Raw genomic sequence first — 142,483 nt, 5'->3', positions numbered from 1 at the left:
AGTGGGGTACAGCAACAGCGCTGTGACCTGGTATGAGCAGATCCATACGTCCCTGCCACTTCCCATCACAGGTTGGGGGGTTTACAGAAACTTGTCATTCTGAAGATGCAGTTTGCAGGAAGAAGCAAAAAAGGCCTCTGTCTGCCTTTGTCAACATTAGCGCCTTGTTTTGTACAGGAATGTACAAAATGTAGGAATTGTAGCATTTCAGGCTGGTTTTGGCATGTCTTTACTCACGTGACACCTGGTGTAAAAAGAGCACACTGTAGCTACGTACTTTTCTACAAGGGTTTTTCCTTTTGTCTTGTAAGCTCTTTCTGGTGATCTTCCACCCCTGCTTCACATTTGTAAATAAGACTGTGGGAGGTCATTCTGCATCACCAACTAATTTGGTATAGTTAGGCTGGGATTAGGGTTTTTTCAGGACACGTTCTGGTGGCATTTCTTTTGTCTCTTGCTTTCTCTGAGGGATATGTGCATACATATATATATAGGCTCCATTTCTTAATGTATAAATCTTACTGCCAATTAGTCTGACTTCATGAAAACCCATCAAAATCCTTCAAAAGTATTACAGCTTCCTACATCTATTTACAGGACAGTGATGTATGTCTTAAAATGCCAGTACTAGTAATTTTATAAATACGTTCTAATTTAGATCTCAAGAACTGTTCAGTTGTAGATTGTCATTTTTAGTCCTGAATTACTTATCCTTCCATCCCCTCCTGGCAGCTGTCACCCTGTGTCTGGGGAATGCTCCTGCAAGCCTGGCTGGTCGGGGCTCTACTGCAACGAGACGTGTTCTCCAGGATTCTATGGCGAGTCATGTCAGCAGATCTGCAGCTGCCAAAATGGTGCTGACTGCAATAGTGTGACTGGAAAATGCACCTGTGCCCCCGGATTTGAGGTAAATAAGTCTCTCTTTTGCAGTACATTTTCAACTCCATTGGCTTTAGTTGAGTGCCAAGTTCTTCATGGTGCCCGAGTGTCCTTTCTCCACCACAGGAAAAGAAAGGTAACGGTATTTAGATACATAAATAATACTGGGCGTTGTCTAAGATTCTGAGGCAAATCTGGGATTGGTTCTCAGCACTGAAGTGAAGGCATTTCAGGAAAGAAAAGATAGTGACTTTGTAAGACAGTGATAAGTAGGAGGATGTGCTTGTGAGGTGTAAATAAAGGGAGGAATGATGGTTTCAATCATTATCTTGCTGCAGAAGCTCCTGATGTTCCATTCAGAGAAAATCTAGAGCAAGACACTTGTTTTTGCGGTTCAGGATGGATTATTCTGCAGCTTTTACATGCATTTGCGGTTACCTGTGCTTTGGATATTTACAGGGTGACTGTTGTAGGAACAACAACTGTGAAAACTTCAAATTAATTCCTAAAAATACTGTAGACATCCACGTTCCATGAACCTGCTGTCTTACCGAGATTTGGTTTCGTGAAGGGCTTCCTTATTACTTAAGATACTGTCCATTGATCTAACCAAGTGGTGTTTGCTGTGTGACCTGAGCTCTCCCAACAACTAACAGGAAAGTAATGCTTACTGTGGACTTAAAGAGCATGAAGGAGTCCCTCGCCATGAAATTTCAGATACCTTAGTGACAGCCTGGAACAGGCATGTTCTCTGGCTTTTGTAGCACCTGAGTCAGTCTACAGAATGTACTGGTTCTATTGTCTGAATAGTTTTTAGACTCTGTTTTTGTGTCATTCAGGGTGCTGCTTGTGGTACTGCCTGTCTTCTGGGGACGTATGGAATAAACTGTTCATCTGTATGCAACTGCAAAAACGAAGCCATCTGTTCACCAGTAGATGGTTCTTGTGCCTGCAAAGCAGGTAAGCATCCCTTCAGATTAATTTCCTTTTTCCCTAATCATAAAATGAATTTGAGTTTTGGAAGTAGAGAAGAAGAAAGAAACTTAATAAAAAGCAGACCACGCTGAAGGCCATATCACCAGCTGATTTATGCTTCTGCTGCTCTGGGAGGTGAAAACTAGGAAACCATCTGCCCCAAGAAGAGTGCACATGCCTCATGTTTGTGTTCTCAGTGGGCTGGAGGCTGCTGCGGCTTAGTGAATTACTGGTGTTTACCCTGAGGTGTGCCACCACTTCTCTCTTGGTGGCAGTGCTGTCATCTGCTGGATGTACCACAGGCATGCCTGCCATGTGTCTGACAGCAGCCTGCCTAGTCGAAATGCATAGGCGGGTTTCCCTCAGCCTGGGTGTGCATGACCTCTGGCTGCAACCCTTGCCCCTCTCAGCCACACAGAGGCACCGATTTCTTCCTGTCATTTTAGCACTGATGTTAGTATCTACTGGCAATTTATTCTATTTGAATGCTCTTTTCCTCACCAGCTCTCTGAGAAAACCTTGCCTAAGACCCTTCCAAGCCTTTGCGCGCTGTTCCCTGCTTCTGTGAGAAACTTTCTAGGTCTCCCAGTATTCGTGTGACTAGACTGACGCTCCTTGACCTCCCTGCCTGGCTCTCACCTCCCAGCAGTAATTCTGATGGACATTGTACCCCCTCAGAAACTGCACGTCCCTGCCCACCTCTGTCAGGGACTGATTTTTGCCTGAAATGACCCCTAAATGTGAAGTTCTCTATCCAGGGCACGAGGCGGCTTCGTTTCAATCCATGTGTTTTGCACAGTCTATTGATTAGGCTCAGTGCAGAATTACTTTTCCCTTGGCTTGCTGTAAACAAGGTACAAAATTAGAACCTTGGCTTGTGTCACTGCTGATGGTCACGTCAGACTGTCTCCTGCCGTTTCTATTGTATCAGATGGTCACATTTTTAAAAATCTATTTCCATTTCTCTGCCTCCAGCGTGCAGTCTGCAAATCATTGCTACCCAGCATAATCAGCAGTGAAGGGTGCATTTTAGACCCATTTCCCATTACAGTCTTTTTTGCATCTGGAGGGAAGTACAGCAATGATCTAGAAGGTCTTCCATGTATCCTTGGAGAAATGCAACTTAGGCACTGCTGCTATGTTTCCTTCTGTTTTGTGTCTAGGATTTTAGTTTCTAAACTGTATTGCAGAACTCCATCTGTTCAGTACTGGCGGAAGAGTGATGAAAGCAGCAGCTTGAATGTAGGGAATACAGTCCTTGCTTTTTCAACCCATGCCTTAAACCTTCAGTATCCTCTGGTGCTTGGTAGTGTAATTTCAAGGTGTCTGTGTTTTCCTTGCCAATCTGCCCTGAATTGCTATTGCACGGTGGCACCCATCTGCAAATGTGTGCTGTGCAGAGATGTCAGGAGGTGCCCTTCACCACCCTTGTTCCAACGTGGACGAGTCCTCGTCTGAAACTGCTGCTACTAGCCTGTAGCTAGTGGTACCCTGGCATTGCACATCTCCGAAAGATGCTGCCTGATAGGCAGAGTGAAACACGTCCGCAGAGAGGAATGGGGGAAAACTTGGATTAATTTGTCACTTGAAATTCTTCTTTTTGGCAGGTTGGCATGGTGTAGATTGCTCAATAAATTGTCCCAGAAGTACCTGGGGGCTTGGCTGTAACTTAACTTGCCAGTGCCTTAACGGAGGGGCTTGCAAAGCTCTGGATGGAACCTGTACCTGTGCTCCAGGCTGGAGAGGAGAAAAATGTGAATTCCCTTGCCAGGTAGTTTCATAATTTCACCAGATTTTGCACTGAATTTTGTCGGGGGGATAAGTCTCCAAGGAGGACTGCTCCTGGTAGCCCATACACAACTGGGTTGAAGATTGGTGACACATGACGACAAATCTTTGGGAAGAACTCTGCAGTGCAACACACTGAAGTGCAGAAAACACACAGTTAAGATGCACAGATGAAAAACTCTTCCTGCTTCCATGCTTTAAAGTCGAGCCTCAGACTTTTCTCCAGCTCCTTTAGAATTTGTTGAAAAACACAGACCCAAATTTTTCCCCGTTAGCATCAAATGCTCTCCAGAGTGCTTCTGTTAAAGCAGAAAAAACTATGAGAGGAAAGAATGTGCCAGAAATAGATACTTAACATCAAACAACCTAGTTTTGATTACATTATCTTCTATCTCTGGTACAATATGAACGGAGAAGTTGCCTTCATTCTTAGTCAGCTGTGAGAAGGCACTGCGAAGAGTGCAGTGACAGACAGGTCTTTGCCTTCCTCTTGGGGCTCTGACGCTGTCACCCCGACATTGAGAACTGCAAAGTTAGAAATCATTGCACTGCCATAACATTGCCTCATCAGGTCTGCTGCACCTTGCAATTTGTGCTTGGGGAGAGCAATCAAAATATCTAATTTCAAAGGTTTTAAAATGGTAAAAGTCAAAACCGATTTGTTTTATTCCGTAACTGCTTTTTATTACATTTTGTAGTCAAAACATGAACTCTTTCTCTGAAAAACTGGCTCCATCTTTTCCAGTGATAGTGTTTGGTTTTCTGGGAAATTCTTAGAAACTCCAGTTTTTAAATAAATTCTCTGCTCTACAGGAGGACTGTGTGGGGCTGGAAGGAGACAGGGGCCAGTTCTGTGGCTGTTTTGTTCCATCCGTGATTCACAGGTATGGAAATGTTGTTGAGTGTGGGATCCACAGGCAAACTGGGAGTAGGAGAGTAGACGGGTCAATCTGAAACCTTGCGCGCCTTCAAAGAACCATTCCTCAGGAAGTGGTGAAGAGCTGTAAATATGCAGGGCTGTGCTGGCAGCTCTGGTACGTAAAGCCTTGCGTGCAGGAACCCAGAAAGCTTGGCTCTGGCAACCAAAAAGAGGATCTGTTGTGCAGAAGCTGTGCTTCTACTTAGGTTTTTCAAACTTGAGAACTCAAGTGTCTCTGCACATATTTTGTTCTGCATGAAAATTGTTGCACTTTTCTGCAAGGTTTCTCTGGCATTTTCCTTGTGGTTTTAGGAAGTATTTGTATTTGGTTATCCATTAGAATTTGTGTTTGGCACTGTTGTCTATGGAGAGCAAGGTAATTTGAAAACATGATGAAACTCTGCAGAAAGGCATGCTATCACAAACCTTTTATCTCCAGGAAGGGATTTGAGTTCTCACCTAAATGTCTATGTAAGTGTTGGGAAAACTCTTCCAGCTTCCATAAGATGGAGTTGACACTCTTAAGTATGCCCCTCTCAGAGGGTTCTGGAGTTTTGTGTCTCCGTGCGATACTGTAGCGTTGCAAGCTTCAGCTTTCCTGTTTGTATTCAAGGGTCAGTAGTCTCTGTGGACTCTCTCCACAGGAGTCCTCACAGAAAGAGAGGGAGGCTGCCACAGCCAGCACTCACCTAACTGAGCCCAGAGTGTTCTTGGCCTTATTGTCGTCCCAAAAGCCGCAGTGCGACCTCCCCTCAGTCACTCAGATACCGCTGGGAAATGGCAAGGCTGCAAAAATAATAAAAGTAATTGGAGTGAATGATGAGAAAATAGTAGTATTGTCATTGTGCCATCGATGAGTAGTTTGTGAGACACTAGGGCAGACAAATCACCAGAGACCAAAAGTATGGTAACGAATGAAGCCAGGTTAAAGTAGGTAGATTCTATGATTTGAAAGTCGTAGTAAAAATGTAGCATCTTTTTGTAACAGGTTCTAAAAATGAGCTGGCCGGTGTGATAGAACTATCCTGGGTGGAGATGACGACTTCAGGCGTAGCACAGACCTTGACTGCGTGACCTCAGGTATTGGAAAGGAGACACTGCTTTTGGCTTCAGTGAAATCATCTTTGGAAAAGAAAAAGATTTTGCTGGAAAGAGACTTTGTGCTTGATTCTAGAAAAAATGGAATATCTGTCCCGGGATGATGTCATCACAGCAGCGTGTGTAATGGACTAGTTTCAACACGTTGGTGATGTCAGGACACACTGTATGACATAAAGAGCATAGTTTGCTTTCTGTTCGGTGTCTGGAAATATCCTCCTCCCACGCTTCACACGTCAGAGCAATACTCCTGAGCAATACTTTCATAACATGGTCTCAAATAGCTGCTCTATAAAGTTACACTGCAGAGATAGCATCAGAAGGTAGGATTAAGAAAGGTGTTGTGGAACATATGTATATGCATAATAAGTGGAGCAGCAGGCAAAGGGTTTGTGACAATAGAGGAAGGAACTAAATTCAACAAAGTATGTTAGAATAGCTTGGGTTTTTTTTCTTTTAGGTTTGTTAAAGTAACCATCAGACTTGGTATTTTTTGGTGTTTAGTATTACCTACCAAAACAGCGAGGATCTCTAGGGAGATCGAGCCATGTAACTCGTATCGAGTGTATAATTAAAAGACTGAATCTTGAATGAAATTAAAATACGGGAAAGGTTCCAAGTTAAGTTCTGTGAGTGCTAATTGTGCATTGTGCTAATTGTGCTGCTGTGCAACAGCTATTTCTCTTGATGTGTTACCTAATATTCTAATTTATCAGGAAAAAAATACCAGAAGGGATTAGAGCAGCAAAGGAGGAGATTTTATGGAACGGCCTCTCCCTGTCTGTCCTCCTTGCCCCCCCCTTTTTTTTTCCTCCTTTTTTAAAAGAAACTTGTGCCTTTCGCGTAAGAATTAAGTGAATTCCTATTTCTGGTCCCAGGTTCTCTAAAAGTTAGGTGATGTGTAGCTGGCTGTATCATGTCATGAGTACTTAAAGGATCACTGGAAAACATTGGTAAGTTTTTCTCAGTGAAGTAATGGCTATTTGTTTTCCAAGTTAGGAAACAGGTAAGAAGCCAAGGTCTAAGATGACCATACTCCTCTACAGATAAAACTATCCAGTCTATCTTTTTAAATGACTTTTCTTCAAATATGCCTTAGGAGTTGTTTGTGTTGGAGAGGACATACTATGTATAGCCAAATGTGTATAACATAAAAACTAGAGATGCATTTCACCTGCAACCCAAGTCAGCATGGCCTGACAAGTAACAGAATGTCAGTTAAGTCATTAAGAGCTGGGATATAGTAAACCTTAGAGGAAGACGAGCAAATCTCCATTTGTGAGTGTAAAGCCTTGAACTGCACGAATAATGAGGATGCCATTGCCAGCCTTGTGTATTTAGAAAGCAGCGCTAATTCAGAGTCAGGAAGTGCTCTGAAGAGTAGTTCACGGCTGTATAGAAAGTGTAGGAAGGAATGACGGTTTGTTCTTTCTGATTCCAGTCTGTTCCCCTGGGTTTTATGGACACTGCTGCAGCCAGACATGCCCCCAGTGTGTACACAGCAGTGGTCCCTGCCACCATATTACTGGCTTACATGACTGCTTACCTGGGTTTACAGGAGCCCTCTGTAACGAAGGTACAAGTTGTAGTAAAGACTGTCTGGGACAGAGAGACCAGGCACTTCAGCAATTTTCCTTCTGTCGCTTGGAAGCCATAAAACCAACAGCAGTTGCTGTTGTAGTGCTTGCAGCGTATAAATTAGGAATCTTAAGCAGGTTTAAACTGTTTGAACATTTGATCCTACAGTATGAAACCCACTGTATTGTTATTTGTATTATTTGTATAATGAGCATGTATAAAGGGCTTCCCAGAATTTCTAATGCCTTACTGAACATTATACTAAGCAGTACCTGTCTTGATCCTAGTATCAAGATTCCTCTTGAAATAAAGAAAAGGTAATCCCATTCTGATTACTAAGGAGTTCTAATTGTGTTTTGTTCCAGTATGTCCCAGTGGCAGATTTGGCAAGAACTGCATTGGAATATGCACGTGCACCAGTAAAGGAATGTGCAATCCTATTGATAAATCCTGTCAGTGTTACCCTGGCTGGATTGGTAGTGACTGCTCTCAACGTAAGTATGAAATGTTCCCCTTTCTTTTAACAACAATCAATTCGGGTTTGGCTATTTACATTATCTAGTATTTAGTAAAAAACCCACTGTCCAAGTCAGAAAAGAGGACTGTGTGGTATAGGAGGAAGAAATCCGAAAGTTTTCTTCTTCAGTTTATCAGCACTATCAGCAACATAATTGCACTCTGGCTTTTCTAAGAAGTGGGATGGAGAATATGAGAGAAGAGACCAATTTTCAGTCTTTCACTGCCCAAGAAGAGTTGTAGAGGATCTGCAGAGAGCTTCTGGCTGCTTCTTGCAGAAGCCACCCCTGCTTCCCCCCTTCGCCACCAGAACCTTGCCACGTAAAAGCACAACGCAGATACCCCTTTTTACTGCCATTCTACCTCACTTGGGGAGTATTGCCTTGGTATGCTAAACCAGTGAAGACTTTGTTACTGACTCGGAGTGCTAGGCCCTAATTTCATTATGTTTCATAGGAGTTCTTTTATGAAATAATTCAGCATTCTCCAGATGCCTTGTCAGGTCTATGAAAATACTGATAATAGGAGAGAAATACCTGAGGCAGAATTCTCACGAGAAATTGATCCAATTCCATGAAGTACCAAAATCCACACGGTCCAAAACACTGTATTCCAAAGTTTCAGTCAACCCATTTCTGTGAATAAAAGAAGCCACACCAAAGCCTTATACGTCAACATTCCAAAGAGACTGTGCTGATTTCCAGGGAGGTGCATTTCCGAATACCATCCCACATTGGTTTCACGTCACTTATGGTAACTCATTTATGGCTTGGCTAGTCCAGGTTAACTAGCTCTGTACCAGTGCAATGTAGCAGCTGGTGACTTTGGAAAAAAAACTCTTTGCTGTCTAAATTCTGTGAAGTGATTGGCATGCACAACTAAGTATCATAGCAAGATAAATCTTGAGCCGATTCCTGTGGAAGCCAGTAGCAAGAAAGGTGTCTGGTTTTATGGTAAAATAAGTAGGTATTTTGGAGAGTAGAAGAATAGGGGTATTTAGGAGGAGGAGAGACTTACTCACAAATCAATAACAAGAAAATGGTGCCAGCAATATGAATGGAAGCATCTATTTAGACTATGCTCATGGGCTGTAACAGAGCAAGTTTCTTTGCTTTGTGTACAGGCCTTTTGTTCACATGGAAAATAACGATTCCATTAAATTCTTCTGGAACCAGTAACCTTCTTAAAACTTTTAACCTTTCATCTGTATGGGATTTACATTCCCTCATAGCTGACCACTATTTTCAAACAAAAACAATAACAAAAAGAATCAAAAGGCACAACTGAAGCAAAAACAAGAAAAACCAAACTTCGTGTTTATTTTTTTGTCACTACAATGTAGTATATTTCTTAATGAAGTGAAATTTGGGCAAAACCACCACTTTGCAAAAATGCAGCCCACACATAGATGAGTCCTTTTGCATTTAAAGGATTCAGGAATTACTTTTTTTAAAAAATACTATATTCATCAATGCAACCACAGCAGCAAGAGTCCACTTGATAAAGGTACAGTCCTGATCATTTGCACTCTATTTAGGTAATTACCTAGACTCTAACATTAGAAATTAAAGAATTAAGCTTCATATTTAGCCTAAATCTATAGGCTGTGAGATGTGTTTCAACCTTCTCTATTTGTACTCCTTCAGTTTTGAGGCTTAGAAGACTTATACCTTTGGCTGTGTTCAACGTAACTGCTTGCAGATTAAAAAATAATGAAAAGAGGAAAGTTACTTGGCTTTCTGTGTGGAGAAAGCTGGTATGAGTGTCCTAGTTACTGAGAATCAAGTTTGAATTGCTGGCTTTTTCGACACTTCCAATTTTTTTCAACACTTTTTATGTAGAGTAAAAGAAGTCCTTAGTTAGAGAAAACCCAACCCGTGGCAATTTGCTCAGAATGGAGTAGCCCAAGAAATGGCTTTAAAAGCAAAACAACAAACACCAAGTGAAGCAGTGCTTCTATGTGAATGTAAGCAGCTCTGTTTGTGGATATCACTGATCTTTGTCATTTGGGATCAATTAATGAATTGCTGTGGGTTGTTTTAGCTTGCCCACCTTCCCACTGGGGACCGAACTGCATCCACACGTGCAATTGCCATAATGGAGCTTACTGCAGCGCCTGCGATGGGGAGTGCAAATGTACCCCAGGATGGACTGGCCTTTACTGTACACAGAGTAAGTGACTTTTGTCATCCATTCTTGGTCTATAAACGAGTGACAGAACTTTCCTTTGGTGTTTTCACATTTCAGTCGTTGATGTCTTCCCACGCTGCTAAGCATTTTTGGCCCAGAAGATGTAACACGTTACCTCCGCGGTAGCAGGGGAGGCAGCTGCATAAGCACTGGCAGAGTGCTGGCAACTACATTTGAACTCCTCTTTAGCCTTGCTTTAGAGGAAGACAACTTTTGGCTGCGGCTGGGCATCCCTGTGGAAGAGTCTGTCATGTGCACACACAGAATGAATGACTCTGACATTCAGATGCTCCCCCTGCGGATGTGCAGTACTGGCTGTAGTCCATTAATATACTTACCCAGGATGTTTGCATTTTAGTTCTGGAGCAGTTGCTTCACTCCAGTTCTCTTCCCGCTCCTTCTATTGCAGGATGTCCCCTGGGTTTTTACGGGAAGGACTGTGCATTGCTATGCCAGTGTCAGAACGGAGCTGACTGCGACCACATCAGTGGGCAGTGCACCTGCCGCACGGGCTTCATGGGGAAGCACTGTGAGCAAAGTGAGTAGGAATGGCAAGTGTTGGTGCCTAAGAGCAATTACTCAACCCTCAGGGGAGCCTCTGTTTTGGCCAGTGTTTTGATACATCCTCTTTGCTTCAGGGGGAGTCTTAATGGGGTAGATGCTTCAGGAGTTGGACCTGGGCTTTTTCCAGAGAAAACCTGCAGAATTGGTTATGAAGACCTTATCTCTTGCTGTCTTCCCACATCGGCACACATGTCATATGACGTGACACCAGCCAGATGTCTGGCTCCGCTCATACAACTGCATGGGTTTTGAAGCACGGGGCTCTGAGTAGCCTGGGAGACCTGACAGTCTGGTGGAGAAGGACAATTGGTTCCTGTTTTGCCTGTTTCTTCATTGTCTTTTACCCTTTTCTTCTTTTTCGGTTTTCGTTCCTTCCTAATTTCACGGCCTTAGTGGCAGGCCCAGTACAAGTAAAGCCAAATCCCAAGTAGAGACAATTCCCTTCTCCTTTTCCCTCTTCCCTTCTCATAGTCTCCCAGATACACAGAGATCCTCTCGAAGCAAATCTTGTCCGTAGGGGTCTGCCACTGGTGACACATTGCCATCTGCTGGCCGTGGACAGACAGAGTTTAGGGCTAGGAACAAAGGGTAGCGTCCGTGGTGCTGCAGATCTGTAATCCAGATACAGTTAAGAAGCTCCATCTGAAGGCTCGAGTCTGAAACAAGTGAAGGCAAAGAGCAAACCTGGGAGTGACTCAACGGGTACGTGAAACTTCAGGCACTGCTGTCTTCTGCCCACAGCTGTTAAGGCAGGCAGCAGGTGAAGAAGGTGGCAGAAAGAGTTTTCAGAGCCAAGAAAGAGCTGTCAGCAAAGGTGGGGGTGCTCTTGAGGCACTAGAGAGTGTTGCTATGAACTTGGTGGTTAAAATTCTCTGTAATTGGGACAGTGACTGCAGAGGCAAAAGAGAGCAAGGAACCTCAGGAGAGAAGTAAGTTAGCAAGTAACATGCTCTTGCTTCAAGTGACCTGTCAGTTCCTGCTCTGTGTCCCTAAATCCGTCAAATGAATGGCAATTTCCTAGGTAGCTCTTTCCAGAAACTCTCCCATTAGGTTTTGGAATGAGTGCAGAGCTGTCAAAAACTTCTCCTCAGAAAGAAATGCCATGCTATTGATAGTTGTTGATTTTATTTTCTTTTCAGAAGCCATCCCTCACATTACCGGTGGAAATTCCAACAGTCACTATTTCTCTAACCCCAGTTATCATACTCTGACTCAGTGCGCTACCCCACCTCATGTCAACAACATGGACAGACTGACCCTGGCAAAGGTAGAGCATCAAAATCTCAGTGCTCCTGTGTCAATTAGCTTCTAGTTTATTTCATTTGGTTCCATCATGTTTCAGGTTTGGTTTCTTTTTGTTGTGGGTTGACCCTGGCTGGAGGTCAGGTGCCCAGCAAAGCCGCTCTATAACTCCCCTCCACAGCTGGACAGGGGAGAGAAGATATAACCAAAAGCTTATGAGTTGAGATAAGAGCAGGGAGAGATCATTCCGCAGGTAACATCATGGGCAAAGCATCTAATTTCCTACCAAATCAAAAGAGAGTGAGATAATGAGGTATAAAACCAAATCTTCAAACACCTCCCCTCACCCCTCCCTTCTTCCTGGCCTCAACTTTATTCACAAATTCTCTGCCACCTACCCCCGAGCGGCACGGGACGGGGGCAGAATGGGGATTGTGGCCAGTTAATCACACATTGTCTTTGCCGCTCCTTCCTCTTCAGGCAGAGGACTCCTCACATGCTTCCCCCGCTCCAGTGTGGGGTCTTTCCCACATCAGACAATCCTCCATGAACTTCTCCAACATGAATCCTTACCATGGGGGCTACAGCTCTTCACCAACTGCCCCAGTGTGGCTTACATGTGGCTCAGACCTCCAGGGACAGACTGCTCCAGCCTGCTTCCCCACAGAGCCACAGCTTGCCCCAGGGAAACCTGCTGCGGTGTGGGCTCCTCTGTCCACGGGCTGCAGGTCCTGCCAGGAGCTTGCTCTAATGCAGGCTTCCCATGAGGTCACTGCCTCCTTCAGGTGTGTCCACCCGCTCCAGCATGGAGCTGCAGCTGGGATCTCTACTCGGCATCTTCCTCCTGGGCTGCAGCAGGACTGCCTGCTTCACCATGGTCTTCTCCATGGGCTGCTGGGGAGTCTCCCCTCTGGTGCCTGGAGCGCTTCCTCCCCCTCCTTCTTCCCTGGCCTTGGTGTCTGCAGAGTTTCTTCATCTTCTCACTCCCTTCTCTGGCAGCAAGAAGTGTCTGCCTGTGGGTTTTTTTCCTTCTGAAACATCCTATCACAGAGGTGCTGCCACCATCGCTGATGGGCTCGTCACTGGCCAGCGGTGGGTCCATCCTTGAGCCGTCGGGTATTTACTCTGTCAGACGTAGGGGAAGCTTCTAGGAGCTTCTTGCAGAAGCCACCCCTGGCCCCCCACCGCTACCAAAACCTGGCCACGCAAACCCAAACCACTTTGCCTGATTAGCACCTGGAAATCCTGTAACTTCCCATCAGTTTCAGTTTCTGTTATCTGTCTTCCTTTGAATTAGGCCAAAACCAATCAGCTGTTTGTGAACCTTAAAAACGTGGAACCTGGAAAACGAGGAACTGTCATGGACTACGCGGGAACATTGCCTGCAGACTGGAAACATGGTGGCTACCTCAACGAGCTTGGTAAGAAGGAAGAAGGAGGAGGAGGAGAGGGTGAATGGTATTTACTGTGTTTGGGATAGAGAGGGAAGCAGGGAATTTTTCCTGGTTCTCCGCTCAGGGTAATGCCAAGGTGGTCTGGCTGTGCGTGAGGTTCAGGGTTATGGGTTCGACCTTTCTTCAAGGAGACAAAAAAGTGACTCCTTGTGAGGAGCGGTGAATCCACCTGATGCCCAGTGCAGACATGATATGCAAAACTCTCATCATATTGTCATACAACTATTTTCATACTAACTACTTTCATAAATCAATGGGTGTTGTAAATAAGGATCTGCTTTGGCAAAATTACTTTGATTAAATAGGTGTGGGGTTGGGTGAATCCTTTTTTTAAATCCCCACCACACAGAATCAAGGCTTTTTGAAGTAGTTTCTCATCATCTGGGCTGCTGCAGATGTAAATTGTAGCAGCATCTTCCCAGCTAAGCCTCCTGTCTGCTGAAACACAGCACATTGTCCCTCAAAAGAAAATTCCTGAGAAGGGGTGAGAATTTCTGTATCCTATTGACACTTCATCCTTTCCCAATCTCAAGCATCCCAAAAAGGCTGGATCACACTCCTCATGTCTCTGCCCAGTGAAAGCCTTAGAAGGGACTCTGAGTGCCATTATTCTTTAGATGATTTAATTACCTTCATTTCTAGTCCTTCTCACTGTCAGGTTCTGGGGATCAGGTGCAGCATCAGAAGCAGTCTGCAGCAGGATTTTTCCCTGCCCATCCCCAGCCTTGGTCTAACAACAGCTCCGCCCGAGACCCGGGGTTTTTAAGAAAACAGTTTAACGCTCAGAGTTCAGCTTTACATTTTCTTAGAGCAGACGTACCAGCACTTGGGACTTCTGAGAGATCCCGGCTGTGGCTACCCCACTGCATGGGGAGATTCTGGAAGACTGGAGGAATGCTGATGTTATGCCTGGTTTCTAGAAGGTGCAGTGGGATTGCTTGGGTAGCTCTAGGCTTGTGACCTGGGTGTCAGGCTTGGCAAAAACAGCAGGACAGCTGACATGAGACCTAGTAAATAAAGATGGAGTAGGAATAAATTTAGTTGGTTTAGGTCTTCTCAAATAACCTAATTCTGTTCTTGGAAACTGTGTATTTTGTTTAGAGAGAGACTGTCTAGAGAAAGTTCCTTTAGACTGCTGTAATGCTTGTAACAGAGTACCATGATGCAATCTTGGTTACAGTGACCATGAAATGTTGGAGTTCTAGATCCTCAGGGAAGTAAGGAGGGTGCACAGCAAGCTCACTACCCTGGACTGCAGCAGAACATACTTCGGCCTCTTCAGGGACCTGCTCAGTAGAGTACCATGGAACGAAGCCCTGGAAGGACCAGGGGCCCAGGACAGCTGGTTAGTATTCAAGGACTGCCTCTTTCAAGCTCTGGAGAGATGCAGCCCAACAAATGCACCAGGAGACCTGCCTGGATGAACAAGGCGCTCCTGGGCAAACTCAGACAGAGAAAGGAAGCCTACAGAGGGTAGAAGCATGGGCAGGTAGTCTAGGGGGAATAACGAGAAACTGTTCCAACAGCCAGGGACCAGGTTAAGAAAGCTAAAGTGCTGACAGAATTAAATCTGGCCTGAGACATCAAGGGCAACATCAAAAGCTTCTATAGCTCCATCAGTGACAAAATGAGGGTGAGAGGAAAAATTGGCCTTGTCTCCAGAAGGAAACAGAAGACGCAGTTACCCAGGATCTGGAGAAGGCTGAGGTACTTCATGACTTTTTGCCTCAGTCTTTTCTGGCAAGTGCTCAAGCCACAGTGCCCAAGGCACAGAAAGTGAAAGCACATGAAGTACAGTGTCCAGCTCTGAGCTCCCCAGTAAAAGACACTGAGCAGCTGAAGTGAGGCCAGGGGAGGGCTACAAAGGTCACCACAGGGCTGGAGCACCTCTCCTACAAAGACAGGCTGAGAGAGTTGTGCTTGTTCCACCTGGGGAAGAGAAGGCTCTGGGGAGATTCTGTAGCAGCCTTTCACTACCTAACCGGGAGCGGGCTACCAGAAATCTGGAGAGGGGCTGTTTACAAGGGCATATAGTGAAAGGACAAAATGTAATGGCCTTAACCTGAAAGAGGTTAGATTTAGATCAGGTGTTAGGATGGAATTCTTCTCTGTTGGGGTGGTGAGGCCCCGTCACAGGCTGCCCAGAGAAGCGGTGGCTGCCCCCTCCCTGGCATTGTTCAGGGCCAGGCTGGATGGGGCTTTGGGCAACCTGGTCTAGTGGAGGGTGTCCCTGCCCATGGCAGGGCGCTGGAACTAGATGTGCTTTGAGGTCCCTTCCAACCCCAACCACTCTGGGATTATCTGTATTGAATGCCAGCTACTATTCTAACCAGAATTGACAGTTCTCAGACTGCAACAGGAATTTGCTGATGACAAGACCAAGGGCCATAAACAAGAATAGCAGTAGAAGTGGATTCATTAAGGACTGTCTAACCATTTGGAAGTGCTATGACTGGTTTCTATTTAAATATTTGTTGGGGAGCGACTTGTTAGAACTCAACACCCTGTGTAGCATTGATGTCCATACTACTAGCATGCTTGAGAGAAACACGTGTTTTTCTTGTTACAGATCTAGTGAAGAACTCCGAATATAATTTAAGTAATTGCTCGTTAAGTAGTTCTGAGAACCCCTACGCTACTATAAAAGACCCACCAGCTCTTGTCCCCAGAAGTTCAGAATGCGGCTATGTGGAAATGAAGTCCCCGGCACGCGGGGACTCCCCGTATGCTGAGATCGCTGGCTCTGCTTCAGCCAATAGGAACGTTTATGAAGTTGGTAAGTGCAAAATGTACTTCTCGATGTTGAAGGTTAAGAACAAAGAGCACAGGACTTTTTCCTTTGAGCCAGGTTACTCAAAACACATTAAAAATCAGCTAAAAAAGCGATACGTTCAGGTTCTGGTTTCTGCTCCACCCATCTCACAACGTCTTTTCCAGGGAAGTGGTAGAGTTCACAAGGACAGAGTTTTAAATACCTTCAGCTCTGATCTCTAACCTAGAGAGAGCGCTCAATTTCCCTGGTTTGAAGGCCTGTCTTTAAACAACAGCGTAAGCTAAGCATTTGATCGCACTCTATTTTAGGCTGTTGTGGTGGTTGCACCTTGACTGGAGGCCGGGTTCCTCGCAAAGACACTCTTCTCACTCCCCTTTTCAGCTGGGGGAGAAAATACCTCTTGAGAGGCTTAGGAGTGGAGATAAGGACAGGGAGAGATCATTCCGCAATCAGCGTCACAGGCAGAACAGACTCAACAGGGAATTGAAAAAACCCATCTTACCACACTCACATGCACAGAAACCAGGGTAGAATAATGAGAAGTGCAACCAAATCCTAAAAGGCCTGTCCCTGCCTCTCCCTTCTTCAAAGACTCAACTTTATTCATTATTTCTCTCCCTTCCTCCTCGCTGAGGTGTCACAGGGGGGTGGCGGAATGGGGGTTTCCATCAGTTCCTCATAAGTAATCTTCCTTCTTAGCGGGAAAGGGGGGGGTGGGCATTCCTTACACTCTTCCCCTCCTCCAGCATGGGGTCCTCCACAAACTTCTTCAACAGGGCTCCATCTCTTCACCAGCTGTCCCAGCGTGGGTCACTGCTATGGAGTACAGTCATAAAATCATAGAACGTCTCTGAGTCTCTCAGGCCCACACTGCTCCATCCTGGTGCCCCCCAGTCCCCCCAGAAAACATGCTGTGGCCTGGGGCCTGTCTCTGCATAGGCTGCAGGTCCTGCCAGGAGCTTGCTCCAACACAGGTCACTGCATCTTCTACACTTGTCTCCCCGCTCCAGCCTGGGGCCTCTCCACGGGCTGCAGGAAGCATCTCTGCTCCCCATCATCTTCAGTGGGTGGCAAGGGGACAACCTGTTCCCCATGCTCTTCTCCACGGGCTGCAGGGGAATCTCTCCTGTGGCACCTGGAGCGCCTCCTCCTCCCCTTCTTCACTGACCTTGGTGTCTGCAAAGCTTCTTCCATCTTCTCACTCCCTCCTCTGGTGGCAAAAAGCGTCCACTTGTGGGATTTTTCCTAAAATATTTGACCACAGAGGGGCTGTGACTGGTGCTGATGGGCTTGGCCTTGGTCAGTGGCGGATCGGTCCTTGAGCTGGTTTGGCCATGCAGACCCACAGCAGCAGTTAAGTACTGAACACAGCTGGAGTAAGTTTATGGGAGGGATAGAAAGAATCTGTTTCCTCTTCTTGACATGAAAACCAGCATCTTCCCCCCCAGAGGCTGTATTTCACTGACAGGTGCCCTATCGAGTTCCTGCGTTACTGTGGCTGGTGTAGTTCCAGAAAACTTGGGGGTCTGGTAGAATCCTCCTTATCCCAATGCTCTCTAGGCTGGAATAAAGTCTATGTCTTCTGTCATAGGATACCATTTGCCTTTTCTGTTCCCAATTAGACATTCCTCCAAAACGCACCAGTTCTCCCAACATTTCTAAGGATTTTTATCCTTAGGAGCTGCCATTCAGCTCCATACGTTGCAGTTCTGACCACTACTTCTGCCACTACACAACTAATGCTCCATAACATATCAGTAATTACTTCAGAAAAGGTGTGTGCTACATCAGTTTATTTTTGCCACCAGGGACTGATTATGTAAGGAGTGGACAAAGGTGATGACTGCTGTAAATCTTAACTGCGAGGAAAGGTTTACATTTTATAAACAGGTAGTAATAATGTCTGTAATAGAGGATAAAAATTGTCAAGTATTCTGTGGTTTTTTTTTTTTCTTAGAAATAACTGAGCAATCTCTGTGCATACTTGCTAAAAAGGCACCTTTTCTTTTTTATAGCTGACGTAGAGAAACACGTGCTTAAGCTGGTCTTTTGCATCGCTGATAATGTGACACATGTACCCCCCATTCTTTATTAACTCCTGTCTCCATTTCTATGCTGTGTGTCTGTGTTCTAGCCATCTAGTTGTAATTGCAAAAATATTCTACCGTGTGTGCGTTTCTTTGGCATTTTGGCCAACTGGCCTTTATTTTGTCCGGCTGAAGGAACCTCTGGGCAGAGGGAGAGGATTGAAGGCAGAATTCGTGTCGTCCCCATGTCTGTCAGAGGTGGTTACCTAATACATAACACTTTAACCTACTTCATTGGGAAAAAACATCAAGGTGGTGTTGTCAAGGCTAGTAACGAGGAAGCAGAAGGAAAGTCCAAACCAGTCCCTCCTTAAAGTTTAGCTTATTCTGTTGGCTCTGCATGGAGAGCACCTTTCCAACAGGCTCCTTTCTCTCCCTCCAGAACAGCGTGTTGGGAACTGTGAAATCTGCCAAGGTAGCGATGCATTGGAGCAGAATTGTTCCCCAAACATCTCAGCTAGAAATAAAATGGTTGATCCAGACCGGACATTCTGTGTCAGTGCCAAGTTACCTCTAGAACCCTGCATCAGGTGCGGCAGGACTGTTTCTAGCTGCTGCTGCTGGTGATGGTGCCGGAAAACATGCTTGTAATGGAGCCCCAGCAGGCTCCTCCACCCTCTTCTGGCAGTAGCTCTCCAGCTTCTTGGGAGCAGCGTGTCCCAACATTTGCTCTGTGCCCAGGTAAAAGGGGTAGGCAGTTGCATCGTACGGCATACAGCGGGAAGCACGAGTCCTCCCTGAATTTATTTCAGCGAAGGATCGCTGGTAGACACTCTGAACAGATTACCTGCAGGGCTCACATAGTTTTGTCAAATGACAGCCACAGGACAAAAGCCCGTGGGACTGGTGTTGGCAATCCCACTGTCCCCTCTGTGCCCCAGGAGGCTTCCACTGAAGGACACTCATCTGTCAATTTGAGAGACCACCCCCCCAACTTAATCTTCATGCTTGTCATCTAGCCCTTTCTGTAGATCCCGGTATGCTCTTTAGAGAATTTAAATCCAAACAGAGATACTATATTGTGGTGGGAATTTAACGAGTAAGCTGACGAGTAATTTCAGCAAGTACTGTCTACTAAGAGAAAGGCCTTCACCAGGGACAGGGACGGCAAGAGAAGCTTTGCTGCTAAACAGTCACATTACAAGAGTGAGAAATGTCACACTGAAAAGGGAGCAACTTGGTACCAGTTTACTAAAGTGCAAAACGATGCACAAGGTGTGTAGCTGACTTTAATTGAGGTAGTAAGTAGAAACCTAAGGTTTTCCATAATGTAGGTGTACTAATGGTGGTCATGGAGAAACACCATGAACCTCAAGGTTTTTTAAAAGGCTTAAAGGCTTTTAAGCAAAGATTTTAATCACAACACAGTCACGCATAAAGTTTGTCCTTATTTTGATGTACTCAGAGAAGTCACATAAATTTTAATTGGAGATGCACATGCAGATTAGGGGAAAGAAGATTTCAGTGCATTCATACTTTCTGCTGAGACAATCTGCAAAGCTGAGTTCATATTGAAGGGAATACAGAATAAAACAAACTCCAAAGTGGCCAAGGTGTCAGTTAAGATCTATTGGATTCTCCAATCACCGTGACCATGACTGAATTTGTTTCATTACATAGGTATCCATCTAATGATCCTTATACTGAAGCTCTGAAGTCCAGACTGAAGAATACACAGCTCATTTGGACAGAAATTTTGACAGAACGATGCGTGTTTCCCAATTGCTGCCCAGAAAATCATGTGGTTTGGTAGGCTTGTACTAGTGCTAAAGCACAGAACTTCCCAGTTTTAGCCCACAAGGTTTCACTTTGGTGTGACTGAACTGTAATACATCCTTAAAGAAAAGCTATCAAGTGTGCCTGGCTTTTTTTCTTCGCTGTAACAAAAAGGTGTTTTGTTGTGAAAATGTTTCTGTTTTCCAAAGATGACTGCTGTTGGTCCTTCTGCCCTTCACTACCATTTATTTCACCTCATGTACCTGTAGGCTGATGGAATAAAGTTTCTAATGAAAGATGTGAATGCTGTGACGTTTTTTCCTTTCCCTTTCTTTTGCTGAGGGTGGGTCTAGAAATAGCGCAGGAACTATAAAACATGTTACACTTACCCATGCTGGACAACCAAGTCATGTATTTGATGGCATACAAGTCTCTCTCTTAGAGACAGCAAGTAGTTCCTGAGATGCTTTGTCATAAATTGTGGTGGTTTGGTCCTGGCTGGAGGCCAGACGCCCACCAAAGCCGCTCTATCACTTCAGACTTCACTTTGGTCATGATTTCACTCCCTTCTTCCCCCGCATTGTGGCACAGGGAGGGGCTTGCTCTAACGTGGGTCACAGCATCTCCTCTATGTCTCCACCTGTTTCATCTAGCGTGGAGCCTCTCCAGGGGCTGCAGGTGGGGTCTCAGCCTTTTCCATGGGCTCTGGGGGGACACCCGCTCCACCATGGCTTTCTCCACAGGCTGCAGGGGCATCATTCTCTCCAGCAGCAGGGCGAGGCCTCCTCTCCCGCCCTCCCCGGCCTTGCTGCCTGCACAGCTCCTTACATCTTCTCACTCCCCTCTTTGGTGGGAAAATGCACCTGCCTGCGTTTTTATTCTCCTAAATGTGATTCCCTGAGGCGCTGTGACATTGGACGATTGGCTCGGCCTTGTTCAGCAGCAACTCTGGCCTTGAATTAGCCCATGTTTACTCTCTCGGGCCTGCAGAGAGCTTCTGGCTGCTTCTTGCAGCAGCCATTTTCTGCAGCCCCCCGCCCCCTTTTCCACCAGGACCCAGCCACGCAAAACTCTGACAGAAATCAAGGCTGATTTTGAGCTCCTGAACTTCTGTGATGTTCTGCCTGTTCCTGGAGGAGCCACGTCCAGAAGTAGGGAAATTCTTCCAAGCCAGTCTCTTCAATTTATCCCTTTACCCTTGAGAAAGATGGGAAGTTGACTTCACAAAAGCAAGATATTTTCCCTTTAATAAATTAATAATAATAATAACAATGAACGCCTTGGAATAATGACTAAGGAGCCAGTAACAACGTACAAATGCAGCATAAAGGGGCAGAGCATATGGCAGTTTCCCCTTTGTAACTCTGACCGCCAACGATTCATTTCAAACACTGGTTACAGGCAGATGTGTGGGAAATTGTTATTTCTTTTAGTTCTACTTATTTATTGCTTTAACTATTTTTCCAATTTAGTTAGAGTTTGATCAAGGATGAGATTTGGCATAATGGAAGGAGAGAAAGGCAGGAGAAAACCCACAAGAGTGAGCCAAGTGCTTCGGGCTTGTTCCTCAGGGCTCAGTTCTAGGGCTAGTTCCAGTCAATCCTTTTATCAGTGATCCGGGGGCAGGGGTTGGATGCACCGTTAGCAAGTTTACTGATGCTACTAAACCGGCAGCCGCTGTTAAGTCTCTTGAGCAAGAACAGGCCTTGCAGTGGGCTGTAGATACACTGGAGCATGGGGCAGTCATCAAGGGCATGAAATTTAACAAGACAAACTATTGGCTTCTGCACCTTGGGTGGGTGGGTGCCAGGCACAAGTATAAATTCACAGAATAACAGAATATCCTGAGTGGGAAGAGATGCACAAGGATCATCAAGTGCAACGCTTGGCTCCACACATGGCCGGCCAAGCCAGATCATGTGACTGAGCGCTCAAAGCTGTGTCAAGGCAGGTTCAGACTTGAGCTCAGGATCAATTTCTGTATCAAGAGGGTGATCAAACACTGCAACAGCCTTCCTCAAGGGATGGCCCATGCCCCGTGCCCATCCGTTTCAGAGGCATTTGGACAATGCCCTTAACAACAGGCTTGAACTTTTGGTCAGCCCTGGAGTGGTCGGGCAGTCGGACTAGAAGATTGTTGGAGTTCCTTCCACCAGGGACAGTTCTGTTCTGTTGTGTTTTATTGTCCGTCAAGGTTTGTGAAAGCCAGAAGACCACCAAAAAGTAGTCATCTGACATGGCAGCTTCTGGAAGCTGCCTGAGTGCCATGTTTACTGGTCACCAACGGACAAGCGTGACGTCACCCAGCCCTGTAACCCAGCACACAGGGGTGCCCAACGGCCTCAAGCGCAGACTCCAGCTGAGCAGCCAGCGAGGCTGGAGTGCTGAGCGAAGGCTTGGTGCTGCTGCCTTACTCAGGACGGTTTTCCAGTGCGGTATCCCAGAGATACTGAAGGGTGTGTCCAGGGCACACGCGGCGCATCTTCGAGCGCAGCTTCCAGCTGCTGCAGCGCCATTTGGAGGAAGCAGTTCACCACCCGCAGCTCCTCCCAGCCCACCGCAGCCAGAACAGCATGGCCACGGAGGTGGAACACCGCTGTCCAGTCTGCCTGGACAGCATTGACAACGCCGCCTTCGTGATGCCATGCCTCCACCAGTTCTGCTACGCCTGCATCCTGCGGTGGGCTAACAGCAAACCTGAGTGCCCCCTCTGCAAGAGGGGAGTACAATCCATCTTGCACTCGGTGCGGGCAGACCATGAATTTGAAGAGGTCCACATCAGACCACCACGAGAGGACTCAACATGGCCTGCCATACCTGCAGCTGGAGGAGCGCCCGCACACCCGGGGACCGACAGCCCCCCTCGCCCGCTAGCTGCCCAGCCGCCGGCGGTGGAGACGGTGCCCAGGGCTACAGTGGGTGGCCTGCAGCCAGACACCTGGGCATCTCTCTTTGATGAGCACCCAGCCCTCCTCCAACGCTTTCTGCCGTGGCTACAACAACACCTGAGGGCCACATTTCAACGGCAGCCTTCCACAGCAGATGTGTTGGAGGACCTCATCCGGGCCGTCCTGGGCTTATACGGGCTGGATGAAGACGTGCTGGTCCGGCTGCTGCAGCCCAGCCTGCAGGAGCGCGCAGTGTCGTTCGTGCGCCGGCTCATCAGTGTCGCCGTGCGGCGCTGCCGCAGGGAGGCCCGACGTCTCCTGGGCCTGGAGGATGGCCCTGCAGCCGAGGCGCGGGAGGGCAGGCCCACCTCTGCCCCCCATCCTGCTGCCTCCAGAGCCGGCTCTCCTGCCCCTGGACCAGCCCCCTCCAGCAGCCCAGCAGGGGCTCGGGAAGAGGAGCGCCCCAGCACCTCGGCCGCTGCTCTTGCTGGGCATCCCACCAGCCCACACCACGCCCCCTCTCCCATCCACGGGGAGCGTGAAGAGCCGGCGGCGGGTCTGGGGCAGGCTGTGGCAGGTCCCTCCAGTGCCAGCCAGGGCAGGGACCGTGCCCCTGGGAGACCAAGACGAGCAGCAAAGAGGAGGGCCAGGGGCTCCCAGGACTCTTCCCAGCCCCCCAAGAGGCCACCCTCCCAGGAAAACTAGACCTGGGCCCAGGAGCTGCCAACACCAGAGCCGGTCCAGCAGCTGGGGCACACCCCCATCACTCGCCACCCCAGCGCTGTCCACCACCTTCACTGGACCCAGGAAGTGCACTGGCAGCAGCAGAGGTGAGTTGTGGGGGAAACCCTGGGCAGCTGGGAGGGTTGCCTGGTGCTTTGTAAAGGCTGTAAAACTGAAGTAAATGTTTTCTCTCCGGCTGGCAGAGGATGAAGGCACGAGGGTTACGGGTAGCTGGGCAGCTGCCGACTTGCGCAGCCTGAGGCGGCACGCAGCGGGCCGGGAGGGGGGTGGGGGGCAGGTTGCGGGACCGGCACCCCCACGTGACGCGAGGTCCGCTGCGAGCGTGGCGGGGGAGCTGTGCTGCTCCTGCGGCCGAGCCCGAAGGAGCCTTTTCCTGGGAGGCGGGGCCACCCGGAGGTGCTCGGGGCCGCGGCCTTCTGGCTGGGCCAGAATGTCTGGGCGGTGCGCAGCGGGAGGAGGCGGTGGGCTCTGGAGGATGGGCTCGGTGAGGCCCCGTGTCGCGGCGGGAGGAGGGCACGCCTTGGCACCCGTCGTCCGCGGCGGCGGCGGGGAGGGAGCGTCTGGAAGGCTTGGGGCGGGTGAGGCTGGGCGGTGGGCGGCATCCCGGAGCGAGCGGTGGGTGTCCCCCGGTCCCGGGTGCCGTCTGGGGCCGTTGGGGCCCTGTAGGCAGGTCCGGATGTTAAGACGCGGTCCTGGGGGCAGCGCGGGAGGTTGTGCCAGGTGGGGCGGAGGGTCGCTGAGGTCTTTGCCGGGCTGTGTGTGTGAGGAATGTCGGCGGGGTCCGCCCCGGGACGAGCTCCGGCAGCCGTCCCGTCGGGGCGACTTTCCCCCCTTGGGCAGCACACCTGCGACTGCACGGTGTCTGCCCCTCACCAGACTGATTCTGGTGTAGGCAGTCTGTCTTGTTGCCCTTACTCTGAACCGTCTTGTCCTAAAGAAAGGCTGCACTGGCCCCAGTGCTCCTTGCTGGCAGGCTCTGGGGCTTCTTGCAGCGTTACGGTTGTGGGTTGTGAGGCAGATGAAGCTACAGAGCAAGACCCCTTGCGGCCTCAGTGATGACTGGCAGTGGTATTGGAAACCACCAGCACTTCACGGAACTTCCAGCTCCTGATAGCTTGCTAGGTCCTGTATAGTGATCTGCTCCTGCGAGTCACCCTCCTGGTGACCAGGCTTTCTCCCGGCACTGGGTAGTGTTCAGATGCCTCCTCTCAGGGCCCTGTGCTCCAGCGTTGCAGCTCAGGCTGGAAGTGCTAGATCCCTTGTGGTTTTAGCTGGAATTAGCATGATTGGCAGTAGAAATCCTTACCCTTGAGGATCTCTTAGCATAGGATAGAAGTGATGCTTCAGGAAGTCTGTTTCTGGAGGATACCTTGTTGCAGTGCTTTGCCCTTTCTAGTTCGTTTATAGTGCCGTGAAAAACAAACGTTTCTTTTGGGCAAAATCGTCTGCAAGTGCTGGAGCTGTTGCATCATGACATTTACCCTACGTCAGTTGGTACAAACTGGTTGAATGCATGTGGTTCTGTGTAGCTGTGTCTTTGGGTTTACGTAGTCCCATGAAGATAACACTGTATACTAGACCAACAGTTCTCTGTGGTCATCAGTGGCTTGTGGAGCTATGTAAGCCCTCTATGATTTCAAAATAACAACAGCAAGGGTGTTCAACTGTCCTGGTTTTGGTCCGGATGGAGTTAAATTCATTTGTAACAGCGGATGGAATGCTGTGTTTGGGAGTTAAAATGGGAGTAGTGCTGATAACACCCTGATGTTTCTGGTTGCTGTCAGACAGTCAAGGACTTTCTCAGCTCTTCATGAGAAAGGAGAGGCAAAGCCAGGACAGGTGACCTAACTGACCAAAGAGAGTATTCCACGCCAGTTACCTCCTGCCCAGGATATCAGGGGGCTGACGGGAGGAAGGCCGAGGGCGGCTCCGGGACGTGCGGTTCTTGGGGGACGGTCGGGTTCTGGGATGGCTCTGGGTGGCACGGCCTGAGTTGTGTGGTTTGGTGAGAAACTGCATTGTGTATCAACAGCTTCATATATTTTTGCTCTAGAGTCCTGTCAACATTGTTATATTGTATCTTTCTGTTATCTTAGTAAACTCTCCTTATCCCAACCCACGGGCCTCTTATTTCTTGGTTTTGGGGTTATTTGCCCCTTCCTCTTCCTTTTCCCTTCCCTTACCACTTACCCCTTACCCTCCCCTCCCCCCCTTCCCTTTTCCCTGCTCTTTTCCTTTAAGGAGCAGGCAGCTGTGTGGATCTCGGCTCTCAGCCGGGGTGAAACCACGACAGAGGTGAAATCAAGCAGCAGCTGAAAGGAGCCTTGATGAAAGAAAGTGTTTCTGGGAGGGTTTGGTCAGTGATTACAGATGTTGCACAGTGGGAAATTCTCTCTTTGTTTGCAGTGTATAATTGGAAGAAGAATGACTTTAGAAATACTTCTGCGAGGAGGAACGTGAACTCCCGTAGGTGAGTGAAAAGACAAAATCTTACTGCAAATTCTTCTGCTTAGTGAACATTAGGGGAGGGCTGTGTAGCTCCTTTCTGAGGGATGCTGAGATGTGCTCATTCGTCAAGGTCAGTCTGTTCCCCACCAGGCAGTTACTGACCCTTTCATCCTGTCTGCAGAGAAGCTTTCAAGTTAATTGAAAAGGTACTCAGAACCCACAGTCCCTGGGTCATCAGAGCTTTTAGGAGGTGTGCTGCACAGGAACCATACTTGCTTTCCGAGTCTGGGCTCAAATGCTTAATCTTGAGTTACTTTATTTCCTCTTACAACACACATTGGTTGTAAGAGGAAATACACTTTCTCCTTTGTGATTTCAATGCTTTCATTTGGTTTTGATGCTCCTTAGCCTGTCCAGACTAACACTGGCATCCTACTTTTTGTATTTTTCAGTTTGGTCATAACAGTAATTTTCCCTCTACATTAAACATAGCTGTATACACATTTTAAACAGCAGTGAGGGTTTTTTCTTTTTTCTAGAGGAACCCCCCCTGTATTTTTGTAAGTGGAGTTCTTTATAAATACCTGTGAGTACTTTTACTCAACACATTACCTAAGGCTTTTCCTCTGATACTTGTTAAATGTAGTAAGCTGTCAGTCCTCAGTAGCTACTGAGGTAATGGATATGATGGAAAATATTTTCCTGCCAATTTTTCAGACATAAATTCCTTTCTGTAGGGTTTTTATGTTATTAAAATGTCCTTATGGAATTGCTACCTCAGGGAGTGGTACAAACAATCTCGGTCTGGTTTACCAGACTTGGGAGGAAGCAGGGGGTTTTAGGTGACTTCCTCTGCACTGAAGAACAAAAATCTCCAGGTGTTAATCTTAGTCTTTCATCCTCTCCTTTTCATCTCCTGAGGCCTTTCTCTTAATTTAGGGGGTTTTAAATAAGCACATAGCTTTACTTTTCCACAAGTAGTGCACTGTACAGGTGTAGTCAAAGATGCTGGAAGATACTTTCAATGTAATGTGGCCTTCAAAAGAAAAGCCAAAGTTTTCAATTACTGTCACTTCTGATACTCACCAGAGCAGTACGAGACCTGGATTTTACAGGAATTGTGTGCAGTGGAGAACTTGTTCAGTGTAAATGAATGTCATTGTACTTCTAGGTAGGTTGGAAGTAAATTTCCCTGGTTTCTTGTGGCGTGTCTGGAGGTTTCTTTAGCTTCTCCTTTAAGCAGACAGGGTCATAGAGTTCAGGTCACGGAGTCTGGAGCCCTAGGCCCTTGCAAGCTCTGCCACTATGCCTGGTGTTGGAGAAAGTGCTTGCAGTCAGTTTGATGGTGGGTCGGGAGCATCTGTGGCAGTGCTTAAGCTGGAGAGGGCTCCAACTTCAGGGGTAGTTGTGGTTCTTTACGGGCAGAGCGGGGAGACTTCATTCTCTGTCTCGCCTCTTGCCACCTTTTGCATCCTGTCATGCATCAGCTCTGAAAAGAACAGGTCCTTGGAGTTACTACAGCTCAGTATTGCAGCAAACACTATGCCTATTTCTCAATATATGACTTTTTTTTTTCCTCTCTTTTTTGTCTTACAGTTTTCTGTAGCTGAAGGAAAATGATGGAAGAGAGTGGAATAGAGACAACTCCACCCGGTACACCCCCACCAAACACAGCAGGGGAGACTACAGCTGCTACCACTGCTGCTACAGGTAGGTCATTAGGTACAGAAACTTCCTCAGAAACTCAGTGATATTTATTCATGTCTTTTTAAAGCACAGCAGTTCATCCAGAGGTGTTGGGATCAACCTAGAGAGCTCTTCTCCAGGCTGATGGGAAGAATTTGTTTCTTTCTCATGGCAGTATGGCATACATCTGACAGAGAGTAGTGTAAATGTTTTTATTATTCTTGAAACTTTTTGATGAAGTCATGTGGATGCACTTAGGGTTTTTAAGGACGTGGGGACAGGGAATACTGGCCAGTACAGTGCACAGTGAGATGAGCAGCACAGAAGGGAGTTCAAACAAGTCTACAGTCTTGTGGGGGATAGTGAGAAACGTGGACGATCACTTGGATTTTACTATTGTGGGTGGTAATCAGAGCACTGAATCTGATTTTTCCAGAGTCTGAACCCCATGTGCTTGACTACCGAATGCTCAGTTTTCTGACACATCTGGTAACATTACCTTGAGTCACACTAGTGCCGTGGACTCCCGAGTGGAGCGCTCTTAGCCCCAGGAGGATGTGCTGGGCGATCCATTGGGTGCAGGAAGAAAATACCAGAGCATTCCTTTATAATAGTTTTATCTAAAAAAAGAAGAAAAATCAAGCTTTACTCATATTGAAGATACTTCTTGGCATATATTTCAGAAACCACCAGAGACGTGGTAAAAATGTCTGTAATATTAAATGCAAACAATATGTTGACAAATGGATTTGTCAGGAAATTCTGTTGGAAGGAGACATAGAAAACATTGCTGATGATTATAAGAAACAAGCATGAGAACAGATCACAGTATGGAAGGTTTGCTGTACAGATGTTCCTAACGTGTTTCTGCTTATGGTTTTTGCTAAATTCTGTTTCAGTAATGAAATACAGAAAGAACAACTTTATTGTCAAATGCTGAAGGAGGGCTGTGCTGGAGAAGCTGCATCCTCAACAGTGAATGATTTCTTTAATAAAAGCCATGTTTTTATTAAGACTGCCTCAGAGTAACCATTGATGGAGTGATTGCTTTGACTAGGCTAAAAATGGATTCTCGAATAAGGTTACCGATCTATTTCCACCCATGACATTTATTGACCGCCTCATTCATAGGCAAGTTACTGCAGCAGTGAAAGTGGAGCTGGTGCACAAAGGGCTACAGGATGCCAGCAGTGTGGTTAACTTTATAGAAGTTCTCTTTAAATAGTAGGGGTTGTTTTTAGCTGCACCTTGTAATGGTAGAGGAAGTGACCGTGAAACTTTTGTGCATCGCACAGAGGTTTGCTGGTTGTCTTGTGGCAAGGGATTTAAATATGGCTTCAGCTTTCTTCTTGTACCAAAACAGACTTGCAGACTCGCTGACATTTTCTGTGATGACAAGTGGCCATCAGCAGTGTGCTACCCAGTAGTTATTTAAAAAAACCCCAAAACACACTTACAGTTTGTCCCTTCAAGATAAAGGTGGTTTATCCCTTCAAGATAAAGGTGGTGTTTTAAGAAGGAGTTACCTACTTCTTTGTAAGAAAGTCATGCGTTTGAGAAAATTGTTATTTGAAAGTGTTTATGTTGTCAATGCATTCCTGTTGCCAAAATCATTGCAAGTGTCACACAAAAAACCCTTTCCACTCTGTATATGTAAATTGGCAAAGAGAATTTCCTGAGCTATGTAAAAATCTTCCAGATGAATTAGCTTTGGTGGATTTTGAGCCCATTTGTTAGGAATACCAAAGTGCAACACCTTCTGATGATTTTTCCAGAAGAATTGAATGACATCAAGGAAGATGAACATTTGCTAGCTGAATTTCAAGATAAGCCTTCATATACTTGATGGCTGGGAGACGAAAACAAATAGCATGATTTTGTAAGCACATCCAGCAACACCTTTTCATTTGGGTCTGTGTGTCTTTGTAAGGCATTTTTTCCAGGTGTGACAACCATTAAAGCCATAATCGGAATATAGAACCAGACCTCCAAATTGCTGATGTAAAATTAATGAGGCTTCTGTAGTAACATTGCTCACACTACAATATTATTAATGGTATTCTATAGTGTGCTAACCATTAATAACATAACATATTGTTTTATGAATATACTATTCAAATACTAATTTTCAGTGGGAGCAGAAGAGTTTCTTGATCTTTATCTCATCCTTTTAATATTTCTGTTCTGTATGTTTTAAAATCTATGGAATATACTAGGACAGTGGCCCATGTAAGTATTTTGTAGCTATGTTGGGGGTGTGCATGTTCTGTTTTTTATTGACTGGTGTGCGTGATAAAGTTTGGAAACGACCTCCTTACGGTAACTTGGCACGTCACTTGACTGTCATCAATGTTTAGGCTGAGTGCAGTTTCACATCTGAGCTGATCCAACAGCTTAGTGCTGTAAAAACCAGTGTTTTCTGTTTCTCTGGCTTAATTTTCTGTCTAAATTTGGTTTAGAGAACAAAATTGGCTTATCCAAGGATCAGCTGGGGGCCAGACTGAAACACAGAAAGCAGAGCGTTTAGGAGCCTGGGTAGCTGGGTGCCAGGGAAGAGAGGGCTGCCTGGGGCTCAGCCCTTCTCATAGACCTGTACCTCTGCAGTAAGTCCCAGCCTCACAGGTCCCCTGAGTGCATTTCTTAATCTAAAGAGGGACACTTCCTGCATCTTCGTTATTCCTGTGGATGAAGCAGGAAGAAGCGTGCTAGCTGGAAATTTCTGAGGCCCACTTCATCTGCTACAAAATGAGTAGTCAAATGTTGACTCGTCTTTTTAGCTGTGATAAATAGGGTCAGAGAAGAAAAGAGATTCCAGGCTACTATCTCCAGAAATCGAGGGCAATTGGTGGTGGTTGCAAACTCAAGCAGAACTAAACTTTTTTCCTTTGAAAGGAGAAAAGCAGACTTGGTCAAAACTTGCTTGTAAACTAGCTGAACAATTACATACCTGAATCTCTGAGATGAAGGCTCGGTGTTTCTAAAATTCCATTTGTCTTTTTTTCCCCTAGCTTTGTCCAGTCCCCTTGCTACACCAAGCCTGTCATCTTCTCCTGAGTGCTCAGCACCTCTGGCAGCTGGAGCATCTCCACTTCCTCCTCCTATGATGACTTCATCTTCTTTTCCACTTGTGCCATCTGCAACAGTTTCTACTATGGCGCCACCTCTAACTCCAGCCCGACCTCCAGTTGCCCCTTCGTCTTTTAGTACCTCTGTGTCGCAGTTCTCTACAGCTCCTTCATTAAGCTCTACTGCTGGCTCTGGTCTTCCTGCACCTCCTGCTGGTCCCCCGATTTCAGGATTTTCCATGTCTTCAACATATGATATCACCAGAGGCCACGCTGGTCGAGCACCACAGAGCCCACTGATGCCATCATTCTCTGCACCTCCCGTCACAGGTAACCTTTTGTATATAGACCTTTGTGCTTGTGAGACAGGATGAGGGGTCTCCTGGGTGGCTACTTCAGCAGTCTGCTAGAGTCCCACAAGTTCAGCTTCTTTATTATTCTTGTGACACTTAATTACTGAGTAGCTGCGCTTGGAGGAATGGAGAATGGCCTTTGAAGTACGATCACGGTGTAGGACAAGAGTCCTCTTCCATAGAGTTCTGCTAGCACTCAGGCTCACAGAAAAGTGTTTGAGAGCAGTATTTTAAAATGTGCCCAGGAAAGCCCAGCTGACCATTTATTTCTGTGTTGCTGCTGTTCAGCTCAGAGGCAATTTCAGCCATTGTATTTCCACGGAATGGTAAGGTATCTCAGGCTGTAATCTCCTAATGGGCAAGTTTTTGTTCTGAGAAGCTCGCTATCTGTAAGAAGTCGTCCGTCACATGAGAGTAGCTTCTCTTTTCTTGCTTCTGGCTACTAAATTGCATCAGGACAGTGAAAAATACTTGCCTGCCATGCAAGCGAGTGCTGTAGTTGCTGAACTGAGGTGATTTTCTACTAGCCTAATGGAAACTTAGCTCTTCAGCTGCAGTTGGGCCAGGCTTTAACCATTGTTTGTGACATGTCTTTTAAGCAGTCTGTCCAGAAAGACCTATGGAAATTTGAAGACAATAAAAAGCACCACTCTTAAGCTAACATGTCTTTGTTTAATTTTACACATCAGGTGCAGGTAGGCTCGGTTCTATGAGCAGATATTGTTGAACTTATTCACAGTAGTTGCCTCTGCTAAACTCTAACAAGCAGGATTGTTCTGGGGCCTTCAAGAAATGAAAGGAATCAGCCCAGTATTATTCTATTCTTCCTGTTCATTTTCCTGTAAAACAATTGCATGTTGCTACGGCATAAGAAATGAAACGCAGTACTTGTGTCTTGTTTTTCCCTCTTCCTAGGTGTCTTCGCAGATCCTATTACTCAGCAAGCAACTTTCTCTTCCCCTTTGGCTCCTGGAACTGGTTCTGCAATCACTTTTCCTGAGGAGCTTGAAGACCCCAGAGTAGCTACTGCCCAAGGTGGAACACTTGCTGGAGGGCTGTGGGGGTTTATAAAGCTCTGTGGTTTTGTATGTTACCTTTCAGGAGGAACTACCATTTTTTGTTGTCTCTAACAAGATACAACTTTTAAGTGCATGTTGCTCTAGGTCCTGTCTTTCCTCTGTGCTCAGTTGCAGGTGGCTGTTTTTAATAGGCGCGTTTGCTGAAACTGTGCTTCTTTCCTTTCCAGAAGAGGAATGACTACATAAATGCAGGCATCTTGGTGCTCGTGACAGGGAGATCCTTCTACCTTAGAGGTTTTGTCACATGCCCTTAAATCATGGGAAATGTCAGAACCTCTTTGATTCTTTGTACATCCTGGTTTTTTTTATCATTTCCTAATGAACTGAATTGGTTTTTTAGGGGATGCAAGTCCTTCCTGTTCTAAACCAAACAAGTCTCCTCAGGGAGAGGCAAATAAGTGTTTCTTCCACTGAGGAGGGGTTTCTTAAGAGGTGTCTGTGGTATTTTGTAGGATTTTTCTATTCCGCTAGAGGGCACGGAGTGTATAATGCAGAACAGATAATCCTTGTGGTGCGATCTGATCGTAGAGAGGAAATAAGCAGCAACAACTGACAGCATCTCATGAGCCTGTAACCTTTTTGGAGCTGTGACATGCTACATCTGAGTAGCGTCGTGAAGGCTGTGGCAGAAAGATGCAGGGACTGTGTGTGAGCTCTGAGCTGCCTTCAGGAGCAACACTACTATCTGTACTGTGCGATAGTAAATCGGAAGGAAGAATCAAGATTGACGTCCCAGTGGGACTGGAGACTTTTGGAGGGGCTTTCAAGGCCTTTTGAAGAAGAAAATCTGGAAGAATGAGTTGTGTGTGATGTGGCATAGTGAGCCCCCCTTTACTCCAGTGATCTTGACAGTGCTACAGTCTTAAAGAGCAAGATTAATCGTCCATCAGTATGGTGAGAGCAGAGTTGTCGTGCTGCTTTTTTCTAGGGCACGTGTCTTATAATCATAAAAAGACAGCTTCTTTGGTCTTCAAGTAGAAATGTCTTCCAGTCACCATATTCCTCTTGCTTTTTTGCGATAGAAGGTAATGTTCCAGAAGAGAAGGTTTTCCTTGTGACATGATTTTGTAGCCCGTTTGAAAGGGCAGTAGTGAATTAGTTGAAAAGCCAATCTCATCCACGTTATTGTTGCCTGTATACCAGTAGGATCCAGCAAGTGACCTATGTCTGTTTCTGGAGAATGTGTATGATTGACTTCAACCCAAATGTAGATTCTTTGATTGGAGTATTAAATGTTGTACGTGCTCTGTGTTTTCCATGACCTCTGAGAATTTCCTAGGTGGAAGAATGAGGAATCATTAGTTGTACTGAAGCTGTCAAGTGTTGGATGTGTGGAAGCACACGTCAGAGTCAGGTTTTTAAACATCAGACAGAATCTGTGAGGCTTAACTGTCAGTTGTTGCAGAAATGCAAGCTGGATTCTCTGTTGAAGTGCATACACGGCAGTGCTGCAGTTATCTCTGTTTCTGCTCTTGAAATCGATTGAACTACCTTTTTTGCTCTGCTGTTCTTCAGAAATCCAACACCATTCTTTCAGATGTCCCTCAAGGTAGATAATAGGCCAGCAAGACCCTGTCAGTGTTTGTGCTTACATTTAATGAACTTTTAGGTCTGTCAGCAGCTCCACCTGGGATTTGGCTGGAGAAGATAGAGCGTTTTTTCAGCGTTGTTTAGAATCTACTTATAAATTGAGGAATTTCAGCTCAATTTCAGCTGTAAAAATATTTGTTAGTAATGGGCCATTCAAAAATAGGTCCTCTTGTCTGTAAGGTCATAACAAAGAGGCTCTTCAGTTGGAGTTGTCACAGTTTGAGTCTAGCTACCGAGTCTGATGATAGCTGTAATTAGTATTTGTTAAATGTTCAAGACTTCCCGTCCCAGAATAGGAGGAAATCAAGTGTGTTGCCCACCATCACTGGCAGGCCTGTTTCTGCATTGGTGCGTGAGAGGATGGCGGTGATGATATTTGGCCTTTGCTGTATCCGAAAAGTCACGCACTCCTGGTCACGTCTTGCAGCATTTGTGCTGGCGAGTGAGATGCACCAGGCATTACAAAGTGTAAATGTGGTAAGAAGACCATGAAGCAGCTTAATACTTGGGTTTTGTTTGGTTGGGTTTTAACTGTGCTATTGTGAGTTTCTTGGGGAAAAACGAGAAAATAATATGGAAGTCTGTTTGCTTATGTTTAGGGTGTAGCTGAGAATCCCATGGTGAAGTCTGTTCTTGATAAACCCAAACATTCAGTGGAGACCATGATTACACCGCTGGACCCTGGCATGGTTCCATATATCAGTAAGTATTTGTGACAAACCATTAAGTAATGCATAGAATGTTAGATTAATGTAACAGCACTTGAAGTTTATCTGGAGAGTGTGTTAATTCTGTCACAGTTACGTGGTGATTTCTCAGGTGCGTTGTCCAGTGAGACTCTCACTCTGCAGGCTGATTTTTTTATGTGCGTCTTAAGGTTCATTTACTTGTGTATTCTGCTGTAGTTTAGGTAGTAGCATAGTAATACCCTTCAGTTCAGGTTGTGAGAGATGAGCAAGTTACAGAGAACAAAACGGTGACAAGTCCTTGTCTGTAATCTGGAAGTCACATACTTTTTTCCCTCCCTGTTTCTCTGTTTGAGGGAGTGATATGGAATTGAGTTTAAAATATGCTGTATGTGTTCTGTTGGATCTGGTGATTAAATCCCGGTGTGTAAGGTATCGCATTGAGGGTCGACAAGCCGAAAGGTAAGCGTGCTCACAACGGTGTTTACATCGCTTTTGAGGCTTTCTTCTGACTTTCAGCTGTTCTGCTTTTCTAGCCCAACAGTATTTATACTATTTTAGGAAGCTCAGCAAACTTGAAGCAGTTCCTGAAACACTTGGGAAGAACATTGAAAAGGCTAAAACAGTCTAATAAAGTCTCAACTACCAGAGGGGAGGTTGTGGGGAGGTGGGCAATGGTCTCTTCAGCCAGGTGAGAGGAGATAGGAGAAGGGGAAATGGCACAAAGCTGCGCCAGCAGAGGTTTAGATTGGATATTAGAAAGAAATGTTTGCTGAAAGGGTTGATGATCTACAAAGGTCTCTTCCAGTCGTATGATTCTGTGATTTTGTGAAGTATTGCTGAGCATTGAGCCTGGAATGAAAAGCATAGTATCTCAGTTAGAGCTTTAAAATGAATAGGAAGGAGCAGCATTGTGGTAGTCACAATTTTGTGTTTTACTAAAGTACATTCATGTCACGTCTAACTGAGCTGAGATTTCTACAATTTGTCAGAGTACTGGACAGGTTTTATGGGTTGGGTTTTTGTTTGGCTGGTTTAGGTGTTTTTTCCTTGCTGTGTTTTGTTTGTTTGTTTTGTTTTGCTTTTTGCTTTTGTTGCAGCAGTCTGGTGAGCAGTCCTCCTTCTTAGTTGTGCTAGTGCTGCTCTTTGCATGTAGGTGAAGCTGGTCAGGAAACTGATGAGGCAGAGAAGAAAGCATTAACACCTTTGTGCGCTTTGTTTTTCTGAGCTGTCACTCAGTTGGACCTGTGGTGTGATCCAGCTGACCACATTGCTGCACCATTGTACTAAAGCAGTGGGCAATATGTGGAATAAAACGGGATCAGCTCTCATAGGGGGAAAGGGTGAATCAGCTTGGTCTCGGTAATCTGGGGAAGACTTAAGGGGGGATCTGGTCAATACTCCTAAATATCTGAAGGGAGAATGGGGCCAGACTCTTTTCAGTGGTGCCCAGTGACAGGACACGGGGTAATGGGCACAAACTGGAACGCAGAAGGTTCTCTTCCATTCCCTACCATTCTTTGATTCTCTTGAGTGCATCCAGGCAGCTTCTGAGTATGTTTGAGGATGGAGACTTCCTCGTGGTTCTGGACAACCTGTGCCAATGCTTGGTTACCTTCATGGTTAAAAAGATCCTTCAGATGTTTGTATGGAACCTCCTTTGTTTCAGTTTGTGCCCATTGCTTCTGCTCCTGTCCATGGGCACCACCAAAAAGAGTCTGGCTTCTTCCTCTTTGCAGGCTCCCTTCAGATATGTGTACAAATCAGTGAGATCCCTCTGGCTTTATCTTCTGCAGGCTGAACGTGCCTATCTCTGTCAGTCTTTCCCCCTAAAAGAGAGATTCTAGCCCAGTGGTTCATCTAGTTCAATATTCTGTCTTCAGCAGAAGCAGCAGGAGGTGAATGTCAGGATTATTCTTCTAAATCCATGAGTTGTCATCTTAAATGAGCACTATGCTTTGTTTCAGGTGCAGAATACGCCTCAGTTCCTGTTGTCCTTTTTTCATTGATGAATCACTTAGGAAGTAAAAGTTAGGTGACTAGCTAAATTAAGTGACTTCTGCTTCAGGAAAGAACTTTTGTGCAACGTGTGAGAAAGAGAAAACCAACTGAAGCATAGTCTTAAGATGTAGAATGTATTTAAACTGGCTTGTAATGGGAATGAAGAATAGTACACGCTCATAGATATACATCTCTCTCTATATATATACACACACCTGTGTTTTACAGAAACTGGGGGAGAACTGGACATAGTGGTTACTTCTACCAAAGAGGTGAAAGTTGCAGCCATTCGAGATGCCTTTCAAGAAGTCTTTGGAATGGCCGTTGTTACTGGAGAGGCTGCGCAGTCTAACATCGCACCCCAACCTGTGGGCTACGCTGCAGGTTTAAAAGTAAGTACTAAAGTACCTCCAGCACAGAGAAGGGCAATGGAAACGTAGGATGAGAGAGTGGTTTGGTTTGGAAGTGACCTTACAAATTGTCCTCAGTAGAGGGGGCTGAAACTCTCTGCACTAGACCACACTGCTCAAAGCCACATCGAGCCTGACCTTAAGCACTTCCAGGGATGGGGCATTGACCCAGAAAAATCTGATTTTCCCTAAGGGGAATGTCAGTCTGTGGCATTGGGAGACTTCTCCTTTTCTTGTTTTTGGTGTAACTTGCCGCCTGTTCCGTTAGATCATTCTGAAGCTGCTTGTTGGAATAGCTTTTGGGGTTCTTGTGCAAACGCGGTCACAGCAGTGAAGAACATTTATGTCCGTTTTCTTCTAAAGCAGTTGATTGCCATCACATCTGGCAGGCATTGTGATATGACTGTAGTTTGAAAGTGTATCAGGCATTTGTTCTTAGTCTGTCACTAGCACAGTACTTTGGGATGAAAACTAAACATGAGAAATTGAATAGGAAAAATGTAATCAGAAGTTAAGAGAGCCTTTGAGACTGGGTTGTCTCCCAACTAATTCTGTAGGTGAAAGACAGGTTGATCAACACTTGCCAAGGATCTTCCTGAACAGCTCCATTCTTACATTTAGTATGTAGGAATTCATTGTGCAGCTTTTCAAACATGAGTTTTATCATAGCTTGTGTTACTGTTTGAGATTCCTGTTTGGGAAAGGCTATGGTGCTTTTTCATGACTTTTTTGGTTTTTCTACTGTTGAATAAAAAGAGTAATTTTTTTAAATCGCTGTTTTCTGTTTAACTTGAAAATTCTGCTCCACAGGGGTTTTTTGCACTCATCTCTGAGTGTTGTATGATGTGATTGAAAGAGAATGTTGTCTAACAGATCATGTTCCCATGTAGGGAGCCCAAGAAAGAATAGACAGCTTGCGCCGGACTGGAGTAATCCATGAAAAACAGCCTGCTGTATCGGTAGAAAACTTCATTGAGGAATTGCTTCCTGACAAGTGAGAACTTGAAATATATCCCTGAGGTGGGGAGAGGGTTGTTTCTCATTGACTCAAAGGGTCTTGCTTCCAGTGCTTTAAAGAATAAAATGTCATTTATATGTAGACACATATAAAATATATGAAACAACCGGAGCCGTAGAATTTTTTACAAGGGAACACAGGCACTTCAGTTTTTTATATATACATGAGTTGATACATGCAAATTTGATTTGAAAAATGCTGGGATGCCTTGATGTAAGTCATTGTTACATTTTTAACTACAGTTGTATTAGAGGTTGTAAAACGGTCATCATTCAAGGGCTAACATGTTGCTTTTCAACAGACTCTAACTTGGCTGTCATTGCAGGTGGTTTGACATTGGATGTCTGATTATCGAGGATCCAATTCATGGAATTCATCTGGAAGCTTTTACCCAAGCAACACCAGTGCCTTTGCAATATGTTCAGCAGGCGAGTTTTCTGTTTTCTTATTAATGTTGGATTAAGACTTAGGATTTAAGATTTAATTTATGATGTCAGCTCTTACTGGTAGTAGCTACACTTGAATTTCTTAGTTTATAAAATGAGGATCAAAAATATTTTTGAGTCATGCATTGCCTAAAAATCTTCAGGCCTTTGTAGAAAAGCAGTTCTCCCTTGGGAGTCTTCATTCTGCAGTACATGGCACTTGAGCCGCTGATTTTAATTCTTGTTAAAGAAGAAGAAATATTCCAAGGAATCCCAGTGCCAAATAAACCATCCCATGATCAAAAACCCCCTGGTGTGAAAAGAGCTAATCACACGCAGAGTCGAGGTGTTCATTTCAGTTCTGGTCAGAACAGGGTGCCAGGCCTAAAACACCAGCACGTACACCCAGCACATCAAGCGTGCCTTTTTTATTACAGTCAGATGTAGCCGATCGGTGGTGTGAAACTTCCTTACCCACCTTTCATTCACCGTCACCATAAAGACGTGTTTTTCCTCATGGTTCAGAGACTTGGTGAGGCCTTGTAATTAGCACCCGCATGATTCACAAAGCGGGGTACAACTCGGCATTAAAATCAGTACAGGGGAGTTAAGGAGACGTCGTTTCTTGATGCTATTGCAAGGCTAGATTTGTGTTATATGCACTTACAAAAGGGGCAGAATACTTTGCAGGGTCCTCTTCTTCTAAATTCTTGGTCCATGAAGAGATGCCATCCTGGTTACTGTAATCTCAGAAGGTACCGTGAAGGGTACGTGAAGTGTCATGTACTTTGCACTCTGAACCCTTAACTTTTCCTACATCGGTAACAATTTCTACATGATCGGAGTTAACTTGGGAGAATCGACTTTAAATTCCCGTTTTGCCTAAAACCTTTTGGCTGAGACAACACTGTCCTCACCAGGAAGACAGTGTTTCAGAAGGTCATGAAGATGATGTTTAAAAAGTAAGTGGAGTTGCAGTGCTGGAATTCCAGATGGTCATTTGGAGACAATCCATTCACAGCTGATTTGTATAACTTCACTGGGAAACATTTGTAGGGGGTTATTAGCTCTATTATTACGCTGCACCTTTGAAGTAATGGGGATTTTATTGCTCCCCTCAGGGCAGAGTTGCAAATACCTCGACACTTGGATACCAGTAAGGGATTGAGGCCAGTACTGCGGAGGCATGATATGAACACATATACCCCTTTGACCTCAGTCAGAAGGCTCTTGTGACTTCTATTACATTTTGCCGTGCCTTGTGTCAAACATAGTGTGTTTGGAAAACACAGTTAGAAAAGGTTCTCATCAGAGACTGCTGAGCGTGATTGCCAGAGGACTGCCAGGCCCTGAGCATCTACAGGGGCACAGAAATCTGCTGGCTGTTCACGCTATTGCTAAGTGGAGAATCCACTTTACTTCTAAAAGTTACAAATTCTGACATAAAGTACTTGAAACATGAATTTCTATAAATCACTGCTCCACTTCAGAGGCTTTTTAGAGCCGTATAGAGATTGCTCATAAACTCGATTTCCCTGGAATGTCCCAAAGCTGTATTTGATGGGAACTAACCCACTTTTTTCTTTGTTTTTCTCATATGTGCCAAGAGGAGTGTCCAGTGGGGACGTACGGGGTGCAGTGTGCTGAGCCCTGCAAGTGTATGAATGGTGGGAAATGCTACCATATTGGTGGTGCCTGTCTCTGTGAAGCAGGATACACTGGAGAGCAGTGTGAAACAAGGCTTTGTCCTGAAGGAATTTATGGTCTCAAGTGTGATAAAAGATGTCCCTGGCACAGGCCCACTACCTGGAGGTAGGCTTTACACCCTTGAACCTGTTCTTCTGTAGAGAAGATAGAAATCTGAAAAGAAAGATTTCCTGATTTTTCTAGTACTTTCATGCAATCTGAAGCAGCGAAGGACTTGTGAGAGAATCTGGTATTCCCTAACTGGATCAGGAAACTCTCAGCCCAAAAGAGCTTCTGAATTACAGTGCTTGCAGCTATATGTGATCTTAATATTCATTGCTGTATTTATTTGGTTGCTTACCCGCCAAATAAATATTATGACAAAGTGGGACCTTTGTCTCTGTTTACCAGGTGGGTAGATCATTACATTGCTCACTGTGTGTAGGCAGGATAGATCATACATCCCTTGCACGTTCTGGTGTGCTGTAAGTGCGAAATAACTGAAATCAATAGATGTGGTCAGTTGATGGCAGCTCCAGGGCATGAAGGGCAAGCCCATCCTCGTGCTTGTCAGCCTCTATGCTTCATGAAGGGTTAGATATAGGTATACCTGGGAGGTTCTATTATTTTCCAGGGATCCAGAGAGCAGCAGCAGGTAACAAGCCTCTTATGCAAAGAGTTTTTTCAGAAATGGCTCTTGTCCATTGCCTCTTTTGGTAGATATGCTAGAGTGTGTATTGAACCCAGCCCTCTGTTCTCTGTGACCAGGTGAAACTATCCATTTTTCCCTTTGTACTCAACAGTCAAGAGAAAATGGAGAGTGAGCACTGGCTGGCTGAGACTAAGGCCACATAAACCCCGTTTCCTCAGTGGGGTACAGCAACAGCGCTGTGACCTGATGTGAGCAGATCCATACGTCCCTGCCCCTTCCCATCACAGTTTGGGGGGTTTGTAGGAATTGTAGCATTTCAGGCTGGTTTTGTCATGTCTTTATTCACATGACACCTGGTGTAAAAAGAGCACACTGTAGCTATGTACTTTTCTAGAAGGGTTTTTTCTTTTGTCTTGTAAGCTCTTTCTGGTGATCTTCCATCCCTGCTTCACATTTGTAAATAAGACTGTTGGAGGTCATTCTGCATCACCAACTAATTTGGTATAGTTAGGCTGGGATTAGGGTTTTTTCAGGACACATTCTGCTGGCGTTTCTTTTGTCTCTTGCTTTCTCTGAGGGGTATATATATATATATAGGGTTGAATTTTGTGGTGTGAATTCAGTTAATGTAGTCAGGGTGTATATTTAAAGCCAAACTTAGGACATCTTGCAAGTTTGCATGTTTCTCACAGACTCGTGTGTACATGGTCAAAATCTTTTCATGGGAATGTTAAATTGCATAGGGTGCTACTGAATAGGCAGTATCTCTCCACATCTCTTTCCTTCCCTTTCTTAATGTATAAATCTTACTGCCAATTAGGCTTAACTGCATGAGAACCCATCAAAAACCTTCAAAAGTTTTGCAGCTTCTTACATCTAATTACAAATTATAGAGTCCTAAGTTTGGTGTGAATCAGTATATGAGTCAGTATGCCTTAGTAACACTCACTGGGGGGCCAAGAATATTCAATGACTCTGCTTTATACCCAGTGCTTTCTCATGTGTGTTGTGTCCCCCTCTGATGTATCGAAAAAACCACTCCAAACAGGACAGTGATGACTGTCTTAAAATGCCAGTACTATTAATTTTATAAATACGTTCTAATTTAGATCTCAAGAACTGTTCAGTTGTAGATTGTCACATTTAGTCCTGAATTACTTATCCTTCCATCCCCTCCTGGCAGCTGTCACCCTGTGTCTGGGGAATGCTCCTGCAAGCCTGGCTGGTCGGGGCTCTACTGCAACGAGACGTGTTCTCCAGGATTCTATGGCGAGTCATGTCAGCAGATCCGCAGCTGCCAAAATGGTGCTGACTGCAATAGTGTGACTGGAAAATGCACCTGTGCCCCTGGATTTGAGGTAAATAAGTCTCTCTTTCGCAGTACATTTTCAACTCCATTGGCTTTAGTTGAGTGCCAAGTTCTTCATGGTGCCCGAGTGTCCTTTCTCCACCACAGGAAAAGAAAGGTAACGGTATTTAGGTACATAAATAATACTGGGCATTTTATAAGATTCTGAGGCAAATCTGGGATTGGTTCTCAGCACTGAAGTGAAGGCATTTCAGGAAAGAAAAGATAGTGACTTTGTAAGACAGTGATAAGTAGGAGGATGTGCTTGTGAGGTGTAAATAAAGGGAGGAATGATGGTTTCAATCATTATCTTGCTGCAGCAGCTCCTGATGTTCCATCCAGAGAAAATCTAGAGCAAGACACTTGTTTTTGCAGTTCAGGATGGATTATTCTGCAGCTTTTACATGCATTTGCGGTTACCTGTGCTTTGGATATTTACAGGGTGACTGTTGTAGGAACAACAACTGTGAAAACTTCAGTCAAATTAATTCCTAAAAATACTGTAGACATCCACGTTCCATGAACCTGCTGTCTTACCGAGATTTGGTCTAACCAAGTGGTGTTTGCTGTGTGACCTGAGCTCTCCCAACAACTAACAGGAAAGTAATGCTTACTGTGGACTTAAAGAGCATGAAGGAGTCCCTCGCCATGAAATTTCAGATACCTTAGTGACAGCCTGGAACAGGCATGTTCTCTGGCTTTTGTAGCACCTGAGTCAGTCTACAGAATGTACTGGTTCTATTGTCTGAATAGTTTTTAGACTCTGTTTTTGTGTCATTCAGGGTGCTGCTTGTGGTACTGCCTGTCTTCTGGGGACGTATGGAATAAACTGTTCATCTGTATGCAACTGCAAAAACGAAGCCATCTGTTCACCAGTAGATGGTTCTTGTGCCTGCAAAGCAGGTAAGCATCCCTTCAGATTAATTTCCTTTTTCCCTAATCATAAAATGAATTTGAGTTTTGGAAGTACAGAAGGAGAAAGAAACTTAATAAAAAGCAGAGCACCCTGAAGGCCATATCACCAGCTGATTTATGCTTCTGCTGCTCTGGGAGGTGAAAACTAGGAAACCATCTGCCCCAAGAAGAGTGCACATGCCTCATGTTTGTGTTCTCAGTGGGCTGGAGGCTGCAGTTTACTGAATTACTGGTGTTTACCCTGAGGTGTGCCACCACTTCTCTCTTGGTGGCAGTGCTGTCATCTGCTGGGATTACCACAGGCATGCCTGCCATGTGTCTGACAGCAGCCTGCCTAGTCGAAATGCATAGGCAGGTTTCCCTCAGCCTGGGTGTGCATGACCTCTGGCTGCAACCCTTGCCCCTCTCAGCCACACAGAGGCACCGATTTCTTCCTGTCATTTTAGCACTGATGTTAGTATCTACTGGCAATTTATTCTATTTGAATGCTCTTTTCCTCACCAGCTCTCTGAGAAAATCTTGCCTAAGACCCTTCCAAGCCTTTGCCCGCTACTGTTCCCTGCTTCTGTGAGAAACTTTCTAGGTCTCCCAGTATTCGTGTGACTAGACTGACGCTCCTTGACCTCCCTGCATGGCTCTCACCTCTCAGCAGTAATTCTGATGGTCATTGTACCCCCTCAGAAACTGCACGTGCCTGCCCACCTCTTCATCTCCTGGTAGCACATGCCTTTGGCTGGAATAAAGATATCTCAGACATCCTCCAGCACTGGTTTCATAGAAATCTTTTCACGTGGTATCGACGTTCAACCCAAAACTATGCTACTCACTTCCCTTAAAGATCCACTCTTCCAATACACCTTTCTCTTTGTCACTTCTGCTGTAAGGAAGGGTTTGTAGTCCAGCGTCCTTCAGCGGTGATGGGGGTTTGCTGAGAGGGGAGACTGTTGAATGCTCCCAAGCAAATTCCATGCCAAGCCTGCGTGGTAGACCTCCCTGTCTAAAAATGCACAACGCATGAGTGTGGGAGAGAAGTGTTAGTTACACCGGAAAACAGCCACTAAATTTGTCAGGGACTGATACTGTTAAATCAGACGTGTAGGAAATGTGGAGTTTCTATCTTCTGCTCTTCCCGGAGACAGTGCAGCTGAGACAATTCTGTAACCATCGCAAAGCAGCTACTGCTGAGAGGCTAGGTTGTGAGAGAAAAACTACCCTTGAGCCAGGCAAAATCCTGTCTTCTTGTGCATTGTGCAGTTTTAGTCATAGTACAGTGCAAAAGGTCGGCAAACGGTGCAATTCATCTGCACTCAGCTGCTTGTCTTGTAACAGAAGGAGATGTATAAATCCTGGAAAGAGACATGGGAGAAAGTGTCTCAGTTTTCTAGCTCATATGGTGTAACATTTTTGCCTGAAATGACCCCTAAATGTGAAGTTCTCAATCCAGGGCACGAGGCGGCTTCGTTTCAATCCATGTGTTTTGCACAGTCTATTGATTGGTCTCAGTGCAGAATTACTTTTCCCTTGGCTTGCTGTAAACAAGGTACAAAATTAGAACCTTGGCTTGTGTCACTGCTGATGGTCACGTCGGACTGTCTCCTGCCGTTTCTATTGTATCAGATGGTCACATTTTTAAAAATCTATTTCCATTTCTCTGCCTCCAGCGTGCAGTCTGCAAATCATTGCTACCCAGCATAATCAGCAGTGTAGGGTGCATTTTAGAACCATTTCCCATTACAGTCTTTTTTGCATCTGGATAGAAGTACAGCAATAATCTAGAAGGTCTTCCATGTATCCTTGGAGAAATGCAACTTAGGCACTGCTGCTATGTTTCCTTCTGTTTTGTGTCTAGGATTTTAGTTTCTAAACTGTATTGCAGAACTCCATCTGTTCAGTACTGGCGGAAGAATGACGACAGCAGCAGCTTGAATGTAGGGAATATAGTCCTTGCTTTTTTGGCCCATGCCTTAAACCTTCAGTATCCTCTGGTGCTTGGCAGTGAAATTTCAAGGTGTCTGTGTTTTCCTTGCCGATCTGCCCTGAATTGCTATTGCATGGTGGCACCCATCTGCAAATGTGTGCTGTGCAGAGATGTCAGGAGGTGCCCTTCACCACCCTTGTTCCAACGTGGACAAGTCCTCGTCTGAAACTGCTGCTACTAGCTTGTAGCTAGTGGTACCCTGGGATTGCACATCTCCGAAAGATGCTGCCTGATAGGCAGAGTGAAACACGTCCGCAGAGAGGAATGGGGGAAATCTTGGATTAATTTGTCACTTGAAATTCTTCTTTTTGGCAGGTTGGCATGGTGTAGATTGCTCAACAAATTGTCCCAGAGGTACCTGGGGGCTTGGCTGTAACTTAACTTGCCAGTGCCTTAACGGAGGGGCTTGCAGTGCACTGGATGGAACCTGTACCTGTGCCCCAGGCTGGAGAGGAGAAAAATTCGAACTCCTTTGTCAGGTAGTTTCATAATTTCACCAGATTTTGCACTGAATTTTGTCGGGGGGATAAGTCTCCAAGGAGGACTGCTCCTGGTAGCCCATACACAACTGGGTTGAAGATTGGGGACACGTGACAACAAATCTTTGGGAAGAACTCTGCAGTGCAACACACTGAAGTACACAAAACACACAGTTAAGATGCACAGATGAAAAACTCTTCCTGCTTTCATGCTTTGACGTCGAGCCTCAGACTTTTCTCCAGCTCCTTTAGAATTTGTTGAAAAGCACAGACCCAGATTTTTCCCTGTTGGCATCAAATGCTCTCCAGAGTGCTTCTGTTAAAGCAGAAAAAACTATGAGAGGAAAGAATGTACCAGAAATAGATACTTAGCATCAAACAACCTAGTTTTGATTACATTATCTTCTATCTCTGGTACAATATGAACGGAGAAGTTGCCTTCATTCTTAGTCAGCTGTGAGAAGGCACTCCGAAGATTGCAGTGACAGACAGGTCTTTGCCTTCCTCTTGGGGCTCTGACGCCGTCACCCTGACATTGAGAACTGCAAAGTTAGAAATCATTGCACTGACATGACATTGCTGCATCAGGTCTGCTGCATCAGGTCTGCTGCACATTGGAATTTGTGCTTGGGGAGAGCAATCAAAATATCTAATTTCAAAGGTTTTAAAATGGTAAAAGTCAAACCTGATGTGTTTTATTCCGTAACTGTTTTTTATTACATTTTGTAGTCAAAACATGAACTCTTTCTCTGAAAAACTGGGTTTTCCAGAGTCCATCTTTTCCAGTGATAGAGTTTGGTTTTCTGGGAAATTCACCTTTAAGCTTCTCTCAGGTTGGAGGAGCTCTACTGAGCAGTAATGTGGTAGGAATAGCTGAACTACAGTGTTAAACTGGGAGCCACGACTTCGTTTTGCATGAAAATTTGTTCTGTTGAACTTCTCTCAGAATACTCAGCTTTTTTTTGTTTGGGGTTTTGGTGGTTGTTTTTAGTTTCCAGGTGAGCTACAGTTTACGTTGACGGAGTGAGTAGAGTGACAGACAAATTCTAAGACGTTCTGCAAAGTGGATTAGAGTTCCATCTGTGCACGTTCATGCAGCGTTTTCAACAGTACGTCTCCATCAGAAGACTAATGTTTCTTTGTCCTAGGGCAGCTTTGTTTATCACTTAGTGTCTGATCTGGAGGACGATGCGATCTCCCAAGCTCCAATAGCTCTTCCAAAACTGACTTATTAAAAAAGATGGGTAACTGTTTCATGGCATTTGCTTCACTGTTGCAAATAGAGCCACAATAGTGCTTAAAAGCATTTCTCCATCAGATAATTTAGCATGCCCATGCTCCTTGTCTTGCTGTCTCTCTCTGCCTGTGTCAAGTGAAGTCTGTAAGCATGTACATATTCCAATGCATATTCTGCCTCCGAATTCCAGAGTAGGAGAATGAATGGGAAACTAATTCAGTTGAGTCCAGAGTTATCTTGGTTTTGTTCTTGTTTGAGGAGTTTATTTAAATCAACGTATTTCAATTTCTTTCAGTAACTTCAGAAAATTCCTATCACTGCCCAGATCGTTACTTAAGTCTAAATAAATAGCAGACTAAACATACCACTTTTCAATTAGGTACTTGAGGATTTCCTTTCTTTGCAAATCTGATTATATGCAAAGGAAATGCCTAATCTTTTCTTTTTCTCTGTATAAAAATGTACTGTTGCCATGAGCAAAGGGCTCCTAGCACTTGAGTGCTCTTAGATTTTGTTCTACGTCAGACTCGAAAGTGCTGGGATTGAGTAGGTAAATGCTGTGGAACCTAGTAGAATTGTAGGCACGAACACCAAAACCAGCAGAGGAGCTTTCCTGTGGGGTTTATTCTGGCTTTTAGTGACTGGTAAATTCAATTCATTTAATTTAGAAACGAAACCCTCTTTTTTAGCTGATTTTAAAACATGACGTGGATTTTCTTTCATTTTTGGCCTTTGCTGTGGGCAGCCTCATAAGTATCACCTTAATTCTAGTGGGGTTTTTCCATGTTGCTAATTTGGTTTTGACACTTCTCGTGTAAGATCAGTTCACAGCTGTACTTTCCCTTGTTTTACAAATGCAATTGTGAAGATTTTTGCTCTTTTCAGTTTGTCAGATTGATTTTGTATGGAACTGCCCCCGGATGTATGTGCCACCTTCTGTGGAAGAAGAAAAGGCAAATTCAGACGTTCAGATGTAGTTCCATGAAAATCAGCTGTGCTTTTGTGGCACAGCTCAGCACAGCAAGAAGGGTGTTTAACCTACAACTGTAATTTCTCTTGATGGTTCAAAAAACGTTGCGTAGCCAGAAGAAATGTTTTGTGCCCTGTCTCCTGGCCAGAGAAATTCTCTTTTAACAGCACATGCTGTAGTGCAGAGAGAAGGACTTTTAATCAAAGGGATACACTTTGCATTGCTTAGGCAATGAGCTTTACCCTGAAGATACATTTTACGTTTTACTACTTTGTTGTAGAAATTGTGGTATTCTGTGGTATCTTTTTTTTGTCCAGTACGTCGACAACTCAGGAGCTGAGGCAGAAAGGAGTCTGAACTGCTTTCTCATCAAGAGATTCCCAGGTCCTGGAGTAGGACCTCAGCTGTTAGGGAAATTAGAGGGACAGTCCAAGAAGGCTTCGTTGCAGCCTCTGATAGTGTAGGTTGCTGTGTTCTGGATCACCGTCTCCAAGTCCCTCCTCTGGGATTTTTCCAGAGAATGTAATTCTTTATTTTCCCCTCTTAACTGAAGGAAGGAAAATGCAGGACACAAAAACTGCTGCAGAAGCCCAAAGTGCTTTATCTTAAGAACGCAGCTTATGGATTCAGGAGAGATGCGTGGTTGTTTTTTGAGGCAGGACTGACCAGAACTTGTTCTCTTCTAACTCCCAGCTGTCGTCATCTCTGGGTTGTTTGGTTGGTTTCCACAGGATGGCACGTACGGTATGGATTGCGCTGAACGCTGTGACTGCAGCCATGCAGACAGTTGTCATCCCATCAGGGGTTCCTGTCGCTGTCTGCCGGGATGGTCAGGTACAAAAGAGACTCTTGAAGGACAATGGGAGTTTCCACTATGGCGGGGCTTGGTCTTGCCTTTCACTTGGTGTGCACAGGAGGACTGTGTGGGGCTGGAAGGAGACAGGGGCCAGTTCTGTGGCTGTTTTGTTCCATCTGTGATTCACAGGTATGGAAATGTTGTTGAGTGTGGGATCCACAGACAAACGGGGAGTAGGAGAGTAGACGGGTCAATCTGAAACCTTGCGCGCCTTCACAGAACCATTCCTCAGGAAGTGGTGAAGAGCTGTAAATATGCAGGGCTGTGCTGGCAGCTCTGGTACGTAAAGCCTTGCGTGCAGGAACCCAGAAAGCTTGGCTCTGGCAACCAAAAAGAGGATCTGTTGTGCAGAAGCTGTGCTTCTACTTAGGTTTTTCAAACTTGAGAACTCAAGTGTCTCTGCACATATTTTGTTCTGCATGAAAATTGTTGCACTTTTCTGCAAGGTTTCTCTGTCATTTTCCTTGTGGTTTTAGGAAGTATTTGTATTTGGTTATCCATTAGAATTTGTGTTTGGCACTGTTGTCTATGGAGAGCAAGGTAATTTGAAAACATGATGAAACTCTGCAGAAAGGCATGCTATCACAAACCTTTTATCTCCAGGAAGGGATTTGAGTTCTCACCTAAATGACTATGTAAGTGTTGGGAAAACTCTTCCAGCTTCCGCAAGATGGAGTTGACGCTCTAAGTTTTGCCCCTCTCAGAGGGTTCTGGAGTTTTGTGTCTCCGTGCGATACTGTAGCGTTGCAAGCTTCAGCTTTCCTGTTTGTATTCAAGGGTCAGTAGCCTCTGTGTACTCTCTCCACAGGAGTCCTCACAGAAAGAGAGGGAGGCCCCAAAAGCTGCAGTGTGACCTCCCCTCAGTCACTCAGATACCGCTGGGAAATGGCAAGGCTGCAAAAATAATGAAAGTAATTGGAGTGAATTATGAGAAAATAGTAGTATTGTCATTGTGCCATCGATGAGTAGTTTGTGAGACACTAGGGCAGACAAATCGCCAGAGACAGAAAGTATGGTAACGAATGAAGCCAGGTTAAAGTAGGTAGATTCTATGATTTGAAAGTCCGTAGTAAAAATGTAGCATCTTTTTGTAACAGGTTCTAAAAATGAGCTGGCCGGTGTGATAGAACTATCCTGGGTGGAGATGACGACTTCAGACGTAGCACAGACCTTGACTGCGTGACCTCAGGTATTGGAAAGGAGACACTGCTTTTAGCTTCAGTGAAATCTTCATCTATGGAAAGGAAAAAGATTTTGCTAGAAAGAGACTTTGTGCTTGATTCTAGAAAAGATGGAGTATCTGTCCTGGGATGATGTCATCACAACAGCGTGTAACGGACTAGTTTCAACACGTTGGTGATGTCTGGACACACTGTATGACATAAAGAGCATAGTTTGCTTTCTGCTCCGTGTCTGGAAATATCCTCCTCCCACACTTCACATGTCAGAGCAATACTCCTGAGCAGTACTTTCATAACAGGGTCTCAAATAGCTGCTCTATAAAGTTACATTGCAGAGATAGCATTAGAAGGTAGGATTAAGAAAGGTGGTGTGGAACATATGTATATGCATAATGAGTAGAGTAGCAGGCAAAGGGTTTGTCACAATAGAGGAAGGAACTAAGTGCAACAAAGTATGTTAGAGTAGCTTAGCTACCTAATATTCTAATTTATCAGGAAAAAAATACCAGAAGGGATTAGAGCAGCAAAGGAGGAGATTTTATGGAACAGCCTCTCCCTGTCTGTCCTCCTAGCCTCCCCTTTTTTTTTTTTCCTCCTTTTTTAAAAGAAACTTGTGCCTTTCGCGTAAGAATTAAGTGAATTCCTATTTCTGGTCTCAGGCTCTCTAAAAGTTAGGTGATGTGTAGCTGGCTGTATCATGTCATGAGTACTTAAAGGATCACTGGAAAACATTGGTAAGTTTTTCTCAGTGAAGTAATGGCTATTTGTTTTCCAAGTTAGGAAACAGGTAAGAAGTCAAGGTCTAAGATGACCATACTCCTCTACAGATAAAACTGTCCAGTCTATCTTTTTAAATGACTTTTCTTCAAATATGCCTTAGGAGTTGTTTGTGTTGGAGAGGACATACTATGTGTAGTCAAATGTGTATAACATAAAAACTAGAGATGCATTTCACCTGCAACCCAAGTCAGCATGGCCTGACAAGTAACAGAATGTCAGTTAAGTCATGAAGAGCTGGGATATAGTAAACCCTGGAGGAAGACGAGCAAATCTCCATTTGTGAGTGTAAAGCCTTGAACTGCACGAATAATGAGGACGCCATTGCCAGCCTTGTGTGTTTAGAAAGCAGCGCTAATTCAGAGTCAGGAAGTGCTCTGAAGAGTAGTTCACGGCTGTATAGAAAGTGTAGGAAGGAATGACGGTTTGTTCTTTCTGATTCCAGTCTGTTCCCCTGGGATTTATGGACACCGCTGCAGCCAGACATGCCCCCAGTGTGTACACAGCAGTGGTCCCTGCCACCATATTAATGGCTTACGTGACTGCTTACCTGGGTTTACAGGAGCCCTCTGTAACGAAGGTACAAGTTGTAGTAAAGACTGTCTGGGACAGAGAGACCAGGCACTTCAGCAATTTTCCTTCCGTCGCTTGGAAGCCATAAAACCAACAGCAGTTGCTGTTGTAGTGCTTGCAGCGTATAAATTAGGAATCTTAAGCAGGTTTAAACTGTTTGAACATTTGATCCTACAGTATGAAACCCACTGTATTGTTATTTGTATTATTTGTATAATGAGCATGTATAAAGGGCTTCCCAGAATTTCTAATGCCTTACTGAACATTATACTAAGCGGTACCTGTCTTGATCCTAGTATCAAGATTCCTCTTGAAATAAAGAAAAGGTAATCCCATTCTGATTACTAAGGAGTTCTAATTGTGTTTTGTTCCAGTATGTCCCAGTGGCAGATTTGGCAAGAACTGCATTGGAATATGCACGTGCACCAGTAAAGGAATGTGCAATCCTATTGATAAATCCTGTCAGTGTTACCCTGGCTGGATTGGTAGTGACTGCTCTCAACGTAAGTATGGAATGTTCCCCTTTCTTTTAACAGCAATCAATCCGGGTTTGGCTATTTACATTATCTAGTTTTTGTAGTCAAACACCCACTGTCTAAGTCAGAAATGAGGACTGTGTGGTATAGGAGGAAGAAATCCGAAAGTTTTCTTCTTCAGTTTATCAGCACTATCAGCAACATAATTGCACTCTGGCTTTTCTAAGAAGTGGGATGGAGCATATGAGAGAAGAGACCGATTTTCAGTCTTTCACTGCCCAAGAAGAGTTGTAGAGGATCTGCAGAGAGCTTCTGGCTGCTTCTTGCAGAAGCCACCCCTGCTTCCCCCCTTCGCCACCAGAACCTTGCCACATAAAAGCACAACGCAGATACCCCTTTTTACTGTCATTCTACCTCACTTGGGGAGTATTGCCTTGGTATGCTAAACCAGTGAAGACTTTGTTACTGACTCAGAGTGCTAGGCCCTAATTTCATTATGTTTCATAGGAGTTCTTTTATGAAATAATTCAGCATTCTCCAGATGCCTTGTCAGGTCTATGAAAATACTGATAATAGGAGAGAAATACCTGAGGCAGAATTCTCACGAGAAATAGATCCAATTCCATGAAGTACCAAAATCCACACGGTCCAAAACACTGTATTCCAAAGTTTCAGTCAACCCATTTCTGTGAATAAAAGAAGCCACACCAGAGCCTGATACGTCAACATTCCAAAGAGACTGTGCTGATTTCCAGGGAGGTGCATTTCCGAATACCATCCCGCATTGGTTTCACGTCACTTATGGTAACTCATTTATGGCTTGGCTAGTCCAGGTTAACTAGCTCTGTACCAGTGCAATGTAGCAGCTGGTGACTTTGGAAAAAAACCCTCTGCTGTCTAAATTCTGTGAAGTGATTGGCATGCACAACTAAGTATCATAGCAAGATAAATCTTGAGCCGATTCCTGTGGAAGCCAGTAGCAAGAAAGGCGTCTGGTTTTATGGTAAAATAAGTAGGTATTTTGGAGAGTAGAAGAATAGGGATTTAGGAGGAGGAGAGACTTACTCACAAATCAATAACAAGAAAATGGTGCCAGCAATATGAATGGAAGCATCTATTTAGACTGTGCTCATGGGCTGTAACAGAGCAAGTTTCTTTGCTTTGTGTACAGGCCTTTTGTTCACATGGAAGATAATGATTCCATTAATTTCTTCTGGAACCAGTAACCTTCTTAAAACTTTTAACCTTTCATCTGTATAGGGTTTACATTCCCTCATAGCTGACCACTATTTTCAAACAAAAACAATAACAAAAAGAATCAAAAGGCACAACTGAAGCGAAAACAAGAAAAACCAAACTTAGTACTTTTTTTTTTGTCACTACAATGTAGTATATTTCTTAATGAAGTGAAATTTGGGCAAAACCACCACTTTGCAAAAATGCAGCCCACACATAGATGAGTCCTTATGCGTTTAAAGGATTCAGGAATTTTTATTGCTCTCAGACAGGTCTCTGGACAACCAAATCAGTGCACAGCAACAAACAGTTAACAGTCTTTTTAAACTTACACAGAATTAAAGCTAAGGCTTCTATATCTGACCTGTTTCTTCTCTCCTTGAAACACACATGCAATACCTTTCCACAAAAGCATTTTAAAATTACCCATCTCTTTTTGGTAAAGAAACAAATAAAAACTTCAGGATGTGACCCCTAATCAGGAGAAAGGGGCTGTTCTTAGAGTACCCTCTGCATTCAGAGATATTTTATCATGAAGAAAACTATCCTTGCCTGTCTCTGAGCAGTAATTAACATTTTGGACCCACTTCACCGTTCTAATGGCAGTACATAGTATCAGATTCATTCACTGTGACATTTTCAAAGCAGTCAGTGAAATTCTTTCTCATGACATGTTGAACTTGTTGTGAGAAATCTCCAGCTTTATAGATAATTACTTGTTTTTTAGACATGCTATATTCATCAATGCAACCACAGCAGCAAGAGTTCACTTGATAAAGGTACAGTCCTGATCATATGCATATCTAGAGTAAAAGAAGTCCTTAGTTAGAAAAGACCCAACCTGTGGCTATTTGCTCAGAATGGAGTAGCCCAAGTCCTAGGGGTCTGCCACTGGTGACACATTGCCATCTGCTGGCCATCTGCTGGCCGTGGACAGACAGAGCTTGGGGCTAGGAACGAATGGTAGCGTCCGTGGTGCTGCAGATCTGTAATCCCAACACAGTTAAGAAGCTCTGACTGATTCGAGTTCCTTTTTTCTCTCACACTTGGTGCAGAATTCCCTCAGGGTACATACGGGTATGGATGCCGGCAGATTTGTGACTGTCTGAACAACTCAACGTGTGACCACATCCCGGGAACATGTTACTGCAGCCCAGGCTGGAAGGGGGCCAGATGTGATCAAGGTAAAGCCTCCATGCAATCAAATTCTCTTAATTGTTTGATAGGAAATTTGGATTAGCCTATTACATTCCATCTCTGTATCACTCACTAAATTAGTCTGATAAAGCTCGTAGGTTTAAATAGTCCATCCTGTTAAGTGATGTATATTCTGTGGATTTTGTAAGTATTCCATGCCTCAGTAAGAGTTCACTGGAGCAAAGCAATCAGTGTAGTTGTGTGAAATACAGAGTCCTTCCTAGAATGTTCTGAGTTGGCAGGGACCCAGAACGATCATAGGGTCCAACTCCTGGCTCCACACAGGACCAGCCAAGTCAGAGCATGGGACCGAGCGCATCGTCCAGCTGCTTCTTGAACTCAGTCAAGCTGGGTGCTGTGACCACTTCCCTGGGGAGTCTGGAACAGGACAGGACAGCCTTTACAGCGCTGTCCTCTCCAAAAAGGCAGAATTGCTGATGGAGCGAGTGCTTGACCTGCTTTGTGCTTTTGCTTAGAAAATGTTGTTACTTTCTCAAGTCCATGAAAACACCTTTTTCTAGGAAGAACATGAATGTTTCTCCTTAAGGCCAGGAATGTCTTCACATCGGTTTCAAACATCATTCAACAATATGCCTGCAGTGACCTACACCCCTGCTCTGAGGGCCATCAATGCAGCTTACACCATTCCAGGTAAATGACATTTAGAAGGTGGGGGTTTTTCTCCATCTCTTCACTTTGCGCTTTTTTAGCTGAGCTCTGAAGGGTTCTCACATGCCCCTAACAGTGCCCATTTCACCTTTTGGGATGAGCAAGGGTTGCTGTGAGCAGGAGCATACGTGGTTTTGAAAAGGATGTCTACAGTTCTGCCATGGGAGGCTTCCTGGAAGGAGAGGCAGGGGAGGGCTTCCACCTGTGGGAAGAGGCAGCCTGAGACACTGCTGTCAGTTGCCTTTCACGGGGGAGAGAGACCACCCTGGTAGCCGTGCCGGTGGACTGGCACAGGGGACCAGTGGGGTGTGATGGCAGATGTACGTGCTTACCTTTCAGCTGTCAGAGACAGTTCAGCCCAGTTCAGAGGAAGCATGGACTTTTCTATTCCTCTGTGGCTACTTAAAAACAGGATTGGAAACGGGCAAAATACAGTTTCTACTGAGAATTTAGTTCCGTGCCAACAGCTGGACTGCACAAGGCGGCTCCTGTAGCTGTGGCCAGTCAGGATTTCACAGGAGCTGTGGCAAGATCTCCTGGAGAGGCAGGGAGCAGAGAGGCTCGAGTCTGAAACAAGTGAAGGCAAAGAGCAAACCCGGGAGTGACTCAACGGGTACGTGAAACTTCAGGCACTGCTGTCTTCTGCCCACAGCTGTTAAGGCAGGCAGCAGGTGAAGAAGGTGGCAGAAAGAGTTTTCAGAGCCAAGAAAGAGCTGTCAGCAAAGGTGGGAGTGCTCTTGAGGCACTAGAGAGTGTTGCTATGAACTTGGTGGTTAAAATTCTCTGTAATTGGGACAGTGACTGCAGAGGCAAAAGAGAGCAAGGAACCTCAGGAGAGAAGTAAGTTAGCAAGTAACATGCTCTTGCTTCAAGTGACCTGTCAGTTCCTGCTCTGTGTCCCTAAATCTGTCAAATGAATGGCAATTTCCTAGGTAGATATTTTCCAGAAACTCTCCATTAGGTTTTGGAATGAGTGCAGAGCTGTAAAAAACATCTCCTCAGAAAGAAATGCCATGTTATTGATAGTTGTTGATTTTCTTTTCTTTTCAGAAGCCATCCCTCACAGTACCGGTGGAAATTCCAACAGTCACTATTTCTCTAACCCCAGTTATCATACTCTGACTCAGTGCGCTACCCCACCTCATGTCAACAACATGGACAGACTGACCCTGGCAAAGGTAGAGCATCAAAATCTCAGTGCTCCTCTGTCAATTAGCTTCTAGTTTATTTCATTTGGTTCCATCATGTTTCAGGTTTGGTTTCTTTTTGTGGTGGGTTGACCCTGGCTGGAGGCCAGGTGCCCAGCAAAGCCGCTCTATAACTCCCCTCCACAGCTGGACAGGGGAGAGAAGATATAACCAAAAGCTTATGAGTTGAGATAAGAGCAGGGAGAGATCATTCTGCAGATAACATCATGGGCAAAACAGCCGCGACGCGGAATAAAATGCATCTAATTTCTTACCTAATCAAAAGAGACTGGGATAATCAAGTATAAAACCAAATCTTCAAACACCTCCCCTCACCTCTCCCTTCTTCCTGGCCTCAACTTCATTCACAAATTCTCTGCCACCTGCCCCCGAGCGGCACAGAAGGGGGCAGAATGGGGATTGTGGCCAGTTAATCACACGTTGTCTTTGCTGCTCCTTCCTGTTCGGGCAGAGGACTCCTCACATGCTTCCCCTGCTCCAGTGTGGGGTCTTTCCCACATCAGACAATCCTCCATGAACTTCTCCAACATGAATCCTTACCATGGGGGCTACAGCTCTTCACCAACTGCCCCGGCGTGGCTTCCGTGGGGCTCAGACCTCCAGGAGAAGACTGCTCCAGCCTGCTTCCCCACAGAGCCACAGGCTGCCCCAGGGAAACCTGCTATGGCATGGCCTCCTCTGTCCACGGGCTGCAGGTCCTGCCAGGAGCTTGCTCTAATGCAGGTTTCCCATGGGGTCACTGCCTCCTTCAGGTGTGTCCACCCGCTCCAGCATGGAGCTGCAGCTGGGATCTCTACTCGGCATCATCTTCCTCCTGGGCTGCAGCAGGACTGCCTGCTTCACCATGGTCTTCTCCATGGGCTGCTCGGGAATCTCCCCTCTGGTGCCTGGAGCGCTTCCTCCCCCTCCTTCTTCCCTGGCCTTGGTGTCTGCAGAGTTTCTTCATCTTCTCACTCCCTTCTCTGGCAGCAAGAAGTGTCTATCTGTGGGGTTTTTTCCTTCTGAAACATCCTATCACAGAGGTGCTGCCACCATCGCTGATGGGCTCATCGCTGGCCAGCGGTGGGTCCATCCTTGAGCCGTTGGGTATTTACTCTGTTGGATGTAGGGGAAGCTTCTAGGAGCTTCTTGCAGAAGCCACTCCTGGCCTCCCACCACTACCAAAACCTGGCCACGCAAACCCAAACCACTTTGCCTGATTAGCACCTGGAAATCCTATAACTTCCCATCAGTTTCAGTTTCTGTTATCTGTCTTCCTTTGAATTAGGCCAAAACCAATCAGCTGTTTGTGAACCTTAAAAACGTGGAACCTGGAAAACGAGGAACTGTCATGGACTACGCGGGAACATTGCCTGCAGACTGGAAACATGGTGGCTACCTCAACGAGCTTGGTAAGAAGGAAGAAGGAGGAGGAGGAGAGGGTGAATGGGATTCACTGTGTTTGGGATAGAGAGGGAAGCAGGGAATTTTTCCTGGTTCTCCGCTCAGGGTAATGCCAAGGTGGTCTGGCTGTGCATGAGGTTCAGGGTTATGGGTTCGACCTTTCTTCAAGGAGACAAAAAAGTGACTCCTTGTGAGGAGCGGTGAATCCACCTGATGCCCAGTGCAGACATGATATGCAAAAATCTCATCATATTGTCATACAACTATTTTCATACTAATTACTTTCATAAATCAATGGGTGTTGTAAATAAGGATCTGCTTTGGCAAAATTACTTTGATTAAATAGGTGTGGGGTTGGGTGAATCCTTTTTTTAAATCCCCACCACACAGAATCAAGGCTTTTTGAAGTAGTTTCTCATCATCTGGGCTGCTGCAGATGTAAATTGTAGCAGCATCTTCCCAGCTAAGCCTCCTGTCTGCTGAAACACAGCACATTGTCCCTCAAAAGAAAATTCCTGAGAAGGGGTGAGAATTTCTGTATCCTGTTGTCGCTTCATCCTTTCCCAATCTCAAGCATCCCAAAAAGGCTGGATCACACTCCTCATGTCTCTGCCCAGTGAAAGCCTTAGAAGGGACTCTGAGTGCCATTATTCTTTAGATGATTTAATTACCTTCATTTCTAGTCCTTCTCACTGTCAGGTTCTGGGGATCAGGTGCAGCATCAGAAGCAGTCTGCAGCAGGATTTTTCCCTGCCCATCCCCAGCCTTGGTCTAACAACAGCTCCGGCTGAGACGCGGGGTTTTTAAGAAAACAGTTTAACGCTCAGAGTTCAGCTTTACATTTTCTTAGAGCAGATGTACCAGCACTTGGGACTTCTGAGAGATCCCGGCTGTGGCTACCCCACTGCATGGGGAGATTCTGGAAGACTGGAGGAATGCTGATGTTATGCCTGGTTTCTAGAAGGTGCAATGGGATTGCTTGGGTAGCTCTAGGCTTGTGACCTGGGTGTCAGGCTTGGCAAAAACAGCAGGACAGCTGACATGAGACCTAGTAAATAAAGATGGAGTAGGAATAAATTTAGTTGGTTTAGGTCTTCTCAAATAACCTAATTTTGTTCTTGGAAACTGTGTATTTTGTTTAGAGAGAGACTGTCTAGAGAAAGTTCCTTTAGACTGCTGTAATGCTTGTAACAGAGTACCATGATGCAATCTTGGTTGCAGTGACCATGAAATGTTGGAGTTCTAGATCCTCAGGGAAGTAAGGAGGGTGCACAGCAAGCTCACTACCCTGGACTGCAGGAGAACATACTTCGGCCTCTTCAGGGACCTGCTCAGTAGAGTACCATGGAACGAAGCCCTGGAAGGACCAGGGGCCCAAGACAGCTGGTTAGTATTCAAGGACTGCCTCCTTCAAGCTCTGGAGAGATGCAGCCCAACAAATGCACCAGGAGACCTGCCTGGATGAACAAGGAGCTCCTGGGCAAACTCAGACAGAGAAAGGAAGCCTACAGAGGGTAGAAGCATGGGCAGGTAGTCTAGGGGGAATAACGAGAAACTGTTCCAACAGCCAGGGACCAGGTTAAGAAAGCTAAAGTGCTGACAGAACTAAATCTGCCCTGAGACATCAAGGGCAACATCAAAAGCTTCTATAGCTCCATCAGTGACAAAATGAGGGTGAGAGGAAAAATTGGGCTTGTCTCCAGAAGGAAACAGGAGATGCAGTTACCCAGGATCTGGAGAAGGCTGAGGTACTTCATGACTTTTTGCCTCAGTCTTTTCTGGCAAGTGCTCAAGCCACAGTGCCCAAGGCACAGAAAGTGAAAGCACGTGAAGTGCAGTGTCCAGCTCTGAGCTCCCCAGTAAAAGACACTGAGCTGCTGAAGTGAGGCCAGGGGAGGGCTACAAAGGTCACCGCAGGGCTGGAGCACCTCTCCTACAAAGACAGGCTGAGAGAGTTGTGCTTGTTCCACCTGGGGAAGAGAAGGCTCTGGGGAGATTCTGTAGCAGCCTTTCACTACCTAACCGGGAGGGGGCTACCAGAAATCTGGAGAGGGGCTGTTTACAAGGGCATATAGTGAAAGGACAAAATGTAATGGCCTTAACCTGAAAGAGGTTAGATTTAGATCAGGTGTTAGGATGGAATTCTTCTCTGTTGGGGTGGTGAGGCCCCGTCACAGGCTGTCCAGAGAAGCGGTGGCTGCCCCCTCCCTGGCATTGTTCAGGGCCAGGCTGGATGGGGCTTTGGGCAACCTGGTCTAGTGGAGGGTGTCCCTGCCCATGGCAGGGCGCTGGAACTAGATGTGCTTTGAGGTCCCTTCCAACCCCAACCACTCTGGGATTATCTGTATTGAATGCCAGCTACTATTCTAACCAGAATTGACAGTTCTCAGACTGCAACAGGAATTTGCTGATGACAAGACCAAGGGCCATAAACAAGAATAGCAGTAGAAGTGGATTCATTAAGGACTGTCTAACCATTTGGAAGTGCTATGACTGGTTTCTATTTAAATATTTGTTGGGGAGCGACTTGTTAGAACTCAACACCCTGTTTAGCATTGATGTCCATACTACTAGCATGCTTGAGAGAAACACGTGTTTTTCTTGTTACAGATCTAGCGAAGAACTCCGAATATAATTTAAGTAATTGCTCGTTAAGTAGTTCTGAGAACCCCTACGCTACTATAAAAGACCCACCAGCTCTTGTCCCCAGAAGTTCAGAATGCGGCTATGTGGAAATGAAGTCCCCGGCACGCGGGGACTCCCCGTATGCTGAGATCGCTGGCTCTGCTTCAGCCAATAGGAACGTTTATGAAGTTGGTAAGTGCAAAATGTACTTCTCGATGTTGAAGGTTAAGAACAAAGAGCACAGGACTTTTTCCTTTGAGCCAGGTTAATCAAAACACATTAAAAAATCAGTTAAAAAAGCGATACGTTCAGGTTCTGTTTTCTGCTCCACCCATCTCACAACGTCTTTTCCAGGGAAGTGGTAGAGATCACAAGGACAGAGCTTTAAATACCTTCAGCTCTGATCTCTAACCTAGAGAGAGCGCTCAATTTCCCTGGTTTGAAGGCCTGTCTTTAAACAACAGCGTAAGCTAAGCATTTGATCGCACTCTATTTTAGGCTGTTGTGGTGGTTGCACCTTGACTGGAGGCCGGGTTCCTAGCAAAGACACTCTTCTCACTCCCCTTTTCAGCTGGGGGAGAAAATACCTCTTGAGAGGCTTAGGAGTGGAGATAAGGACAGGGAGAGATCATTCCGCAATCAGCGTCACAGGCAGAACAGACTCAACAGGGAATTGAAAAAACCCATCTTACCACACTCACATGCACAGAAACCAGGGTAGAATAATGAGAAGTGCAACCAAATCCTAAAAGGCCTGTCCCTGCCTCTCCCTTCTTCAAAGACTCAACTTTATTCATTATTTCTCTCCCTTCCTCCTTGCTGAGGTGTCACAGGGGGGTGGCGGAATGGGGGTTTCCATCAGTTCCTCATAAGTAATCTTCCTTCTTAGCGGGAAAGGGGGGGGTGGGCATTCCTTACACTCTTCCCCTGCTCCAGCATGGGGTCCTCCACAAACTTCTTCAACATCAGTCTTTTCCCACGGGGCTCCATCTCTTCACCAGCTGTCCCAGTGTGGGTCACTGCTATGGAGTACAGTCATAAAATCATAGAATGTCTCTGAGTCTCTCAGGCCCACACTGCTCCATCCTGGTCCCCCACAGAGTCACAAGTCCCCCCAGAAAACATGCTGTGGCCTGGGGCCTGTCTCTGCATAGGCTGCAGGTCCTGCCAGGAGCTTGCTCCAACACAGGTCACTACATCTTCAACGTGTGTCTCCCCACTCCAGCCTGGGGGCCTCTCCACGGGCTGCAGGAAGCATCTCTGCTCCCCATCATCTTCAGTGGGTGGCAAGGGGACAACCTGTTCCCCATGCTCTTCACAGGCTGCAGGGGAATCTCTCCTGTGGTGCCCGGAGCGCCTCCTCCTCCCCTTCTTCACTGACCTTGGTGTCTGCAAAGTTTCTTCCATTTTCTCACTCCCTCCTCTGGTGGCAAAAGCTTCCACTGGTGGGTTTTTTCCTCTTAAATATGTGACCACAGAGGGGCTGTGACCGGTGCTGATGGGCTCGGCCTTGGTCAGCGGCGGATCGGTCCTTGAGCTGGTTTGGCCATGCAGACCCACAGCAGCAGTTAAGTACTGAACACAGCTGGAGTAAGTTTATGGGAGGGATAGAAAGAATCTTTCCTCTTCTTGACATGAAAACCAGCATCTTCCCTCCCAGAGGCTGTATTTCACTGACAGGGGCCCTATCGAGTTCCTGCGCTACTGTGGCTGGTGTAGTTCCAGAAAACTTGGGGGTCTGGTAGAATCCTCCTTATCCCAATGCTCTCTAGGCTGGAATAAAGTCTATGTCTTCTGTCATAGGATACCATTTGCCTTTTCTGTCCCCAGTTAGACATTCCTCCAAAACCCACCAGTTCTCCCCACATTTCTAAGGATTTTTATAAAAACTAATTAAAAATTCGTTATGAAACTAATTAAAATCCCCAAATTAGTTTGGTGGGTGGGTTTTTTAATTTTGTGTTTATTGTTGGGGGGGTTTGTTTGGTTGGTTTTGTTTATGCACAGACAAAGCACACTTGCTTCTGTCAGGAAATGTACTTGTGGCAGGGCCCTGCTGCAAACCCACAGGTGTAACTTAGTGTAAAGCCAAAGCACCATAATATCCCTCTTTGTTCCCACACCTGCCTTGTGACAAGGAATACTGAAGCAGAGAAGAGAGGATCTTTTGTAATGCAAACTGAAGTGTAACCCCGCGTTTGTTTCTGTTTGCTGCTTCTAGTGTTGAATGCATCTTCTCTCTTTTATCACAGAACCTACGTTGAGTGTTGTCCAGGGAGCACTCAGCAGCACCGGACGTTTCAGCCAGGATCCGTATGATCTGCCAAAAAACAGCCACATTCCATGTCATTATGACTTGCTACCAGTTCGAGACAGCCCCACATCCTCACCGAAAGAGGTCGGCAGTGAATGACCCCAAAAGCTGATGTGTAGCACAGTGGGACTCTCCCGGGGCAAAGTGGCAGGACTGTGCTCCTTCCTCTAGTTTCCTTTCCATCAGATTTGGTTCCAAATCTGTCCAGCAGACAGCTGCTGTACCTGAAACAGAATCTCAATGTGAGGTTTGTATTGTGTCTACAAGTGACAGATGGACAAATGCCACACTCTGGGGATCCTGGTTGTTCTTTTTTCATGGCAGTTAATTTTATAGACGCAGGTATGCAGCACATTTATACTGTAATATACTGGCTTAAAAATACTAGCTTGCAGATCAGTTTTTATAACATCCCATTTCAGACACTTTAAATATAGACTTCGTGTCCTCCCAGGACAGTGCAGTTTACCAAATACCACTTTGTACAGGTGATTTGATTCACTAGTTCTGTAGAAGAAAAGGCGCTTGGCCAAATTTTACCTTCCATTCTGATCTCAAGACATGATCTGATGGTGATAAGGAAGCTTGGGGAATCCATGACCAGGTTTTTCTTGTCCATTACTGGTGGTGGGCATACCTTGCTTGCATAGTTTGGGAGTTAAAAGCATTGCGTACCTCAGTATGCTACGATGGATGCCTCGAGAAACTCCTGGTATTCCAGACCCAGCACCAGCCTTCAACAAGTCTTTTGCTGCCATTCAGCTCCATACGTTGCAGTTCTGACCACTACTTCTGCCACTACACAACTAATGCTCCATCACATATCAGTAATTACTTCAGAAAAGGTGTGTGCTACATCAGTTTATTTTTGTCACCAGGGACTGATTATGTAAGGAGTGGACAAAGGTGATGACTGCTGTAAATCTTAACTGCGAGGAAAGGTTTACATTTTATAAACAGGTAGTAATAATGTCTGTAATAGAGGATAAAAATTGTCAAGTATTCTGTGGTTTTTTTTTTTTCTTAGAAATAACTGAGCAATCTCTGTGCATACTTGCTAAAAAGGCACCTTTTCTTTTTTATAGCTGACGTAGAGAAACACGTGCTTAAGCTGGTCTTTTGCATCGCTGATAATGTGACACATGTACCCCCCATTCTTTATTAACTCCTGTCTCCATTTCTATGCTGTGTGTCTGTGTTCTAGCCATCTAGTTGTAATTGCAAAAATATTCTACCGTGTGTGCGTTTCTTTGGCATTTTGGCCAACTGGCCTTTATTTTGTCCGGCTGAAGGAACCTCTGGGCAGAGGGAGAGGATTGAAGGCAGAATTCGTGTCGTCCCCATGTCTGTCAGAGGTGGTTACCTAATACATAACACTTTAACCTACTTCATTGGGAAAAAACATCAAGGTGGTGTTGTCAAGGCTAGTAACGAGGAAGCAGAAGGAAAGTCCAAACCAGTCCCTCCTTAAAGTTTAGCTCATTCTGTTGGCTCTGCATGGAGAGCACCTTTCCAACAGGCTCCTTTCTCTCCCTCCAGAACAGCCTGTTGGGAACTGTGAAATCTGCCAAGGTAGCGATGCATTGGAGCAGAATTGTTCCCCAAACATCTCAGCTGGAAATAAAATGGTTGATCCAGACCGGACATTCTGTGTCAGTGCCAAGTTACCTCTAGAACCCTGCATCAGGTGCGGCAGGACTGTTTCTAGCTGCTGCTGCTGGTGATGGTGCCGGAAAACATGCTTGTAACGGAGCCCCAGCAGGCTCCTCCACCCTCTTCTGGCAGTAGCTCTCCAGCTTCTTGGGAGCAGCGTGTCCCAACATTTGCTCTGTGCCCAGGTAAAAGGGGTAGGCAGTTGCATCGTATGGCATACAGCGGGAAGCACGAGTCCTCCCTGAATTTATTTCAGCGAAGGATCGCTGGTAGACACTCTGAACAGATTACCTGCAGGGCTCACATAGTTTTGTCAAATGACAGCCACAGGACAAAAGCCCGTGGGACTGGCGTTGGCAATCCCACTGTCCCCTCTGTGCCCCAGGAGGCTTCCACTGAAGGACACTCATCTGTCAATTTGAGAGACCACCCCCCCAACTTAATCTTCATGCTTGTCATCTAGCCCTTTCTGTAGATCCCAGTATGCTCTTTAGAGAATTTAAATCCAAACAGAGATACTATATTGTGGTGGGAATTTAACGAGTAAGCTGACGAGTAATTTCAGCAAGTACTGTCTACTAAGAGAAATGCCTTCACCAGGGACAGGGACGGCAAGAGAAGCTTTGCTGCTAAACAGTCACATTACAAGAGTGAGAAATGTCACACTGAAAAGGGAGCAACTTAGTACCAGTTTACTGAAGTGCAAAACGATGCACAAAGTGTGTAGCTGACTTTAATTGAGGTAGTAAGTAGAAACCTAAGGTTTTCCATAATGTAGGCGTACTAATGGTGGTCATGGAGAAACACCATGAACCTCAAGGCTTTTTAAAACGCTTAAAGGCTTTTAAGCAAAGATTTTAATCACAACACAGTCACACATGAAGTTTGTCCTTATTTTGATGTAGAGAAGTCACATAAATTTTAATTGGAGATGCGCATGCAGATTAGGGGAAAGAAGATTTCAGTGCATTCATACTTTCTGCTGAGACAATCTGCAAAGCTGAGTTCATATTGAAGGGAATACAGAATAAAACAAACTCCAAAGTGGCCAAGGTGTCAGTTAAGATCTGTTGGATTTTCCAAGTACCGTGACCATGATTGAATTTGTTTCTTTACGTAGGTATCCAACTAATGATCCTTATACTGAAGCTCTGAAGTCCAGACTGAAGAATACACAGCTCATTTGGACAGAAATTTTGACAGAAAGATGCAAATCGTGTGGTTTGGTAGGCTTGTACTAGTGCTAAAGCACAGAACTTCCCAGTTTTAGCCCACAACGTTTCACTTTGGTGTGACTGAACTGTAATACATCTTTAAAGAAAAGCTATCAAGTGTGCCTGGCTTTTTTTCTTCGCTGTAACAAAAAGGTGTTTTGTTGTGAAAATGTTTCTGTTTTCCAAAGATGACTGCTGTTGGTCCTTCTGCCCTTCACTACCATTTATTTCACTTCATGTACCTGGAGGCTGATGGAATAAAGTTTCTAATGAAAGATGTGAAATGCTGTGACGTTTTTTCCTTTCCCTTTCTTTTGCTGAGGGTGGGTCTAGAAATAGCGCAGGAACTATAAAACATGTTACACTTACCCATGCTGGACAACCAAGTCATGTATTTGATGGCATACAAGTCTCTCTCTTAGAGACAGCAAGTAATTCCTGAGATGCTTTGTCATAAATTGTGGTGGTTTGGCCCTGGCTGGAGGCCAGACGCCCACCAAAGCCGCTCTATCACTTCAGACTTCACTTTGGTCATGATTTCACTCCCTTCTTCCCCTGCATTGTGGCACAGGGAGGGGCTTGCTCTAACGTGGGTCACAGCATCTCCTCTATGTCTCCACCTGCTTCATCTAGCGTGGAGCCTCTCCAGGGGCTGCAGGTGGGGTCTCAGCCTTTTCCATGGGCTCTGGGGGGACACCCGCTCCACCATGGCTTTCTCCACAGGCTGCAGGGGCATCATTCTCTCCAGCAGCAGGGCGAGGCCTCCTCTCCCGCCCTCCCCGGCCTTGCTGCCTGCACAGCTCCTTACATCTTCTCACTCCCCTCTTTGGTGGGAAAATGCACCTGCCTGCGTTTTTATTCTCCTAAATGTGATTCCCTGAGGCGCTGTGACATTGGACGATTGGCTCGGCCTTGTTCAGCAGCAACTCTGGCCTTGAATTAGCCCATGTTTACTCTCTCGGGCCTGCAGAGAGCTTCTGGCTGCTTCTTGCAGCAGCCATTTTATGCAGCCCCCCGCCCCCTTTTCCACCAGGACCCAGCCACGCAAAACTGTGACAGAAATCAAGGCTGATTTTGAGCTCCTGAACTTCTGTGATGTTCTGCCTGTTCCTGGAGGAGCCACGTCCAGAAGTAGGGCAATTCTTCCAAGCCAGTCTCTTCAATTTATCCCTTTACCCTTGAGAAAGATGGGAAGTTGACTTCACAAAAGCAAGATATTTTCCCTTTAATAAATTAATAATAATAATAACAATGATCGCCTTGGAATAATGACTAAGGAGCCAGTAACAACGTACAAACGCAGCATAAAGGGGCAGAGCATATGGCAGTTTCCCCTTTGTAACTCTGACCTGCAACGATTCATTTCAAACACTGGTTACAGGCAGATGTGTGGGAAATTGTTATTTATTTTAGTTCTACTTATTTATTGCTTTAAATATTATTCCAATTTAGTTAGAGTTTGATCAAGGATGAGATTTGGCATAATGGAAGGAGAGAAAGGCAGGAGAAAACCCACAAGAGTGAGCCAAGTGCTTCGGGCTTGTTCCTCAGGGCTCAGTTCTAGGGCCAGTTCCAGTCAATCCTTTTATCAGTGATCCGGGGGCAGGGGTTGGATGCACTGTTAGCAAGTTTACTGATGCTACTAAACCGGCAGCCGCTGTTAAGTCTCTTGAGCAAGAACAGGCCTTGCAGTGGGCTGTAGATACACTGGAGCATGGGGCAGTCATCAAGGGCATGAAATTTAACAAGACAAACTATTGGCTTCTGCACCTTGGGTGGGTGGGTGCCAGGCACAAGTATAAATTCACAGAATAACAGAATATCCTGAGTGGGAAGAGATGCACAAGGATCATCAAGTGCAACGCTTGGCTCCACACATGGCCGGCCAAGCCAGAGCATGTGACTGAGCGCTCAAAGCTGTGTCAAGGCAGGTTCAGACTTGAGCTCAGGATCAATTTCTGTATCAAGAGGGTGATCAAACACTGCAACAGCCTTCCTCAAGGGATGGCCCATGCCCCGTGCCCATCCGTTTCAGAGGCATTTGGACAATGCCCTTAACAACAGGCTTGAACTTTTGGTCAGCCCTGGAGTGGTCGGGCAGTCGGACTAGAAGATTGTTGGAGTTCCTTCCACCAGGGACAGTTCTGTTCTGTTGTGTTTTATTGTCCGTCAAGGTTTGTGAAAGCCAGAAGACCACCAAAAAGTAGTCATCTGACATGGCAGCTTCTGGAAGCTGCCTGAATGCCATGTTTACTGGTCACCAACGGACAAGCGTGACGTCACCCAGCCCTGTAACCCAGCACACAGGGGTGCCCAACGGCCTCAAGCGCAGACTCCAGCTGAGCAGCCAGCGAGGCTGGAGTGCTGAGCGAAGGCTTGGTGCTGGTGCCTTACTCAGGACGGTTTTCCAGTGCGGTATCCCAGAGATACTGAAGGGTGTGTCCAGGGCACACGCGGCGCATCTTCGAGCACAGCTTCCAGCTGCTGCAGCGCCGTTTGGAGGAAGCAGTTCACCACCCGCAGCTCCTCCCAGCCCACCGCAGCCAGAACAGCATGGCCACGGAGGTGGAACACCGCTGTCCAGTCTGCCTGGACAGCATTGACAACGCCGCCTTCGTGATGCCATGCCTCCACCAGTTCTGCTACGCCTGCATCCTGCGGTGGGCTAACAGCAAACCTGAGTGCCCCCTCTGCAAGAGGGGAGTACAATCCATCTTGCACTCGGTGCGGGCAGACCATGAATTTGAAGAGGTCCACATCAGACCACCACGAGAGGACTCAACATGGCCTGCCATACCTGCAGCTGGAGGAGCGCCCGCACACCCGGGGACCGACAGCCCCCCTCGCCCGCTAGCTGCCCAGCCGCCGGCGGTGGAGATGGTGCCCAGGGCTACAGTGGGTGGCCTGCAGCCAGACACCTGGGCATCTCTCTTCGATGAGCACCCAGCCCTCCTCCAACGCTTTCTGCCGTGGCTACAACAACACCTGAGGGCCACATTTCAACGGCAGCCTTCCACAGCAGATGTGTTGGAGGACCTCATCCGGGCCGTCCTGGGCTTATACGGGCTGGATGAAGACGTGCTGGTCCGGCTGCTGCAGCCCAGCCTGCAGGAGCGCGCAGTGTCGTTCGTGCGCCGGCTCATCAGTGTCGCCGTGCGGCGCTGCCGCAGGGAGGCCCGACGTCTCCTGGGCCTGGAGGATGGCCCTGCAGCCGAGGCGCGGGAGGGCAGGCCCACCTCTGCCCCCCATCCTGCTGCCTCCAGAGCCGGCTCTCCTGCCCCTGGACCAGCCCCCTCCAGCAGCCCAGCAGGGGCTCGGGAAGAGGAGCGCCCCAGCACCTCGGCCGCTGCTCTTGCTGGGCATCCCACCAGCCCACACCACGCCCCCTCTCCCATCCACGGGGAGCGTGAAGAGCCGGCGGCGGGTCTGGGGCAGGCTGTGGCAGGTCCCTCCAGTGCCAGCCAGGGCAGGGACCGTGCCCCTGGGAGACCAAGACGAGCAGCAAAGAGGAGGGCCAGCGGCTCCCAGGACTCTTCCCAGCCCCCCAAGAGGCCACCCTCCCAGGAAAACTAGACCTGGGCCCAGGAGCTGCCAACACCAGAGCCGGTCCAGCAGCTGGGGCACACCCCCATCACTCGCCACCCCAGCGCTGTCCACCACCTTCACTGGACCCAGGAAGTGCACTGGCAGCAGCAGAGGTGAGTTGTGGGGGAAACCCTGGGCAGCTGGGAGGGTTGCCTGGTGCTTTGTAAAGGCTGTAAAACTGAAGTAACTGTTTTCTCTCCGGCTGGCAGAGGATGAAGGCACGAGGGTTACGGGTAGCTGGGCAGCTGCCGACTTGCGCAGCCTGAGGCGGCACGCAGCGGGCCGGGAGGGGGGTGGGGGGCAGGTTGCGGGACCGGCACCCCCACGTGACGCGAGGTCCGCTGCGAGCGTGGCGGGGGAGGTGTGCTGCTCCTGCGGCCGAGCCCGAAGGAGCCTTTTCCTGGGAGGCGGGGCCACCCGGAGGTGCTCGGGGCCGCGGCCTTCTGGCTGGGCCAGAATGTCTGGGCGGTGCGCAGCGGGAGGAGGCGGTGGGCTCTGGAGGATGGGCTCGGTGAGGCCCCGTGTCGCGGCGGGAGGAGGGCACGCCTTGGCACCCGTCGTCCGCGGCGGCGGCGGGGAGGGAGCGTCTGGAAGGCTTGGGGCGGGTGAGGCTGGGCGGTGGGCGGCATCCCGGAGCGAGCGGTGGGTGTCCCCCGGTCCCGGGTGCCGTCTGGGGCCGTTGGGGCCCTGTAGGCAGGTCCGGATGTTAAGACGCGGGCCTGGGGGCAGCGCGGGAGGTTGTGCCAGGTGGGGCGGAGGGTCGCTGAGGTCTTTGCCGGGCTGTGTGTGTGAGGAATGTCGGCGGGGTCCGCCCCGGGACGAGCTCCGGCAGCCGTCCCGTCGGGGCGACTTTCCCCCCTTGGGCAGCACACCTGCGACTGCACGGTGTCTGCCCCTCACCAGACTGATTCTGGTGTAGGCAGTCTGTCTTGTTGCCCTTACTCTGAACCGTCTTGTCCTAAAGAAAGGCTGCACTGGCCCCAGTGCTCCTTGCTGGCAGGCTCTGGGGCTTCTTGCAGCGTTACGGTTGTGGGTTGTGAGGCAGATGAAGCTACAGAGCAAGACCCCTTGCGGCCTCAGTGATGACTGGCAGTGGTATTGGAAACCACCAGCACTTCACGGAACTTCCAGCTCCTGATAGCTTGCTAGGTCCTGTATAGTGATCTGCTCCTGCGAGTCACCCTCCTGGTGACCAGGCTTTCTCCCGGCACTGGGTAGTGTTCAGATGCCTGCTCTCAGGGCCCTGTGCTCCAGCGTTGCAGCTCAGGCTGGAAGTGCTAGATCCCTTGTGGTTTTAGCTGGAATTAGCATGATTGGCAGTAGAAATCCTTACCCTTGAGGATCTCTTAGCATAGGATAGAAGTGATGCTTCAGGAAGTCTGTTTCTGGAGGATACCTTGTTGCAGTGCTTTGCCCTTTCTAGTTCGTTTATAGTGCCATGAAAAACAAACGTTTCTTTTGGGCAAAATCGTCTGCAAGTGCTGGAGCTGTTGCATCATGACATTTACCCTACGTCAGTTGGTACAAACTGGTTGAATGCATGTGGTTCTGTGTAGCTGTGTCTTTGGGTTTACGTAGTCCCATGAAGATAACACTGTATACTAGACCAACAGTTCTCTGTGGTCATCAGTGGCTTGTGGAGCTATGTAAGCCCTCTATGATTTCAAAATAACAACAGTAAGGGTGTGCAACGAATCCCAAAGGTTGACAATGGCACTAAGAATGTGGGAAACAAAATAATTCTCAGGCACTAGGAAACTCTTAGAAAAACTGCCTGGGTTTTGTGCTATCTGTGCACTACAGTAACTGTCTGCAGAAGTCGTAGGATGAGGCTAAACCATTCTGTCATGCCTGGTGTTTCAAGCTATTGGTACAGCATTAGGTCTGAGGCAAAGTGGTTTCTGCTTGGTAAACATTTCCTTTTTTTTTTCTTTTTTAATGTGGGAGTTGTGATTAACATTATGCTGTGACTATTCAGCAGGTGTTAGAACAAGTCGTTTGACCCAAGGTGATTACATTGGAGATCCCTCCGTGCCCTTGCTTTGGCTAGAGCGAGGCTTTGCGTGTCCCCTGGGATCTGGCTGTATTGACCAGGCCCCAGTCTGAAGGAAGTTTTGTCCCTGCCTGTCTGAAATGGAATAAAGTAGGGTGAGGGACTTTTCAGATGAAACTTTGATATAGGAACAGCTCAGCTCTGTTGTTTTGGGGTGTTTTCTGAAGTGTTGTCTTTTTATTTTGTGTCAGCTTCACTCTGTCTTTAACAACTGAAGGTTTTCCTTTTGTCTTCTCTCCTGTTGACTCCAAGTATGTGCCTAGGAATCTCTCTATCAGGTAATGCAACCCGGGATGCAATATCTTATTTAGAGAGGTTTTTGTGCTGGGAATGGCTCAAAGCAATCGATTTGTGTAGTTAAATAAATAAATAAATGACAGCTCACTCTTCTGGACAGTTGTTGACTTGTGCTTAGATATTAACAATGTATGTAATCAGTATTGTTCCACACAATTAGAATAGTCAATATTACGCTTACAGGCAAGTATAGCATTTTAATGGCATTTGAATTTAGTATTCCAACTGTTTGTTTTGTTTGAGGCTCTGCTTAGAGACCAGTTTTTCCTCCTGGGGTTATGAAGTATATTGGGGGGACAGGACTTTATTAGCAGGAGCATCTACTGCACTACAAGCAGCAGTTATTTAAGGGTGACTGAAAAGAGTTCCTTTTTCTAAACTCTGACATACCACCACGTTCTAGATAATGTGTTTTTCCATGTGGAATTTGGTCATCTGCATTTGTAGGTTATAGTTGGCTGTGAATTTCTATATTTTGGAGTCACAACCTGAAAAATGCATTTGAAGTATGGTCATGTTGTCCAGATTATTGCAAAATATTAGCGGAAACGTAACGACTTGATAATAAATTTAAGCGTGATGTGTTGGGAATGTGGTGTGTGTCCCGTCCCGTCCGTGTCCCCCGCTCCCCTCCCTTCCCCCTCAACCCTTGTGGTTTTCTGTATTTCTTTTTTCCATATCCCTTCTTTTTTACTTCCATGTAAGCCTAAACCGAGATTGCCTTCTAGCTAAATGTGGCAGGGGGATGAAATTTGTGAGATCAGCTGATGCTCACAAATCGCTAGATGGCAGTGCCGCAGTTGCTGTCACCGAAAGTGCCTGTTTGCACTGGGCTCTCTCAGAGTTTCCTTTGTGTTTTCAGTGCAGTAGTACAAAGCGTTCTACTTGGCAGGAGGACATAGAAGTCACTTCCTTATGAAATTAGGCTGGATTTCAGCAGGAGTTGCTGCAAATGTTGTGTTCGTGGCTTGGACAGTGGAGAATTATCTATTACTGTTTTTTTTAAGTCACTGAAAAGAGCAGCCACTTCCCTACCCATCAGTCATTGAGGATTTGCAGGCTGATCTTACTGGGGAGCTTTTTCCCTGGATCTCCCGTAGGGGAGGGTAGAAACGTTCACTGGAAACTTTGCTGAGGCCTGAACATTGTTTAAAAGTCCGTGGGTTGGTTGGGTTCTTTGCCTTCCATGTTCTTTCAGCCCAGTGCTTTCTGGTTTCTTCCATGTAAGTGGTTTCAGATAGGCCGTTCAGATGAAAGTATTTAACCACATGTCCTGTGGGATCAATTTTAATTGTCAGCAGTTCTAGATTCTTTCAAGATGATGAGCTATTTGCTTCCAATTACACCTATCATAGTTTTGCTTTTCTCTTGTGAATTTTCTCTTTCCATCTCTCATCTTTTTCCTTCACCTTATTGTTTTTATGCTTTTTCATGCAGCATTTGCAAACTACACCTGGCTTTTATTGAGAATTCGGTGTATAGCAAAGTGTTACCTGGGCAAACTTCTTGTTCATCCCTGCCAAGTCAGGAGTTCACAAGGAGATTGTTGATTGTGTGAGGAGTTGGGTAAGCTAAAGGGAGAAGGATGATAGGGAGCATTTAGGCTTCAGGCTTCTCTAATTTTTGCAGGTTTGGGCTTGCTATTGCTGTTCAATGCTTGCTTCACTTTTCAGTTTGGTAATAACAGTAATTTTCCCTCTTGTCCTGGTTTTGGTCAGGATGGAGTTAAATTCATTTGTAGCAGCAGATGGAATGCTGATGTTGTTAATTGCTGTCAGACAGTCAAGGACTTTCTCAGCTCTTCATGAGAAAGGAGGGGCGAGGCCAGGACAGGTGACCTAACTGACCAAAGAGAGTATTCCACGCCAGTTACGTCCTGCCCAGGATATCAGGGGGCTGACGGGAGGAAGGCCGAGGGCGGCTCCGGGACGCGCGGTTCTTGGGGGACGGTCGGGTTCTGGGACGGCTCTGGGTGGCACGGCCTGAGTTGTGGGTTTGGTGAGAAACTGCACTGTGTATCAACAGCTTCATATATTTTTGCTCTAAAGTCCTGTCAGCATTGTTAGACTGTATCTTTCTGTTATCTTAGTAAACTCTCCTTATCCCAACCCACGGGCCTCTTATTTCTTGGTTTTGGGGTTATTTGCCCCTTCCTCTTCCTTTTCCCTTCCCTTACCACTTACTCTCCCCCCCTCCTCTTCTCTTTTCCCTGCTCTTTTCCTTTAAGGAGCAGGCAGCTGCGTGGATCTCGGCTCTCAGCTGGGGTGAAACCACGACAGAGGTGAAATCAAGCAGCAGCTGAAAGGAGCCTTGATCAAAGAAAGTGTTTCTGGGAGGGTTTGGTCAGTGATTACAGATGTTGCACAGTGGGAAATTCTCTCTTTGTTTGCAGTGTATAATTGGAAGAAGAATGACTTTAGAAATACTTCTGCGAGGAGGAACGTGAACTCCCGTAGGTGAGTGAAAAGACAAAATCTTACTGCAAATTCTTCTGCTTAGTGAACTTTAGGGGAGGGCTGTGTAGCTCCTTTCTGAGGGATGCTGAGATGTGCTCATTCGTCAAGGTCAGTCTGTTCCCCACCAGGCAGTTACTGACCCTTTCATCCTGTCTGCAGAGAAGCTTTCAAGTTAATTGAAAAGGTACTCAGAACCCACAGTCCCTGGGTCATCAGAGGTTTTAGGAGGTGTGCTGCACAGGAACCATACTTGCTTTCCGAGTCTGGGCTCAAATGCTTAATCTTGAGTTACTTTATTTCCTCTTACAACACATACTGGTTGTAAGAGGAAATACACTTTCTCCTTTGTGATTTCAATGCTTTCATTTGGTTTTGATGCTCCTTAGCCTGTCCAGACTAACACTGGCATCCTGCTTTTTGTATTTTTCAGTTTGGTCATAACAGTAATTTTCCCTCTACATTAAACATAGCTGTATACACATTTTAAACAGCAGTGAGGGTTTTTTCTTTTTTTTTAGAGGAACCCCCCCTGTATTTTTGTAAGTGGAGTTCTTTATAAATACCTGTGAGTACTTTTACTCAACACATTACCTAAGGCTTTTCCTCTGATACTTGTTAAATGTAGTAAGCTGTCAGTCCTCAGTAGCTACTGAGGTAATGGATATGATGGAAAATATTTTCCTGCCAATTTTTCAGACATAAATTCCTTTCTGTAGGGTTTTTATGTTATTAAAATGTCCTTATGGAATTGCTACCTCAGGGAGTGGTACAAACAATCTCGGTCTGGTTTACCAGACTTGGGAGGAAGCAGGGGGTTTTAGGTGACTTCCTCTGCACTGAAGAACAAAAATCTCCAGGTGTTAATCTTAGTCTTTCATCCTCTCCTTTTCATCTCCTGAGGCCTTTCTCTTAGTTTAGGGGGTTTTAAATAAGCACATCGCTTTACTTTTCCACAAGTAGTGCACTGTGCAGGTGTAGTCAAAGATGCTGAAAGATACTTTCAGTGTAATGTGGCCTTCAAAAGAAAAGCCAAAGTTTTCAATTACTGTCACTTCTGATACTCACCAGAGCAGTACGAGACCTGGATTTTACAGGAATTGTGTGCAGTGGAGAACTTGTTCAGTGTAAATGAATGTCATTGTACTTCTAGGTAGGTTGGAAGTAAATTTCCCTGGTTTCTTGTGGCGTGTCTGGAGGTTTCTTTAGCTTCTCCTTTAAGCAGACAGGGTCATAGAGTTCAGGTCACGGAGTCTGGAGCCCTAGGCCCTTGCAAGCTCTGCCACTATGCCTGGTGTTGGAGAAAGTGCTTGCAGTCAGTTTGATGGTGGGTCGAGAGCATCTGGGGCAGTGCTTAAGCTGGAGAGGGCTCCAACTTCAGGGGTAGTTGTGGTTCTTTAAGGGCAGAAGGGGGAGACTTCGTTCTCTGTCTCGCTTCTTGCCACCTTTTGCATCCTGTCATGCATCAGCTCTGAAAAGAACAGGTCCTTCTTGGAGTTACTACAGCTCAGTATTGCAGCAAACACTATCCCTATTTCTCAAGATAAGCTTTTTCTTTATTTTCCTTTCTTTTTGTCTTACAGCTTTCTGTAGCTGAAGGAAAATGGTGGAAGAGAGTGGAATAGAGACAACTCCACCCGGTACGCCCCCACCAAACACAGCAGGGGAGACTACAGCTGCTACCACTGCTGCTACAAGTAGGTCATTAGGTACAGAAACTTCCTCAGAAACTCAGTGATATTTATTCATGTCTTTTTAAAGCACAGCAGTTCATCCAGAGGTGTTGGGATCAACCTAGAGAGCTCTTCTCCAGGCTGATGGGAAGAATTTGTTTCTTTCTCATGGCAGTATGGCATACATCTGACAGAGAGTAGTGTAAATGTTTTTATTATTCTTGAAACTTTTTGATGAAGTCATGTGGATGCACTTAGGGTTTTTGAGGACGTGGGGACAGGGAATACTGGCCAGTACAGTGCACAGTGAGATGAGCAGCACAGAAGGGAGTTCAAACAAGTCTACAGTCTTATGGGGGATAGTGAGAAACGTGGACGATCACTTGGATTTTACTATTGTGGGTGGTAATCAGAGCACTGAATCTGATTTTTCCAGAGTCTGAACCCCATGTGCTTGACTACCGAATGCTCAGTTTTCTGACACATCTGGTAACATTACCTTGAGTCACACTAGTGCCGTGGACTCCCGAGTGGAGCGCTCTTAGCCCCAGGAGGATGTGCTGGGCGATCCATTGGGTGCAGGAAGAAAATACCAGAGCATTCCTTAATAGTTCTTTTATCTAAAAAAAGCAGAAAAATCAAGCTTTACTGATATCGAATATACTTCTTGGCATATATTTCAGAAACCACCAGAGAAGAGACAAATGTATATTCTTTGGGGCATCACTTGTTTTTCCTGACATGGTAAAAATGTCTGTAATATTAAATGCAAACAATATGTTGACAAATGGATTTGTCAGGAAATTCTGTTGGAAGGAGACATAGAAAACATTGCTGATGATTATAAGAAACAAGCGTGAGAACAGATCACAGTATGGAAGGTTTGCTGTACAGATGTTCCTAACGTGTTTCTGCTTATGGTTTTTGCTAAATTCTGTTTCAGTAATGAAATACAGAAAGAACAACTTTATTGTCAAATGCTGAAGGAGGGCTGTGCTGGAGAAGCTGCATCCTCAACAGTGAATGATTTCTTTAATAAAAGCCATGTTTTTATTAAGACTGCCTCAGAGTAACCATTGATGGAGTGATTGCTTTGACTAGGCTAAAAATGGATTCTCGAATAAGGTTACCGATCTATTTCCACCCATGACATTTATTGACCGCCTCATTCATAGGCAAGTTACTGCAGCAGTGAAAGTGGAGCTGGTGCACAAAGGGCTACAGGATGCCAGCAGTGTGGTTAATTTTATAGAAGTTCTCTTTAAATAGTAGGGGTTGTTTTTAGCTGCACCTTGTAATGGTAGAGGAAGTGACCGTGAAACTTTTGTGCATCGCACAGAGGTTTGCTGGTTGTCTTGTGGCAAGGGATTTAAATATGGCTTCAGCTTTCTTCTTGTACCAAAACAGACTTGCAGACTCGCTGACATTTTCTGTGATGACAAGTGGCCATCAGCAGTGTGCTACCCAGTAGTTATTTAAAAAAACCCCAAAACACACTTACAGTTTGTCCCTTCAAGATAAAGGTGGTGTTTTAAGGAGGAGTGATCTACTTCTTTGTAAGAAAGTCATGCGTTTGAGAAGGTGTTTTGAAAAGTGGTATTTGAAAGTGTTTACGTTGTCAATGCATTCCTGTTGCCAAAATCATTGCAAGTGTCACACAAAAAAACCTTTCCACTCTGTACATGTAAATTGGCAAAGAGAATTTCCTGAGCTATGTAGAAATCTTCCAGATGAATTAGTTTGGGTGGATTTTGAGCCCATTTGTTAGGAATACCAAAGTGCAACACCTTCTGATGATTTTTCCAGAAGAATTGAATGACATCAAGGAAGATGAACATTTGCTAGCTGAATTTCAAGATAAGCCTTCATATACTTGATGGCTGGGAGACGAAAACAAATAGCATGGTTTTGTAAGCACATCCAGCAACACCTTTTCATTTGGGTCTGTGTGTCTTTGTAAGGCATTTTTTCCAGGTGTGACAACCATTAAAGCCATGATTGGAATATAGAACCAGACCTCCAAATTGCTGATGATAACCCAAGATTGTAAAAATGATGAGGCTTCTGTAGTGACATTGCTCACACTACAATATTATTAATGGTATTCTATATTGTGCTAACCGTTAATAACATAACATATTGTTTTATGAATATACTATTCAAATACTAATTTTCAGTGGGAGCAGAAGAGTTTCTTGATCTTTATCTCATCCTTTTAATATTTCTGTTCTGTATGTTTTAAAATCTATGGAATATACTAGGACAGTGGCCCATGTAAGTATTTTGTAGCTATGTTGGGGGTGTGCATGTTCTGTTTTTTATTGACTGGTGTGCGTGATAAAGTTTGGAAACGACCTCCTTACGGTAACTTGGCACGTCACTTGACTGTCATCAATGTTTAGGCTGAGTGCAGTTTCACATCTGAGCTGATCCAACAGCTTAGTGCTGTAAAAACCAGTGTTTTCTGTTTCTCTGGCTTAATTTTCTGTCTAAATTTGGTTTAGAGAACAAAATTGGCTTATCCAAGGATCAGCTGGGAGCCAGACTGAAACACAGAAAGCAGAGGGTTTAGGAGCCTGAGTAGCTGGGTGCCAAGGAAGAGAGGGCTGCCTGGTGCTCAGCCCATCTCATAGACCTGTACCTCTGCAGTAAGTCCCAGCCTCACAGGTCCCCTGAGTGCATTTCTTAATCTAAAGAGGGACACTTCCTGCATCTTTGTTATTCCTGTGGATGAAGCAGGAAGAAGCGTGCTAGCTGGAAATTTCTGAGGCCCACTTCATCTGCTACAAAATGGGTAGTCAAATGTTGACTCGTCTTTTTAGCTGTGATAAATAGGGTCAGAGAAGAAAAGAGATTCCAGGCTACTATCTCCAGAAATTGAGAGCAATTGGTGGTGGTTGCAAACTCAAGCAGAACTAAACTTTTTTCCTTTGAAAGGAGAAAAGCAGACTTGGTCAAAACTTACTTGTAAACTAGCTGAACAATTACATACCTGAATCTCTGAGATGAAGGCTCGGTGTTTCTAAAATTCCATTTGTCTTTTTTTCCCCTAGCTTTGTCCAGTCCCCTTGCTACACCAAGCCTGTCATCTTCTCCTGAGTGCTCAGCACCTCTGGCAGCTGGAGCATCTCCACTTCCTCCTCCTATGATGACTTCATCTTCTTTTCCACTTGTGCCATCTGCAACAGTTTCTACTATGGCGCCACCTCTAACTCCAGCCCGACCTCCAGTTGCCCCTTCGTCTTCTAGTATCTCTGTGTCGCAGTTCTCTACAGCTCCTTCATTAAGCTCTACTGCTGGCTCTGGTCTTCCTGCACCTCCTGCTGGTCCCCCGATTTCAGGATTTTCCATGTCTTCAACGTATGATATCACCAGAGGCCACGCTGGTCGAGCACCACAGAGCCCACTGATGCCATCATTCTCTGCACCTCCCGTCACAGGTAACCTTTTGTATATAGACCTTTGTGCTTGTGAGACAGGATGAGGGGTCTCCTGGGTGGCTACTTCAGCAGTCTGCTAGAGTCCCACAAGTTCAGCTTCTTTAGTATTCTTGTGACACTTAATTACTGAGTAGCTGCGCTCGGAGGAATGGAGAATGGCCTTTGAAGTACGATCACGGTGTAGGACAAGAGTCCTCTTCCATAGAGTTTTGCTAGCACTCAGGCTCACAGAAAAGTGTTTGAGAGCAGTATTTTAAAATGTGCCCAGGAAAGCCCAGCTGACCATTTATTTCTGTGTTGCTGCTGTTCAGCTCAGAGGCAATTTCAGCCATTGTATTTCCACGGAATGGTAAGGTATCTCAGGCTGTAATCTCCTAATGGGCAAGTTTTTGTTCTGAGAAGCTCGCTATCTGTAAGAAGTCGTCCGTCACATGAGAGTAGCTTCTCTTTTCTTGCTTCTGGCTACTAAATTGCATCAGGACAGTGAAAAATACTTGCCTGCCATGCAAGCGAGTGCTGTAGTTGCTGAACTGATGTGATTTTCTACTAGCCTAATGGAAACTTAGCTCTTCAGCAGCAGTTGAGTCAGGCTTTAGCCATTGTTTGTGACATGTCTTTTAAGCAGTCTGTCCAGAAAGACCTATGGAAATTTGAAGACAATAAAAAGCACCACTCTTAAGCTAACATGTCTTTGTTTAATTTTACACATAAGGTGCAGGTAGGCTCGGTTCTATGAGCAGATATTGTTGAACTCATTCACAGTAGTTGCCTCTGCTAAACTCTAACAAGCAGGATTGTTCTGGGGCCTTCAAGAAATGAAAGGAATCAGCCCAGTATTATTCTATTCTTCCTGTTCATTTTCCTGTAAAACAATTGCATGTTGCTACGGCATAAGAAATGAAACGCAGTACTTGTGTCTTGTTTTTCCCTCTTCCTAGGTGTCTTCACAGATCCTATTACTCAGCAAGCAACTTTCTCTTCCCCTTTGGCTCCTGGAACTGGTTCTGCAATCACTTTTCCTGAGGAGCTTGAAGACCCCAGAGTAGCTACTGCCCAAGGTGGAACACCTGCTGGAGGGCTGTGGGGGTTTATAAAGCTCTGTGGTTTTGTATGTTACCTTTCAGGAGGAACTACCATTTTTTGTTGTCTCTAACAAGATACAACTTTTAAGGGCATGTTGCTCTAGGTCCTGTCTTTCCTCTGTCCTCATTTGCAAGGTGGCTGTTTTTTGCTGAAACTGTGCTTCTTTCCTTTCCAGAAGAGGAATGACTACATAAATGCTGGCGTCTAGGTGCTCGTGACAGGGAGATCCTTCTACCTGAGAGGTTTTGTCACATGCTCTTAAATCATGGGAAATGTCAGAACCTCTTTGATTCTTTGCACATCCTGGGTTTTTTTATCATTTCCTAATGAACTGAATTGTTTTTTTAGGGGATGCAAGTCCTGCCTGTTCTAAACCAAACAAGTCTCCTCAGGGAGAGGCAAATAAGTGTTTCTTCCACTGAGGAGGGGTTTCTTAAGAGGTGTCTGTGGTATTTTGTAGGATTTTTCTATTCCGCTAGAGGGCACGGAGTGTATAATGCAGAACAGATAATCCTTGTGGTGCGATCTAATCGTAGAGAGGAAATAAGCAGCAACAACTGACAGCATCTCATGAGCCTGTAACCTTTTTGGAGCTGTGACATGCTACATCTGAGTAGCGTCGTGAAGGCTGTGGCAGAAAGATGCAGGGACTGTGTGTGAGCTCTGAGCTGCCTTCAGGAGCAACACTACTATCTGTACTGTGCAATTGTAAATCGGAAGGAAGAATCAAGATTGACGTCCCAGTGGGACTGGAGACTTTTGGAGGGGCTTTCAAAGCCTTTTGAAAAAGAAAATCTGGAAGAATGAGTTGTGTGTGATGTGGCATAGTGAGCCCCCCTTTACTCCAGTCATCTTGACAGTGCTACAGTCTTAAAGAGCAAGATTAATCGTCCATCAGTATGGTGAGAGCAGAGTTGTCGTGCTGCTTTTTTCTAGGGCACGTGTCTTATAATCATAAAAAGACAGCTTCTTTGGTCTTCAAGTAGAAATGTCTTCCAGTCACCATATTCCTCTTGCTTTTTTGCGATAGAAGGTAATGTTCCAGAAGAGAAGGTTTTCCTTGTGACATGATTTTGTAGCCCGTTTGAAAGGGCAGTAGTGAATTAGTTGAAAAGCCAATCTCATCCACGTTATTGTTGCCTGTATACCAGTAGGATCCAGCAAGTGACCTATGTCTGTTTGTGGAGAATGTGTATGATTGACTTCAACCCAAATGTAGATTCTTTGATTGGAGTATTAAATGTTGTACGTGCTCTGTGTTTTCCATGACCTCTGAGAATTTCCTAGGTGGAAGAATGAGGAATCATTAGTTGTACTGAAGCTGTCAAGTGTTGGATGTGTGGAAGCACACGTCAGAGTCAGGTTTTTAAACATCAGACAGAATCTGTGAGGCTTAACTGTCAGTTGTTGCAGAAATGCAAGCTGGATTCTCTGTTGAAGTGCATACACGGCAGTGCTGCAGTTATCTCTGTTTCTGCTCTTGAAATCGATTGAACTACTTTTTGCTCTGCTGTTCTTCAGAAATCCAACACCATTCTTTCAGATGTCCCTCAAGGTAGATAATAGGCCAGCAAGACCCTGTCAGTGTTTGTGCTTACATTTAATGAACTTTTAGGTCTGTCAGCAGCTCCACCTGGGATTTGGCTGGAGAAGATAGAGCGTTTTTTCAGCGTTGTTTAGAATCTACTTATAAATTGAGGAATTTCAGCTCAATTTCAGCTGTAAAAATATTTGTTAGTAATGGGCCATTCAAAAATAGGTCCTCTTGTCTGTAAGGTCATAACAAAGAGGCTCTTCAGTTGGAGTTGTCACAGTTTGAGTCTAGCTACCGAGTCTGATGATAGCTGTAATTAGTATTTGTTAAATGTTCAAGACTTCCCGTCCCAGAATAGGAGGAAATCAAGTGTGTTGCCCACCATCACTGGCAGGCCTGTTTCTGCATTGGTGCGTGAGAGGATGGCGGTGATGATATTTGGCCTTTGCTGTATCCAAAAAGTCACGCACTCCTAGTCACGTCTTGCAGCATTTGTGCTGGGGAATGAGATGCACCAGGCATTACAAAGTGTAAATGTGGTAAGAAGACCACGAAGCAGCTTAATACTTGGGTTTTGTTTGGTTGGTTTTTAACTGTGCTATTGTGAGTTTCTTGGGGAAAAACGAGAAAATAATATGGAAGTCTGTTTGCTTATGTTTAGGGTGTAGCTGAGAATCCCATGGTGAAGTCTGTTCTTGATAAACCCAAACATTCAGTGGAGACCATGATTACACCGCTGGACCCTGGCATGGTTCCATATATCAGTAAGTATTTGTGACAAACCATTAAGTAATGCATAGAGTGTTAGATTAATGTAACAGCACTTGAAGTTTATCTGGAGAGTGTGTTAATTCTGTCACAGTTACGTGGTGATTTCTCAGGTGCGTTGTCCAGTGAGACTCTCACTCTGCAGGCTGATTTTTTTATGTGCGTCTTAAGGTTCATTTACTTGTGTATTCTGCTGTAGTTTAGGTAGTAGCATAGTAATACCCTTCAGTTCAGGTTGTGAGAGATGAGCAAGTTACAGAGAACAAAACGGTGACAAGTCCTTGTCTGTAATCTGGAAGTCACATACTTTTTTCCCTCCCTGTTTCTCTGTTTGAGGGAGTGATATGGAATTGAGTTTAAAATATGCTGTATGTGTTCTGTTGGATCTGGTGATTAAATCCCGGTGTGTAAGGTATCGCACTGAGGGTCGACAAGCCGAAAGGTAAGCGTGCTCACAACGGTGTTTACATCGCTTTTGAGGCTTTCTTCTGACTTTCAGCTGTTCTGCTTTTCTAGCCCAACAGTATTTATACTATTTTAGGAAGCTCAGCAAACTTGAAGCAGTTCCTGAAACACTTGGGAAGAACATTGAAAAGGCTAAAACAGTCTAATAAAGTCTCAACTACCAGAGGGGAGGTTGTGGGGAGGTGGGCAATGGTCTCTTCAGCCAGGTGAGAGGAGATAGGAGAAGGGGAAATGGCACAAAGCTGCGCCAGCAGAGGTTTAGATTGGATATTAGAAAGAAATGTTTACTGAAAGGGTTGATGATCTACAAAGGTCTCTTCCAGCCGTAGGATTCTGTGATTCTGTGAAGTATTGCTGAGCATTGAGCCTGGAATGAAAAGCATAGTATCTCAGTTAGAGCTTTAAAATGAATAGGAAGGAGCAGCATTGTGGTAGTCACAATTTTGTGTTTTACTAAAGTACAACCTGTGGGCTATGCTGCAGGTTTAAAAGTAAGTACTAAAGTACCTCCAGCACAAAGGGCAATGGAAACGTAGGATGAGAGAGTGGTTTGGTTTGGAAGTGACCTTACAAATTGTCCTCAGCAGAGGGGGCTGAAACTCTCTGCACTAGACCACACTGCTCAAAGCCACATCGAGCCTGACCTTAAGCACTTCCAGGGATGGGGCATTGACCCAGAAAAATCTGATTTTCCCTAAGGGGAATGTCAGTCTGTGGCATTGGGAGACTTCTCCTTTTCTTGTTTTTGGTGTAACTTGCCGCCTGTTCCGTTAGATCATTCTGAAGCTGCTTGTTGGAATAGCTTTTGGGGTTCTTGTGCAAACGCGGTCACAGCAGTGAAGAACATTTATGTCCGTTTTCTTCTAAAGCAGTTGATTGCCATCACATCTGGCAGGCATTGTGATATGACTGTAGTTTGAAAGTGTATCAGGCATTTGTTCTTAGTCTGTCACTAGCACAGTACTTTGGGATGAAAACTAAACATGAGAAATTGAATAGGAAAAATGTAATCAGAAGTTAAGAGAGCCTTTGAGACTGGGTTGTCTCCCAACTAATTCTGTAGGTGAAAGACAGGTTGATCAACACTTGCCAAGGATCTTCCTGAACAGCTCCATTCTTACATTTAGTATGTAGGAATTCATTGTGCAGCTTTTCAAACATGAGTTTTATCATAGCTTGTGTTACTGTTTGAGATTCCTGTTTGGGAAAGGCTATGGTGCTTTTTCATGACTTTTTTGGTTTTTCTACTGTTGAATAAAAAGAGTAATTTTTTTAAATCGCTGTTTTCTGTTTAACTTGAAAATTCTGCTCCAGAGGGGTTTTTTGCACTCATCTCTGAGTGTTGTATGATGTGATTGAAAGAGAATGTTGTCTAACAGATCATGTTCCCATGTAGGGAGCCCAAGAAAGAATAGACAGCTTGCGCCGGACTGGAGTAATCCATGAAAAACAGCCTGCTGTATCGGTAGAAAACTTCATTGAGGAATTGCTTCCTGACAAGTGAGAACTTGAAATATATCCCTGAGGTGGGGAGAGGGTTGTTTCTCATTGACTCAAAGGGTCTTGCTTCCAGTGCTTTAAAGAATAAAATGTCATTTATATGTAGACACATATAAAATATATGAAACAACCGGAGCCGTAGAATTTTTTACAAGGGAACACAGGCACTTCAGTTTTTTATATATACATGAGTTGATACATGCAAATTTGATTTGAAAAATGCTGGGATGCCTTGATGTAAGTCATTGTTACATTTTTAACTACAGTTGTATTAGAGGTTGTAAAACGGTCATCATTCAAGGGCTAACATGTTGCTTTTCAACAGACTCTAACTTGGCTGTCATTGCAGGTGGTTTGACATTGGATGTCTGATTATCGAGGATCCAATTCATGGAATTCATCTGGAAGCTTTTACCCAAGCAACACCAGTGCCTTTGCAATATGTTCAGCAGGCGAGTTTTCTGTTTTCTTATTAATGTTGGATTAAGACTTAGGATTTAAGATTTAATTTATGATGTCAGCTCTTACTGGTAGTAGCTACACTTGAATTTCTTAGTTTATAAAATGAGGATCAAAAATATTTTTGAGTCATGCATTGCCTAAAAATCTTCAGGCCTTTGTAGAAAAGCAGTTCTCCCTTGGGAGTCTTCATTCTGCAGTACATGGCACTTGAGCCGCTGATTTTAATTCTTGTTAAAGAAGAAGAAATATTCCAAGAATAAGTTAACCAAGGAAAAAATAACCTCAAAGTACTCCCTCAGAAAAGGAAGTACAGCTTTAATTATTGAATTGTTGTCATCAATCTGATTCCATGACTCACAAATGTTTAGATAGATAAGAATCCTCACTCTTCCTTAGGTGCAGAAGGAGGTCTTGTAGCTCAAGTAATGCACTAAGCAAGTGCACCTAGGAGGTGCAGTAAGCACTCTTACCCGTCCAAAGGCTCATTTTCCTTTCTTTAGCTTACTTCCCAGATGTGTTTGAGTGTCATCTAATGCCAACAAAATGGCATCACCAGTGAGGTGTCTGTGTGAGCACGTTAGCAATTGAGCAAAGTATCTGGCACGTCATTTAGGAACAAGTGTCTATTTTGAGATCTTGCCACTCAGTCTTTAATAAAGCTCATAGAGCCTTCATATTTATGTTGTTAACCACCAGCAAACAGACAGCATGCAGTACAACTGCAAGCCTTTTAACTTGCATTAGATCAAATTCTACTCTCCTGTAGAAAGAGAACTGTGCTTGTATATACTTCAACAGAAAAACACTGCTTGCTTTCATACTTTTCAGAGTTAAATTTTTCCTGGTGTTGCTGGTACATTTTTCAGTTGAGTTGTGCATGGTGTGGCAGTGAGTCATTGGGCAGCAGTTGTTACCCTTATTCCCATTATGCCTGTCTCTTCCAGAATCAGAGTGGGTTTTTCTTGAATGCAAGATATTTAGGCTTCTATAAAACCAGTCCAAAACCAAGTTCTTATGCAAAAACTACTCACAGAATCATACAATCTCCTGAGTTGGAAGGGACCCATGAAGATCATCAACTCCAAGTCCTGGCTCCACACAGGGCCAGCCAGGTCAGAGCACGTCACTGAATGGTCAGAATTCGCTAGGAGTTTACTGCAGTCATGGGCCTCCAACTTGAGGCATCTGGAGTCCCAAAGCCCATCGACTCTGTTGAAGACAGAGGCAGTGAAGGTGTTAAACTCCTTTTCTTTCTCTGTGTCCCTGTTAGTAATGTGACCGTTCTCATCTAGCAACAGACCAATGTTCTCTCTGGTCCTCCTCTTGTTGTTACTGTATTTGAAGACCCCAGACTGTCTACCACAGTATTGTCCAGCCTCGGCTCTCTCTAAGCTTTGGCCACACACATTTTCTCCCTGCAAAGGTGAAGAGTGTCCCCGTAATCCCCGCACATTTCCTGATCTTGCTTCCACTTTCTTTTTCTGCTGAGCTCTAGAGGAACATCCCTGCTCAGCCTCCTGCCCCACCTGCTTGATTTCTAATGTTTTGGAGTTGCCTATTCCTGTGCTTTTAGGAGGTGGTACTTAAAAAGTGGCCAGCATTGATGGACTTTCAAAAGCAGTTTCCCAGGGGACCTTACCAGCTACTTTCCTGAGCAGTCCAAAATCTGCTCTCCCTGTATCTAGTGTTGAAGTTTTGGAGGCAGTTTCCCTTCTTTCAACAAAGATTTTGAATTCCACTACTCTGTGGCCAAGAAGTCCACCTACTTCTACTTCCCCCCAAGTCCTTCTTTGTGGATGAGCAAGAGATCTAGGAGGGCACCTTTCTTCGTTGGCTCCCTCAATACCTGAACAAGGAAGTTACCATCCAGTTGCTTTCGGACTCTCCTGGACCTGTTTGTATTAGCTGTGGTGGTGTTCCCAGCTAACATCTGGCCAGTTGAAACCCCCGTAAGGACACGGACAGGGGATCTAGAGGTGGCTCTTAGTCCCTTGAAGAATAACTCATCAATGTTGTTGTTGTTCTGGCTGGGCAGTCCACAGTAGACTCCCACCCCTGACTCTGACACTCTTTTCCCGCTAGCCTGGTTTTATTCCCTTCCCCCTTCAGACCTAGTTTAAAGCCCACTCCACAAGCCCTGCCAACTGCTGGGCTAGGATCCTTGTTCCCCTTTGGGACAGGTGGACCCCATCTGCCGCCAGGAATCCCAGTGCCAAATAAACCATCCCATGATCAAAAACCCCCTGGTGTGAAAAGAGCTAATCACACGCAGAGTCGAGGTGTTCATTTCAGTTCTGGTCAGAACAGGGTGCCAGGCCTAAAACACCAGCACGTACACCCAGCACATCAAGCGTGCCTTTTTTATTACAGTCAGATGTAGCCGATCGGTGGTGTGAAACTTCCTTACCCACCTTTCATTCACCGTCACCATAAAGACGTGTTTTTCCTCATGGTTCAGAGACTTGGTGAGGCCTTGTAATTAGCACCCGCATGATTCACAAAGCGGGGTACAACTCGGCATTAAAATCAGTACAGGGGAGTTAAGGAGACGTCGTTTCTTGATGCTATTGCAAGGCTAGATTTGTGTTATATGCACTTACAAAAGGGGCAGAATACTTTGCAGGGTCCTCTTCTTCTAAATTCTTGGTCCATGAAGAGATGCCATCCTGGTTACTGTAATCTCAGAAGGTACCGTGAAGGGTACGTGAAGTGTCATGTACTTTGCACTCTGAACCCTTAACTTTTCCTACATCGGTAACAATTTCTACATGATCGGAGTTAACTTGGGAGAATCGACTTTAAATTCCCGTTTTGCCTAAAACCTTTTGGCTGAGACAACACTGTCCTCACCAGGAAGACAGTGTTTCAGAAGGTCATGAAGATGATGTTTAAAAAGTAAGTGGAGTTGCAGTGCTGGAATTCCAGATGGTCATTTGGAGACAATCCATTCACAGCTGATTTGTATAACTTCACTGGGAAACATTTGTAGGGGGTTATTAGCTCTATTATTACGCTGCACCTTTGAAGTAATGGGGATTTTATTGCTCCCCTCAGGGCAGAGTTGCAAATACCTCGACACTTGGATACCAGTAAGGGATTGAGGCCAGTACTGCGGAGGCATGATATGAACACATATACCCCTTTGACCTCAGTCAGAAGGCTCTTGTGACTTCTATTACATTTTGCCGTGCCTTGTGTCAAACATAGTGTGTTTGGAAAACACAGTTAGAAAAGGTTCTCATCAGAGACTGCTGAGCGTGATTGCCAGAGGACTGCCAGGCCCTGAGCATCTACAGGGGCACAGAAATCTGCTGGCTGTTCACGCTATTGCTAAGTGCAGAATCCAGTTTACTTCTAAAAGTTACAAATTCTGACATAAAGTACTTGAAACATGAATTTCTATAAATCACTGCTCCACTTCAGAGGCTTTTTAGAGCCGTATAGAGATTGCTCATAAACTCGATTTCCCTGGAATGTCCCAAAGCTGTATTTGATGGGAACTAACCCACTTTTTTCTTTGTTTTTCTCATATGTGCCAAGAGGAGTGTCCAGTGGGGACGTACGGGGTGCAGTGTGCTGAGCCCTGCAAGTGTATGAATGGTGGGAAATGCTACCATATTGGTGGTGCCTGTCTCTGTGAAGCAGGATACACTGGAGAGCAGTGTGAAACAAGGCTTTGTCCTGAAGGAATTTATGGTCTCAAGTGTGATAAAAGATGTCCCTGGCACAGGCCCACTACCTGGAGGTAGGCTTTACACCCTTGAACCTGTTCTTCTGTAGAGAAGATAGAAATCTGAAAAGAAAGATTTCCTGATTTTTCTAGTACTTTCATGCAATCTGAAGCAGCGAAGGACTTGTGAGAGAATCTGGTATTCCCTAACTGGATCAGGAAACTCTCAGCCCAAAAGAGCTTCTGAATTACAGTGCTTGCAGCTATATGTGATCTTAATATTCATTGCTGTATTTATTTGGTTGCTTACCCGCCAAATAAATATTATGACAAAGTGGGACCTTTGTCTCTGTTTACCAGGTGGGTAGATCATTACATTGCTCACTGTGTGTAGGCAGGATAGATCATATATCCCTTGCACGTTCTGGTGTGCTGTAAGTGCAAAATAACTGAAATCAGTAGATGTGGTCAGTTGATGGCAGCTCCAGCCAATCCTCGTGCTTGTCAGCCTCTATGCTTCGTGAAGGGTTAGATATAGGTATACCTGGGAGGTTCTATTATTTTCCAGGGGTCCAGAGAGCACCAGCAGGTAACAAGCCTCTTATGCAAAGAGTTTTTTCAGAAATGGTTCTTGTTGATTGCCTCTTTTGGTAGATATGCAAGGATTTGAGCTAGAGTGTGTATTGAACCCAGCCCTCTGTTCTCCGTGACCAGGTGAAAGTATCCATTTTTCCCTTGGTACTCAACAGTCAAGAGAAAAGAGAGAGTGAGCACTGGCTGGCTGAGACTAAGGCCACATAAACCCCGTTTCCTCAGTGGGGTACAGCAACAGCGCTGTGACCTGGTATGAGCAGATCCATACGTCCCTGCCACTTCCCATCACAGGTTGGGGGGTTTACAGAAACTTGTCATTCTGAAGATGCAGTTTGCAGGAAGAAGCAAAAAAGGCCTCTGTCTGCCTTTGTCAACATTAGCGCCTTGTTTTGTACAGGAATGTACAAAATGTAGGAATTGTAGCATTTCAGGCTGGTTTTGGCATGTCTTTACTCACGTGACACCTGGTGTAAAAAGAGCACACTGTAGCTACGTACTTTTCTAGAAGGGTTTTTCCTTTTGTCTTGTAAGCTCTTTCTGGTGATCTTCCACCCCTGCTTCACATTTGTAAATAAGACTGTGGGAGGTCATTCTGCATCACCAACTAATTTGGTATAGTTAGGCTGGGATTAGGGTTTTTTCAGGACACGTTCTGGTGGCATTTCTTTTGTCTCTTGCTTTCTCTGAGGGATATGTGCATACATATATATATAGGCTCCCTTTCTTAATGTATAAATCTTACTGCCAATTAGTCTGACTTCATGAAAACCCATAAAAATCCTTCAAAAGTATTACAGCTTCCTACATCTATTTACAGGACAGTGATGTATGTCTTAAAATGCCAGTACTAGTAGTTTTATAAATACGTTCTAATTTAGATCTCAAGAACTGTTCAGTTGTAGATTGTCATTTTTAGTCCTGAATTACTTATCCTTCCATCCCCTCCTGGCAGCTGTCACCCTGTGTCTGGGGAATGCTCCTGCAAGCCTGGCTGGTCGGGGCTCTACTGCAACGAGACGTGTTCTCCAGGAATCTATGGCGAGTCATGTCAGCAGATCTGCAGCTGCCAAAATGGTGCTGACTGCAATAGTGTGACTGGAAAATGCACCTGTGCCCCCGGATTTGAGGTAAATAAGTCTCTCTTTTGCAGTACATTTTCAACTCCATTGGCTTTAGTTGAGTGCCAAGTTCTTCATGGTGCCCGAGTGTCCTTTCTCCACCACAGGAAAAGAAAGGTAACGGTATTTAGGTACATAAATAATACTGGGCATTTTATAAGATTCTGAGGCAAATCTGGGATTGGTTCTCAGCACTGAAGTGAAGGCATTTCAGGAAAGAAAAGATAGTGACTTTGTAAGACAGTGATAAGTAGGAGGATGTGCTTGTGAGGTGTAAATAAAGGGAGGAATGATGGTTTCAATCATTATCTTGCTGCAGCAGCTCCTGATGTTCCATCCAGAGAAAATCTAGAGCAAGACACTTCAGGTGGATTATTCTGCAGCTTTTACATGCATTTGCGGTTACCTGTGCTTTGGATATTTACAGGGTGACTGTTGTAGGAACAACAACTGTGAAAACTTCAGTCAAATTAATTCCTAAAAATACTGTAGACATCCACGTTCCATGAACCTGCTGTCTTACCGAGATTTGGTTTCGTGAAGGGCTTCCTTATTACTTAAGATACTGTCCATTGATCTAACCAAGTGGTGTTTGCTGTGTGACCTGAGCTCTCCCAACAACTAACAGGAAAGTAATGCTTACTGTGGACTTAAAGAGCATGAAGGAGTCCCTCGCCATGAAATTTCAGATACCTTAGTGACAGCCTGGAACAGGCATGTTCTCTGGCTTTTGTAGCACCTGAGTCAGTCTACAGAATGTACTGGTTCTATTGTCTGAATAGTTTTTAGACTCTGTTTTTGTGTCATTCAGGGTGCTGCTTGTGGTACTGCCTGTCTTCTGGGGACGTATGGAATAAACTGTTCATCTGTATGCAACTGCAAAAACGAAGCCATCTGTTCACCAGTAGATGGTTCTTGTGCCTGCAAAGCAGGTAAGCATCCCTTCAGATTAATTTCCTTTTTCCCTAATCATAAAATGAATTTGAGTTTTGGAAGTAGAGAAGAAGAAAGAAACTTAATAAAAAGCAGACCACGCTGAAGGCCATATCACCAGCTGATTTATGCTTCTGCTGCTCTGGGAGGTGAAAACTAGGAAACCATCTGCCCCAAGAAGAGTGCACATGCCTCATGTTTGTGTTCTCAGTGGGCTGGAGGCTGCTGCGGCTTAGTGAATTACTGGTGTTTACCCTGAGGTGTGCCACCACTTCTCTCTTGGTGGCAGTGCTGTCATCTGCTGGATGTACCACAGGCATGCCTGCCATGTGTCTGACAGCAGCCTGCCTAGTCGAAATGCATAGGCGGGTTTCCCTCAGCCTGGGTGTGCATGACCTTTGGCTGCAACCCTTGCCCCTCTCAGCCACACAGAGGCACCGATTTCTTCCTGCCATTTTAGCACTGATGTTAGTATCTACTGGCAATTTATTCTATTTGAATGCTCTTTTCCTCACCAGCTCTCTGAGAAAACCTTGCCTAAGACCCTTCCAAGCCTTTGCGCGCTGTTCCCTGCTTCTGTGAGAAACTTTCTAGGTCTCCCAGTATTCGTGTGACTAGACTGACGCTCCTTGACCTCCCTGCCTGGCTCTCACCTCCCAGCAGTAATTCTGATGGACATTGTACCCCCTCAGAAACTGCACGTCCCTGCCCACCTCTGTCAGGGACTGATTTTTGCCTGAAATGACCCCTAAATGTGAAGTTCTCTATCCAGGGCACGAGGCGGCTTCGTTTCAATCCATGTGTTTTGCACAGTCTATTGATTAGGCTCAGTGCAGAATTACTTTTCCCTTGGCTTGCTGTAAACAAGGTACAAAATTAGAACCTTGGCTTGTGTCACTGCTGATGGTCACGTCAGACTGTCTCCTGCCGTTTCTATTGTATCAGATGGTCACATTTTTAAAAATCTATTTCCATTTCTCTGCCTCCAGCGTGCAGTCTGCAAATCATTGCTACCCAGCATAATCAGCAGTGAAGGGTGCATTTTAGACCCATTTCCCATTACAGTCTTTTTTGCATCTGGAGGGAAGTACAGCAATGATCTAGAAGGTCTTCCATGTATCCTTGGAGAAATGCAACTTAGGCACTGCTGCTATGTTTCCTTCTGTTTTGTGTCTAGGATTTTAGTTTCTAAACTGTATTGCAGAACTCCATCTGTTCAGTACTGGCGGAAGAATGATGACAGCAGCAGCTTGAATGTAGGGAATACGGTCCTTGCTTTTTCAACCCATGCCTTAAACCTTCAGTATCCTCTGGTTCTTGGTAGTGTAATTTCAAGGTGTCTGTGTTTTCCTTGCCAATCTGCCCTGAATTGCTATTGCACGGTGGCACCCATCTGCAAATGTGTGCTGTGCAGAGATGTCAGGAGGTGCCCTTCACCACCCTTGTTCCAACGTGGACGAGTCCTCGTCTGAAACTGCTGCTACTAGCCTGTAGCTAGTGGTACCCTGGCATTGCACATCTCCGAAAGATGCTGCCTGATAGGCAGAGTGAAACACGTCCTCAGAGAGGAATGGGGGAAAACTTGGATTAATTTGTCACTTGAAATTCTTCTTTTTGGCAGGTTGGCATGGTGTAGATTGCTCAATAAATTGTCCCAGAAGTACCTGGGGGCTTGGCTGTAACTTAACTTGCCAGTGCCTTAACGGAGGGGCTTGCAAAGCTCTGGATGGAACCTGTACCTGTGCTCCAGGCTGGAGAGGAGAAAAATGTGAATTCCCTTGCCAGGTAGTTTCATAATTTCACCAGATTTTGCACTGAATTTTGTCGGGGGGATAAGTCTCCAAGGAGGACTGCTCCTGGTAGCCCATACACAACTGGGTTGAAGATTGGGGACACATGACGACAAATCTTTGGGAAGAACTCTGCAGTGCAACACACTGAAGTGCAGAAAACACACAGTTAAGATGCACAGATGAAAAACTCTTCCTGCTTCCATGCTTTAAAGTTGAGCCTCAGACTTTTCTCCAGCTCCTTTAGAATTTGTTGAAAAACACAGACCCAAATTTTTCCCTGTTGGCATCAAATGCTCTCCAGAGTGCTTCTGTTAAAGCAGAAAAAACTATGAGAGGAAAGAATGTGCCAGAAATAGATACTTAACATCAAACAACCTAGTTTTGATTACATTATCTTCTATCTCTGGTACAATATGAACGGAGAAGTTGCCTTCATTCTTAGTCAGCTGTGAGAAGGCACTGCGAAGAGTGCAGTGACAGACAGGTCTTTGCCTTCCTCTTGGGGCTCTGACGCTGTCACCCCGACATTGAGAACTGCAAAGTTAGAAATCATTGCACTGCCATAACATTGCCTCATCAGGTCTGCTACACCTTGCAATTTGTGCTTGGGGAGAGCAATCAAAATATCTAATTTCAAAGGTTTTAAAATGGTAAAAGTCAAAACCGATTTGTTTTATTCCATAACTGTTTTTTATTACATTTTGTAGTCAAAACATGAACTCTTTCTCTGAAAAACTGGCTCCATCTTTTCCAGTGATAGTGTTTGGTTTTCTGGGAAATTCTTAGAAACTCCAGTTTTTAAATAAATTCTCTGCTCTACAGGAGGACTGTGTGGGGCTGGAAGGAGACAGGGGTCAGTTCTGTGGCTGTTTTGTTCCATCTGTGATTCACAGGTATGGAAATGTTGTTGAGTGTGGGATCCACAGGCAAACTGGGAGTAGGAGGGTAGACGGGTCAATCTGAAACCTTGCGCGCCTTCACAGAACCATTCCTCAGGAAGTGGTGAAGAGCTGTAAATATGCAAGGCTGTGCTGGCAGCTCTGGTACGTAAAGCCTTGCGTGCAGGAACCCAGAAAGCTTGGCTCTGGCAGCCAAAAAGAGGATCAGTTGTGCAGAAGCTGTGCTTCCACTTAGGTTTTTCAAACTTGAGAACTCAAGTGTCTCTGCACATATTTTGTTCTGCATGAAAATTGTTGCACTTTTCTGCAAGGTTTCTCTGGCATTTTCCTTGTGGTTTTAGGAAGTATTTGTATTTGGTTATCCATTAGAATTTGTGTTTGGCACTGTTGTCTATGGAGAGCAAGGTAATTTGAAAACATGATGAAACTCTGCAGAAAGGCATGCTATCACAAACCTTTTATCTCCAGGAAGGGATTTGAGTTCTCACCTAAATGTCTATGTAAGTGTTGGGAAAACTCTTCCAGCTTCCATAAGATGGAGTTGACACTCTTAAGTATGCCCCTCTCAGAGGGTTCTGGAGTTTTGTGTCTCCGTGCGATACTGTAGCGTTGCAAGCTTCAGCTTTCCTGTTTGTATTCAAGGGTCAGTAGTCTCTGTGGACTCTCTCCACAGGAGTCCTCACAGAAAGAGAGGGAGGCTGCCACAGCCAGCACTCACCTAACTGAGCCCAGAGTGTTCTTGGCCTTATTGTCGTCCCAAAAGCCGCAGTGCGACCTCCCCTCAGTCACTCAGATACCGCTGGGAAATGGCAAGGCTGCAAAAATAATAAAAGTAATTGGAGTGAATGATGAGAAAATAGTAGTATTGTCATTGTGCCATCGATGAGTAGTTTGTGAGACACTAGGGCAGACAAATCACCAGAGACCAAAAGTGTGGTAACGAATGAAGCCAGGTTAAAGTAGGTAGATTCTATGATTTGAAAGTCCGTAGTAAAAGTGTAGCATCTTTTTGTAACAGGTTCTAAAAATGAGCTGGCCGGTGTGATAGAACTATCCTGGGTGGAGATGACGACTTCAGGCGTAGCACAGACCTTGACTGCGTGACCTCAGGTATTGGAAAGGAGACACTGCTTTTAGCTTCAGTGAAATCTTCATCTATGGAAAGGAAAAAGATTTTGCTAGAAAGAGACTTTGTGCGTGATTCTAGAAAAAATGGAGTATCTGTCCTGGAATGATGTCATCACAACAGCGTGTGTAACGGACTAGTTTCAACACGTTGGTGTTGTCAGGACACACTGTATGACATAAAGAGCATAGTTTGCTTTCTGTTCGGTGTCTGGAAATATCCTCCTCCCACGCTTCACACGTCAGAGCAATACTCCTGAGCAATACTTTCATAACACGGTCTCAAATAGCTGCTCTATAAAGTTACACTGCAGAGATAGCATCAGAAGGTAGGATTAAGAAAGGTGTTGTGGAACATATGTATATGCATAATAAGTGGAGCAGCAGGCAAAGGGTTTGTGACAATAGAGGAAGGAACTAAATTCAACAAAGTATGTTAGAATAGCTTGGGGTTTTTTTCTTTTAGGTTTGTTAAAGTAACCATCAGACTTGGTATTTTTTGGTGTTTAGTATTACCTACCAAAACAGCGAGGATCTCTAGGGAGATCGAGCCATGTAACTCGTATCGAGTGTATAATTAAAAGACTGAATCTTGAATGAAATTAAAATACGGGAAAGGTTCCAAGTTAAGTTCTGTGAGTGCTAATTGTGCATTGTGCTAATTGTGCTGCTGTGCAACAGCTATTTCTCTTGATGCGTTACCTAATATTCTAATTTATCAGGAAAAAAATACCAGAAGGGATTAGAGCAGTAAAGGAGGAGATTTTATGGAACGGCCTCTCCCTGTCTGTCTTCCTCGCCCCCCCCTTTTTTTTTCCTCCTTTTTTAAAAGAAACTTGTGCCTTTCGCATAAGAATTAAGTGAATTCCTATTTCTGGTCTCAGGTTCTCTAAAAGTTAGGTGATGTGTAGCTGGCTGTATCATGTCATGAGTACTTAAAGGATCACTGGAAAACATTGGTAAGTTTTTCTCAGTGAAGTAATGGCTATTTGTTTTCCAAGTTAGGAAACAGGTAAGAAGTCAAGGTCTAAGATGACCATACTCCTCTACAGATAAAACTATCCAGTCTATCTTTTTAAATGACTTTTCTTCAAATATGCCTTAGGAGTTGTTTGTGTTGGAGAGGACATACTATGTGTAGTCAAATGTGTATAACATAAAAACTAGAGATGCATTTCACCTGCAACCCAAGTCAGCATGGCCTGACAAGTAACAGAATGTCAGTTAAGTCATGAAGAGCTGGGATATAGCAAACCCTAGAGGAAGACGAGCAAATCTCCATTTGTGAGTGTAAAGCCTTGAACTGCACGAATAATGAGGACGCCATTGCCAGCCTTGTGTGTTTAGAAAGCAGCGCTAATTCAGAGTCAGGAAGTGCTCTGAAGAGTAGTTCACGGCTGTATAGAAAGTGTAGGAAGGAATGACGGTTTGTTCTTTCTGATTCCAGTCTGTTCCCCTGGGATTTATGGACACCGCTGCAGCCAGACATGCCCCCAGTGTGTACACAGCAGTGGTCCCTGCCACCATATTACTGGCTTACGTGACTGCTTACCTGGGTTTACAGGAGCCCTCTGTAACGAAGGTACAAGTTGTAGTAAAGACTCTCTGGGACAGAGAGACCAGGCACTTCAGCAATTTTCCTTCCGTCGCTTGGAAGCCATAAAACCAACAGCAGTTGCTGTTGTAGTGCTTGCAGCGTATAAATTAGGAATCTTAAGCAGGTTTAAACTGTTTGAACATTTGATCCTACAGTATGAAACCCACTGTATTGTTATTTGTATTATTTGTATAATGAGCATGTATAAAGGGCTTCCCAGAATTTCTAATGCCTTACTGAACATTATACTAAGCAGTACCTGTCTTGATCCTAGTATCAAGATTCCTCTTGAAATAAAGAAAAGGTAATCCCATTCTGATTACTAAGGAGTTCTAATTGTGTTTTGTTCCAGTATGTCCCAGTGGCAGATTTGGCAAGAACTGCATTGGAATATGCACGTGCATCAGTAACGGAACGTGCAATCCTATTGATAAATTCTGTCAGTGTTACCCTGGCTGGATTGGTAGTGACTGCTCTCAACGTAAGTATGAAATGTTCCCCTTTCTTTTAACAACAATCAATTCGGGTTTGGCTATTTACATTATCTAGTATTTAGTAAAAAACCCACTGTCCAAGTCAGAAATGAGGACTGTGTGGTATAGGAGGAAGAAATCCGAAAGTTTTCTTCTTCAGTTTATCAGCACTATCAGCAACATAATTGCACTCTGGCTTTTCTAAGAAGTGGGATGGAGAATATGAGAGAAGAGACCAATTTTCAGTCTTTCACTGCCCAAGAAGAGTTGTAGAGGATCTGCAGAGAGCTTCTGGCTGCTTCTTGCAGAAGCCACCCCTGCTTCCCCCCTTCGCCACCAGAACCTTGCCACATAAAAGCACAACGCAGATACCCGTTTTTACTGCCATTCTACCTCACTTGAGGAGTATTGCCTTGGTATGCTAAACCAGTGAAGACTTTGTTACTGACTCAGAGTGCTAGGCCCTAATTTCATTATGTTTCATAGGAGTTCTTTTATTAAATAATTCAGCATTCTCCAGATGCCTTGTCAGGTCTATGAAAATACTGATAATAGGAGAGAAATACCTGAGGCAGAATTCTCACGAGAAATAGATCCAATTCCATGAAGTACCAAAATCCACACGGTCCAAAACACTGTATTCCAAAGTTTCAGTCAACCCATTTCTGTGAATAAAAGAAGCCACACCAAAGCCTGATACGTCAACATTCCAAAGAGACTGTGCTGATTTCCAGGGAGGTGCATTTCCGAATACCATCCCGCATTGGTTTCACGTCACTTATGGTAACTCATTTATGGCTTGGCTAGTCCAGGTTAACTAGCTCTGTACCAGTGCAATGTAGCAGCTGGTGACTTTGGAAAAAAAACTCTTTGCTGTCTAAATTCTGTGAAGTGATTGGCATGCACAACTAAGTATCATAGCAAGATAAATCTTGAGCCGATTCCTGTGGAAGCCAGTAGCAAGAAAGGCGTCTGGTTTTATGGTAAAATAAGTAGGTATTTTGGAGAGTAGAAGAATAGGGGTATTTAGGAGGAGGAGAGACTTACTCACAAATCAATAACAAGAAAATGGTGCCAGCAATATGAATGGAAGCATCTATTTAGACTATGCTCATGGGCTGTAACAGAGCAAGTTTCTTTGCTTTGTGTACAGGCCTTTTGTTCACATGGAAAATAACGATTCCATTAAATTCTTCTGGAACCAGTAACCTTCTTAAAACTTTTAACCTTTCATCTGTATGGGATTTACATTCCCTCATAGCTGACCACTATTTTCAAACAAAAACAATAACAAAAAGAATCATAAGGCACAACTGAAGCAAAAACAAGAAAAACCAAACTTAGTGTTTATTTTTTTGTCACTACAATGTAGTATATTTCTTAATGAAGTGAAATTTGGGCAAAACCACCACTTTGCAAAAATGCAGCCCACACATAGATGAGTCCTTTTGCATTTAAAGGATTCAGGAATTACTTTTTTTAAAAAATACTATATTCATCAATGCAACCACAGCAGCAAGAGTCCACTTGATAAAGGTACAGTCCTGATCATTTGCACTCTATTTAGGTAATTACCTAGACTCTAACATTAGAAATTAAAGAATTAAGCTTCATATTTAGCCTAAATCTATAGGCTGTGAGATGTGTTTCAACCTTCTCTGTTTGTACTCCTTCAGTTTTGAGGCTTAGAAGACTTATACCTTTGGCTGTGCTGAATGTAACTGCTTGCAGATTAAAAAATAATGAAAAGAGGAAAGTTACTTGGCTTTCTGCGTGGAGAAAGCTGGTATGAGTGTCCTAGTTACTGAGGATCAAGTTTGAATTGCTGGCTTTTTCGACACTTCCAATGTTTTTCAACACTTTTTATGTAGAGTAAAAGAAGTCCTTAGTTAGAGAAAACCCAACCTGTGGCGATTTGCTCAGAATGGAGTAGCCCAAGAAATGGCTTTAAAAGCAAAACAACAAACACCAAGTGAAGCAGTGCTTCTATGTGAATGTAAGCAGCTCTGTTTGTGGATATCACTGATCTTTGTCATTTGGGATCAATTAATGAATTGCTGTGGGTTGTTTTAGCTTGCCCACCTTCCCACTGGGGACCGAACTGCATCCACACGTGCAATTGCCATAATGGAGCTTACTGCAGTGCCTACAATGGGGAGTGCAAATGTACCCCAGGATGGACTGGCCTTTACTGTACACAGAGTAAGTGACTTTTGTCATCCATTCTTGGTCTATAAACGAGTGGCAGAACTTTCCTTTGGTGTTTTCACATTTCAGTCGTTGATGTCTTCCCACGCTGCTAAGCATTTTTGGCCCAGAAGATGTAACACGTTACCTCCGCGGTAGCAGGGGAGGCAGCTGCATAAGCACTGGCAGAGTGCTGGCAACTACATTTGAACTCCTCTTTAGCCTTGCTTTAGAGGAAGACAACTTTTGGCTGCGGCTGGGCATCCCTGTGGAAGAGTCTATCATGTGCACACACAGAATGAATGACTCTGACATTCAGATGCTCCCCCTGCGGATGTGCAGTACTGGCTGTAGTCCATTAATATACTTACCCAGGATGTTTGCATTTTAGTTCTGGAGCAGTTGCTTCACTCCAGTTCTCTTCCCGCTCCTTCTATTGCAGGATGTCCCCTGGGTTTTTACGGGAAGGACTGTGCATTGCTATGCCAGTGTCAGAACGGAGCTGACTGCGACCACATCAGTGGGCAGTGCACCTGCCGCACGGGCTTCATGGGGAAGCACTGTGAGCAAAGTGAGTAGGAATGGCAAGTGTTGGTGCCTAAGAGCAATTACTCAACCCTCAGGGGAGCCTCTGTTTTGGCCAGTGTTTTGATACATCCTCTTTGCTTCAGGGGGAGTCTTAATGGGGTAGATGCTTCAGGAGTTGGACCTGGGCTTTTTCCAGAGAAAACCTGCAGAATTGGTTATGAAGACCTTATCTCTTGCTGTCTTCCCACATCGGCACACATGTCATATGACGTGACACCAGCCAGATGTCTGGCTCCGCTCATACGACTGCATGGGTTTTGAAGCACGGGGCTCTGAGTAGCCTGGGAGACCTGACAGTCTGGTGGAGAAGGACAATTGGTTCCTGTTTTGCCTGTTTCTTCATTGTCTTTTACCCTTTTCTTCTTTTTCGGTTTTCGTTCCTTCCTAATTTCACGGCCTTAGTGGCAGGCCCAGTACAAGTAAAGCCAAATCCCAAGTAGAGACAATTCCCTTCTCCTTTTCCCTCTTCCCTTCTCATAGTCTCCCAGATACACAGAGATCCTCTCGAAGCAAATCTTGTCCGTAGGGGTCTGCCACTGGTGACACATTGCCATCTGCTGGCCGTGGACAGACAGAGTTTAGGGCTAGGAACAAAGGGTAGCGTCCGTGGTGCTGCAGATCAGTAATCCCGATACAGTTAAGAAGCTCCATCTGAAGGCTCGAGTCTGAAACAAGTGAAGGCAAAGAGCAAACCTGGGAGTGACGCAACGGGTACGTGAAACTTCAGGCACTGCTGTCTTCTGCCCACAGCTGTTAAGGCAGGCAGCAGGTGAAGAAGGTGGCAGAAAGAGTTTTCAGAGCCAAGAAAGAGCTGTCAGCAAAGGTGGGGGTGCTCTTGAGGCACTAGAGAGTGTTGCTATGAACTTGGTGGTTAAAATTCTCTGTAATTGGGACAGTGACTGCAGAGGCAAAAGAGAGCAAGGAACCTCAGGAGAGAAGTAAGTTAGCAAGTAACATGCTCTTGCTTCAAGTGACCTGTCAGTTCCTGCTCTGTGTCCCTAAATCCGTCAAATGAATGGCAATTTCCTAGGTAGCTCTTTCCAGAAACTCTCCCATTAGGTTTTGGAATGAGTGCAGAGCTGTCAAAAACTTCTCCTCAGAAAGAAATGCCATGCTATTGATAGTTGTTGATTTTATTTTCTTTTCAGAAGCCATCCCTCACAGTACCGGTGGAAATTCCAACAGTCACTATTTCTCTAACCCCAGTTATCATACTCTGACTCAGTGCGCTACCCCACCTCATGTCAACAACATGGACAGACTGACCCTGGCAAAGGTAGAGCATCAAAATCTCAGTGCTCCTGTGTCAATTAGCTTCTAGTTTATTTCATTTGGTTCCATCATGTTTCAGGTTTGGTTTCTTTTTGTTGTGGGTTGACCCTGGCTGGAGGTCAGGTGCCCAGCAAAGCCGCTCTATAACTCCCCTCCACAGCTGGACAGGGGAGAGAAGATATAACCAAAAGCTTATGAGTTGAGATAAGAGCAGGGAGAGATCATTCCGCAGGTAACATCATGGGCAAAGCATCTAATTTCCTACCAAATCAAAAGAGAGTGAGATAATGAGGTATAAAACCAAATCTTCAAACACCTCCCCTCACCCCTCCCTTCTTCCTGGCCTCAACTTTATTCACAAATTCTCTGCCACCTACCCCCGAGCGGCACGGGACGGGGGCAGAATGGGGATTGTGGCCAGTTAATCACACATTGTCTTTGCCGCTCCTTCCTCTTCAGGCAGAGGACTCCTCACATGCTTCCCCCGCTCCAGTGTGGGGTCTTTCCCACATCAGACAATCCTCCATGAACTTCTCCAACATGAATCCTTACCATGGGGGCTACAGCTCTTCACCAACTGCCCCAGTGTGGCTTACATGTGGCTCAGACCTCCAGGGACAGACTGCTCCAGCCTGCTTCCCCACAGAGCCACAGCTTGCCCCAGGCAAACCTGCTGCGGTGTGGGCTCCTCTGTCCACGGGCTGCAGGTCCTGCCAGGAGCTTGCTCTAATGCAGGCTTCCCATGAGGTCACTGCCTCCTTCAGGTGTGTCCACCCGCTCCAGCATGGAGCTGCAGCTGGGATCTCTACTCGGCATCTTCCTCCTGGGCTGCAGCAGGACTGCCTGCTTCACCATGGTCTTCTCCATGGGCTGCTGGGGAGTCTCCCCTCTGGTGCCTGGAGCGCTTCCTCCCCCTCCTTCTTCCCTGGCCTTGGTGTCTGCAGAGTTTCTTCATCTTCTCACTCCCTTCTCTGGCAGCAAGAAGTGTCTGCCTGTGGGTTTTTTTCCTTCTGAAACATCCTATCACAGAGGTGCTGCCACCATCGCTGATGGGCTCGTCACTGGCCAGCGGTGGGTCCATCCTTGAGCCGTCGGGTATTTACTCTGTCAGACGTAGGGGAAGCTTCTAGGAGCTTCTTGCAGAAGCCACCCCTGGCCCCCCACCGCTACCAAAACCTGGCCACGCAAACCCAAACCACTTTGCCTGATTAGCACCTGGAAATCCTGTAACTTCCCATCAGTTTCAGTTTCTGTTATCTGTCTTCCTTTGAATTAGGCCAAAACCAATCAGCTGTTTGTGAACCTTAAAAACGTGGAACCTGGAAAACGAGGAACTGTCATGGACTACGCGGGAACATTGCCTGCAGACTGGAAACATGGTGGCTACCTCAACGAGCTTGGTAAGAAGGAAGAAGGAGGAGGAGGAGAGGGTGAATGGTATTTACTGTGTTTGGGATAGAGAGGGAAGCAGGGAATTTTTCCTGGTTCTCCGCTCAAGGTAATGCCAAGGTGGTCTGGCTGTGCATGAGGTTCAGGGTTATGGGTTCGACCTTTCTTCAAGGAGACAAAAAAGTGACTCCTTGTGAGGAGCGGTGAATCCACCTGATGCCCAGTGCAGACATGATATGCAAAACTCTCATCATATTGTCATACAACTATTTTCATACTAATTACTTTCATAAATCAATGGGTGTTGTAAATAAGGATCTGCTTTGGCAAAATTACTTTGATTAAATAGGTGTGGGGTTGCATGAATCCTTTTTTGAAATCCCCACCACACAGAATCAAGGCTTTTTGAAGTAGTTTCTCATCATCTGGGCTGCTGCAGATGTAAATTGTAGCAGCATCTTCCCAGCTAAGCCTCCTGTCTGCTAAAACACAGCACATTGTCCATCAAAAGAAAATTCCTGAGAAGGGGTGAGAATTTCTGTATCCTGTTGTCGCTTCATCCTTTCCCAATCTCAAGCATCCCAAAGGCTGGATCACACTCCTCATGTCTCTGCCCAGTGAAAGCCTTAGAAGGGACTCTGAGTGCCATTAATCTTTAGATGATTTAATTACCTTCATTTCTAGTCCTTCTCACTGTCAGGTTCTGGGGATCAGGTGCAGCATCAGAAGCAGTCTGCAGCAGGATTTTTCCCTGCCCATCCCCAGCCTTGGTCTAACAACAGCTCCGCCCGAGACCCGGGGTTTTTAAGAAAACAGTTTAACGCTCAGAGTTCAGCTTTACATTTTCTTAGAGCAGACGTACCAGCACTTGGGACTTCTGAGAGATCCCGGCTGTGGCTACCCCACTGCATGGGGAGATTCTGGAAGACTGGAGGAATGCTGATGTTATGCCTGGTTTCTAGAAGGTGCAGTGGGATTGCTTGGGTAGCTCTAGGCTTGTGACCTGGGTGTCAGGCTTGGCAAAAACAGCAGGACAGCTGACATGAGACCTAGTAAATAAAGATGGAGTAGGAATAAATTTAGTTGGTTTAGGTCTTCTCAAATAACCTAATTTTGTTCTTGGAAACTGTGTATTTTGTTTAGAGAGAGACTGTCTAGAGAAAGTTCCTTTAGACTGCTGTAATGCTTGTAACAGAGTACCATGATGCAATCTTGGTTGCAGTGACCATGAAATGTTGGAGTTCTAGATCCTCAGGGAAGTAAGGAGGGTGCACAGCAAGCTCACTACCCTGGACTGCAGCAGAACATACTTCGGCCTCTTCAGGGACCTGCTCAGTAGAGTACCATGGAACGAAGCCCTGGAAGGACCAGGGGCCCAAGACAGCTGGTTAGTATTCAAGGACTGCCTCCTTCAAGCTCTGGAGAGATGCAGCCCAACAAATGCACCAGGAGACCTTCCTGGATGAACAAGGCGCTCCTGGGCAAACTCAGACAGGGAAAGGAAGCCTACAGAGGGTAGAAGCATGGGCAGGTAGTCTAGGGGGAATAACGAGAAACTGTTCCAACAGCCAGGGACCAGGTTAAGAAAGCTAAAGTGCTGACAGAATTAAATCTGACCTGAGACATCAAGGGCAACATCAAAAGCTTCTATAGCTCCATCAGTGACAAAATGAGGGTGAGAGGAAAAATTGGCCTTGTCTCCAGAAGGAAACAGAAGACGCAGTTACCCAGGATCTGGAGAAGGCTGAGGTACTTCATGACTTTTTGCCTCAGTCTTTCTGGCAAGTGCTCAAGCCACAGTGCCCAAGGCACAGAAAGTGAAAGCACGTGACGGCAAGAGAAGCTTTGCTGCTAAACAGTCACATTACAAGAGTGAGAAATGTCACACTGAAAAGGGAGCAACTTGGTACCAGTTTACTAAAGTGCAAAACGATGCACAAGGTGTGTAGCTGACTTTAATTGAGGTAGTAAGTAGAAACCTAAGGTTTTCCATAATGTAGGTGTACTAATGGTGGTCATGGAGAAACACCATGAACCTCAAGGTTTTTTAAAAGGCTTAAAGGCTTTTAAGCAAAGATTTTAATCACAACACAGTCACGCATAAAGTTTGTCCTTATTTTGATGTACTCAGAGAAGTCACATAAATTTTAATTGGAGATGCACATGCAGATTAGGGGAAAGAAGATTTCAGTGCATTCATACTTTCTGCTGAGACAATCTGCAAAGCTGAGTTCATATTGAAGGGAATACAGAATAAAACAAACTCCAAAGTGGCCAAGGTGTCAGTTAAGATCTATTGGATTCTCCAAGTACCGTGACCATGACTGAATTTGTTTCATTACATAGGTATCCATCTAATGATCCTTATACTGAAGCTCTGAAGTCCAGACTGAAGAATACACAGCTCATTTGGACAGAAATTTTGACAGAAAGATGCCTGTTTCCTAATTGCTGCCCAGAAAATCGTGTGGTTTGGTAGGCTTGTACTAGTGCTAAAGCACAGAACTTCCCAGTTTTAGCCCACAAGGTTTCACTTTGGTGTGACTGAACTGTAATACATCCTTAAAGAAAAGCTATCAAGTGTGCCTGGCTTTTTTTCTTCGCTGTAACAAAAAGGTGTTTTGTTGTGAAAATGTTTCTGTTTTCCAAAGATGACTGCTGTTGGTCCTTCTGCCCTTCACTACCATTTATTTCACCTCATGTACCTGTAGGCTGATGGAATAAAGTTTCTAATGAAAGATGTGAATGCTGTGACGTTTTTTCCTTTCCCTTTCTTTTGCTGAGGGTGGGTCTAGAAATAGCGCAGGAACTATAAAACATGTTACACTTACCCATGCTGGACAACCAAGTCATGTATTTGATGGCATACAAGTCTCTCTCTTAGAGACAGCAAGTAGTTCCTGAGATGCTTTGTCATAAATTGTGGTGGTTTGGCCCTGGCTGGAGGCCAGACGCCCACCAAAGCTGCTCTATCACTTCAGACTTTGGTCATGATTTCACTCCCTTCTTCCCCCGCATTGTGGCACAGGGAGGGGCTTGCTCTAACGTGGGTCACAGCATCTCCTCTATGTCTCCACCTGCTTCATCTAGCGTGGAGCCTCTCCAGGGGCTGCAGGTGGGGTCTCAGCCTTTTCCATGGGCTCTGGGGGGACACCCGCTCCACCATGGCTTTCTCCACAGGCTGCAGGGGCATCATTCTCTCCAGCAGCAGGGCGAGGCCTCCTCTCCCGCCCTCCCCGGCCTTGCTGCCTGCACAGCTCCTTACATCTTCTCACTCCCCTCTTTGGTGGGAAAATGCACCTGCCTGCGTTTTTATTCTCCTAAATGTGATTCCCTGAGGCGCTGTGACATTGGACGATTGGCTCGGCCTTGTTCAGCAGCAACTCTGGCCTTGAATTAGCCCATGTTTACTCTCTCGGGCCTGCAGAGAGCTTCTGGCTGCTTCTTGCAGCAGCCATTTTCTGCAGCCCCCCGCCCCCTTTTCCACCAGGACCCAGCCACGCAAAACTCTGACAGAAATCAAGGCTGATTTTGAGCTCCTGAACTTCTGTGATGTTCTGCCTGTTCCTAGACGAGCCACGTCCAGAAGTAGGGAAATTCTTCCAAGCCAGTCTCTTGAATACTTTAACCTTTACCCTTGAGAAAGATGGGAAGTTGACTTCACAAAAGCAAGATATTTTCCCTTTAATAAATTAATAATAATAACAACAATGATCGCCTTGGATTAATGACTAAGGAGCCAGTAACAACGTACAAACGCAGCATAAAGGGGCAAAGCATATGGCAGTTTCTCCTTTGTAACTCTGACCTCCAACGATTCATTTCAAACACTGGTTACAGGCAGATGTGTGGGAAATTGTTATTTATTTTAGTTCTACTTATTTATTGCTTTAAATATTATTCCAATTTAGTTAGAGTTTGATCAAGGATGAGATTTGGCATAATGGAAGGAGAGAAAGGCAGGAGAAAACCCACAAGAGTGAGCCAAGTGCTTCGGGCTTGTTCCTCAGGGCTCAGTTCTAGGGCTAGTTCCAGTCAATCCTTTTATCAGTGATCCGGGGGCAGGGGTTGGATGCACCGTTAGCAAGTTTACTGATGCTACTAAACCGGCAGCCGCTGTTAAGTCTCTTGAGCAAGAACAGGCCTTGCAGTGGGCTGTAGATACACTGGAGCATGGGGCAGTCATCAAGGGCATGAAATTTAACAAGACAAACTATTGGCTTCTGCACCTTGGGTGGGTGGGTGCCAGGCACAAGTATAAATTCACAGAATAACAGAATATCCTGAGTGGGAAGAGATGCACAAGGATCATCAAGTGCAACTCTTGGCTCCACACAGGGCCGGCCAAGCCAGATCATGTGACTGAGCGCTCAAAGCTGTGTCAAGGCAGGTTCAGACTTGAGCTCAGGATCAATTTCTGTATCAAGAGGGTGATCAAACACTGCAACAGCCTTCCTCAAGGGATGGCCCATGCCCCGTGCCCATCCGTTTCAGAGGCATTTGGACAATGCCCTTAACAACAGGCTTGAACTTTTGGTCAGCCCTGGAGTGGTCGGGCAGTCGGACTAGAAGATTGTTGGAGTTCCTTCCACCAGGGACAGTTCTGTTCTGTTGTGTTTTATTGTCTGTCAAGGTTTGTGAAAGCCAGAAGACCACCAAAAAGTAGTCATCTGACATGGCAGCTTCTGGAAGCTGCCTGAGTGCCATGTTTACTGGTCACCAACGGACAAGTGTGACGTCACCCAGCCCTGTAACCCAGCACACAGGGGTGCCCAACGGCCTCAAGCGCAGACTCCAGCTGAGCAGCCAGCGAGGCTGGAGTGCTGAGCGAGGCTTGGTGCTGCTGCCTTATCCAGGACGTTTTTCCAGTGCGGTATCCCAGAGATACTGAAGGGTGTGTCCAGGGCACACGCGGCGCATCTTCGAGCGCAGCTTCCAGCTGCTGCAGCGCCGTTTGGAGGAAGCAGTTCACCACCCGCAGCTCCTCCCAGCCCACCGCAGCCAGAACAGCATGGCCACGGAGGTGGAACACCGCTGTCCAGTCTGCCTGGACAGCATTGACAACGCCGCCTTCGTGATGCCATGCCTCCACCAGTTCTGCTACGCCTGCATCCTGCGGTGGGCTAACAGCAAACCTGAGTGCCCCCTCTGCAAGAGGGGAGTACAATCCATCTTGCACTCGGTGCGGGCAGACCATGAATTTGAAGAGGTCCACATCAGACCACCACAAGAGGACTCAACATGGCCTGCCATACCTGCAGCTGGAGGAGCGCCCGCACACCCGGGGACCGACAGCCCCCCTCGCCCGCTAGCTGCCCAGCCGCCGGCGGTGGAGACGGTGCCCAGGGCTACAGTGGGTGGCCTGCAGCCAGACACCTGGGCATCTCTCTTTGATGAGCACCCAGCCCTCCTCCAACGCTTTCTGCCGTGGCTACAACAACACCTGAGGGCCACATTTCAACGGCAGCCTTCCACAGCAGATGTGTTGGAGGACCTCATCCGGGCCGTCCTGGGCTTATACGGGCTGGATGAAGACGTGCTGGTCCGGCTGCTGCAGCCCAGCCTGCAGGAGCGCGCAGTGTCGTTCGTGCGCCGGCTCATCAGTGTCGCCGTGCGGCGCTGCCGCAGGGAGGCCCGACGTCTCCTGGGCCTGGAGGATGGCCCTGCAGCCGAGGCGCGGGAGGGCAGGCCCACCTCTGCCCCCCATCCTGCTGCCTCCAGAGCCGGCTCTCCTGCCCCTGGACCAGCCCCCTCCAGCAGCCCAGCTGGGGCTCGGGAAGAGGAGCGCCCCAGCACCTCGGCCGCTGCTCTTGCTGGGCATCCCACCAGCCCACACCACGCCCCCTCTCCCATCCACGGGGAGCGTGAAGAGCCGGCGGCGGGTCTGGGGCAGGCTGTGGCAGGTCCCTCCAGTGCCAGCCAGGGCAGGGACCGTGCCCCTGGGAGACCAAGACGAGCAGCAAAGAGGAGGGCCAGCGGCTCCCAGGACTCTTCCCAGCCCCCCAAGAGGCCACCCTCCCAGGAAAACTAGACCTGGGCCCAGGAGCTGCCAACACCAGAGCCGGTCCAGCAGCTGGGGCACACCCCCATCACTCGCCACCCCAGCGCTGTCCACCACCTTCACTGGACCCAGGAAGTGCACTGGCAGCAGCAGAGGTGAGTTGTGGGGGAAACCCTGGGCAGCTGGGAGGGTTGCCTGGTGCTTTGTAAAGGCTGTAAAACTGAAGTAACTGTTTTCTCTCCGGCTGGCAGAGGATGAAGGCACGAGGGTTACGGGTAGCTGGGCAGCTGCCGACTTGCGCAGCCTGAGGCGGCACGCAGCGGGCCGGGAGGGGGGTGGGGGGCAGGTTGCGGGACCGGCACCCCCACGTGACGCGAGGTCCGCTGCGAGCGTGGCGGGGGAGCTGTGCTGCTCCTGCGGCCGAGCCCGAAGGAGCCTTTTCCTGGGAGGCGGGGCCACCCGGAGGTGCTCGGGGCCGCGGCCTTCTGGCTGGGCCAGAATGTCTGGGCGGTGCGCAGCGGGAGGAGGCGGTGGGCTCTGGAGGATGGGCTCGGTGAGGCCCCGTGTCGCGGCGGGAGGAGGGCACGCCTTGGCACCCGTCGTCCGCGGCGGCGGCGGGGAGGGAGCGTCTGGAAGGCTTTGGGCGGGTGAGGCTGGGCGGTGGGCGGCATCCCGGAGCGAGCGGTGGGTGTCCCCCGGTCCCGGGTGCCGTCTGGGGCCGTTGGGGCCCTGTAGGCAGGTCCGGATGTTAAGACGCGGGCCTGGGGGCAGCGCGGGAGGTTGTGCCAGGTGGGGCGGAGGGTCGCTGAGGTCTTTGCCGGGCTGTGTGTGTGAGGAATGTCGGCGGGGTCCGCCCCGGGACGAGCTCCGGCAGCCGTCCCGTCGGGGCGACTTTCCCCCCTTGGGCAGCACACCTGCGACTGCACGGTGTCTGCCCCTCACCAGACTGATTCTGGTGTAGGCAGTCTGTCTTGTTGCCCTTACTCTGAACCGTCTTGTCCTAAAGAAAGGCTGCACTGGCCCCAGTGCTCCTTGCTGGCAGGCTCTGGGGCTTCTTGCAGCGTTACGGTTGTGGGTTGTGAGGCAGATGAAGCTACAGAGCAAGACCCCTTGCGGCCTCAGTGATGACTGGCAGTGGTATTGGAAACCACCAGCACTTCACGGAACTTCCAGCTCCTGATAGCTTGCTAGGTCCTGTATAGTGATCTGCTCCTGCGAGTCACCCTTCCTGGTGACCAGGCTTTCTCCCGGCACTGGGTAGTGTTCAGATGCCTGCTCTCAGGGCCCTGTGCTCCAGCGTTGCAGCTCAGGCTGGAAGTGCTAGATCCCTTGTGGTTTTAGCTGGAATTAGCATGATTGGCAGTAGAAATCCTTACCCTTGGGGATCTCTTAGCATAGGATAGAAGTGATGCTTCAGGAAGTCTGTTTCTGGAGGATACCTTGTTGCAGTGCTTTGCCCTTTCTAGTTCGTTTATAGTGCCGTGAAAAACAAACGTTTCTTTTGGGCAAAATCGTCTGCAAGTGCTGGAGCTGTTGCATCATGACATTTACCCTACGTCAGTTGGTACAAACTGGTTGAATGCATGTGGTTCTGTGTAGCTGTGTCTTTGGGTTTACGTAGTCCCATGTAGATAACACTGTATACTAGACCAACAGTTCTCTGTGGTCATCAGTGGCTTGTGGAGCTATGTAAGCCCTCTATGATTTCAAAATAACAACAGCAAGGGTGTGCAACGAATCCCAAAGGTTGACAATGGCACTAAGAATGTGGGAAACAAAATAATTCTCAGGCACTAGGAAACTCTTAGAAAAACTGCCTGGGTTTTGTGCTATCTGTGCACTACAGTAACTGTCTGCAGAAGTCGTAGGATGAGGCTAAACCATTCTGTCATGCCTGGTGTTTCAAGCTATTGGTACAGCATTAGGTCTGAGGCAAAGTGGTTTCTGCTTGGTAAACATTTCCTTTTTTTTTTCTTTTTTAATGTGGGAGTTGTGATTAACATTATGCTGTGACTATTCAGCAGGTGTTAGAACAAGTCGTTTGACCCAAGGTGATTACATTGGAGATCCCTCCGTGCCCTTGCTTTGGCTAGAGCGAGGCTTTGCATGTCCCCTGGGATCTGGCTGTATTGACCAGGCCCCAGTCTGAAGGAAGTTTTGTCCCTGCCTGTCTGAAATGGAATAAAGTAGGGTGAGGGACTTTTCAGATGAAACTTTGATATAGGAACAGCTCAGCTCTGTTGTTTTGGGGTGTTTTCTGAAGTGTTGTCTTTTTATTTTGTGTCAGCTTCACTCTGTCTTTAACAACTGAAGATTTTCCTTTTGTCTTCTCTCCTGTTGACTCCAAGTATGTGCCTAGGAATCTCTCTATCAGGTAATGCAACCTGGGATGCAATATCTTATTTAGAGAGGTTTTTGTGCTGGGAATGGCTGAAAGCAATCGATTTGTTTAGTTAAATAAATAAATAAATGACAGCTCACTCTTCTGGACAGTTGTTGACTTGTGCTTAGATATTAACAATGTATGTAATCAGTATTGCTCCACACAATTAGAATAGTCAATATTACGCTTACAGGCAAGAATAGCATTTTAATGGCATTTGAATTTAGTATTCCAACTGTTTGTTTTGTTTGAGGCTCTGCTTAGAGACCAGTTTTTCCTCCTGGGGTTATGAAGTATATTGGGGGGACAGGACTTTATTAGCAGGAGCATCTACTGCACTACAAGCAGCAGTTATTTAAGGGTGACTGAAAAGAGTTCCTTTTTCTAAACTCTGACATACCACCACGTTCTAGATAATGTGTTTTTCCATGTGGAATTTGGTCATCTGCATTTGTAGGTTATAGTTGGCTGTGAATTTCTATATTTTGGAGTCACAACCTGAAAAATGCATTTGAAGTATGGTCATGTTGTCCAGATTATTGCAAAATATTAGCGGAAACGTAACGACTTGATAATAAATTTAAGCGTGATGTGTTGGGAATGTGGTGTGTGTCCCGTCCCGTCCGTGTCCCCCGCTCCCCTCCCTTCCCCCTCACCCCTTGTGGTTTTCTGTATTTCTTTTTTCCATATCCCTTCTTTTTTACTTCCATGTAAGCCTAAACCGAGATTGCCTTCTAGCTAAATGTGGCAGGGGGATGAAATTTGTGAGATCAGCTGATGCTCACAAATCGCTAGATGGCAGTGCCGCAGTTGCTGTCACCGAAAGTGCCTGTTTGCACTGGGCTGTCTGAGTTTCCTTTGTGTTTTCAGTGCAGTAATACAAAGCGTTCTACTTGGCAGGAGGACATAGAAGTCACTTCCTTATGAAATTAGGCTGGATTTCAGCAGGAGTTGCTGCAAATGTTGTGTTTGTGGCTTGGACAGTGGAGAATTATCTATTACTGGTTTTTTTAAGTCACTGAAAAGAGCAGCCACTTCCCTACCCATCTGGCATTGAGGATTTGCAGGCTGATCTTACTGGGGAGCTTTTTCCCTGGATCTCCCGTAGGGGAGGGTAGAAACGTTCACTGGAAACTTTGCTGAGGCCTGAACATTGTTTAAAAGTCCGTGGGTTGGTTGGGTTCTTTGCCTTCCATGTTCTTTCAGCCCAGTGCTTTCTGGTTTCTTCCGTGTAAGTGGTTTCAGATAGGCGGTTCAGATGAAAGTATTTAACCACATGTCCTGTAGGATCAATTTTAATTGTCAGCAGTTCTAGATTCTTTCAAGATGATGAGCTATTTGCTTCCAATTACACCTATCATAGTTTTGCTTTTCTCTTGTGAATTTTCTCTTTCCATCTCTCATCTTTTTCCTTCACCTTATTATTTTTATGCTTTTTCATGCAGCATTTGCAAACTACACCTGGCTTTTGTTGAGAATTCGGTGTATAGCAAAGTGTTACCTGGGCAAACTTCTTGTTCATCCCTGCCAAGTCAGGAGTTCACAAGGAGATTGTTGATTGTGTGAAGAGTTGGGTAAGCTAAAGGGAGAAGGATGATAGGGAGCATTTAGGCTTCAGGCTTCTCTAATTTTTGCAGGTTTGGGCTTGCTATTGCTGTTCAATGCTTGCTTCACTTTTCAGTTTGGTAATAACAGTAATTTTCCCTCTTGTCCTGGTTTTGGTCAGGATGGAGTTAAATTCATTTGTAGCAGCAGATGGAATGCTGATGTTGTTAATTGCTGTCAGACAGTCAAGGACTTTCTCAGCTCTTCATGAGAAAGGAGGGGCGAGGCCAGGACAGGTGACCTAACTGACCAAAGAGAGTATTCCACGCCAGTTACGTCCTGCCCAGGATATCGGGGGGCTGACGGGAGGAAGGCCGAGGGCGGCTCCGGGACGCGCGGTTCTTGGGGGACGGTCGGGTTCTGGGACGGCTCTGGGTGGCACGGCCTGAGTTGTGGGTTTGGTGAGAAACTGCACTGTGTATCAACAGCTTCATATATTTTTGCTCTAAAGTCCTGTCAGCATTGTTAGACTGTATCTTTCTGTTATCTTAGTAAACTCTCCTTATCCCAACCCACGGGCCTCTTATTTCTTGGTTTTGGGGTTATTTGCCCCTTCCTTTTCCCTTCCCTTACCTCTTACCCTCCCCTCCCCCCCTTCCCTTTTCCCTGCTCTTTTCCTTTAAGGAGCAGGCAGCTGCGTGGATCTCGGCTCTCAGCCGGGGTGAAACCACGACAGAGGTGAAATCAAGCAGCAGCTGAAAGGAGCCTTGATGAAAGAAAGTGTTTCTGGGAGGGTTTGGTCAGTGATTACAGATGTTGCACAGTGGGAAATTCTCTCTTTGTTTGCTGTGTATAATTGGAAGAAGAATGACTTTAGAAATACTTCTGCGAGGAGGAACGTGAACTCCCGTAGGTGAGTGAAAAGACAAAATCTTACTGCAAATTCTTCTGCTTAGTGAACTTTAGGGGAGGGCTGTGTAGCTCCTTTCTGAGGGATGCTGAGATGTGCTCATTCGTCAAGGTCAGTCTGTTCCCCACCAGGCAGTTACTGACCCTTTCATCCTGTCTGCAGAGAAGCTTTCAAGTTAATTGAAAAGGTACTCAGAACCCACAGTCCCTGGGTCATCAGAGCTTTTAGGAGGTGTGCTGCACAGGAACCATACTTGCTTTCCGAGTCTGGGCTCAAATGCTGAATCTTGAGTTACTTTATTTCCTCTTACAACACATACTGGTTGTAAGAGGAAATAAACTTTCTCCTTTGTGATTTCAATGCTTTCATTTGGTTTTGATGCTCCTTAGCCTGTCCAGACTAACACTGGCATCCTACTTTTTGTATTTTTCAGTTTGGTCATAACAGTAATTTTCCCTCTACATTAAACATAGCTGTATACACATTTTAAACAGCAGTGAGGGTTTTTTCTTTTTTTTTAGAGGAACCCCCCCTGTATTTTTGTAAGTGGAGTTCTTTATAAATACCTGTGAGTACTTTTACTCAACACATTACCTAAGGCTTTTCCTCTGATACTTGTTAAATGTAGTAAGCTGTCAGTCCTCAGTAGCTACTGAGGTAATGGATATGATGGAAAATATTTTCCTGCCAATTTTTCAGACATAAATTCCTTTCTGTAGGGTTTTTATGTTATTAAAATGTCCTTATGGAATTGCTACCTCAGGGAGTGGTACAAACAATCTCGGTCTGGTTTACCAGACTTGGGAGGAAGCAGGGGGTTTTAGGTGACTTCCTCTGCACTGAAGAACAAAAATCTCCAGGTGTTAATCTTAGTCTTTCATCCTCTCCTTTTCATCTCCTGAGGCCTTTCTCTTAATTTAGGGGGTTTTAAATAAGCACATAGCTTTACTTTTCCACAAGTAGTGCACTGTACAGGTGTAGTCAAAGATGCTGAAAGATACTTTCAATGTAATGTGGCCTTCAAAAGAAAAGCCAAAGTTTTCAATTACTGTCACTTCTGATACTCACCAGAGCAGTACGAGACCTGGATTTTACAAGAATTGTGTGCAGTGGAGAACTTGTTCAGTGTAAATGAATGTCATTGTACTTCTAGGTAGGTTGGAAGTAAATTTCCCTGGTTTCTTGTGGCGTGTCTGGAGGTTTCTTTAGCTTCTCCTTTAAGCAGACAGGGTCATAGAGTTCAGGTCACGGAGTCTGGAGCCCTAGGCCCTTGCAAGCTCTGCCACTATGCCTGGTGTTGGAGAAAGTGCTTGCAGTCAGTTTGATGGTGGGTCGAGAGCATCTGGGGCAGTGCTTAAGCTGGAGAGGGCTCCAACTTCAGGGGTAGTTGTGGTTCTTTATGGGCAGAAGGGGGAGACTTCGTTCTCTGTCTTGCTTCTTGCCACCTTTTGCATCCTGTCATGCATCAGCTCTGAAAAGAACAGGTCCTTCTTGGAGTTACTACAGCTCAGTATTGCAGCAAACACTATCCCTATTTCTCAAGATAAGCTTTTTCTTTATTTTCCTTTCTTTTTGTCTTACAGCTTTCTGTAGCTGAAGGAAAATGATGGAAGAGAGTGGAATAGAGACAACTCCACCCGGTACGCCCCCACCAAACACAGCAGGGGAGACTACAGCTGCTACCACTGCTGCTACAAGTAGGTCATTAGGTACAGAAACTTCCTCAGAAACTCAGTGATATTTATTCATGTCTTTTTAAAGCACAGCAGTTCATCCAGAGGTGTTGGGATCAACCTAGAGAGCTCTTCTCCAGGCTGATGGGAAGAATTTGTTTCTTTCTCATGGCAGTATGGCATACATCTGACAGAGAGTAGTGTAAATGTTTTTATTATTCTTGAAACTTTTTGATGAAGTCATGTGGATGCACTTAGGGTTTTTAAGGACGTGGGGACAGGGAATACTGGCCAGTACAGTGCACAGTGAGATGAGCAGCACAGAAGGGAGTTAAAACAAGTCTACAGTCTTGTGGGGGATAGTGAGAAACGTGGACGATCACTTGGATTTTACTGTTGTGGGTGGTAATCAGAGCACTGAATCGGATTTTTCCAGAGTCTGAACCCCATGTGCTTGACTACCGAATGCTCAGTTTTCTGACACATCTGGTAACATTACCTTGAGTCACACTAGTGCCGTGGACTCCCGAGTGGAGCGCTCTTAGCCCCAGGAGGATGTGCTGGGCGATCCATTGGGTGCAGGAAGAAAATACCAGAGCATTCCTTAATAGTTCTTTTATCTAAAAAAAGCAGAAAAATCAAGCTTTACTGATATCGAATATACTTCTTGGCATATATTTCAGAAACCACCAGAGAAGACACAAATGTATATTCTTTGGGGCATCACTTGTTTTTCCTGACATGGTAAAAATGTCTGTAATATTAAATGCAAACAATATGTTGACAAATGGATTTGTCAGGAAATTCTGTTGGAAGGAGACATAGAAAACATTGCTGATGATTATAAGAAACAAGCGTGAGAACAGATCACAGTATGGAAGGTTTGCTGTACAGATGTTCCTAACGTGTTTCTGCTTATGGTTTTTGCTAAATTCTGTTTCAGTAATGAAATACAGAAAGAACAACTTTATTGTCAAATGCTGAAGGAGGGCTGTGCTGGAGAAGCTGCATCCTCAACAGTGAATGATTTCTTTAATAAAAGCCATGTTTTTATTAAGACTGCCTCAGAGTAACCATTGATGGAGTGATTGCTTTGACTAGGCTAAAAATGGATTCTCGAATAAGGTTACCGATCTATTTCCACCCATGACATTTATTGACCGCCTCATTCATAGGCAAGTTACTGCAGCAGTGAAAGTGGAGCTGGTGCACAAAGGGCTACAGGATGCCAGCAGTGTGGTTAATTTTATAGAAGTTCTCTTTAAATAGTAGGGGTTGTTTTTAGCTGCACCTTGTAATGGTAGAGGAAGTGACCGTGAAACTTTTGTGCATCGCACAGAGGTTTGCTGGTTGTCTTGTGGCAAGGGATTTAAATATGGCTTCAGCTTTCTTCTTGTACCAAAACAGACTTGCAGACTCGCTGACATTTTCTGTGATGACAAGTGGCCATCAGCAGTGTGCTACCCAGTAGTTATTTAAAAAAACCCCAAAACACACTTACAGTTTGTCCCTTCAAGATAAAGGTGGTGTTTTAAGGAGGAGTGATCTACTTCTTTGTAAGAAAGTCATGCGTTTGAGAAGGTGTTTTGAAAAGTGGTATTTGAAAGTGTTTACGTTGTCAATGCATTCCTGTTGCCAAAATCATTGCAAGTGTCACACAAAAAACCCTTTCCACTCTGTACATGTAAATTGGCAAAGAGAATTTCCTGAGCTATGTAGAAATCTTCCAGATGAATTAGTTTGGGTGGATTTTGAGCCCATTTATTAGGAATACCAAAGTGCAACACCTTCTGATGATTTTTCCAGAAGAATTGAATGACATCAAGGAAGATGAACATTTGCTAGCTGAATTTCAAGATAAGCCTTCATATACTTGATGGCTGGGAGACGAAAACAAATAGCATGGTTTTGTAAGCACATCCAGCAACACCTTTTCATTTGGGTCTGTGTGTCTTTGTAAGGCATCTTTTCCAGGTGTGACAACCATTAAAGCCATGATTGGAATATAGAACCAGACCTCCAAATTGCTGATGATAACCCAAGATTGTAAAAATGATGAGGCTTCTGTAGTGACATTGCTCACACTACAATATTATTAATGGTATTCTATATTGTGCTAACCGTTAATAACATAACATATTGTTTTATGAATATACTATTCAAATACTAATTTTCAGTGGGAGCAGAAGAGTTTCTTGATCTTTATCTCATCCTTTTAATATTTCTGTTCTGTATGTTTTAAAATCTATGGAATATACTAGGACAGTGGCCCATGTAAGTATTTTGTAGCTATGTTGGGGGTGTGCATGTTCCGTTTTTTATTGACTGGTGTGCGTGATAAAGTTTGGAAACGACCTCCTTACGGTAACTTGGCACGTCACTTGACTGTCATCAATGTTTAGGCTGAGTGCAGTTTCACATCTGAGCTGATCCAACAGCTTAGTGCTGTAAAAACCAGTGTTTTCTGTTTCTCTGGCTTAATTTTCTGTCTAAATTTGGTTTAGAGAACAAAATTGGCTTATCCAAGGATCAGCTGGGAGCCAGACTGAAACACAGAAAGCAGAGGGTTTAGGAGCCTGAGTAGCTGGGTGCCAAGGAAGAGAGGGCTGCCTGGTGCTCAGCCCATCTCATAGACCTGTACCTCTGCAGTAAGTCCCAGCCTCACAGGTCCCCTGAGTGCATTTCTTAATCTAAAGAGGGACACTTCCTGCATCTTTGTTATTCCTGTGGATGAAGCAGGAAGAAGCGTGCTAGCTGGAAATTTCTGAAGCCCACTTCATCAGCTACAAAATGGGTAGTCAAATGTTGACTCGTCTTTTTAGCTGTGACAAATAGGGTCAGAGAAGAAAAGAGATTCCAGGCTACTATCTCCAGAAATTGAGGGCAATTGGTGGTGGTTGCAAACTCAAGCAGAACTAAACTTTTTTCCTTTGAAAGGAGAAAAGCAGACTTGCTCAAAACTTACTTGTAAACTAGCTGAACAATTACATACCTGAATCTCTGAGATGAAGGCTCGGTGTTTCTAAAATTCCATTTGTCTTTTTTTCCCCTAGCTTTGTCCAGTCCCCTTGCTACACCAAGCCTGTCATCTTCTCCTGAGTGCTCAGCACCTCTGGCAGCTGGAGCATCTCCACTTCCTCCTCCTATGATGACTTCATCTTCTTTTCCACTTGTGCCATCTGCAACAGTTTCTACTATGGCGCCACCTCTAACTCCAGCCCGACCTCCAGTTGCCCCTTCGTCTTTTAGTACCTCTGTGTCGCAGTTCTCTACAGCTCCTTCATTAAGCTCTACTGCTGGCTCTGGTCTTCCTGCACCTCCTGCTGGTCCCCCGATTTCAGGATTTTCCATGTCTTCAACGTATGATATCACCAGAGGCCACGCTGGTCGAGCACCACAGAGCCCACTGATGCCATCATTCTCTGCACCTCCCGTCACAGGTAACCTTTTGTATATAGACCTTTGTGCTTGTGAGACAGGATGAGGGGTCTCCTGGGTGGCTACTTCAGCAGTCTGCTAGAGTCCCACAAGTTCAGCTTCTTTATTATTCTTGTGACACTTAATTACTGAGTAGCTGCGCTCGGAGGAATGGAGAATGGCCTTTGAAGTACGATCACGGTGTAGGACAAGAGTCCTCTTCCATAGAGTTCTGCTAGCACTCAGGCTCACAGAAAAGTGTTTGAGAGCAGTATTTTAAAATGTGCCCAGGAAAGCCCAGCTGACCATTTATTTCTGTGTTGCTGCTGTTCAGCTCAGAGGCAATTTCAGCCATTGTATTTCCACGGAATGGTAAGGTATCTCAGGCTGTAATCTCCTAATGGGCAAGTTTTTGTTCTGAGAAGCTCGCTATCTGTAAGAAGTCGTCCGTCACATGAGAGTAGCTTCTCTTTTCTTGCTTCTGGCTACTAAATTGCATCAGGACAGTGGAAAATACTTGCCTGCCATGCAAGCGAGTGCTGTAGTTGCTGAACTGAGGTGATTTTCTACTAGCCTAATGGAAACTTAGCTCTTCAGCTGCAGTTGAGTCAGGCTTTAACCATTGTTTGTGACATCTCTTTTAAGCAGTCTGTTCAAAGACCTATGGAAATTTGAAGACAATAAAAAGCACCACTCTTAAGCTAACATGTCTTTGTTTAATTTTACACATAAGGTGCAGGTAGGCTCGGTTCTATGAGCAGATATTGTTGAACTCATTCACAGTAGTTGCCTCTGCTAAACTCTAACAAGCAGGATTGTTCTGGGGCCTTCAAGAAATGAAAGGAATCAGCCCAGTATTATTCTATTCTTCCTGTTCATTTTCCTGTAAAACAATTGCATGTTGCTACGGCATAAGAAATGAAACGCAGTACTTGTGTCTTGTTTTTCCCTCTTCCTAGGTGTCTTCGCAGATCCTATTACTCAGCAAGCAACTTTCTCTTCCCCTTTGGCTCCTGGAACTGGTTCTGCAATCACTTTTCCTGAGGAGCTTGAAGACCCCAGAGTAGCTACTGCCCAAGGTGGAACACCTGCTGGAGGGCTGTGGGGGTTTATAAAGCTCTGTGGTTTTGTATGTTACCTTTCAGGAGGAACTACCATTTTTTGTTGTCTCTAACAAGATACAACTTTTAAGGGCATGTTGCTCTAGGTCCTGTCTTTCCTCTGTGCTCAGTTGCAGGTGGCTGTTTTTAATAGGCGCGTTTGCTGAAACTGTGCTTCTTTCCTTTCCAGAAGAGGAATGACTACATAAATGCAGGCGTCTAGGTGCTCGTGACAAGGAGATCCTTCTACCTTAGAGGTTTTGTCACATGCCCTTAAATCATGGGAAATGTCAGAACCTCTTTGATTCTTTGTACATCCTGGGTTTCTTTATCATTTCCTAATGAACTGAATTGGTTTTTTAGGGGATGCAAGTCCTTCCTGTTCTAAACCAAACAAGTCTCCTCAGGGAGAGGCAAATAAGTGTTTCTTCCACTGAGGAGGGGTTTCTTAAGAGGTGTCTGTGGTATTTTGTAGGATTTTTCTATTCCGCTAGAGGGCACGGAGTGTATAATGCAGAACAGATAATCCTTGTGGTGCGATCTAATCGTAGAGAGGAAATAAGCAGCAACAACTGACAGCATCTCATGAGCCTGTAACCTTTTTGGAGCTGTGACATGCTACATCTGAGTAGCGTCGTGAAGGCTGTGGCAGAAAGATGCAGGGACTGTGTGTGAGCTCTGAGCTGCCTTCAGGAGCAACACTACTATCTGTACTGTGCGATAGTAAATCGGAAGGAAGAATCAAGATTGACGTCCCAGTGGGACTGGAGACTTTTGGAGGGGCTTTCAAGGCCTTTTGAAGAAGAAAATCTGGAAGAATGAGTTGTGTGTGATGTGGCATAGTGAGCCCCCCTTTACTCCAGTCATCTTGACAGTGCTACAGTCTTAAAGAGCAAGATTAATCGTCCATCAGTATGGTGAGAGCAGAGTTGTCGTGCTGCTTTTTTCTAGGGCACGTGTCTTATAATCATAAAAAGACAGCTTCTTTGGTCTTCAAGTGAAAATGTCTTCCAGTCACCATATTCCTCTTGCTTTTTTGCGATAGAAGGTAATGTTCCAGAAGAGAAGGTTTTCCTTGTGACATGATTTTGTAGCCCGTTTGAAAGGGCAGTAGTGAATTAGTTGAAAAGCCAATCTCATCCACGTTATTGTTGCCTGTATACCAGTAGGATCCAGCAAGTGACCTATGTCTGTTTCTGGAGAATGTGTATGATTGACTTCAACCCAAATGTAGATTCTTTGATTGGAGTATTAAATGTTGTACGTGCTCTGTGTTTTCCATGACCTCTGAGAATTTCCTAGGTGGAAGAATGAGGAATCATTAGTTGTACTGAAGCTGTCAAGTGTTGGATGTGTGGAAGCACACGTCAGAGTCAGGTTTTTAAACATCAGACAGAATCTGTGAGGCTTAACTGTCAGTTGTTGCAGAAATGCAAGCTGGATTCTCTGTTGAAGTGCATACACGGCAGTGCTGCAGTTATCTCTGTTTCTGCTCTTGAAATCGATTGAACTACCTTTTTTGCTCTGCTGTTCTTCAGAAATCCAACACCATTCTTTCAGATGTCCCTCAAGGTAGATAACAGGCAAGCAAGACCCTGTCAGTGTTTGTGCTTACATTTAATGAACTTTTAGGTCTGTCAGCAGCTCCACCTGGGATTTGGCTGGAGAAGATAGAGCGTTTTTTCAGCGTTGTTTAGAATCTACTTATAAATTGAGGAATTTCAGCTCAATTTCAGCTGTAAAAATATTTGTTAGTAATGGGCCATTCAAAAATAGGTCCTCTTGTCTGTAAGGTCATAACAAAGAGGCTCTTCAGTTGGAGTTGTCACAGTTTGAGTCTAGCTACCGAGTCTGATGATAGCTGTAATTAGTATTTGTTAAATGTTCAAGACTTCCCGTCCCAGAATAGGAGGAAATCAAGTGTGTTGCCCACCATCACTGGCAGGCCTGTTTCTGCATTGGTGCGTGAGAGGATGGCGGTGATGATATTTGGCCTTTGCTGTATCCGAAAAGTCACGCACTCCTAGTCACGTCTTGCAGCATTTGTGCTGGCGAGTGAGATGCACCAGGCATTACAAAGTGTAAATGTGGTAAGAAGACCACGAAGCAGCTTAATACTTGGGTTTTGTTTGGTTGGGTTTTAACTGTGCTATTGTGAGTTTCTTGGGGAAAAACGAGAAAATAATATGGAAGTCTGTTTGCTTATGTTTAGGGTGTAGCTGAGAATCCCATGGTGAAGTCTGTTCTTGATAAACCCAAACATTCAGTGGAGACCATGATTACACCGCTGGACCCTGGCATGGTTCCATATATCAGTAAGTATTTGTGACAAACCATTAAGTAATGCATAGAATGTTAGATTAATGTAACAGCACTTGAAGTTTATCTGGAGAGTGTGTTAATTCTGTCACAGTTACGTGGTGATTTCTCAGGTGCGTTGTCCAGTGAGACTCTCACTCTGCAGGCTGATTTTTTTATGTGCGTCTTAAGGTTCATTTACTTGTGTATTCTGCTGTAGTTTAGGTAGTAGCATAGTAATACCCTTCAGTTCAGGTTGTGAGAGATGAGCAAGTTACAGAGAACAAAACGGTGACAAGTCCTTGTCTGTAATCTGGAAGTCACATACTTTTTTCCCTCCCTGTTTCTCTGTTTGAGGGAGTGATATGGAATTGAGTTTAAAATATGCTGTATGTGTTCTGTTGGATCTGGTGATTAAATCCCGGTGTGTAAGGTATCGCATTGAGGGTCGACAAGCCGAAAGGTAAGTGTGCTCACAACGGTGTTTACATCGCTTTTGAGGCTTTCTTCTGACTTTCAGCTGTTCTGCTTTTCTAGCCCAACAGTATTTATACTATTTTAGGAAGCTCAGCAAACTTGAAGCAGTTCCTGAAACACTTGGGAAGAACATTGAAAAGGCTAAAACAGTCTAATAAAGTCTCAACTACCAGAAGGGAGGTTGTGGGGAGGTGGGCAATGGTCTCTTCAGCCAGGTGAGAGGAGATAGGAGAAGGGGAAATGGCACAAAGCTGCGCCAGCAGAGGTTTAGATTGGATATTAGAAAGAAATGTTTACTGAAAGGGTTGATGATCTACAAAGGTCTCTTCCAGCCGTAGGATTCTGTGATTCTGTGAAGTATTGCTGAGCATTGAGCCTGGAATGAAAAGCATAGTATCTCAGTTAGAGCTTTAAAATGAATAGGAAGGAGCAGCATTGTGGTAGTCACAATTTTGTGTTTTACTAAAGTACATTCATGTCACGTCTAACTGAGCTGAGATTTCTACAATTTGTCAGAGTACTGGACAGGTTTTATGGGTTGGGTTTTTGTTTGGCTGGTTTAGGTGTTTTTTCCTTGCTGTGTTTTGTTTGTTTGTTTTGTTTTGCTTTTTGCTTTTGTTGCAGCAGTCTGGTGAGCAGTCCTCCTTCTTAGTTGTGCTAGTGCTGCTCTTTGCATGTAGGTGAAGCTGGTCAGGAAACTGATGAGGCAGAGAAGAAAGCATTAACACCTTTGTGCGCTTTGTTTTTCTGAGCTGTCACTCAATTGGACCTGTGGTGTGATCCAGCTGACCACATTGCTGCACCATTGTACTAAAGCAGTGGGCAATATGTGGAATAAAACGGGATCATCTCTCATAGGGGGAAAGGGTGAATCAGCTTGGTCTCGGTAGTCTGGGGAAGACTTAAGGGGGGATCTGGTCAATACTCCTAAATATCTGAAGGGAAAATGGGTCCAGACTCTTTTCAGTGGTGCCCAGTGACAGGACAGGGGGTAATGGGCACAAACTGGAATGCAGAAGGTTCTCTTCCATTCCCTACCATTCTTTGATTCTCTTGAGTGCATCCAGGCAGCTTCTGAGTATGTTTGAGGATGGAGACTTCCTCGTGGTTCTGGACAACCTGTGCCAATGCTTGGTTACCTTCATGGTTAAAAAGATCCTTCAGATGTTTGTATGGAACCTCCTTTGTTTCAGTTTGTGCCCATTGCTTCTGCTCCTGTCCATGGGCACCACCAAAAAGAGTCTGGCTTCTTCCTCTTTGCAGGCTCCCTTCAGATATGTGTACAAATCAGTGAGATCCCTCTGGCTTTATCTTCTGCAGGCTGAACGTGCCTATCTCTGTCAGTCTTTCCCCCTAAAAGAGAGATTCTAGCCCAGTGGTTCATCTAGTTCAATATTCTGTCTTCGGCAGAAGCAGCAGGAGGTGAATGTCAGGATTATTCTTCTAAATCCATGAATTGTCATCTTAAATGAGCACTATGCTTTGTTTCAGGTGCAGAATACGCCTCAGTTCCTGTTGTCCTTTTTTCATTGATGAATCACTTAGGAAGTAAAAGTTAGGTGACTAGCTAAATTAAGTGACTTCTGCTTCAGGAAAGAACTTTTGTGCAACGTGTGAGAAAGAGAAGACCAACTGAAGCATAGTCTTAAGATGTAGAATGTATTTAAACTGGCTTGTAATGGGAATGAAGAATAGTACACGCTCATAGATATACATCTCTCTCTATATATATACACACACCTGTGTTTTACAGAAACTGGGAGAGAACTGGACATAGTGGTTACTTCTACCAAAGAGGTGAAAGTTGCAGCCATTCGAGATACCTTTCAAGAAGTCTTTGGAATGGCCGTTGTTACTGGAGAGGCTGCGCAGTCTAACATCGCACCCCAACCTGTGGGCTACGCTGCAGGTTTAAAAGTAAGTACTAAAGTACCTCCAGCACAGAGAAGGGCAATGGAAACGTAGGATGAGAGAGTGGTTTGGTTTGGAAGTGACCTTACAAATTGTCCTCAGCAGAGGGGGCTGAAACTCTCTGCACTAGACCACACTGCTCAAAGCCACATCGAGCCTGACCTTAAGCACTTCCAGGGATGGGGCATTGACCCAGAAAAATCTGATTTTCCCTAAGGGGAATGTCAGTCTGTGGCATTGGGAGACTTCTCCTTTTCTTGTTTTTGGTGTAACTTGCCGCCTGTTCCGTTAGATCATTCTGAAGCTGCTTGTTGGAATAGCTTTTGGGGTTCTTGTGCAAACGCGGTCACAGCAGTGAAGAACATTTATGTCCATTTTCTTCTAAAGCAGTTGATTGCCATCACATCTGGCATGCATTGTGATATGACTGTAGTTTGAAAGTGTATCAGGCATTTGTTCTTAGTCTGTCACTAGCACAGTACTTTGGGATGAAAACTAAACATGAGAAATTGAATAGGAAAAATGTAATCAGAAGTTAAGAGAGCCTTTGAGACTGGGTTGTCTCCCAACTAATTCTGTAGGTGAAAGACAGGTTGATCAACACTTGCCAAGGATCTTCCTGAACAGCTCCATTCTTACATTTAGTATGTAGGAATTCATTGTGCAGCTTTTCAAACATGAGTTTTATCATAGCTTGTGTTACTGTTTGAGATTCCTGTTTGGGAAAGGCTATGGTGCTTTTTCATGACTTTTTTGGTTTTTCTACTGTTGAATAAAAAGAGTAATTTTTTTAAATCGCTGTTTTCTGTTTAACTTCAAAATTCTGCTCCAGAGGGGTTTTTTGCACTCATCTCTGAGTGTTGTATGATGTGACTGAAAGAGAATGTTGTCTAACAGATCATGTTCCCATGTAGGGAGCCCAAGAAAGAATAGACAGCTTGCGCCGGACTGGAGTAATCCATGAAAAACAGCCTGCTGTATCGGTAGAAAACTTCATTGAGGAATTGCTTCCTGACAAGTGAGAACTTGAAATATATCCCTGAGGTGGGGAGAGGGTTGTTTCTCATTGACTCAAAGGGTCTTGCTTCCAGTGCTTTAAAGAATAAAATGTCATTTATATGTAGACACATATAAAATACATGAAACAACCGGAGCCGTAGAATTTTTTACAAGGGAACACAGGCACTTCAGTTTTTTATATATACATGAGTTGATACATGCAAATTTGATTTGAAAAATGCTGGGATGCCTTGATGTAAGTCATTGTTACATTTTTAACTACAGTTGTATTAGAGGTTGTAAAACGGTCATCATTCAAGGGCTAACATGTTGCTTTTCAACAGACTCTAACTTGGCTGTCATTGCAGGTGGTTTGACATTGGATGTCTGATTATCGAGGATCCAATTCATGGAATTCATCTGGAAGCTTTTACCCAAGCAACACCAGTGCCTTTGCAATATGTTCAGCAGGCGAGTTTTCTGTTTTCTTATTAATGTTGGATTAAGACTTAGGATTTAAGATTTAATTTATGATGTCAGCTCTTACTGGTAGTAGCTACACTTGAATTTCTTAGTTTATAAAATGAGGATCAAAAATATTTTTCAGTCATGCATTGCCTAAAAATCTTCAGGCCTTTGTAGAAAAGCAGTTCTTCCTTGGGAGTCTTCATTCTGCAGTACATGGCACTTGAGCCGCTGATTTTAATTCTTGTTAAAGAAGAAGAAATATTCCAAGAATAAGTTAACCAAGGAAAAAATAACCTCAAAGTACTCCCTCAGAAAAGGAAGTACAGCTTTAATTATTGAATTGTTGTCATCAATCTGATTCCATGACTCACAAATGTTTAGATAGATAAGAATCCTCACTCTTCCTTAGGTGCAGAAGGAGGTCTTGTAGCTCAAGTAATGCACTAAGCAAGTGCACCTAGGAGGTGCAGTAAGCACTCTTACCCGTCCAAAGGCTCATTTTCCTTTCTTTAGCTTACTTCCCAGATGTGTTTGAGTGTCATCTAATGCCAACAAAATGGCATCACCAGTGAGGTGTCTGTGTGAGCACGTTAGCAATTGAGCAAAGTATCTGGCACGTCATTTAGGAACAAGTGTCTATTTTGAGATCTTGCCACTCAGTCTTTAATAAAGCTCATAGAGCCTTCATATTTATGTTGTTAACCACCAGCAAACAGACAGCATGCAGTACAACTGCAAGCCTTTTAACTTGCATTAGATCAAATTCTACTCTCCTGTAGAAAGAGAACTGTGCTTGTATATACTTCAACAGAAAAACACTGCTTGCTTTCATACTTTTCAGAGTTAAATTTTTCCTGGTGTTGCTGGTACATTTTTCAGTTGAGTTGTGCATGGTGTGGCAGTGAGTCATTGGGCAGCAGTTGTTACCCTTATTCCCATTATGCCTGTCTCTTCCAGAATCAGTGTGGGTTTTTCTTGAATGCAAGATATTTAGGCTTCTATAAAACCAGTCCAAAACCAAGTTCTTATGCAAAAACTACTCACAGAATCATACAATCTCCTGAGTTGGAAGGGACCCATGAAGATCATCAACTCCAAGTCCTGGCTCCACACAGGGCCAGCCAGGTCAGAGCACGTCACTGAATGGTCAGAATTCGCTAGGAGTTTACTGCAGTCATGGGCCTCCAACTTGAGGCATCTCGAGTCCCAAAGCCCATCGACTCTGTTGGAAGACAGAGGCAGTGAAGGTGTTAAACTCCTCTTCTTTCTCTGTGTCCCTGTTAGTAATGTGACCGTTCTCATCTAGCAACAGACCAATGTTCTCTCTGGTCCTCCTCTTGTTGTTACTGTATTTGAAGACCCCAGACTGTCTACCACAGTATTGTCCAGCCTCGGCTCTCTCTAAGCTTTGGCCACACACATTTTCTCCCTGCAAAGGTGAAGAGTGTCCCCGTAATCCCCGCACATTTCCTGATCTTGCTTCCACTTTCTTTTTCTGCTGAGCTCTAGAGGAACGTCCCTGCTCAGCCTCCTGCCCCACCTGCTTGATTTCTAATGTTTTGGAGTTGCCTATTCCTGTGCTTTTAGGAGGTGGTACTTAAAAAGTGGCCAGCATTGATGGACTTTCAAAAGCAGTTTCCCAGGGGACCTTACCAGCTACTTTCCTGAGCAGTCCAAAATCTGCTCTCCCTGTATCTAGTGTTGAAGTTTTGGAGGCAGTTTCCCTTCTTTCAACAAAGATTTTGAATTCCACTACTCTGTGGCCAAGAAGTCCACCTACTTCTACTTCCCCCCAAGTCCTTCTTTGTGGATGAGCAAGAGATCTAGGAGGGCACCTTTCTTCGTTGGCTCCCTCAATACCTGAACAAGGAAGTTACCATCCAGTTGCTTTCGGACTCTCCTGGACCTGTTTGTATTAGCTGTGGTGGTGTTCCCAGCTAACATCTGGCCAGTTGAAACCCCCGTAAGGACACGGACAGGGGATCTAGAGGTGGCTCTTAGTCCCTTGAAGAATAACTCATCAATGTTGTTGTTGTTCTGGCTGGGCAGTCCACAGTAGACTCCCACCCCTGACTCTGACACTCTTTTCCCTCTAGCCTGGTTTTATTCCCTTCCCCCTTCCTGTTGGCATCAAATGCTCTCCAGAGTGCTTCTGTTAAAGCAGAAAAAACTATGAGAGGAAAGAATGTACCAGAAATAGATACTTAACATCAAACAACCTAATTTTGATTACATTATCTTCTATCTCTGGTAGAGAAGAGAGAAGAACAGAGAAGTTGCCTTCATTCTTAGTCAGCTGTGAGAAGGCACTCCGAAGATTGCAGTGACAGACAGGTCTTTGCCTTCCTCTTGGGGCTCTGACGCCGTCACCCCGACATTAAGAACTGCAAAGTTAGAAATCATTGCACTGACATGACATTGCTGCATCAGGTCTGCTACACCTTGCAATTTGTGCTTGGGGAGAGCAATCAAAATACCTAATTTCAAAGTTTTTTAAAATGGTTAAAGTCAAAACTGATTTGTTTTATTCCATAACTGTTTTTTATTACATTTTGTAGTCAAAACATGAACACTTTCTCTGAAAAGCTGGCTCCATCTTTTCCAGTGATAGAGTTTGGTTTTCTAGGAAATTCTTAGAAGCTCCAGTTTTTAACTAAACTCTCTGCTCTATAGGAGGACTGTGTGGGGCTGGAAGGAGACAGGGGCCAGTTCTGTGGCTGTTTTGTTCCATCCGTGATTCACAGGTATGGAAATGTTGTTGAGTGTGGGATCCACAGGCAAACTGGGAGTAGGAGAGTAGACGGGTCAATCTGAAACCTTGCGCGCCTTCACAGAACCATTCCTCAGGAAGTGGTGAAGAGCTGTAAATATGCAGGGCTGTGCTGGCAGCTCTGGTACGTAAAGCCTTGCGTGCAGGAACCCAGAAAGCTTGGCTCTGGCAGCCAAAAAGAGGATCAGTTGTGCAGAAGCTGTGCTTCCACTTAGGTTTTTCAAACTTGAGAACTCAAGTGTCTCTGCACATATTTTGTTCTGCATGAAAATTGTTGCACTTTTCTGCAAGGTTTCTCTGGCATTTTCCTTGTGGTATTAGGAAGTATTTGTATTTGGTTATCCATTAGAATTTGTGTTTGACGCTGTTGTCTATGAAGAGCAAGGTAATTTGAAAACATGATGAAACTCTGCAGAAAGGCATGCTATCACAAACCTTTTATCTCCAGGAAGGGATTTGAGTTCTCACCTAAATGTCTATGTAAGTGTTGGGAAAACTCTTCCAGCTTCCGCAAGATGGAGTTGACGCTCTAAGTTTGCCCCTCTCAGAGGGTTCTGGAGTTTTGTGTCTCCGTGCGATACTGTAGCGTTGCAAGCTTCAGCTTTCCTGTTTGTATTCAAGGGTCAGTAGCCTCTGTGGACTCTCTCCACAGGAGTCCTCACAGAAAGAGAGAGAGGCTGCCACAGCCAGCACTCACCTAACTGAGCGCGGAGTCTTCTTGGCCTTATTGTCGTCCCAAAAGCCACAGTGTGACCTCCCCTCAGTCACTCAGATACCGCTGGGAAATGGCAAGGCTGCAAAAATAATAAAAGTAATTGGAGTGAATGATGAGAAAATAGTAGTATTGTCATTGTGCCATTGATGACTAGTTTGTGAGACACTAGGGCAGACAAAGCACCAGAGACAGAAAGTATGGTAACGAATGAAGCCAGGTTAAAGTAGGTAGATTCTATGATTTGAAAGTCCATCGTAAAAATGTAGCATCTTTTTGTAACAGGTTCTAAAAATGAGCTGGCCGGTGTGATAGAACTATCCTGGGTGGAGATGACGACTTCAGGCGTAGCACAGACCTTGACTGCGTGACCTCAGGTATTGGAAAGGAGACACTGCTTTTGGCTTCAGTGAAATCTTCATCTTTGGAAAAGAAAAAGATTTTGCCGGAAAGAGACTTTGTGCGTGATTCTAGAAAAAATGGAATATCTGTCCCGGGATTGTGTCATCACAACAGCGTGTGTAACGGACTAGTTTCAACACGTTGGTGATGTCTAGACACACATGACATAAAGAGCATAGTTTGCTTTCTGCTCAGTGTCTGGAAATATCCTCCTCCCACGCTTCACACGTCAGAGCAATACTCCTGAGCAGTACTTTCATAACAGGGTCTCAAATAGCTGCTCTATAAAGTTACATTGCAGAGATAGCATTAGAAGGTAGGATTAAGAAAGGTGGTGTGGAACATATGTATATGCATAATGAGTAGAGTAGCAGGCAAAGGGTTTGTCACAATGGAGGAAGGAACTAAGTGCAACAAAGTATGTTAGAGTAGCTTAGCTACCTAATAATCTAATTTATCAGGAAAAAAATACCGGAAGGGATTAGAGCAGCCTTTCGCGTAAGAATTAAGTGAATTCCTATTTCTGGTCTCAGGTTCTCTAGAAGTTAGGTGATGTGTAGCTGGCTGTATCATGTCATGAGTACTTAAAGGATCACTGGAAAACATTGGTAAGTTTTTCTCAGTGAAGTAATGGCTATTTGTTTTCCAAGTTAGGAAACAGGTAAGAAGTCAAGGTCTAAGATGACCATACTCCTCTACAGATAAAACTGTCCAGTCTATCTTTTTAAATGACTTTTCTTCAAATATGCCTTAGGAGTTGTTTGTGTTGGAGAGGACATACTATGTATAGCCAAATGTGTATAACATAAAAACTAGAGATGCATTTCACATGCAACCCAAGTCAGCATGGCCTGACACGTAACAGAATGTCAGTTAAGTCATGAAGAGCTGGGATATAGTAAACCCTGGAGGAAGACGAGCAAATCTCCGTTTGTGAGTGTAAAGCCTTGAACTGCACGAATAATGAGGATGCCATTGCCAGCCTTGTGTGTTTAGAAAGCAGCTCTTTCTTGTATTTAGAAAGCAGCAGTGGTCCCTGCCACCATATTACTGGCTTACGTGACTGCTTACCTGGGTTTACAGGAGCCCTCTGTAACGAAGGTACAAGTTGTAGTAAAGACTCTCTGGGACAGAGAGACCAGGCACTTCAGCAATTTTCCTTCCGTCGCTTGGAAGCCATAAAACCAACAGCAGTTGCTGTTGTAGTGCTTGCAGCGTATAAATTAGGAATCTTAAGCAGGTTTAAACTGTTTGAACATTTGATCCTACAGTATGAAACCCACTGTATTGTTATTTGTATTATTTGCATAATGATCATGTATAAAGGGCTTCCCAGAATTTCTAATGCCTTACTGAACATTATACTAAGCGGTACCTGTCTTGATCCTAGTATCAAGATTCCTCTTGAAATAAAGAAAAGGTAATCCCATTCTGATTACTAAGGAGTTCTAATTGTGTTTTGTTCCAGTATGTCCCAGTGGCAGATTTGGCAAGAACTGCATTGGAATATGCACGTGCACCAGTAACGGAACGTGCAATCCTATTGATAAATCCTGTCAGTGTTACCCTGGCTGGATTGGTAGTGACTGCTCTCAACGTAAGTATGGAATGTTCCCCTTTCTTTTAACAACAATCAATCCGGGTTTGGCTATTTACATTATCTAGTTTTTGTAGTCAAACACCCACTGTCTAAGTCAGAAATGAGGACTGTGTGGTATAGGAGGAAGAAATCCGAAAGTTTTCTTCTTCAGTTTATCAGCACTATCAGCAACATAATTGCACTCTGGCTTTTCTAAGAAGTGGGATGGAGCATATGAGAGAAGAGACCGATTTTCAGTCTTTCACTGCCCAAGAAGAGTTGTAGAGGATCTGCAGAGAGCTTCTGGCTGCTTCTTGCAGAAGCCACCCCTGCTTCCCCCCTTCGCCACCAGAACCTTGCCACATAAAAGCACAACGCAGATACCCCTTTTTACTGCCATTCTACCTCACTTGGGGAGTATTGCCTTGGTATGCTAACCCAGTGAAGACTTTGTTACTGACTCAGAGTGCTAGGCCCTAATTTCATTATGTTTCATAGGAGTTCTTTTATGAAATAATTCAACATTCTCCAGATGCCTTGTCAGGTCTATGAAAATACTGATAATAGGAGAGAAATACCTGAGGCAGAATTCTCACGAGATATAGATCCAATTCCATGAAGTACCAAAATCCACACGGTCCGAAACACTGTATTCCAAAGTTTCAGTCAACCCATTTCTGTGAATAAAAGAAGCCACACCAGAGCCTGATACGTCAACATTCCAAAGAGACTGTGCTGATTTCCAGGGAGGTGCATTTCCGAATACCATCCCGCATTGGTTTCACGTCACTTATGGTAACTCATTTATGGCTTGGCTAGTCCAGGTTAACTAGCTCTGTACCAGTGCAATGTAGCAGCTGGTGACTTTGGAAAAAAACCCTCTGCTGTCTAAATTCTGTGAAGTGATTGGCATGCACAACTAAGTATCATAGCAAGATAAATCTTGAGCCGATTCCTGTGGAAGCCAGTAGCAAGAAAGGTGTCTGGTTTTATGGTAAAATAAGTAGGTATTTTGGAGAGTAGAAGAATAGGGATTTAGGAGGAGGAGAGACTTACTCACAAATCAATAACAAGAAAATGGTGCCAGCAATATGAATGGAAACATCTATTTAGACTGTGCTCATGGGCTGTAACAGAGCAAGTTTCTTTGCTTTGTGTACAGGCCTTTTGTTCACATGGAAGATAATGATTCCATTAATTTCTTCTGGAACCAGTAACCTTCTTAAAACTTTTAACCTTTCATCTGTATGGGGTTTACATTCCCTCATAGCTGACCACTATTTTCAAACAAAAACAATAACAAAAAGAATCAAAAGGCACAACTGAAGCGAAAACAAGAAAAACCAAACTTAGTACTTTTTTTTTTGTCACTACAATGTAGTATATTTCTTAATGAAGTGAAATTTGGGCAAAACCACCACTTTGCAAAAATGCAGCCCACACATAGATGAGTCCTTTTGCGTTTAAAGGATTCAGGAATTTTTATTGCTCTCAGACAGGTCTCTGGACAACCAAATCAGTGCACAGCAACAAACAGTTAACAGTCTTTTTAAACTTACACAGAATTAAAGCTAAGGCTTCTATATCTGACCTGTTTCTTCTCTCCTTGAAACACACATGCAATACCTTTCCACAAAAGCATTTTAAAATTACCCATCTCTTTTTGGTAAAGAAACAAATAAAAACTTCAGGATGTGACCCCTAATCAGGAGAAAGGGGCTGTTCTTAGAGTACCCTCTGCATTCAGAGATATTTTATCATGAAGAAAATTATCCTTGCCTGTCTCTGAGCAGTAATTAACATTTTGGACCCACTTCACCGTTCTAATGGCAGTACATAGTATCAGATTCATTCACTGTGACATTTTCAAAGCAGTCAGTGAAATTCTTTCTCATGACATGTTGAACTTGTTGTGAGAAATCTCCAGCTTTATAGATAATTACTTGTTTTTTAGACATGCTATATTCATCAATGCAACCACAGCAGCAAGAGTTCACTTGATAAAGGTACAGTCCTGATCATATGCATATCTAGAGTAAAAGAAGTCCTTAGTTAGAAAAGACCCAACCTGTGGCTATTTGCTCAGAATGGAGTAGCCCAAGTCCTAGGGGTCTGCCACTGGTGACACATTGCCATCTGCTGGCCATCTGCTGGCCGTGGACAGACAGAGCTTGGGGCTAGGAACGAATGGTAACGTCCGTGGTGCTGCAGATCTGTAATCCCAATACAGTTAAGAAGCTCTGACTGATTCGAGTTCCTTTTTTCTCTCACACTTGGTGCAGAATTCCCTCAGGGTACATACGGGTATGGATGCCGGCAGATTTGTGACTGTCTGAACAACTCAACGTGTGACCACATCCCGGGAACATGTTACTGCAGCCCAGGCTGGAAGGGGGCCAGATGTGATCAAGGTAAAGCCTCCATGCAATCAAATTCTCTTAATTGTTTGATAGGAAATTTGGATTAGCCTATTACATTCCATCTCTGTATCACTCACTAAATTAGTCTGATAAAGCTCGTAGGTTTAAATAGTCCATCCTGTTAAGTGATGTATATTCTGTGGATTTTGTAAGTATTCCATGCCTCAGTAAGAGTTCACTGGAGCAAAGCAATCAGTGTAGTTGTGTGAAATACAGAGTCCTTCCTAGAATGTTCTGAGTTGGCAGGGACCCAGAAGGATCATAGGGTCCAACTCCTGGCTCCACACAGGACCAGCCAAGTCAGAGCATGGGACCGAGCGCATCGTCCAGCTGCTTCTTGAACTCAGTCAAGCTGGGTGCTGTGACCACTTCCCTGGGGAGTCTGGAACAGGACAGGACAGCCTTTACAGCGCTGTCCTCTCCAAAAAGGCAGAATTGCTGATGGAGCGAGTGCTTGACCTGCTTTGTGCTTTTGCTTAGAAAATGTTGTTACTTTCTCAAGTCCATGAAAACACCTTTTTCTAGGAAGAACATGAATGTTTCTCCTTAAGGCCAGGAATGTCTTCACATCGGTTTCAAACATCATTCAACAATATGCCTGCAGTGACCTACACCCCTGCTCTGAGGGCCATCAATGCAGATTACACCATTCCAGGTAAGTGACATTTAGAAGGTGGGGGTTTTTCTCCATCTCTTCACTTTGCGCTTTTTTAGCTGAGCTCTGAAGGGTTCTCACATGCCCCTAACAGTGCCCATTTCACCTTTTGGGATGAGCAAGGGTTGCTGTGAGCAGGAGCATACGTGGTTTTGAAAAGGATGTCTACAGTTCTGCCATGGGAGGCTTCCTGGAAGGAGAGGCAGGGGAGGGCTTCCACCTGTGGGAAGAGGCAGCCTGAGACACTGCTGTCAGTTGCCTTTCACGGGGGGGAGAGACCACCCTGGTAGCCGTGCCGGTGAACTGGCACAGGGGACCAGTGGGGTGTGATGGCAGATGTACGTGCTTACCTTTCAGCTGTCAGAGACAGTTCAGCCCAGTTCAGAGGAAGCATGGACTTTTCTATTCCTCTGTGGCTACTTAAAAACAGGATTGGAAACGGGCAAAATACAGTTTCTACTGAGAATTTAGTTCCGTGCCAACAGCTGGACTGCACAAGGCGGCTCCTGTAGCTGTGGCCAGTCAGGATTTCACAGGAGCTGTGGCAAGATCTCCTGGAGAGGCAGGGAGCAGAGAGGCTCGAGTCTGAAACAAGTGAAGGCAAAGAGCAAACCCGGGAGTGACGCAACGGGTACGTGAAACTTCAGGCACTGCTGTCTTCTGCCCACAGCTGTTAAGGCAGGCAGCAGGTGAAGAAGGTGGCAGAAAGAGTTTTCAGAGCCAAGAAAGAGCTGTCAGCAAAGGTGGGGGTGCTCTTGAGGCACTAGAGAGTGTTGCTATGAACTTGGTGGTTAAAATTCTCTGTAATTGGGACAGTGACTGCAGAGGCAAAAGAGAGCAAGGAACCTCAGGAGAGAAGTAAGTTAGCAAGTAACATGCTCTTGCTTCAAGTGACCTGTCAGTTCCTGCTCTGTGTCCCTAAATCCGTCAAATGAATGGCAATTTCCTAGGTAGCTCTTTCCAGAAACTCTCCATTAGGTTTTGGAATGAGTGCAGAGCTGTAAAAAACATCTCCTCAGAAAGAAATGCCATGTTATTGATAGTTGTTGATTTTCTTTTCTTTTTAGAAGCCATCCCTCACAGTACCAGTGGAAATTCCAACAGTCACTATTTCTCTAACCCCAGTTATCATACTCTGACTCAGTGCGCTACCCCACCTCATGTCAACAACATGGACAGACTGACCCTGGCAAAGGTAGAGCATCAAAATCTCAGTGCTCCTCTGTCAATTAGCTTCTAGTTTATTTCATTTGGTTCCATCATGTTTCAGGTTTGGTTTCTTTTTGTGGTGGGTTGACCCTGGCTGGAGGCCAGGTGCCCAGCAAAGCCGCTCTATAACTCCCCTCCACAGCTGGACAGGGGAGAGAAGATATAACCAAAAGCTTATGAGTTGAGATAAGAGCAGGGAGAGATCATTCTGCAGGTAACATCATGGGCAAAACAGCCGGAACGCAGAATAAAATGCATCTAATTTCTTACCAAATCAAAAGAGACTGGGATAATGAAGTATAAAACCAAATCTTCAAACACCTCCCCTCACCTCTCCCTTCTTCCTGGCCTCAACTTCATTCACAAATTCTCTGCCACCTACCCCCGAGCGGCACAGGACGGGGGCAGAATGGGGATTGTGGCCAGTTAATCACACGTTGTCTTTGCTGCTCCTTCCTGTTCGGGCAGAGGACTCCTCACATGCTTCCCCTGCTCCAGTGTGGGGTCTTTCCCACATCAGACAATCCTCCATGAACTTCTCCAACATGAATCCTTACCATGGGGGCTACAGCTCTTCACCAACTGCCCCGGCGTGGCTTCCGTGGGGCTCAGACCTCCAGGAGAAGACTGCTCCAGCCTGCTTCCCCACAGAGCCACAGGCTGCCCCAGGGAAACCTGCTGTGGCATGGCCTCCTCTGTCCACGGGCTGCAGGTCCTGCCAGGAGCTTGCTCTAATGCAGGTTTCCCATGGGGTCACTGCCTCCTTCAGGTGTGTCCACCCGCTCCAGCATGGAGCTGCAGCTGGGATCTCTACTCGGCATCATCTTCCTCCTGGGCTGCAGCAGGACTGCCTGCTTCACCATGGTCTTCTCCATGGGCTGCTGGGGAGTCTCCCCTCTGGTGCCTGGAGCGCTTCCTCCCCCTCCTTCTTCCCTGGCCTTGGTGTCTGCAGAGTTTCTTCATCTTCTCACTCCCTTCTCTGGCAGCAAGAAGTGTCTATCTGTGAGGTTTTTTCCTTCTGAAACATCCTATCACAGAGGTGCTGCCACCATCGCTGATGGGCTCATCGCTGGCCAGCGGTGGGTCCATCCTTGAGCCGTTGGGTATTTACTCTGTTGGATGTAGGGGAAGCTTCTAGGAGCTTCTTGCAGAAGCCACTCCTGGCCTCCCACCACTACCAAAACCTGGCCACGCAAACCCAAACCACTTTGCCTGATTAGCACCTGGAAATCCTATAACTTCCCATCAGTTTCAGTTTCTGTTATCTGTCTTCCTTTGAATTAGGCCAAAACCAATCAGCTGTTTGTGAACCTTAAAAACGTGGAACCTGGAAAACGAGGAACTGTCATGGACTACGCGGGAACATTGCCTGCAGACTGGAAACATGGTGGCTACCTCAACGAGCTTGGTAAGAAGGAAGAAGGAGGAGGAGGAGAGGGTGAATGGGATTCACTGTGTTTGGGATAGAGAGGGAAGCAGGGAATTTTTCCTGGTTCTCCGCTCAAGGTAATGCCAAGGTGGTCTGGCTGTGCGTGAGGTTCAGGGTTATGGGTTCGACCTTTCTTCAAGGAGACAAAAAAGTGACTCCTTGTGAGGAGCGGTGAATCCACCTGATGCCCAGTGCAGACATGATATGCAAAAATCTCATCATATTGTCATACAACTATTTTCATACTAACTACTTTCATAAATCAATGGATGTTGTAAATAAGGATCTGCTTTGGCAAAATTACTTTGATTAAATAGGTGTGGGGTTGGGTGAATCCTTTTCTCTAATCCCCACCACACAGAATCAAGGCTTTTCGAAGTAGTTTCTCATCATCTGGGCTGCTGCAGATGTAAATTGTAGCAGCATCTTCCCAGCTAAGCCTCCTGTCTGCTGAAACACAGCACATTGTCCGTCAAAAGAAAATTCCTGAGAAGGGGTGAGAATTTCTGTATCCTGTTGTCGCTTCATCCTTTCCCAATCACAAGCATCCCAAAAAGGCTGGATCACACTCCTCATGTCTCTGCCCAGTGAAAGCCTTAGAAGGGACTCTGAGTGCCATTATTCTTTAGATGATTTAATTACCTTCATTTCTAGTCCTTCTCACTGTCAGGTTCTGGGGATCAGTGCAGCATCAGAAGCAGTCTGCAGCAGGATTTTTCCCTGCCCATCCCCAGCCTTGGTCTAACAACAGCTCTGGCCGAGACCCGGGGTTTTTAAGAAAACAGTTTAACGCTCAGAGTTCAGCTTTACATTTTCTTAGAGCAGATGTACCAGCACTTGGGACTTCTGAGAGATCCCGGCTGTGGCTACCCCACTGCATGGGGAGATTCTGGAAGACTGGAGGAATGCTGATGTTATGCCTGGTTTCTAGAAGGTTCAATGGGATTGCTTGGGTAGCTCTAGGCTTGTGACCTGGGTGTCAGGCTTGGCAAAAACAGCAGGACAGCTGACATGAGACCTAGTAAATAAAGATGGAGTAGGAATAAATTTAGTTGGTTTAGGTCTTCTCAAATAACCTAATTTTGTTCTTGGAAACTGTGTATTTTGTTTAGAGACTGTCTAGAGAAAGTTCCTTTAGACTGCTGTAATGCTTGTAACAGAGTACCATGATGCAATCTTGGTTGCAGTGACCATGAAATGTTGGAGTTCTAGATCCTCAGGGAAGTAAGGAGGGTGCACAGCAAGCTCACTACCCTGGACTGCAGCAGAACATACTTCGGCCTCTTCAGGGACCTGCTCAGTAGAGTACCATGGAACGAAGCCCTGGAAGGACCAGGGGCCCAGGACAGATGGTTAGTATTCAAGGACTGCCTCCTTCAAGCTCTGGAGAGATGCAGACCAACAAATGTGCCAGGAGGCCTGCCTGGATGAACAAGGAGCTCCTGGGCAAACTCAGACAGAGAAAGGAAGCCTACAGAGGGTAGAAGCATGGGCAGGTAGTCTAGGGGGAATAACGAGAAACTGTTCCAACAGCCAGGGACCAGGTTAAGAAAGCTAAAGTGCTGACAGAACTAAATCTGCCCTGAGACATCAAGGGCAACATCAAAAGCTTCTATAGCTCCATCAGTGACAAAATGAGGGTGAGAGGAAAAATTGGCCTTGTCTCCAGAAGGAAACAGGAGATGCAGTTACCCAGGATCTGGAGAAGGCTGAGGTACTTCATGACTTTTTGCCTCAGTCTTTTCTGGCAAGTGCTCAAGCCACAGTGCCCAAGGCACAGAAAGTGAAAGCACGTGAAGTGCAGTGTCCAGCTCTGAGCTCCCCAGTAAAAGACACTGAGCAGCTGAAGTGAGGCCAGGGGAGGGCTACAAAGGTCACCGCAGGGCTGGAGCACCTCTCCTACAAAGACAGGCTGAGAGAGTTGTGCTTGTTCCACCTGGGGAAGAGAAGGCTCTGGGGAGATTCTGTAGCAGCCTTTCACTACCTAACCGGGAGCGGGCTACCAGAAATCTGGAGAGGGGCTGTTTACAAGGGCATATAGTGAAAGGACAAAATGTAATGGCCTTAACCTGAAAGAGGTTAGATTTAGATCAGGTGTTAGGATGGAATTCTTCTCTGTTGGGGTGGTGAGGCCCCGTCACAGGCTGCCCAGAGAAGCGGTGGCTGCCCCCTCCCTGGCATTGTTCAGGGCCAGGCTGGATGGGGCTTTGGGCAACCTGGTCTAGTGGAGGGTGTCCCTGTCCACGACAGGGCGCTGGAACTAGATGTGCTTTGAGGTCCCTTCCAACCCCAACCACTCTGGGATTATCTGTATTGAATGCCAGCTACTATTCTAACCAGAATTGACAGTTCTCAGACTGCAACAGGAATTTGCTGATGACAAGACCAAGGGCCATAAACAAGAATAGCAGTAGAAGTGGATTCATTAAGGACTGTCTAACCATTTGGAAGTGCTATGACTGGTTTCCATTTAAATATTTGTTGGGGAGCGACTTGTTAGAACTCAACACCCTGTGTAGCATCGATGTCCATACTACTAGCATGCTTGAGAGAAACACGTGTTTTTCTTGTTGCAGATCTAGTGAAGAACTCCGAATATAATTTAAGTAATTGCTCGTTAAGTAGTTCTGAGAACCCCTACGCTACTATAAAAGACCCACCAGCTCTTGTCCCCAGAAGTTCAGAATGCGGCTATGTGGAAATGAAGTCCCCGGCACGCGGGGACTCCCCGTATGCTGAGATCGCTGGCTCTGCTTCAGCCAATAGGAACGTTTATGAAGTTGGTAAGTGCAAAATGTACTTCTCGATGTTGAAGGTTAAGAACAAAGAGCACAGGACTTTTTCCTTTGAGCCAGGTTAATCAAAACACATTAAAAAATCAGCTAAAAAAGCGATACGTTCAGGTTCTGGTTTCTGCTCCACCCATCTCACAACGTCTTTTCCAGGGAAGTGGTAGAGTTCACAAGGACAGAGCTTTAAATACCTTCAGCTCTGATCTCTAACCTAGAGAGAGCGCTCAATTTCCCTGGTTTGAAGGCCTGTCTTTAAACAACAGCGTAAGCTAAGCATTTGATCGCACTCTATTTTAGGCTGTTGTGGTGGTTGCACCTTGACTGGAGGCCGGGTTCCCAGCAAAGACACTCTTCTCACTCCCCTTTTCAGCTGGGGGAGAAAATACCTCTTGAGAGGCTTAGGAGTGGAGATAAGGACAGGGAGAGATCATTCCGCAATCAGCGTCACAGGCAGAACAGACTCAACAGGGAATTGAAAAAACCCATCTTACCACACTCACATGCACAGAAACCAGGGTAGAATAACGAGAAGTGCAACCAAATCCTAAAAGGCCTGTCCCTGCCTCTCCCTTCTTCAAAGACTCAACTTTATTCATTATTTCTCTCCCTTCCTCCTCGCTGAGGTGTCACAGGGGGGTGGCAGAATGGGGGTTTCCATCAGTTCCTCATAAGTAATCTTCCTTCTTAGCGGGAAAGGGGGGGGTGGGCATTCCTTACACTCTTCCCCTGCTCCAGCATGGGGTCCTCCACAAACTTCTTCAACATCAGTCTTTTCCCACGGGGCTCCATCTCTTCACCAGCTGTCCCAGTGTGGGTCACTGCTATGGAGTACAGTCATAAAATCATAGAATGTCTCTGAGTCTCTCAGGCCCACACTGCTCCATCCTGGTCCCCCACAGAGTCACAAGTCCCCCCAGAAAACATGCTGTGGCCTGGGGCCTGTCTCTGCATAGGCTGCAGGTCCTGCCAGGAGCTTGCTCCAACACAGGTCACTACATCTTCAACGTGTGTCTCCCCGCTCCAGCCTGGGGGCCTCTCCACGGGCTGCAGGAAGCATCTCTGCTCCCCATCATCTTCAGTGGGTGGCAAGGGGACAACCTGTTCCCCATGCTCTTCACAGGCTGCAGGGGAATCTCTCCTGTGGTGCCTGGAGCGCCTCCTCCTCCCCTTCTTCACTGACCTTGGTGTCTGCAAAGTTTCTTCCATTTTCTCACTCCCTCCTCTGGTGGCAAAAGCTTCCACTGGTGGGTTTTTTCCTCTTAAATATGTGACCACAGAGGGGCTGTGACCGGTGCTGATGGGCTCGGCCTTGGTCAGCGGCGGATCGGTCCTTGAGCTGGTTTGGCCATGCAGACCCACAGCAGCAGTTAAGTACTGAACACAGCTGGAGTAAGTTTATGGGAGGGATAGAAAGAATCTTTCCTCTTCTTGACATGAAAACCAGCATCTTCCCTCCCAGAGGCTGTATTTCACTGACAGGGGCCCTATCGAGTTCCTGCGCTACTGTGGCTGGTGTAGTTCCAGAAAACTTGGGGGTCTGGTAGAATCCTCCTTATCCCAATGCTCTCTAGGCTGGAATAAAGTCTATGTCTTCTGTCATAGGATACCATTTGCCTTTTCTGTCCCCAGTTAGACATTCCTCCAAAACCCACCAGTTCTCCCCACATTTCTAAGGATTTTTATAAAAACTAATTAAAAATTCGTTATGAAACTAATTAAAATCCCCAAATTAGTTTGGTGGGTGGGTTTTTTAATTTTGTGTTTATTGTTGGGGGGGTTTGTTTGGTTGGTTTTGTTTATGCACAGACAAAGCACACTTGCTTCTGTCAGGAAATGTACTTGTGGCAGGGCCCTGCTGCAAACCCACAGGTGTAACTTAGTGTAAAGCCAAAGCACCATAATATCCCTCTTTGTTCCCACACCTGCCTTGTGACAAGGAATACTGAAGCAGAGAAGAGAGGATCTTTTGTAATGCAAACTGAAGTGTAACCCCGCGTTTGTTTCTGTTTGCTGCTTCTAGTGTTGAATGCATCTTCTCTCTTTTATCACAGAACCTACGTTGAGTGTTGTCCAGGGAGCACTCAGCAGCACCGGACGTTTCAGCCAGGATCCGTATGATCTGCCAAAAAACAGCCACATTCCATGTCATTATGACTTGCTACCAGTTCGAGACAGCCCCACATCCTCACCGAAAGAGGTCGGCAGTGAATGACCCCAAAAGCTGATGTGTAGCACAGTGGGACTCTCCCGGGGCAAAGTGGCAGGACTGTGCTCCTTCCTCTAGTTTCCTTCCCATCAGATTTGGTTCCAAATCTGTCCAGCAGACAGCTGCTGTACCTGAAACAGAATCTCAATGTGAGGTTTGTATTGTGTCTACAAGTGACAGATGGACAAATGCCACACTCTGGGGATCCTGGTTGTTCTTTTTTCATGGCAGTTAATTTTATAGACGCAGGTATGCAGCACATTTATACTGTAATATACTGGCTTAAAAATACTAGCTTGCAGATCAGTTTTTATAACATCCCATTTCAGACACTTTAAATATAGACTTCGTGTCCTCCCAGGACAGTGCAGTTTACCAAATACCACTTTATACAGGTGATTTGATTCACTAGTTCTGTAGAAGAAAAGGCGCTTGGCCAAATTTTACCTTCCATTCTGATCTCAAGACATGATCTGATGGTGATAAGGAAGCTTGGGGAATCCATGACCAGGTTTTTCTTGTCCATTACTGGTGGTGGGCATACCTTGCTTGCATAGTTTGGGAGTTAAAAGCATTGCGTACCTCAGTATGCTACGATGGATGCCTCGAGAAACTCCTGGTATTCCAGACCCAGCACCAGCCTTCAACAAGTCTTTTGCTGCCATTCAGCTCCATACGTTGCAGTTCTGACCACTACTTCTGCCACTACACAACTAATGCTCCATCACATATCAGTAATTACTTCAGAAAAGGTGTGTGCTACATCAGTTTATTTTTGTCACCAGGGACTGATTATGTAAGGAGTGGACAAAGGTGATGACTGCTGTAAATCTTAACTGCGAGGAAAGGTTTACATTTTATAAACAGGTAGTAATAATGTCTGTAATAGAGGATAAAAATAGTAAAGTGTTCTGTGTATTTTTTTTCTTAGAAATAACTGAGCAATCTCTGTGCATACTTGCTAAAAAGGCACCTTTTCTTTTTTATAGCTGACGTAGAGGAACACGTGCTTAAGCTGGTCTTTTGCATCGCTGATAATGTGACACATGTACCCCCCATTCTTTATTAACTCCTGTCTCCATTTCTATGCTGTGTGTCTGTGTTCTAGCCATCTAGTTGTAATTGCAAAAATATTCTACCGTGTGTGCGTTTCTTTGGCATTTTGGCCAACTGGCCTTTATTTTGTCCGGCTGAAGGAACCTCTGGGCAGAGGGAGAGGATTGAAGGCAGAATTCGTGTCGTCCCCATGTCTGTCAGAGGTGGTTACCTAATACATAACACTTTAACCTACTTCATTGGGAAAAAACATCAAGGTGGTGTTGTCAAGGCTAGTAACGAGGAAGCAGAAGGAAAGTCCAAACCAGTCCCTCCTTAAAG

General features: G+C 45.4%; 5 protein-coding genes across 5 annotated transcripts in view; all 5 read left to right on the top strand.

Annotated features, from left to right (window-relative positions):
• The window catches only part of LOC311203686 (uncharacterized protein), a gene marked incomplete at its 5' end in the record, with an annotated part of 63,058 nt that extends 954 nt beyond the window's left edge, over positions 1-62,104 (top strand). Inside the window, 12 exons of the mRNA XM_084278442.1 lie at positions 733-907; positions 1,719-1,839; positions 3,462-3,625; positions 4,874-4,937; positions 7,101-7,235; positions 7,603-7,731; positions 9,797-9,925; positions 10,353-10,481; positions 11,647-11,774; positions 13,047-13,170; positions 15,737-15,979; positions 61,871-62,104. Coding sequence (XP_084134568.1) covers positions 733-907; positions 1,719-1,839; positions 3,462-3,625; positions 4,874-4,937; positions 7,101-7,235; positions 7,603-7,731; positions 9,797-9,925; positions 10,353-10,481; positions 11,647-11,774; positions 13,047-13,170; positions 15,737-15,979; positions 61,871-62,031 — 1,702 coding nt within the window. The 3' untranslated portion in view covers positions 62,032-62,104. The remainder of the gene's footprint in view (positions 1-732; positions 908-1,718; positions 1,840-3,461; positions 3,626-4,873; positions 4,938-7,100; positions 7,236-7,602; positions 7,732-9,796; positions 9,926-10,352; positions 10,482-11,646; positions 11,775-13,046; positions 13,171-15,736; positions 15,980-61,870) is intronic.
• Positions 27,476-38,199, top strand: LOC311203237 (protein PRRC1-like; the record flags this gene model as incomplete). Its single annotated transcript, XM_084277892.1, has 7 exons — positions 27,476-27,569; positions 30,554-30,940; positions 31,879-32,036; positions 34,232-34,334; positions 36,548-36,711; positions 37,620-37,723; positions 38,073-38,199. 7 exons carry the CDS (start codon positions 27,476-27,478, stop codon positions 38,197-38,199), a joined length of 1,137 nt encoding a protein of 378 aa, XP_084134018.1.
• On the top strand, positions 39,770-59,983 carry LOC311203236 (uncharacterized protein; the record flags this gene model as incomplete). The annotated part of the gene is made up of 13 exons (XM_084277891.1): positions 39,770-39,984; positions 41,694-41,868; positions 42,641-42,761; positions 45,067-45,230; positions 48,169-48,271; positions 49,391-49,452; positions 50,697-50,831; positions 51,199-51,327; positions 54,255-54,384; positions 55,453-55,580; positions 56,878-57,001; positions 59,547-59,810; positions 59,973-59,983. 13 exons carry the CDS (start codon positions 39,770-39,772, stop codon positions 59,981-59,983), a joined length of 1,761 nt encoding a protein of 586 aa, XP_084134017.1.
• Positions 62,105-87,642: 25,538 nt separating the features above from the next.
• LOC311203684 (uncharacterized protein) lies at positions 87,643-141,185 on the top strand (the record flags this gene model as incomplete). The annotated part of the gene is made up of 13 exons (XM_084278439.1): positions 87,643-87,857; positions 89,329-89,503; positions 90,306-90,426; positions 92,049-92,212; positions 93,461-93,524; positions 95,692-95,826; positions 96,194-96,322; positions 98,388-98,516; positions 98,944-99,072; positions 100,238-100,365; positions 101,638-101,761; positions 138,628-138,891; positions 140,952-141,185. The coding sequence occupies 13 exons, from the start codon at positions 87,643-87,645 to the stop codon at positions 141,110-141,112; spliced, it is 1,938 nt and encodes a 645-aa protein (XP_084134565.1). The 3' UTR covers positions 141,113-141,185.
• LOC311203235 (protein PRRC1-like) lies at positions 114,193-136,283 on the top strand (the record flags this gene model as incomplete). Its single annotated transcript, XM_084277890.1, has 9 exons — positions 114,193-114,286; positions 117,316-117,702; positions 118,639-118,796; positions 120,992-121,094; positions 123,308-123,471; positions 124,380-124,483; positions 124,833-124,935; positions 135,964-136,087; positions 136,186-136,283. The coding sequence occupies 9 exons, from the start codon at positions 114,193-114,195 to the stop codon at positions 136,281-136,283; spliced, it is 1,335 nt and encodes a 444-aa protein (XP_084134016.1).
• Positions 141,186-142,483: the final 1,298 nt, after the last annotated feature.

The sequence above is a fragment of the Gallinula chloropus genome (assembly GCF_964237585.1).
Source record: "Gallinula chloropus genome assembly, chromosome: Z".
Lineage (NCBI taxonomy): Eukaryota > Metazoa > Chordata > Aves > Gruiformes > Rallidae > Gallinula > Gallinula chloropus.
Note: the sequence above shows the minus strand (reverse complement) of the source record. Positions and strands in the feature narration are given on the sequence as shown.